Below are 109,908 nucleotides of genomic sequence, written 5' to 3' on the forward strand. Positions count from 1 at the left end.
TGACAATTTATTGAACTGCCGAGATGGACTATATGTGTCAAACCTGTTGAAAGAGACAGGGTGGAGTTCGGGTCTGTATTCCTTGTTCAAGGAAAAGCCATGGAAAAATGATACAATAAAACGTCACTGTAAATATGCGGATTAGAGGATGTATTGTACTGTAAGCAAGAGGAGAGAGGATTTAAGTCAACGCAGATGCGAGAAGTAATACAATGCCTTGAAAGGTTACATACCACGTAAAACACCGTTTTCTCTGACATCTGTTTGCTTGTTGAGACATTTGCATCATTTCGTGTCCTCACATACATATTCAACGTCACATTTCTCAGCCCAGATCACATTTCTCCTCTCTCTGCTCCCACGCGTCTGTGCCCTTTGGTTCCACTTGGTTAACCGTGTGTAAGGACATTGTTACCCACCCTCTCATACACAAACACACACATGAACTCGCACAGACACACGTACACACGTGCAAAGCAGGGAGACATAAACGTTTAATGGATCATCCCAAGAGTATGAGACACACTTTGAACGGACTGTCAAAGGAATAAAGAAAAATACTTCATGATTACATTACCTTGCAAGCTTTGGTATCCTTCTTAGAACACTATCCTATCTGCTGATCCCCCCCCTTTTCAATCTTGAAACAAAAAGGTTGAACACTGCTCTCAGTTGTTTACTTGGAAACTAAAAACAGACTTGAGCTCAACGCTTATTGAATTCTGCCCCCTGGTGCTATCTGAAGATAACCCCAAAACTAGACTTGATGAGATATTGACAGATCCTTATCACCTTATCCGGCGCACAGATCCAACGAAGAAAAACAATTTGTAAAATCGTGAATTTGCTTGCAATTGTAATGATCAAGCTAAACGGGAACTCTGCATACTCTCTTAATACTATTGATGCACTGCATCACAAAGAGTGTGTACTGTGAGGGAAGCCCTCTGACTAGATATGACTAAAGCACCCTCTGGTGGTAAAAGGCCATGTAAAAAGAACGCAATGCCTGGACATTTGTATACTTCAACTCATTAAGATAAGCCAATGAGAGCATTGTGTTTACCAGTAAAATCAAACATGTGATGTTCAGTATATTTGACTTTTAAGCAGCATTCGTCATGTCTCAAAATGACATTTGGAGACATGACGAATGCTGCTTAAAGCCCTTCACAATAGACCCTGAGTGATGACACATTGGTTCCCATTTAAAACAGTTAAATAAGTCTGCATGTAGTAGGCCACAGAGCACTGCTTGTCAAGGTTACAGCTCTGTGTCATAGCCAGCTGGCTGGTGGACAGAACTATTGAGGGTTGACATGAAACGGTTTGAGGTTCTGTAAAACTGACCACAAACTGTACACCACAGGCTTTTAACAATAAGTCCTTGTAGTGATTTTCTGAGGATAATGAGTGTTGTACTGTGACCCACATTTAAAATACATTTCACTGTCTAACGACTACACTAATTACAGCCGTGCCATAAAGTCAAACAGAGAGGTTAATAGAATGCTATTTTTAACATCCACTCAGTGCTACTATTCCCTAATAAAAAGTAATAGTATTCATTTGGACGAAGTGTACAGATCAGCCCAGTCTGTTGCAACTAACTTGTGAAAAATGTATTCCTTAACAGTCTCATGTTCTTCATTGCTAGTAAAAAAGACATTCAACAATAAAAGCCCCACTGGCTAGCAAGCTTGGTTGGTAAGAGCAGGACTGCACCCTAGTCTTCTAGGTTAAGGTTCTGTGTAAATCACTTTATAGACTATTGAATTCACCAACCTTGATTGACACTGAACAAGGAAGAGTGATTTAGACATGAATATTAGTCAAGTAAACTAGCTGCTTGAAGCAAAAACCATTATAAGAGTAATTGTTAATTGAAGCCATAGAAGGATTCTTTTAATAGAGCCCCAGTGCAACAAAATGGGAGCAGGCCAAATTGGCATGAGATACATTTAATAATCAAATTATCCCAGGCCCTTAAGACTTGTTTTTTTGGCAGATGCTGAGTGGACTACATTAAGTTCAATGGAGGAGAGCTAATTGATTAAGCTTCACAAGTGATGACCGGGCTATCCTCAGAGTAAGATGCAGGGTATACCCTTGACATCACAGTATTGCCCAAGTGTTCAGAGCTATAGATATGTTTGTTTTCCAAACAATATGTAATACTTAAAAAAACAATGGTTCTGATGGACAAGTGTCGACTAAATGAAATATCCACAAAGCTTGCAAACCAGCAGTTATACTGCTTGGAAACCAGGCTGCATAAATTGGGGTCTTCTCATCAGAGAGAGATGGCCTTCTTCTCGTTACCGACGTATGCCCGCACAGGCACGTGGTCCTCCTAAAACTGTCCCGCTCCTACCACCCATCTTGTGGAGGGAGCGAACCGCACGACCTCGGTGATGCGTTAAGAGACGACTGCTGTTTTTCTCCGCAGCATCCCACTCATAATTTCACCCGCCGGGTACGGATCGTCCAAGCAGTCGTGCTGCTGAAAGTGATTACAATAGAGACAAGAGGTGTGCTTACATTTGAGAGGACTATGCGAGTGTTTCAGTATCGATGCGCAACATACTCCGGATAGTGGTGGGATACATTGTAAACAGTGCGTCCACGTGTTGAGGAAGACATGGCCTTTGGACACATCATCCCGCAGTTGAGGCTCGAGGAGTTGTCAGAGGACGGGGTGTTCAAGAGCATGTCTCTGCGTCCTTTCCATCAAGGACGTGCTAAACCAACCTCCCCGTCCAGTAATAGAAAACAACACAGGTAAGAATGGTCTGGAAGTTTCTCCGATTAAGCATGGTGGTAACTGCTTTCTCTAATAAAGGCTGGGATCTAGTACATTGTGGTTTGGATGTGTGGTAGGGTAATACAATTTTTAAATGTTTATACTGCTGGAGGTATAGCCTACACTTTTTACCTACAGTAGGCTATACACTTTTAAACATTTGCATGTGTTTGTACAGTAGCCTACATTTAAGGTAAAATGGTTATATGACTATCTTGGAAATATTGTAACCATATTTTAATGAGGCCTTCTTCCAGTCACTTCCAGTGAACATTTTGTAATGCTAGATCACAAACAAATTTGATTGTAATACATTACAATAGAAACATTGTTGCTAACAAATGAAAGCCTTACTGATGTGTTCTCGCATACGATTTCCATTGATTCCTATGTGCCAATGCTTTAATTACATAGCCAAGGACAAATGTATGCCTGTCAATGTCAAACGTCCACTCATCCTGTCAAACTGTAGCACTTCAGTTAATAAGTATTGATTGTGCTGAGACACATGTCTTGCATGACATTGAATGACAACAAACACTGTAATTTGCTAAAGCCACTTTCAGTTTTCTTGCTGGACTCCGATCCCCTAGTGAATTAGGTGTACTATATACAGTATGTATATGTAACTGAGAAGGATAATAGAATAGCCTAAGTCTAAAGTCATAATCAAGACATTACTTTCTCTGTGGTTTAAGTAACTGCAATGTGTCTGCTGCTTGAGATATCAAAGGTGTATGAAGTAGGAAACGGAATTTTGAATGTACTGCAAAAGAGTGCAGAAATCCTTTCATTTTCCAAAGTGCACTTGAGCCCCTGATACAACTATAAATCATGTTATAGTTTCCAGGGAACATAGCAAGAATTTCTTTTAAAACTCAAAACTCTTAAAGTTCCATGGTGTATTTCATATAAATAATATAGCAAATCAGACCCTTTGGGAAATTAAATCTAATTCAATAGCAGAGCAAAGCTGAGCCAGATTGTTCGATTCAAAGTAGTATTTCTGTGAATTAGCCGACTGGCTAACATGTTTAAAAGTGTCAAAGACAGCTGTCACTGGAGACTGTTTAAACCTAAATGAAGCTCTGTGTTATTAAGGCTTTTATCTCTCTCTCTCTCTTTCTCTCTCTCTCTCTGTCTCTCTCTCTCACTCACTCACTCACTTCCTCTCAGGCCACTTATGACACCTCTTCTGCAACAAATCTGCTCTTTTTTTCTCCAGCTAATGATGATGCATGCCAACTGTGTCAGGGCCTGATTACATAGTTTACTGATAGTGCTAATTTAGCCAAAGGGCATCCGTCTAAGTAATGCAAAAACAAACAAAAAAGCAATGGCTGAAAAGAGGATGTGTCCACCCAATCGTTAAAAACAAAACAATGAAACCTACTAGCTTCCATCATTGTGTGTGAATATGGCTTGCTAGTTGATTTCAAGTGATTCACGCTGGTAAAGACCAATATTGCCTCGGGAAGCACCAAAACCGAATGTATGACTGGCCATTTATGGGATGTTGCGTGGGTGACCTTCTCCACACAATACTGGTAGTTGTCAGTGCAACCCATTTCACAGACGGATGTTTAATGGGTCACTAACACCAGGTTAAACCTGTCCTTGAGAGGCAGAATGGGAGGCATTGGTTTATGACCTGAGTCTACACAGGCGGAAGGACACGGCCAGGGCAACAGGGTCGACTTGAAAGGTGGTTGTCAGGCATCTGAGCGCCACTCACGCACTTTATTAAGCAGAAAGGATGAGGTTTTAGCTCATTTGAGTTCACAGCTAAAAATGCCGAGCCCATTTCTCTCCAGTCATCGTGGCAAGGTGATAGGCTAAAAATGAATACTGTGCCCTCTTTACCTCCTTTTTGGCCTACATCATTAGCACTTTTCTTCACCAGTGTCTGGCACATGAGGGTATATGATACGTGACAAGTACAACCTAAGACTTTGACACTCGAGACGGTGTCGTTGGGACAAATGCGGTTGGCCTCGCAGCATCAAACCGACTTGTGTTTAAGGCATTTGAGAGGTGTGATCGTCAATGTGTCACTCTGCGTGGGCATGCAGTTTTTAGTAGCCTTTTAGAGACACTTGATTTATATGCTTTTAGGGAACAGCTAATAAAGAATTCATTCAGAAGCCAGCTGTAAGACTACTCTACCCCTGGCACCCATCCAGATGAATGAATATGGATGCATTCTTTATTCTGGCCACACATTCAGAATCAGCAGAATGAAGACTAACTGCAGCCAAGGATGATGTAATACCACTTCTGGATACTGAAGATGTAGTGTAATTAGACCAGCTTTATGAACCAGTGATCCATTAAGTTGAATATTGTCTTTGAGTGTGGAAACCTTTTCCCTCTATTATTTCTGGTTCTACTTTGTCTCACTTAATAAAGGTAGTCAAGGGAGCTGTGATATGAACACTTAGATTAGTGTTCTACTCTTGGAATACAGTCAGGTAGGAAATTGAAACTTCTGGGTACTTTGTATTCATGAAAGGTTGTGGTTTTCATTATGCGATTTCCAGACAGTTCCATCTTCTCCAGAACAGCGGGGAGATGATTGGGAAGATGACATAGTGTTCCCAAAGCACCAATAAGAACGAGAGACACTAACAGTGGCAAAACTCATGCTATGGAAAATGTGTTTGTGTGTGTGTGTGTATGTGTGTTTGTGTATATATTATATACTGTATTCACTAATGTACCATTTGCCCGTGGCTCTTCCTGTCTTTAACTCAACCTGGTCTGGACATTCAGAATTGTCCACACAGGATATCATACAATCAGTCAAATCTACACCCCGCTGCATTCTGGCTTCCCAAATCCTCCCCCAGCCCTCCTCAGTATGTTAACATAGCCACATGCAAAACAGATATGGAAAGGTCCTTTGAGGGCAATTAGGTTCCGAAGCCATTCTTAGTCATGTTGCTAATGAAAAGTCCAATGCCCCTCTTCTCTCTCTCTCCTGGCTCCAGAGCACTGCACTGCTTAAGTCTGTTTACACGGTGTCTAATGAGGACCCTATCGAAGCTGGGACTGGTAAATGAGGGCCCATCCAAGGCCTGGCAAAGGGATTCATGTTTTATCTCTGTGAAATGTAGTGCACCAGCTCTTCCTGATAATCTCCTACTGCCATCTAGATCAAAGCGACGCGGCATATTTTAGATGTGGTTTTCAAAAGCAGGCATCCCTGCCTCCCTGGTGCCCTGCACCCATTTGGCAAGCGATGACGGGGGATTGTTGCCGACAGGGCGAAAGCGGAGCCGCTGGATTGCTTACATTTTTATGGACCGGTTTTATCGGGCAAGTGTGGTTAGGAGATGAGAAGATGGCGGAGTGTGCATTCTCCATGCATGCATGCAATGTCATGTATTTGTAGGGCCCAGTTTAGCACAACCTGTTGGCAGGTGAGTGTGGTGAAACAAGCCCCCTGAATACACTGAAGTCCCTTACACAGTAACTTTTCCCTATGAGTTATTTAATAGGGAATAACATACCAGCCGCAGACTAACATTGTGTCTGGATGTAAATATGTCATATATATATTTAACTGTTCTGGCACCAGATCAAATCACGGTAGCTCTACTGCTACAGGGAATAAGAACCCTCGGGTTGTTTACACTCTGTAATTCAATAACCCACATTTCAGATGAACGGTTCTAGACGCAACATGCTTTTGAATTCTTGTTTTTCCCATAAAGAAGAGAAGACGTCTTAAGAAGTCAAGACAGCCTGATTGAACTTGATACAGTACTTGTGAGCTGGCCCCTCCATCAGCCTTTTAAGGTCCTAAATAGCATAATTCCTCTCCGGAATGATTCCTCTCCAGCACAGCACACAGACCTAGAGGGCTTCAGCTAAGCTCTCCTTTCAAGGTAATTAGATACAGATCATCCCAGCAGCGAAAGCTCTAATCTCTCAAATTTACAGCCTTATGGTAGAGTGGTGTTTCACTGGCTCTGCTCCGGCCCTGTTGACAAACTGCAGCCGGCGGGGCAATAACACTGAGCTACTTTAACTGTGCTTCCAAGCCCAGACTTTTAGACACATTACTGTTTCCGCCATGTGTCATGATGAGGCCGGTGACGTGCCTGGCAGCCATAGGCACATGCTGTCAGGAAATGTGTGTGTGCGTGTGTGTGTAGGTGTGTGTGTGCGCGCGTGTGTGTGTTTGCATGTGCGTGTGCTCATGCACGTATGCCCGCGGCTCCCTCCCCCATAAACTTGACGAGGACCAGATGGTTGGATGGTACAGATGGGACCCAAATGTCACATGAAGGTTTTCTCTGGCTGTGTCATCTCAGTCAGGTACAGGTGCATGAGCTCGTGTAAGATATCGCTCAAGCGTAGCCATTTGTTCAAGCTGTCATGTTGCGAGCGTTAACCACATTAAGAAGGATCACTTGTTTGACGTCCTCTCATTTTCCACGGATGCAATGCAAACGTCCATGCGCCAGTGTTCGCCTGCATACTGCAAAGTACAGAACCTAATTGCTAAACCATACAGACCTAAACTCAACTAACCAGACTGGTACAGTACATTAGGTGGCATTCAAAAGTCCTAGACTGCACCTGATCTGAGTTGGATGGAGGGTGCCTTTTCAATCCACCCTCCAAAGGCATCACCATGGAGACAGCTCTCTCCTGAGGTAACAAGACTACACAGGGAAATAGATTTAGCTTCACCTCACTACCACCACCACGGTCTTAGGGCCAAGATAAGGCAGGGGGAATCCCTAGGGCAGGGGTCGGCAACAGGCGGCCCGCGGGCCAATTGTGGCCCGCCAGCGATTTTATTTGGCCCGTCAAAATATTTCCAATGATATATTTTTTATAACGTTTTTTTCCCCGTCGACTTTTATTTTGAAACCGGAAACTGGGTATGGTGTCATTAGATGTTGTCGACTTCATGCAGCGCCGGCGTCGCCTGCAGCCCGGTTGACTTGAAGTAACCAATGGCATTCTCAGCTTCAAGGCAGCCGGCTGTCGGCGCTGCCGTCGCTGCATGAAGTCGAATACACTTATTGACTTTTCTGAAGTATTTTTTCGCCATGTCATCGCTACCATATGATCGCTACACCTCACGGCTGACAGATCGCCTGAGGTGAAAGCACAGTTATGGTTAGTAATCATGGGCAGCGCTCTCTATGGCAGCGCTAGGAAGGGGCTAGCAGGTGCTTCAGCACCCCCAAGAAAGACCAAAGCACCCCGATAGCACCCCCCACGACATTGCTTATTAATTTATAGTTTCAGGCCCGGAATGGCCATCGGGAGAATAGGGAGAATTCACGGTGGGCCGCTTTGCCCGCTTATAAATTGGGCCAGAAGATCGCCTGCTTTCTTTTTGTTTTTTTCACACACCGAATAACAGGATATGCCTTAAGTTTGTTAAGTTACTGTGTGACTGAAAAGTAAGCTAATAGGCTACATTATGTTTTAATCTAATTAAGCGCATGATCAGACCGTGCATTAAAAAGTGCAGTTCAGTTGTCGCGCATGTTTCTCAAACACAAACCATAATTTATTGTTGTGGAGGGAGTTAGCTAGATTAAGCTGAAGCGAAAAAAAAATAAAAATGGAAGGGATAAGATCCCAGGAGGAACTGAAAAAGCCAGGTAAAAAATTAAATTTTTGCTCGCATTAATGTGAAGTTCCGATTTCACCTCACATTAAAACCTTGACTAGGTCCTAGTAATCCTATTCTCACTTGATGAGACAGTATTTATGTGCACCAACGATGACGACCCACCACGTTGGGATGACAGTGACGACCATGTTGATACAGTTCGTTAACAGACCACCAATGGGCTCATGCACATGGTTTATTATCGTTAGCTATTTGTAGTAGACCTACCCATTCTCCATGTGGGCCTAGTTGTTGCGAGTGCACGTATCGCAAGGGCACCTATCGCAGCGTCTAAATAGGCAGTAACCCAGACTCTGGCCCGCCGTCTAGTGGCGAGGAAAAATACTGGCCCGTGGCCCAAGTTACTTGCCGACCCCTGCCCTAGGGTCTCAGCTCACTAAGTACCCCCCCCCCCCCCCCCCCCCCCCCCACAGAACGAATTAAATGCTGGATTAATTGTCACCAGAGCCAGTCAGAGTAAGGACGCAGATAGGAACCCTGTTCTGGATGACTACATCTCCACACGTTTTCAAGTGGCAATGTGAGAATTGTCAAACGATTCTCCCCCAATATCAAACAGAGATTTGATGGTGTTTCCTTAGAACATGGAGACAAGTGGCACAGTTACTGTAATACACCAGCCAGCATGTCCATGTGAGGGCAGTATAGCCTCACTATTTCAAAGTGGCACCATTCGGGTTCTCTGAAACAGATATCGCTTCAAAGATGTTGCTGCCCTTGAACTATTAAGTTGTCATTTAATAAATATGAACAAGTAGTTTTGGTTGTATAAAAGTCTGTGTGTTTTTAGTGGATGCACTTGACAGTCAGATGGATGTTCCTAGTGAAAGCTTGGATGTCTGAAGTCAAAGCGAGGAGTTGGATATCTTCAGTTTGCCTCAGTTTGAATGCACAAACTTTCATCACACTAAACCCTTTCCTCTGTGTGCATGTTTATTGCTGTGAGTGTCCAGTTGAGTTCCATGATACTATCATTCCAGATTGTGACGTGCTCTCAGCCAACACACGTACACATACACTGCAGTTTTTTAGGGCGGCTGAAAATTGGGAACAGTGAGGAGAATGTCACATTTGAAATGTAAACGGGTCCACCATTGAAGGGGTATTTTAAAAGAGTGACATTGGCTAGAATACTTTGTCTCTCTGTCACTCAAGGTCTCTCTGTCAGGGACTCCATTGAATTTTGATTGACATGAAAGCCTTGGATAGATAGCCTTGGGGATTTAGATTTGTGCTCTTGGAAACAATAATATAGGTGTGATTCACAGGTCTGTAATTTTCAAATAAGGATGAAATGAGCACAAAACAAGCTTGTTTTATTTTTACGTAACAGCAGCCAACTGCAGTTTCATCATCCGCTTGTACTGATACATCATCCACTTCCTGTTGCACTTCATTCCCCAAGAGAACAATCCTTGTCAAATGCTATTGAAATATTAGGAAAGAAGCTGCTGTTTTCCCATGTCTTCTAAACTAAATAAAAGATCCCCATTAATGTTGGACAAAAGAACAATTTCGACCCTTAAAAATATTGAAAGACAAGGTTGCCTTTGTGTTCATCCTCTTTTTGTATGAAACTTGAATGACTTTCATGCATGAAACTTGAATGACTTTCATGCAGAATTGAGCAAGTCCTGAGTAGACAATGCTGTTTTGCAAGAGAACAGCTGTCAAAATCTAGAATCTTCAGAATATCTGTGCTCAGCATGTTCCTTAGCAACTCAATTAAATGAGGGTGACACAGAACAACTTCAAAAGAAAAACAGCTTTTCTTTCTTGCTGTAACTTACTCAATCCATTTGAGTGTAACACATGTGGTTGCCCCAAAGTGTTAATGCAAATCAGATGCCTGTTGGATGTAACATTATTATGTGTTTGATATGCAAATATTGGGATGACAAAAGACAATCCCCTATGGTCTTGATGCTGTTCATCATTCTTTTATCAGTCAGGACAGAATTGCCTGTATCTACCCAACACCAAAGTAATTTACCTGAGCTGAATTATTCACAACGGACCGATCAGTGGACTAAACCAGCAGGATGTTCACAGCACACACAGAAACACACACACGCGCGCGCGCACACATCACAATGTCCCACCTTTAAACTCAGTCCACACCACCACACTGTGATATCTACAAACTGATGGATACTCCTGCCTTTGCCAAAAGGATCACAACAAATTAGCATTTGCTGATAAATGACAAACTCAAATGGAACAGGAAATGCTGTATTTGAACGCAATCAGTCAGACAGAAGCATTCCTGAATACAAATGAGGGGCAATACTGTAATTGCATAGACATGTCTGCCTAATCTCCAGAATGCTGTGTTAATCTTCGCCCAGCATACATCAAATCTCACAACCGGAAACCGACAGAAACCTGTTCAACCACATTAGACATTCATCCATCTTATAAATTCACAACACTCAATGCCTCGCCTTCCTAACAAACGAGCTGTACCTGCAAAACCATGTTTAATCCCATTCACTGCATTCTCTGATCCTGCACAATTTGTCCTTGTAAGCCCAGGCGGAGTTTTGGAATCAGTGAACCAGGCCATTTCCACTGATGTTGTGTAATCATGTCTGATAATACCCACGTCCAATCACCATGAACCAGCCTGCAGGGAAGGAGAGCACGGCTCTTCATAACCATCTGCAGTTAAGGTAAATCACTTTAATCTACATTGATCTATTTCCTCAGTGGCTGATTACTCTGTTCTAGCTTCCCTCAAATTGAAATCGGAGGAGCCATGGGAGTCACGGGCTGCCTGTGGTACTTCAACGTTCCACTGCTTCACTTAATGAACAGATGTGATGAGGAAACCTGGCCGGTCTCACATCAGGCTGCATATTTACACCATATCTGACTGTAGAGGGCAAATGCTCGACTGATATCTTATGCTCGGTAGTGGACTTTGGATCAGTTGGACAGTGTTTGTGTGCCCGTACGTGTGTGTGTGTGTGTGTGTGTGTGTGAACTACGTCTCTGGAAATGTACCTTTGTTCAGATTCCCATGTGATCACAATGAGCGAGGGAATGTGCACGATCAGCAAGACGCCGACGGACCAATCAGGCGTGATCTGTCCCCCTCTCTGCTGTCTCCAGGTAACTGTGCAACAGGGGAGAATATAGGTTCCCTCTTTTGGGGGGGCTAAGCCCCTAGATAACACCTATTATTTTTCCTGTGACCCAGCAAAACTAGGGGGGTTTGGGGGCGTGTTCCCCCAGACGAAATAGTGTCCTCTAGTGGGTTTTAGGAAGAGAAATTAACACATTTAGATTTAAAATATGAAGAAAAAGAAAAACGTATAATTTTTTGGGGGGGGCTAATGAAACTTTTGGGGGGGCTCCAAGGGGGCTCTCTGCCGGTTACATCACCCTCGAGACATCAACACTTCTGTACAGTTGGACTAGCATTCCATCAAACATCCTCTCTTGGGAATGGAGTATGCACTGAGCACAGCATTCATTTATGACATTGTTCTTTGTATTAAACCAACATACCCAGTGGCATATTGAAGGCATTTTTGTGGTGATTGTGTTGAAATGAGAAGAAATAGCTTTTCCAGCTCATTTACAGTGATTGTCGGACATGGCGTGTCTGCCCCGCTCCACGAATGACTAACAGCTACCACATTGCCAGTAATTAAGCAATGGATTGGTTGCAGAGATTACGTTTAATTACCCATTTTTTAAAACAGCAACACTATTGTGTGCTTTGAGTAGGCTGAGTCACAGAAAATGGAATCTGTATCCATGCCCAAATTAACATATGACAAAGTGACATCATACAACAGTCTCAATTTATTATAATAAAAATGTGGTTCCTAAATAGAATACACATTGTTAAAAAGAAATAGTTGAAATCATGTGTGTGCCTTTGGATCCAAATGTACGACTCATGCCTTTGTGGACCATAAAATGACAGTTTCTGTAACAGACCCGGATACTGAGGGATGTGAAACGCCTGAGCTCTGCTCTGCCAGGGTCAGGCTGACAGCATGTGCACCTGGTCAGGTTGATCCCCCCCCATTCTGGGGGGGGAAGAGGACACAACAAGGCAGCAGGACCCCAGGGGCTCACGGTGGTGGAGGCAGCAGCTTACTCACGCCTCAGGCCGAATGTTTAAAGGAGAAGCACTGCTCTCACACCTCGCTCCTTCCACCCGACTTTCCTACCACTTGCACCGCCAACTCCAATGGCACACCGATGCGAATTGAAAGCAAAACGCAATGGAGCTGCCATGAAAACAATGAAAAGCCCAGAGCGTTCTTCATTAGATGGCCGTCTGACTGATGACCATCATGGTCCTCTGGCTCTCCACAGTAATGCGTTCCTGTGGGACTGGACGTACTGAACAGAAGATAAGGCCATTCTGACCCTATTAGACCCTGTAGCTGCATGGAGGATGTGTCTAAGCCTTGATTTTGGTTTCATGAGACAAATACAAAAGAAAATAAATAGTATTTATCCATTGTTTTTTTTTTGGTTTGCCACATTTGGGGGAACTTTGTTTGGAGTTACATGATGCAAATTTGCATTTATTCATTTAGCAGATGCTGTTAGTCAAAGTAACGCACCAATAATGCATGTACTGCAGCAGCTAATGAAGGGCTCAGTCCTAAAAGTAGTATTGAGACATTTTTATAAGACTGTAGTTGAGGAATTGAGATGTTTCTTTTGCACTAATCTAAATTGTTCACATTGCCTGGTAGCTGAGACGTGGTTACTTTACGGTGTGGCTCGTAAACACAGATCGTTCCTTGACTCTGATCACCTAACCCTGCAGTTGATAGCGTGAGTGACATTAGCTGATCATGTGACGCGCTGCCTGAGTGCCTTACCAGAACTAGCTCCGTCAAATATAGTGCCAAGGACCGATCTGTATTTTCTTTACAAGACACAGTGCCACAATAACACCTCGATGCAAGGCCAGAGAGCTGTGAAATGTTCCTCAGTGTTCTTTCAGTCTGGCTAAGTCAATGTGAGTTCATGAGATCCGAACTTGAAATTCTCAATTAATTTTAATGAGCAGTACTGCCTGTTACACTAGAGTGTAACCAGTGTCCACACATAGGTGCTGTAAACACTAGTAGTTTAAAGACCATGTGGCAATATTGCTCTATGACCCAATATATTCTTCCTGTCTCATTAACTACAACTTTTCTGGCATTTAAAATAAAAGGATGGAACTCCAGATCAACACTGATGTATCTGTGCAGCAGTTTTAGCAAGTTCATTAAGTTTGAATCATTGGTAGCTACAGTATAATACGATATGCAGTATTAGTATTCAAGCCAGTTATTAGTAGTGTTTTAACCCTACAGGTGTTTAGCACCTAGACGCGAAAACAGACGTAGCTCTTCCGAAGCCATTGTCTACTAATGACAACAGTGATATGAGGGATTTAATATAAGGTACTGGAAGGTGATAGAAAGTATATCGTACATAAATGAGTATTTGAGAAAATACTGGACTTCTCCTGTCAGGTCCTAATTAAGTCTTGTTGATTCTATCAGCCTCTTATTACTTGTTTGCAGCAGCAATTCTGGAAGCAAAACATTTCTCCATTGAGTCCCACATCTAGGCTTATCTGCAGATTAGACCGCCCATAATGACATTGTTATCACAAGGAACTCTTTGTTTTTCTATCCCTGCTTTTCGCAACCACAAAATATAAAGTAAATCATTGGTGACATTCACATTTTTTAGTTCTTGGAATCATTTAAAGATTTATTCCACTATACTTTTAAATCCTGGACAATGGCTCAAAGCTGCTGCAATTTCCATCTTGCCATGTATAATGTAATAATACATGCTGCTTAGACTTAGACTGTAATATCTGACTGTGTGACAGAGAGATTGTATGTGTGTGTGTGTCTTAGCCAAATTGCTTTGCAGGAGGGGCACAGCATATAATTGCGGGAACAATTATTAAGTACAGTAGAAACTTCAACTATGTATAATATCCCTTGAGGAAATATTGGAGTATATCAAAGCGTATAAAACCATTAGATCCACATAATGCTTTCCCTTATCTTCAACGGTCTCTACTGACTGTATGCTCACTAAAAAGCTATGCAAAAATCTATTTTAAAACCCTTTAATTTTGGACGTCTTCTAATTAGGTGACCCAGAAATGTCCCTGTTCTGCGCAGTTTTGTTTGTGCTGGACTAGTCACAACAGAGAGCTACAGTAAAATTAGTCAAATGAGTACTGCCCCCCCGCCCCCCCCCCCCCCTACACACACACACACACGCACATATCAAAGAAGTAAACGTGACAGTTGCATTAGGGACACATCCCTCACTTTGACTGGAAGAAGGAACTTGGGAGCCCAGGTCAAAGACAGCTGATGTCCACAGACCGAGGTACAGTACAGGTGTATTAGAGGGCTGTGCAGTCTGTGAGATCATCACCGCCCTACCTCCTGCTGTGACTCATTGGCTCAGATGGATCTTTATAATGGGGAGTCATTTGCGGTGTTAACAGCCCCACTTCCTCTTCAGGTGCTTAGAGTAGGTGCGTGCTGGGGAACAGCATGCACCAACTCATAACATCATAAAGAGACACGTTAGCTCACAGACTGATCTGACTACCTGTGTCACAGGATGAACGCACGACAGGAAACCCCACCCCAAATAACGTGACGAGAACTCAGCCCTCACCAAGCTCTATTTATAGAACTTCACCTCTCTCGGTCTCTCGCTCTCCCCTTCTTCTCTTCCTCAGTATTTGTCTCTCTGTTTCTTTGACTGTGTCTCAGTTTCTTTGACTTGTCTCTCTGTTTCTTTGTCTCTCTCTCCCTCTACTGTCTCGTTCTCCTTCTCTTCCTAAACCTTTGCCTCTCAGAGTCTCAGTCTTTGTTTCATTGTCTCCCTCTCCCTCTCCCTCTCCCTCTCCCTCTCCCTCTCCCTCTCCCTCTCCCTCTCCCTCTCCCTCTCCCTCTCCCTCTCCCTCTCCCTCTCCCTCTCCCTCTCCCTCTCTATTATGTTTGTTATCCCTTCAAAGCGTAGCGAGGGGGCAGCAGCCCGGTTCTCCAGCAGCACTTTCCCTCTCATTCTCCTCCCCATGCATTAGATCTCAAAATAGAACGTCTCCGGAGATGCGGCTCAGACAGACAAAGTGGAGTCGCACACACGTACGCACACATACACACGGACATACGCACACACGTATGCACACGTGCAGAATACACTTGTCACATAAATATACAAAGCCATAGATAGAAAAAGCCTTAGAACATCAAATGGGAACTTTCTTTTCTTTTTTTTACATCCTAAAGGGATTTGCAGACAAGCTAATGACTCACTCTGGTTTGCTTATTATGTTCATTAAAGCAACTATTACATCATAGACCAGGCTTCCTCTTGACTGAGTCCTCACGCAATTTGTCTTTCTGTCTGTAAATGGATTTTGATGGTAATTTGTCATTCACCCAAGTACTTACTATCATTCTTTGTTACTGCCAAGCAATGTCTTTAAGGAAGAGAAATAGTAGAAGAACAGAGAGGTCTCGTTCAATGGGTTTGGATGGAGGTTTATTTTGTAGTTTACTATAATGGTGCGGCAGACCCATACATACTGGTGGCTGCTAAATCCCACAGAGACTGAAATGTTTACGTAGCGAAGAAAAGAGGGCTTCGATGATGAAAGTGGTAGTTCAACCACCTCCAGACTACCTACTGCAGAAAAAACCCCAGCTCTCAGTGTGCGTGCATGCGGGCGTCTGTGTGCGTCTGTGCACTGAGTTGAAAGAAAAAAACAGGAGCGGGAGAAGGGAGCGGGAGAAAGAGTGGGGGAGAGAGAGAGAGAGAGAGAGAGAGAGAGGAGAGAGAGAGAGAGAGAGAGAGAGAGAGAGAGAGAGAGAAAGAGAGAGAGAGAGAGAGAGAGAGAGAAAGAGAGAGAGAGAGAGAGAGACGTCTTAGCGTGGTGCTGTCGAGTGCAGGAGCGTGAGTCGCAATTCCCAGGGAAGGGGAAGCAGGACGTTTTGTGCGCTCGTGGAGGTCTGAATGGGCTCCAGACAAAGGTTCCCTGCTCGTGAGGTGCAGTTGGAGCATCCCCTTTCGTCCACGGTGTAGCGGAGAGAACCGAGCGAGGGAAGTGCAAGAGGAGGGAGAGGAGAGAGTTCGTCCCACTTCCTATGCGCCCCAACGTGCTTGACAGATGGCATGGCAAAGGGATTTGGGCATTCTTAACCAGTCACTGGCCTTTTTCTTTCTCTGAGGTAACGTATGTTTTATCCATTGCTTCAGCCAATGCTGCTTGTTTTAGCTGCTTGTTTAATTACTGCACTGCATTGAATTCCATACTGTGCTGCGTTGATGTCAATGTTTTCAATGCTTGCATGAAAGTGTATGAATGAATACAGTATGGCTACAGTATGTATGTATGTATGTATGTATGTATGTATGTATGTATGTATGTATGTATGTATGTATGTATGTGTGCATGGATGTTTGTCTACATATATGTGTGTGTGTGTGTGTGTCACTGTGTCTGTTTGTGTGTCTGCGTGTGTGTAAATCTGTCAAGTGTGTCTGAAATTGATGAGTGCCGGTTCAGAGGCAGCCAGGTCAAACAAGCAGACTCATCACAGAGCAGCCTTGAAGGTGATAGAATAACAACCTCATCACTACACACTAGAGTGGAATTATCCTCCATGTCTAACGACCAATCCCCGCCCCCTGGGTTCAACCCACTTGACAGAAGATGTGTTGATACTCCACTGACACCTCCTGATCAGGTGAGATAGGAGATGTTTGGTGAGGAGGAAGCTTTCCTGGAGCGAGTGTTGTTGCTCCGCAGGCTGCGTCCACCTGTACATTTTCACCGGCCATCTGTTATGACGAAAGCCATGCCGTTGCCTCCACCGCCTGGAGGTCACCCAGAATCTCTCACTCTCTGTCAAGTTGAGATCAGTCCCTGATCAATAGCGAGGATTGGTGCTGTGTTGGAAGAATTGGTCACAAAAGAGGTTTTCGAGGCAGTTCCAAGAACTTGTGGACAACTAGTGGAAAAGGGATGGATGACAAAAGTTTTGTTCCCTTGGTAAAAAAAAACACTTGCCTCAGAGGGCTACACAGGCTACCTGTGATTCAAAGGTTAGAATCTGGTCGTTTCTGTGATACGCTTCGACTGAAACTGCAGTGTGAAAACATACAGAACATCAATATGTTACGTAATAGTTGGGCATTTTGATTGAGCGTGAGACTAATTGACAGCTGTCAATTTGCGGTCTGTAGACAGCAAATTTTGCATGGCATTGTGGATTACTACTGCTGAGCAAATACGAGAACAGGATTAGCTTTTTAATTGAGGTCTGCAAACTGCCTTGGCGATGTTTATGCATTGTCTCTGTACACAAGCGCATGTCTTCGGTACATATCAGCAGTGTGGTATGATGGCATGATAATTAGAACATTGCATTCATTTCGTTTAATCAAACCTTTTGGTTTATATGTAAAGGAAATTAATCTTCCATTTCACACTTTGCATAATGGTTTTGCTTAACTTGACTAGTGTTTTTTATATTTGACCCCCAAAAAATTATCTGTCTCTTTCTTTCCCTATTTCTACCTTTTTCCCTCTCTCTGAGAATATCCTACACTTACCCTGACTCAGGGTGTCGGTCATGACCACAGAGCTGACCTCTGGTCAGTCAAATTCTTCCTCCTCTCCAGTGTAACCTTTCTAGTAAGTTCCTGGATGTGCCCGAAGAGTTTTCTCAGACAACGTTTGGCCGTATCTTATGAGTTATGTTCGGACTCTGGCATCAACTGAGATCATAAATTCCGAACCTCAGCTTTACTTTTCTGCTGAAGTGACAAATTAGCACCTGAATTGAGGAAAAAAATATGCAGAAGTGCTTGGGGGGAGGGATAATTAATGTTGGTGGGCTTGCAAAATCAACGTTATTTCTGCTGACTTTCTTTGTGACCAAGTCAAGAAGTACTCACAGCCCTGCACACACCTCTTTATATCAGGTGCAGACGGCGTTGTCTGAAAGGGCATCTGTCTCTGTGAACGCTGTGCACAGGAGGCTGTGAATGTTTGCTTTATTTTTAGTCCTTATTGACCCCCCTAGAAATGAAGATGGACGCCCAACGTCCTCCTGCAGCATTCCCAGGTCACCCCCCACCCCCCTGCTTCCCTGCCATCCCCCAGCCCCCTTCATCGACCTCCTCATTATTAGCTATAGATTAAATGTGTTATGTGCCTTCCCGCTAGGCGCCACGTCCCCCAGTCAGGGTGACTGAGCAGGTGATTTGTTAATCCCCCCCCCCTTGGGGGGGGGGCTTTCAGAGTGAAAGAGAATACTGCTATGGCCTGTGTTTTTTATTCAGCCTCCGTATTCATTCTGAACGGCAGATCTGAGACAGTGTGCTACTGACTGGGAGAAAACGTGTGGTGAGACAGTGAGGTTACATGGGTTAAAAGAGCTGTTTGACAAGAAGACTGACCTTTTCCAGTGGGGGGAATATCAGTTATTGTGACTCATTTTTTCCATTTTCAATTTGGAGCCAGATTGGGTCCCCCATGTCTGGAGGAAATAGCTTGCTTTGTCTGTGAAATGTTACACACCAAGAGCGATAGAAATCTTACATTTCTCCGTTTTACATATTTTCAATCTTTGGTCATGTGAAAATATCCTAGAAATGAGCAAGTACGGATTATTTCTAAATGTGTGTAATGACCCATTTTACTGTTATTTAAGTTCATGAATTGATAATGGAACAACTAAATCTCATTAAACCCATCACAAAGGGGTTCCATCATGTAATGTATCCTTTAATCTCATTATATTCACTGTAACCTTCATGTCAGTTCTGATAATGAAGTTATTTAAGGGCATGTCAGGTGTTAATTTGATGTGGCTGCCCCATGCGTCCACAGTCAACATAAAAGGAAAAGTTTTCCTCTTGAGAAGACAGTAAAGTGATTTTAACATGACAAACATGGACATTCCATTTTATCTTAGAAGAGCTAAACAATCCTCACCTCCCAAAATCCCCCTAGTCACTGTCAGACTAGCAGTGCATGTGCAAGCCCTTGCTATAAAGCAGTATGCATCACCTACCTAACTCCTTTTTAGCTCATTTCCAGTCCATCTCAAACAAAACAACGCTCCAAATGAGTCTATTGTGATAAGCATCCCAGTCATTTTCAGTTGCCAAAGAAAAACGGCTAATAAGCTCAAGTGGTCAGTGTGCTGACTGATTTAATTAGTTTGGTGAATTACATCAGCAGGAGTTCTTTGTCTGCAGAGACTGTGTTCACAGTGTTGATTTCCTAATCATATTGTCACCTTTAATACCCCCCCCCCTCTGGAATTCTTTGCTGGTATTAACATACTATGGGTTTTATGATAAGCCTGATTTACTTCTCTGGTGTTGATGAAAGCATGCTGTGCTGTGTTTACCCCACTCTTGTATTAAATGTCAGTTTCCTCCTATAGAAGGTGTAGTTTCCCTTTTCCCCAGTAACACCGTGACCTGGTCATTCAAATGATCTGAACTCTTGACTGCCTTCATTCACGCAAAATTTCATTTTAGGTGACAGACATAGTTTGGATACACTGAGGTAGTGATGTATTTTCCCAGATGTACTCCTCCTTCTGTCTCAGCTATGACCATGGGGTCTCTCCAACAATCTCAGGCATCCATCTTTGACCCTATGTGTGTGTGTGTGTGTGTGTGTGGGGGGGGGGTGATTCCACTCGTCATTAGGATGGATGAGTGGAACAGTAGGTGTGATGAGTTTTGTACATCAGGGATATATCTTGGAGGTCGCTTTGGATAAAAGCGTCTGCTAAATGAATAAATGTAAATGTAAATATAAAGGCTACAGGGAAAAGCCCTTGCCAAACCAGTGCAGGAAGCATTATTATCCTTTATGTGTGTGATCATTTATTAATGGCATACTGTAGTGTACGGCAATTAACTTTGTATGATTACAAGAGAAGAAATAACCACATCCTGGACAGTAAGGATGGTGTTCAAACCTTTCCGTTCTTATATATTTCAATGAAAAGGCCGTACTGATAACAAAACAGTAGCTCCTTCAATCATGTTCATTCCAGTGGTACAAAAGGAGCGTGAACTTTCCATTCAAGCTGCTGTAGAAAACACGTTGATTCCATCCCTCTAATGCTCTGTAATTCCCCCAGTCAATTCCCCCACACCTGCGCTTACTCGAGCCTACGAAACCACAATAGCTGTAATTTCATGTCTTGTAAGCGCTACAGTATTTCAGTTTACAATGAAAGTGGTGATTATGCTGACAGGAGCTTCCAATTCCCTGAAATAGGTTTAAACTGCTATTCCCCCACCAGCCTTACTATAAACTATAAAATGGGTCCTTTATTTCCAGTATATAGGGATCTGTTGTATTTTGAAATACCTTTTTTTGTTTTGTTTTTAATGAAAATTCTGCATTGGCACTCTGGAAAGACACCCAAAACACCCCCATTATTTCTTACTATGCACAAAACCGAATACGCCTACTTAACATGGCTTGCTTCTTAAACTGTACATGCACACATAAATAAAAGACACCCCAACCAAGAATCCACAAAACCTTACATGCGCTGTACCAATAATAATGATGTTGACACAGGCCACAAGAGCCGTAACATAGCTATCGCTTGCTAGCTGGCATGACATCTCTGAATGTGACAAAAATACACAATCAAAGCACAAAATGTTCCCAAAATGAGGCCTTTTGTCACACACCAATGTCAACATACACATCTAACAGCTATACTCCATCTGCCCCCGAAAAATGTTCCTAAAGAAATCCACAGTGTGGGTACTAACTTGGCAACTAGTATCCAAAAGACAGGAAACTTGAACTCCCCTCATTTCAACATCAGTAGTAGGTCACATCCCTACAGAATGTTGTAGCACCCTGTCACAAGCTGAAATCTTTTACTTGAGCCTAAAACCACGCCCCACATAGCCTGGCTCAGGACAACCAAGGCTAATCGTTTCCCTGACTCGGTCCTGTGTCAGAAGGCAGCCTCTCTGGGCAGTTCCGGCTGTCCCTCCCCTCTACACTTTAGGCAGATTGGCCATCCATTAGTTGTGAATTTGGGCTTAGGTTTAGCTTTTCCTTTGGCAAAACTGTAACCTTTATGAGATCCTTAACTGCACTGGTCAATTCACCAATGACTTTATCTTGTTCTGTCACAACTTTCAAAACATCCTCCAAGGTAACAGAGCTCCCTCCATGGGTGCTAATAGCAGTCTGGGTCACTTGGTCAGTTGGTTCAGACCCCGAGTTTTAACTACTTACTGACTACAGGACCCATATTCCATGGACTACAAAAAGGCCTCATCACTAACCTCAATAAATGGGCTTGTCTCTCATTAGTTTGCGCAGTGTCATGTCCAAAAGCACTTTCTTTAACCCCTTCTGCAAACTGGTCTCTTATTTCCTGCCTCATATCCAACTAGGTGATACTTTCAACACAACTGAGCATTTGAGAGGGAATGACAATAATCTCTAATGTCCTCCCCTTCACTCTGCTTATGACCGTGGAACAATTGCCTAAGCTTGGATGCGCTACCCTTCTCTCCAAAAGCCTCCCTTAGATATTGGAAAAGAAGAGAAAGAGAAATCACTTAATCCGTTTGGTCACCAGAGTTCTTCAAGGTCACCGCTTCTTCAATGTAATCATGTACATGTGGATATGAGCTGTGAAATGTAGACAACTCTTGGCCAGTCTTGTACATTTACTCAATCCAAAAGCTTAAAGCAGACCCTGGCGGAGAATGTGTCATTACTAAACTTGTTTCAAGAGAAAGAGTGAGGCAGACAGTTCAGGAATCCAATCTACAGAATATATCCTCTCACAATGCAAAATGCAAGATAATAACATGTAGAAAGTATAACAATAACTAATTATAGTTGTGAGTTATATACATATATTTTACTTTGTACATTTCAGATTAAAGAGACATATGTGTCCTTCTTGGCTATCATTTGATGATCAAACATGCCGCTTGTGTTGTGTGTCATGGTACACTTAGACATATCTGACACACTTTTCTGACTTTTTTATCCCAGAAGTCATTGAACTGCATCCTTATGGATTAGCCTACTTGTTCTGCTTTTGGCGAATTGTTTTGCTGTTTCACTGAAAAGAAACATTGCTTAGACTACCCTCGGGGTATCAACATTGCAGCATTGGCAAGGAAAGCTAACATGTTCTAGATGTTACATAGGAGATGACAAGGACAACCGGAGGGTCATTGTGCTGACTGGTGGTATTAGCAGAAGCATATTGACATTGAGGGGCTCTTTCAATAAATAGCAAGCAGTTTCTGTCTCCGGAAACCGCTCACAAAGGTATTGTCAGCAACAGATATGTTTTCCAGTAGCCCATTAGAAAATTTCCAGCTCTTGGAAAAAAAGTGTTTGCCGAACCAACTTGAACCAAAATAGATACCTCGACTACAGCAAGGGTTCAATTAAAGGTGTTTCCTGTTTCCTTAAGATTTTGCTGAGTCACTTAAAGGGAAATTGCAACAGTGCCCTGTTTAAAAGATCTCTTCAAAAGTCTTTGGTTCAAATATTTGAAGTTTTCCTTTCCACTTTAAGCTAATTTATCATGTCTGTCTATCTAGCTGAAATGGTATGCTGCTGGAAGACAAGACAATGACAAATCAATCCGCAACTGTAATCAATAGCAAAAGAGTATCTATTACGGACATAACGGCTGTATGTCTCCACAAATAGTGTACTGTTCTTCATTTTCCTTTAAATTATTCAGTCCAGTGGGGGCTGCTATCGTTAGAACAACAAGAAACATGTTTTCCATCGCTGTGTTCCAAGGCTTGCATACTGGTCTAAAATGTGGCACTAAATTACACTGAGAGATCCATAGGAAAGACCGTCTTCCAATGTCATGCTTTGTTAGAGCCTTCTATATATCATGAGGTTGTTTCGACTAATAAAGATTGTGGACTGACATTAATCATGTGCCCACACTATAGTCTCACTGTTGAAGCTTTTCTTTGTGAAATAAGCAAGCGTATTAAACCTCAATAATAAACTGACTGTAATTGGACACTGAAAATGCGGCAGCTGAGATGACCTATTTATCGTTGTCAAAAATATTGTCGCCTACGTACTGAATTTAACGATAATAATCATGACAAGGACCTTTAAAAACAGTTGAGGGTTGTGACAGCTGTGGCCCCAACTCTTCTAAATCATTCAGATTTTGACACGTGTGAAATTAGCTCTGATGAAACAAATGAGGGTGTGTCACCTTTCATTTCATTTAAATTCTGGGATTTTTCCTGCACTGAGTACATTTCTGTTGGTGGTCATATGCAATCAACTAGGATGATATCCAAAACATGGATCATACATCTAGATGTACCTTCCATATGGATGAGATAGGTGTGATGCACTCTGAATTGATTGGTAACGGTCCGGATTTCTTTTTCGAAGTGTGAGGATCAGACCATTGCTAAATGTATTCAGTCTGCTCTTCATGCACAGCATTTTGGGACAGAATACTCCAAACCTTTCACAGATGTTTCTCAACTCACACCTAACACTTTCTCACTAGGATCCATGTTGTAAAGGACATTATTGTCAGTGACTGGTCTGGATAGTGTATGTCATTTAAGACTGGCACACCAACACAACCCATTGGCTCTTCAGTGGCACAGTAATGAAGCCTGTGCTACGATGATTAACTTAGCATGAGGGCATTTTAGTGCAGCTACCTGACCCCAATCTGTTTCGTTGTCATGGACAATAACACATTTTAGCTCACAAAGGTGTTTGTAAAGTGTTTACCTCAGTGTAAGTGTTACCTGCTGGGTAACCATGGTTGCCATAGCCTGAGTTAACAGTAGAGAGCCTTTTTGTTTTTTGTTTTTCAAGCAGACTGTATCCTATGAAATAATGTTCTAGTAATGGCCTACAGAAGTCAGATTGTAGTCATTTCTGTGTGTGTCATTTTAGGGATCAAGTTGAAAAGAGGCCAATCATCCTTTCTGGTAAGACATGGCAAGCCTGTGTTATTGTCTGCAGTTACTGCAGCATAGCTGACATGCTATTCATGTCAGCTTAGGAGACCTCATTGTCAATCCCCCATTTGGTGAATGGAAGTATAGCTTTTTTTTTTAAGCTGTTCGCACGTATTATAACTATCAGTTTAACTGGGCCAAAAACACTTTTTTCAAAGAAACACATCCTTGAAACTGCTACACAATGTATTCATTGCAAATTGATACAAAGGGACACATCGTAGAGAAAGTATATAGAATTATGGATATTGTTTATTATTATTTACAGAATAAACAGAACACATACACTCACACAGCATGCAGTGTGCTGAACTAATGGGACACACATGGATGCAAACAGTAACACCACCTAACACCTCCCAAGCACACACAGTTTAAATCTGCCAAACTGGTTATTTTTGTGTCGGTCTCACACTCTTTCCATCACAATGTGTCAGAAATCCCTAAATACATTTTTGTTTTTGGAAAATGAGAAAAGTGCAGTCAAGTGAGAGAAAAGTGTAAGTCTGTTTGCTAATACATTCAACTTAATTGCATTTTATATGTTACATTTTCTTCAAGCTCTGTGGGTGGTTTCAAAGTGACAGGGCGTACATTTTCATTATTTTAATTCAATTTCCGACTTTATATAGTATAAAGTCAACTAGTCATGCATGAGACATACAGTGGCAGATTCATTACTGATGCTTAAAGGCTGCCATCCTTAGAGCTCTATCTCTTTCTCCTTCCCTCCCCTCTCTCTCTCTCTCTCTCTCTCTCTCTCTCTCTCTCTCTCTCTCTCTCTCTCTCTCTCTCTCTCTCTCTCTCTCTCTCTCTCTCTCTCTCTCTCTCTCTCTCTCTCACTCTTTAACTCCCTTCCTTTCTCTCTCTCTTTCGCTCCCTTCCTCTCTCTATTGCTCTCCATTCCTCTCTATTTCTCTCTCCTTGCTTATCATACAAGCTACAGGAACTACCTATAGCTAGTTCTTTCCAGCTGCTGATGCATTGATGATTTGTATCTATAGCAAACTATATAGAGTAATACAATACCCTTATCAGTGCTGAAGGAGAAGTTATATAAGTTGAAATACATAGGAAGATGACCAGTGTGCTGAAATGGACGTAATCCATGATGGTCCAGAGGAGGCAGTCCCCTCCACAAACGAATGAATAAAGCAATTTATTCCAGTTTTGAATAAAAATGTTTGAGCAATTATCTACCTGAAGGCTATTTGTAGACAAGCGTGCTGTACTTCTGAAAACTAATTACAGTAATCAAGGAAAGTGCTTGGATGTCAATCAATACCAGTATGTGGAAGATTGAAGGGCAGAGGTGAAATTACAGCAAAACAACCTGACTCAGTTTTCCTCATAAAGATACGGAGAACAGGCATCTGACACAGCACATGAAATATATATTTGATCTGGCTATATTTGGTTTGTAAAATAGGTTTGAATAAACATTGTTTATGGGTCTACTTAATCAAATGGATGAAAACAGAACAGAGTAGGTAGAGGGAAGCACTATTAAGGCTGTGCACCGTCACAAACATCAAATCAACTCTTCATCATAGACCACTTAAATTGGAAATGTTAAGGCCAAAATTGTCTGCTTTCTGGCTTGATTGATCCTGGCCACAGAAAGCCAACCGCCTCAAATTTCTCATTAAATGGGGGAGTCACACATTTCCCTCTCCACACCAACTATCCCTGCTGTCAGTCACAAAAGTTCACTTCTTCCTGGTCTATTAAAAGCCTAAGACCAGTCTCTCGCCTCCTTCGACGGTCATTATATCCAGCGAGGGGGAACCCCTGGGGGTCTGTGCGGCCACGGACAGTCTCTAGCCCCAACAATTACAAATCTATCCCTTTGATGACGTCAATAACCCTGGCCTCTGTCTCCTTGCTGGTTAATTAGAGTATCTCTCTCAGGAATCTTTCCACTCAGACCCTGTCAGGTGCACTTTCTTTGATGGATCCAGTACCGCCATGGCCTTTGGGCTGATCCCTGTGGAAGGAAGGCAAGCGTATCATAGTGGGACTGGGTTCATCCATCAGTTTCCATCCTCTGTCTGCCCTTCCACTGCCTTTTGAGAATGGCGTTCAGGAATTGATGAGTTGCAACTCAGAGGCCTTTAATTCCTTAATGCTCAACAGTAATTCGATCAAATCTGATATCAAACCCTAATATGTTTTTCACTTCTCTTATATACATTTTTTTTTTAATGCATGGAAGTGTAAATAAGGAGAAAAGCAATATGACTGGAATGAAAATGGACAACGCAGCGGTGGTCTACACTCTCCACACTGGATTTGGGACCTGTGATCAGAGTCACTCAGGGCAGTGAGGGCACTGTCGGGACACATTGAGGCCCTTCTAGTTTGTCAGCGACTGTGACAGCATAACAGCTTGATTCAGTTGTTTTCTCCTAGACAGGCCTGACATTTCTTCTGTTATGGTAGCAGCCCATAATATTCACATCAGGTCGTCTATGGGATTAATGACATGAATCAAACTAAATAGGAGACAGGAAATGAAGAAGGAAGAGTGTGATGGTCCTTACAGGAAACATTACATATCCATGTCTCAAACAGCAGATGTGTGCTCTGGGAAACCCGGATGATGGATGGGATTTGTTTTGTTTTTGTTTGAAAGTGTCTCTACTGAAAAATGCATTAGTGAAATTAATTGCATTATTGCTTTTCAGCAAACTAAATTATTACAGTGTCTGTATGTTAAATCTTGAAATAAAGAAAGAAATGTATTTTGCAACTGACAAATCGTTTTTAGTCTTGGATCATATGTAATGACAATGACAACAATGCAAAGATATAGATCATAGAAATATTTGTTTCATTTGATATTTAGAAATATTGAATAAAATACTGTATAAATCCTGAGGCAAAGTACAGAAGCCAGTACATAGCATGACAAATGGACTGACTTCATTCAGCAAGGCTTCATTTTTTAAATACATAAAAAATCTGAAAAATTACCTTTGTTGGACTGTAAACAATGTGGTGACCCACTGCTTGATGAAATGACTTGGAGATAAGCAGAAATGTAAACAACTGAGATGCTGAACGTGACTCACATCCAGACCAGGAATCTTTCCACTACATCATTAACGTGCTTCACAAGCATGTTAAGATAACTTAAATGTAATTATTTATTGTATGCATTTGCAATATCATTACATTTTATGTAATTAATATACTAAACTAATTTCAACATACAAACACAAGCTTGTTTACAGCAAAGTCAAATTTTGCTCACAAAACCATTTCAAACTGCTATTGTTACCCTGGAAACAGGAGAAACTCTCTTCCTCCCACATATGTCCTGTAGATGTATTCCTTCACATCTCATGATAATGTATGTGTAGTATGTGAAAGAGTCTTTTCATGAAGTAGTGGTGAAAAAAACCCATCATACCACAGATTCCTCTTTCTAACGGCTTCTGGGAGAGCCAGACAGTTAGAGATACAGACTGCAGTTACCTTAAGCCCAAACTATGCTCCTTTCTCCCTCAGTAACATTTGGGTTTTTTCGGCGGTGCTGTTTGTCCACAAAGCCTGCTTCCCTGAAGCCCCTCTCGATAGCTGGCCTTGTTGACTACAGCGTATGCCAAGCCCATACTGACATCACCAAACCAGTAATACTGTACATCTTACAGTTTTCCCTGTTATCACTCTGCTGGGATGAGAGTGGTAGGTTTAAAAGACTCAGAAGGCAGGGCATTGGAACAGACTCAGACAGGTGTATAGCTGCTCTGTGTACTTGGTCTTGTTAGATATCCTCTAGGGTAGATCCATTGGATTTCTCCTCATTTCTACTTTGGACACCCTGACATACCGTACACACTGGCTGCAGCCCTGCTGCCATTAGTGTGCAGTGCATGAGCCCATCCTTCGGGTGTGCTTCCCTGTCTTACAGGGTCTAAATGCAGAGGCATTGCAGGAACAACCCATCCTATCAGGAAGCTTACAGATACACGCAACCTTGCTAGCACAGAACATGACAGAGAGGAATGGTGGTTATATTTCCAGAGGACGACCCTAGAAACGATTGTGAATGAATCCCATTTGGCTCAATTTAAGTGTTTGTGGTTTCACCCATACAGAGTGTTTCCTCTCTATTACTCACAGTGATTGCATCCCCTAAAAGAGCATTGATCCCATTATAGCACTCACAACATGCTAGCAATGGCAGGTCTTACTGTATTTGTTTTTAGAAAGCACATCTCTCATGTCAACACCGTTGATTCTTCAGCCAAATGATGTTCCTCTGTTTTGGTGTCATCTGACCATGAATCATGTTTGACTTGAATTGTAAACAGAGGAGGGCTCCACGTCTTTTATATCCACAGAGGAAGTCTGTGTCTTTTATATTGGCAGAGAAAGGCCTCTTAATGGCTATTTCCAACAAAAACACTTTTAATCACAGCTCGCCCTCCTAACCCTAAAGACTCAACTTAGTGGCACCTCATAGAAGAAAACTCTGTAATCACCTCAAATTCACACAAAGACATGCACACTGTCTCTCTCGCACACAAACCAACTCACACTTTATCGAACGGAAAGTGAAGCAGGGATATTCCCTCTGCGAACAGGGATATTACCTCTCTTCGATCGATTTTCTATCACTACCAGAAACGGGAGAGTCTCAGTGGAAGTGGTGTGAATTTTGTGACGTATAACGCAAATTGAAATATTTAGTCTGTATCTTAAGATCACTTATTCAAAACATGTCCATCTTGTGACTCATAAACTCATTAGTGTACAACACTCTCACGGCAATCTTATGACAAACTGAATGGGGATTTCGTTGCAAAGTGAAAAATGGTCTTTATCTGTATCCCTCAGGATTCAAGGATTCTCAAATTATCGTTGATCTGTGCAACACTCCCCTGTAGAGCCAGGGCAATGGACAACAGTAAAATAAATCTTCACCCGGGTTAGTCTTGGTAAGATCATTTCATCTGGTGTAAAAAAAAACATCACAGCAATTTAGTCTTTTTCTATAGCAGAAAATCGTTTGGGCTATTCAAGCTCAAATATGTGTAAAATAAAACAGCCCTCCTATGACATCTTATGCTGTGTTGAGAATCAATCACCAAGCCTCAAAAAGACAACACATGCAACACAAGAGGCGTCTGTAATTTCCTCATTGGATTCAAGTGACCTTCTGTTTGTTGGCAAGGTCACAGCAGAAACGGCATCCCTAAACAAGGAAATTAAATATATTGATTTGGTTCCAAGTAGGATATGATTTCTTCGAAGGTGCAGATAACAAAAAAAGGGTAGACAAAGACATGGTATTGTGCTAACAAACACACACAAACACACACTCTCTCACAGACATACGCACGCACAGATTAAACACACACAAATGCAAATAAACAACCACATACCTATTAAGTATTCTCCAAAGTCACACAATGCCCCTTCATATCTCCCTCGTTGATGTCATCACCTCCATGGCTAGCATGCTATTTTGGACTAGTGCTTCAGAATCTCTCTCTTCTGGAAACACTGGCTCCCCGCTGCTGTCAGATATTCAGATAGTGACCATGAAAAAGATGGGAACTTTTTCAGCTCATTGAATGACAGCATTGTTTAGAATGTTTATCAATGGCACCAGGATGGTCAATGGCAGATATGAGGCTGGCATGCAACTACACATACAGACACACATGTTTAAACACTAACTCATTAGCACAAGCATACTGACAGTTGCACAACCAACTCACGTGAACTGTCAAAATGCCCACACTGAGGTCATAAAGGTCAATATTTTTATCAAGACCCATTATAAAAATGCTCATCATTGTGATTCGGTTTAAACCTCTTTATCACATGTGTTTGGCCAGCAAACAGTAACAACCTTGACAATTGAGGTAAATTACCTAGATTATGTAACGAGTATGCAGTATGCATAGCCATTCATTTGCTTTTTTGTGAGTCTTTCGGATTTTGTGAGCATTGCGTGAGGTGTAGAAGGAAAAGATGAACAAAATAGAAAACCAACATTCTCACTACCAAATTCAAAAATAGGCAAATGAGACAGACAGACGTAACACCAGCAGCGGCCAGGCACCAGTAGTCTCTACAGTATGGTGATTGTGCCCCCAACCTGCCAATCCTTGACACTGTGAAATAAAATGTATTGGGGATATTTTCAGGATGTATTGTTACATATAAAACAACTACTATATGATATGGGTCTCTATTTAGTACAGTACATACAGTGCTGTATATTGCACTTTGACATTTTACTGAGCTGATTAATAACGCCCCAAAATGTCTACACAGTGCCCAATATAGCCTGTGGTAGCAGCTAAATGGAGGGTTAAGCTTGTGCCTTGCACAGTAACTGTGGAAGGTACAAATTGTAAGTTGGATGGTAGTAACTTACCATCCGTTTTTGTCTTGCAGTGGAGGTTTCTGAGAGCTCTGTAGCAGTAGCCTATGAGCGTCCGCTGGGTTTCATAACCAAGACAGTGATACCACTTCTTCTTCAACAGTTGAAACTGTTACTAAAAGTGTGTGGAAAGTATGTGGTTGCTACATTTTAACACTTGGCTTCAGTTCAGCTTTTTATTTAGTATTTATGGGCCAACAATATATAAATGGGATGGCGTAGCCTAAGTGAGATCGATTCAACTTTTTGTTGTCTAATTAAATCACATTAATTTAAAAAAGTGATTGATACATTTTGGGAACTGTAAGCCTGTTTAGGCCTACGCCGCCAAATACAGTCATGCAAACTCCTCACCTTTAGGTGAAACTCACCTTTTTGAAACCGAAATGGATAACCCTATATATTCTATAGTTACAAAGCTTTTAGAGCTTAGTTTTTTAAACAGTTGCAGGCGACTAACCGTTTCAGGAAATGAAACCAATTGTGGCCACTTTAATGACTTTCTAGGAATAGTCATTCGGTGCATCTCAGTTATTAAGAGGTTAAAACGAGGGAGGTCAGCGTGCTCTTTGGGTCTGTATGTGCTTTCACTGATAGGCCACTTCCAAGTGGTCTGCTCTCTTGGGCTCCGAAAACCGAAGGCGATTGCTCAGATCCAGAGTAACGGGTCTTCTTAGCTCCGCCTCGAAGATGAGTTGACTATTCATTTTAACGCGGCCAAGCTCATTAAAATGGACGGGTTGTCTTTACGTTCATTGAATAAAACATTTTTGATTGTTATGGTATATTGCTTAACGTCACTGTTTGGAACCATATGTTGATGATAAAGCTACGAACGCGAGAAGTGAACTAAAGTGATTTAAACTTGGCAACAAACGGGGCACTCATGTTGAGTTATACTTTAGCCGGTGAAATATCGGGAAAAATGCAATGCCTTACAGAAGACTAGTTAGCAGAATTGAACATTCGTGTTAAGTTTGCGTTAGGAGTCACACTGGCCACAATTTGCACGGAATCTCTGCTGAGGTAAGACATCACAATGTTTGCCAACTCTTTGTGTACAATCGTCCATGTAAGTAATATTGTGATTGACATTATGGGTTTATGGCAACAGTTTGTAATTTCTGGACTGGGACTCTTGGATATTTTTCAACAGTCTTTGATTAGCGATTTTAGTCGCTGCATCTGTGGCATATGCCTTGTTGTCCCATTTGTTATTCCACCCGGGACACGTCGCCGTTTTGTCATTATTAAAACATCGACTGTACTATTGACTAGATAAACAGTTATGGCCTTTTAGGCAGTGTCATTTGAAAGTGACAGCTGTGTTTGTAGTTTATATTTAGCGATCCACACACTCCTGTAACGTTTGTCTTCAAAAAGTATTCACAAATCTTACCAAAGCGGCTACTGATAAAGGTATATATATTTATATTTTTTAACAGTACATTATTCAGTAATGCAGATTAATGAGTAATGCATCACAATAATATCACCTGACACATGCCTGTTTTCTTGGGTGAGCAGTTTGTATAAAGCTGCTCCGTTTGTTTTGTAAAGTGACCTCCAGCCAGCTGTTTGAAACCACATGTCTGTCATGTTGTGCTCAGGCCAATGTGTTCAGGCCAATTGAAGGACGCCCCCAGGGACCCCATGTCTTTTCCATAACATCCTTGTGTCTCTCTTTATTTTATAACTAGACACTTCCTAAAGGCCTGTACAATGTAGCTTTGCCTAACACTAACTCCACAGCAGTGTTAATTACAGTTGCTATCTCTAAAATGTAGGCCTACATGTCTGTAGTCCTATCCAAGAGGACCAGACTATCTGGATACAGAGAATCTCCCTCATTCAGAGACTTACTGCGGGCCAGCTCTGTTTGAATGGGACAGACCACTTTGAATGCTTCTCACAGCCCATTTCTCTGAGCCTCTGACAGCCTCTTCTCTTGTCTGGTTTGTGAGACAGGCTTTGAGAAAGAGTCCATATTTAGCCAACAGGATGTAGCTTACAAGCTAGGGAGCTCTCAGTTTCTGTGAAGCTTGTTTACCTTGCAACTGAAACTAGTTCACACGCTTTCACCTGCACTGCACTGCAACTTGTAAGACCAGGTGGCTTGAGAGTTTGAATGACCTGAGGACATACATGATATTGTAAATGTAGCCCCTGAATCGAACTTTTTGTAACAAATTACATGGATACAGTATGCACTGTACTTTGGGTGTAGTCCTGCTCGGTTGTGGTTGGATGTCTTCAATTCACACAGGAAGTAGGTATTTTGTGATGCTTCCCCTCCTCAGTGTCATGTGGCCATGTGTAATGGACTGAAAAAGTACAGTAATAAAACATTAAAGTGACCATTCAACATGGGTTTTAGCAGTGCATTGTTGCAGTGCGACGCCTCTTGCTTCTCTGGAATAATTAGGTTGAGCAGGTTATTATTTCCAAAATAGAGCTGACTCCATTTGTGTAAACATGACTCCAATACATTTCTTTGTCATAATGCGATAGAGCTTAAATCGTTTTATAATGTTACTTTGTTATTATAAGAGCTTGTTAGTATAAGAGCTTGAGTAACGTTAAAAAGTAATTACAGACTTGTATTCTCCCCGAGGCAAGTAGGGTAAAGTGCCTTGCCCAAGGACACAATGTAATTTTGCTGGCCGGGAATCGAACTGGCAATCTTCTGATTAATAGCTGACATGAAATACAGCATAAATGACATGCATATGTTAGCTGAACTGGTTACACTTTGTCTAACTTTACAGAGGTGTAGCTGTTTAAAGTGGTGTCCTGTGAAGTGGTCAGTTGCGTGCGAAAGAGTCCAAGGGCCCTTCATCAAATCAGGACAGGGCTACTGAGTAGAATGAATAGAAGAAATCCTTCGACTGCTGTGAAGTGCCTTGTTAACACAAACCACTTCATTCAAATATTCTATGAAACCATCTCGTGTTCTAGTGTGGCCCATTGCCTGCTTTATTGTGAATCAGCTAATTATCCAGACTTGTCCTCAAGCAATTGGTTCAAACCGAACAAAACAAACAACAAATGTGGACACAGTCCCTTTTTAGAAAACACTAGCTATGCCTATTTAACATTAATTGTGGAATTGTGGTGTCATGTGTCCAACAGGGTTGGCATGTGCTTACAGTACATGTTCCACACTCCATTGAACGCCCATCGGCTAATTTTAGAACACAGGCTGAATAAGAGATGAAAGCTTTCATTTCAGTCTGCCACGAGAAATCCTCAATAGACGAGGGCCAAAAGAAAGACTGCTCATTTGAAGATGGTAACTTCCACTTCATGACCCCAGATTGGTTTGGGTGATCTTTAGACAGTTCATCAAGCAGAATTTGGTTGAGAGCTGCACTTGAATGTTGTTTGTTGATGAAAGCCAAACCTCTGGGCACATCAGAATGCCGTGGGGGCATCCCTCTGTTTATAAATCCTTTTTTGAGTTAGGATGAATCATTCAATGGACGAATGTAAAATATAGCATTTAAAGCAGTTGGCTGATGCTGCAAATGTAGGTGTGATAAATGAAATATTTGATTCTGAATCGCTTTATATTCATTTGGGCGGGCAGGGGGGATTTTCCTTCTCACATTCATTATTCTATAGATCTTATACAGATCTTCATGATTAAAGGCTGAATCCATCTTCAGGAATATTGTTACAATCTTATCAAATGACATGGTAGGACATGTGACTGAGTATATCAAATCAACTTAAGTAACTTTTGACAGCACAGTGAATATGTAAACAATTGATAGGGTTTTGCATTTCTCAAATTCACATTTCACATTTCTCCTATATGCGTAGGCAGTGCTGCAGAAGTTACAAAAATGACTGTACTAATACAGTATCTGGTCAACAGGATGAGGGCTCTTGAAAACCAGTTGTGGTAAGACTATAATGACTTATATCAACCTGATGTATGTAGATGTAAAATCCTATTTTAGGGTGATGGGAAGGCTAACGTTAGCTAGCATATATAACCTCAGTGTAGCATTTACGGTTTAGGTACGGAGGGAACATTTGTTTCACCCAGCTGGGTTTGTGTTCTCACCACGGCTTAACAGCACTCATGATATTTCCATCACCACCACCTCATAACCCTACCCAATCCCCTTACATAACTTATAAATATTGTACACAAGTGTACAAAATGCCTGGTCAAGCAGTGCTCCAATCTAGTCACAACCTCGATAACATGTTAGCCTGTGAGACTAAACAGTAGTTTGAGTCTTTGAGGTCTCCATACATATTTCATTTGATGCAGTGCAGGCTTGACTTATTAGTTTTTCTCTTTGTTAGTTTCAATCTTGCTGCAGTATCTGTCTGAATTCCCCATTTTTGGGGGAAGAAACAATGCATTCTTTATAAATTTTCCCCCCAAAATAAACAACATTCATAGATATTTATCCTCACTCAGGGAGGGACCACTGAGGAAAATACCTACAGTCTGTTAAAAGATCTATAAACCGTTCAAGTGCTTCAGGCAGCTTTGTGCCCTGCATCAGGCTGCATTTACACACACACACACACACAAACACACACTCACGAAACACACTCACACACGCTCTCTTACTTCCTGCTGTGATGAGTGGAGTCTTAGACCGACCTATCAACGAAAAGATGAGACATCATGGTTGTGCTGCTCGCCACCTGAAGAGATCGTAAACGATAGATTCTGAATCCTCTGTGGTGAGTGTGAGCAGAGCAGGAAGAATACAGTATTCGGTATAGAACTGACTCGATTAGAGTAGAATGTTGCTGTTTAGAAACATTGGCTTTTATTATCACAGTTACACAAAAGCATTTAAACGGGACATTAAGACGGTGGACATATTTTTTAATCGTCTGACAAATCGTCAAAATTCCACTTTTCGACTAGCTAAACCAAACGGACAATGTGATATTCCAGTCTGTCCGCCTGTTTGAACGTTCCACAAGTTGTCCTGTGATGTGCTCGACAGTTTCAGTTGATTGTCGTGCTCCGCGACACAGGCGCACGTCAACTGCACTCAGTTGTCCACGAAACCCTTCCTAATCTTACAATCATTAACATGCCTCCGTAATCTGGCATGGCCCGGCGTGCGTTGACATGGCAATGCTAAGAATAGGGCAGAATAGAGAGAGGACAGCACCAGTGAACTGGTGGGGTCAGCGAGGGTCCGCGAGTGGGGTCAGCGAGGTCCGGCGCGACGGTCTCAGCGCTAGGACTAGGTCGCTCTCTACCACAGCTGGAACAGCAAGGTCTCCCTGCGGTCGGCCCAGCTGTTGACCCTGAGGATGTCCACACCGGCTAATAGCACAAGATCGTCAAAAGCTTCCTTCGGTAACTGCTGTACTGTGGTTTATCGTTTTGGAGCCCAGGCACAGCATTCATGTCAGGTGCTAGTGTACCAGCAAGAGCCTATCCCAGTCAAGTGGATGTCTGTGGGAAAAAGTCCATAGCAACAGCTTTCCTATGCACATCTTTGTATCGGACCGAACATTAAGATGGTTTGGTGTGCTGACTGTACATTCTAAGATCCAGGTCTTTTAATTGTGTCACACCTCTGACCACTCTCCTCATGTCTCCTCTTGCTCAACATTGCCCGGTTGTTTGGCAGTTCACCTGAGTCAAGGCCCAAGGTGCGGGGCAACCTTACCGTGTGAAGCTGGAAAGAGAAGCACTGTGTCTTGATGTATAATGCATGCTGTTTTCCCACTGCCACTGCAAGCCTGCCAGTTTGTCGGACTGTGGATTTCAGGGAGGAGTGAAGGGTGTTGTTTGTGTGTGTGTGTGTGTCACACAATGTGTGAGTGTGGGTGGGGGACGGGGAATGTATGTGTGTGTATGTATGTGTGGGTGGGGTCAGGAGGGGTGTTTGTGTGTGTGTGTGCCGGCCAGCTGTGGAGCCCACCAGGCATCCAGTTGCATCCCAGACTCCCCTGGTAACTCCATCTGCTGCTGGTGAAGCATACGCACATTTGCTTTTGAATTTGACACCTGTTGGAAGAAATGTGTGTGTGTGTGCCGGTGTGACAGGTGTCATTGCGTCTCTCGTCAGTATCGCTTCCTCAGTCACTAGCACCTCAGTTTCAAACTTGGGCCCTCTTGACTCAAGCATACACCTGATAACGTCATAAACACCACTTTAAACTAAGCTATGCCACTGAAAAGTTAGCATGTCGATGGTGTGGGTGGTTGGAATTTGTACTGAAGGAATACTTCGTAATCAATCGTTGAACACGTAGTGTGGCTGACATTTTCGTCAGCTCAACATATAGTCTGTTGGAATAATGACATGCAATATGAGTAGTGGGATGCCCACATTTCAGGTTCTTCAACATTTAATGAGATATGTGACAAAGAATGCCCTAGGAATGACCTGCAGTGAGAAGTGAGTGTTACTGCATCTAAACCTTGCTCACTGTGGCCTCCACCAGGTTTTTCCAGTAGTATACAGTACATTTGTATTGACCTGCAAGTAGTCCAATAGTAGTCCAATAGCCCAAAGTTAAATGTTTGAACAAGGTGCCCTTGTAAGCTTAAGAGGACAGATGGGGAAAGTGAGTCTGGCTATAATCTCTGTGACTCTGATAACTGTGTTTGCATTGCTAGATATGTTTGCTAAACCTCAAAATCCGTTTTCTTTATCACTTTTCAAGACTATGGTGCCCTTGTCATCCCTTTTTTGATGCAAGGGTTATTGCTGTAAAAGACTTGTTGACGGTTGTTAAAGGTAAAAAAAAAAAAAAATTAGACCGAGAGTTCTTCAGTTGAAAGATTTCCAGTACCCTTTGTGTTGGTTAGGGTGCAAGAACAAAACCATCTCAACCTATTTGGATCTTGTTCTGTCGCTAACATTCAGGGGGCACATTCAGTTCAGAATGACATCCTTTCCAACTTTTCCACAGACACATTTAGTCCTACATAGAAGAGTGTTTACTTAAGACATTTGCGTGCACTTCACACACTGCCTTTTGGCCCGGCCTGTAGAGCAACTGAAGTATTCTTGTTGACACTCACAACTTTGAGTGAGATAAGGGGTTGGCTTGTGTTTGTGTGTCTGTGGAACAACATGCAAATGAATAACAATGTCTGCAAACTAACAGTAGAGTTTGTTTTCACTGAGCTGTCCAGTTGTACAGGTGTTCGGTAAAATTTTGTCACCCTACACAGGGCTGATAGTGACAGTTTTCATAAATTAATGAAATTAGAGTTAATTCAGTAAACCAACAGAAGGATCTCCGGATAGTATAAACAGGCTAGGTTTAGAAAAGCATAACTGTGCTGTAGCATATCTATGGGTGCAATCCTGTAGTTTCCCCTCGGTTAGTAACCAGACTTCCTGGTGTGTGTGTGTCTGTATTTGTGTGTGCTTGCGTAAATGTGTGTGTACATGTGTCCGTAAGCCTGCGCATGTGTGTGTGTGCACTTCTCAGTGTTCTTGTCTTCTCCGTGTGTGTCTGCGTGTGTTTCCTCCCATGGGCTGTGTGTGTGTGCTCTTCCTCCCACGTGGGCGTGTCTGTCACTTGCTTTAATGTGTCATCATCACCCTCTCGCGTAGCCCGTTTCTAGCACCCCTATCACCTCCCTTTAACCTCTAGGGAGTATCTGCATGAAGAACGTCCGAGCACAGGGACTCCGGACAGCCACATCCTCCCTCAGAAGAGCTTCCAGAGACACCCCCCCCTCTACCAAGGCATACAACTACAAGCCACCACCCTGGAGCCGGTCCAGCACCTCATCCCATCCACCCGCCTCCGAAACCCCAAGAGGCGACACACCCTGCGACTCCTCCGCTAGCACAGCTCTGGACTGCGCAACAGTGGCCAATGTAGCGCTCAGCTGCCGGTTGCTGCTGGGAAAAGCGGTGAGCGTGTAACTCGGTCCGCTGGTCTCGTGGGCAGAGCCGAGGAGTACTGTTACACCGGCCTGCCAGCCCTTATGCATGTTTCATCTGTTGCTCTCGGAACAGAAGACCCTTTTGTTTAGCTCTTGCAGCCCTCTCCTCTCCTCTCCAGCCTGAGGGACGGAGCGACTGCTGTTGGAGGGTGAGGACACAGGTCACACCACAGCTGACGAGGACAGAGTTTCAGTGGCCGGGTACAGAGCCAGGCCAGAGCCAGGGCCAAATTCAGGACCAGGATATCTAAAGGATTTGCTGGATTGCTTGTTGTTAGTCAGTACCCCGAAGAGGTGTTCATCTTTGGAGCCAGTTGTGACACACACGCAGGGAGTTCAGGATTTCCAAAGAAGCCTCGGCAATAGGAGGACCAACTTGCCATCTGACTGTCACCCGCTTCAGCAGATTCCACGAACGAGGACTTCCTGTACTCCTGTCGAGACACTCAGCCATTCCAGCAGATCTCGATCAATCTCCCAAACCTCGGTATCACCTCAAGACAGTGTGTGTGTGTGTGTGTGTGTGTGTCGCGTTCAATCTCCAAACTGTGGTGCGGGAAGCCAAGACCGAGCATGACCGAGGCCCTCCGGCCGCCCGCGGTCCAGGTGAGCATCCCTCTCGACGCCCCCGTCTACTCGGACGGCGGCAACCGCGCCGCCTCGGACCATTCCGTCTGGTCCAGCTACTCCACCCCGACGCTGCGGCGGAAGCGCTTCAAAATGCGCCGCATGAGAAACGTGCCGAGCGAGCGGGAGAAGGAGAAAGAGCGGGAGAAAGAGCGGGAAAAGTGTCGGCCGGCGAACGGGCGCCCGGTGAGCCGCTCCCACTCGGCCTCCAAGGAGTACCTGCAGCTGCCCTCCATCGAGATCACGCCGTCCAGCGACGAGGACGCCATATCCTCCTGGTCCAACTGTTCCACGCCCAGCGCCTCGCCACGCCGCAAGCGCTTCCTGCTCCGCAAGTGGCTGAGGGTGCGCGAGAAGAAGGAGCACGGCAGCGAGAGCAGGTTGGTGTGAAGCGAGGCGGGCCCGTTTGTTCTCCGAAAGCTCCCACTGACCCCGACCGGGCCGGTCCTCCACTCCCATCCTCCCTTCTCTCTCCCAATCTCCTTGTTTCCTTCAGCCCTCTACAACTGCCAATTAGCTGCTGTGCTAACTCCAGGAAGCGTGCTAAGAGGAAGCTAACGGTTATTGGTTGGTTGTGGTTTGTCAAAGTTTAGGGGACGTTGTTGTTTTCGTCAGGTCGTGGTACAGTGGTTTTAATGGGATGTTTTATGACTTCCAGGGAGCTGCCTGTCGCTCTTTGTACTATCAGTGTTTGTCGAGCAACCGCAGGAAATGTCTATGTACTGTCGGTTGCAGGTTCACCCACACAGGTTCTTCTAGTCCATAGTTTATCGTTTTTATATATTGTCTATATTCAGCATTGTGTCAGCATAAAAGCCTGTGCGGATACAGCTTCCATCGACACCGTGTTCTGTAGCTGCTCGTTATTCATTAGACAAGGAAGCACATCTCAAAGTAAAAATAATGTATCAGTTCTGTTTGGGCATTTGTCTGCGGGCATTTGCAAAGAATATGTTAGCAGTTCAAAAAGCGGTTTGACACTGTTTGAACACCCATTTATATATCCCACATTACAGCACTGTAATCTCACTCCTGTTAAGCGTGTTCAAATAGATTCGTATCACATTCCTTAAATGTGACCCTTTGTTTTCCATGAGAGAGAAGGGTTAAAGTGTCGTCCCTCCACAGTTTAGTCTTAGTTTACAGTGATCAGTCAACCGAGGCAAGTTTGGACTGGAACAGTCTCAAGTCAGCACTACCTCGCACAATTAGCCAGAGACATGCACAGTCCGCTTCCCTCGCCATCCTGTCCCCCTGGTGCTTCACTGATCATGAGTCAGGACCGGACTCAGTCCTCAACTGGGTCTCTTTTCCAGGAAACATTTCAGGCCCCTAGTCTACAGCCCATAACTTTGACCTTGGGTTCTTTCTGGTCAGGATTCAGGGCCGGGGAAAGCCCTCTGGCTTCGAACATCACTTCCTGGTTCTAGTGGGGGCAAAGTCCAGTTGGAAGGCACCAAGTGGCAGATGGTAGACAACATTCGGATGGTAACTCCATGTTATGGAAGGTCTCTCCGAACCGAAGACGTGTTCTCCTCAGAGACATGCATGCAATACACGGCCTCTTTCGCTGTGAAATGCTGGTCTGTTATCCCCCTCAGCCAGGCCCATCTCCAGTATATCTACCCTTAATGCGGGACATTCCTGCAGTCACATATGATATATCAGCTGTTCAATGGGTTCGTGTTTAGTTGACACGGTGCAAAATAGATCCCTTCGTGGTCTGTTTTGATGTTGACAGGATGGATGAAAAGATCAGAAGACCCCATGCCAGTGGGGAGTGCGTTACATAACCCACACATCCAATGTTAATCACTCTGTCAATAATTGATAAAGAAAAAGCTATTTGCATTATCCAGTATTGCATAGTGGGTACACAGAAATAATAACAAGATATAATTTGACCTAGCCAGTCTTGTTGCCTGTGTAGAGGTCACGACCCTGCATCATGATCTACTATTCTGTAGAACAGATCGTTTATTGACTTCAAATCCATTCGTCCAACTGGGACAAAATGACAGCAGTTCAATACTGTGTCATTACGCTACATGCCACTTATATTTGATGCCTGTTTGCTTGTTTGACACTTGAATTATTTCTAAGATGTATTATTTAATGAGAAGCCGTGGAATGTACATTCAAATCTTCGATTTGGATCCATCTCAGTCAATATATTATAGCAACGTGCTCAGAACTTCAAATAACCTATTGGACTGCAATGATTTTAGACATTAAACTGGCTTTGGAAAAACTAAACGCTTTCCATAGAAGTCTTGCTTCCAGGTGACTTTATTTTGAGTGGCCATAGCAAGTATTTATAAAACAGCAGGGCTCATAGTCAGTGAGTATTCTATAGCTCTTGAAAGCAATGAAAACCCCTGTCCTCGTTCTTGGGTTACATCCTTGTTAGCATCTTGTAAATCAGTTGCAGTGGTTGTTATATCATTTTATCGTGTTCATTCCGTCTCAAAGCCAATGTTTGTGCTGTTTCAGTAGAATGTGGGTGATAGGGCATGAACAGTCAGCTGTGAGGAAAACGTACGACATCAAGAACAAATTGTGGGAACTTCTTTTTTTCCCACCTGCCAAAACTTTGGCAGCTCCAGGCTTTAGTTGAAGCCAGCTGTATTTGGTTAGTTAATATATAAACAAGCCATAGCATTAATAGTTAAACTCTGAGTGTGTTGTGTCTATGGCCACCTTTGGACATTTTGGAAACTGTTAAGTGGATTTATCACGGAACAACTGTCAAGCATGCTGTGAGTACCATAGCTATCTTTACCCTAGCCGTTTGGTAAAGAATACTGGATATTTATTTGCCACAGTATGTGCATCTGAACATTGTTTAGAGGCGATGGGCTATAGTAATATAGGACAGTAGTTTTATTACTCAAAAGTCTGCCTAAAATCTGCCTAAATTCAAAAGGATGCAGGTAGTTAATATTTGTCTGAATATTCTGTGTATGAGTGGCAAATCAATGCAAACGTCCTTGATAATCTTTAGTTGTAATCAAGCGTTCTGCAGTTTGTTGAGAAATGAGAGTGAGAAGTGAAAATAAAAAAGTTTTTGAAAAGAACGTTGCCTAGTTGAGAAAGATTGAGGCCAGATGTTTTCCTTCGAGAAGAGTCTTATAACTAGACTGATCCCATGGGACAATGTTGATTTTTGCTGTCTGATCTCCAGCCATATCCTATTGGACACTTGAGCTCTATAAGAGGGAAGCCAAGTACTGGGCTGTTTTACCAGTTCAGAAGAGGATCTTGAAGGTTGCAAGCAAAGACCATAAGTTCCGGTAGAGTGACAACATCCCTGTACTCACTCTTATCTTCTGTGTGTTTGTCATTTTCCAAAGGGATACTGATATATATTTTATTTATTTTTCGGCCCATGTCAGAGAGGGTAGATTATGTATGAGATAAGTGTGTGTGTGTGTCTGAGATAAGTGTGTGTGTGTCTGCTCTAGGTACCTAAACCTGGAATCGGGACAGAATTAGTGTAGTGTGGTGGATAAGAGCACAACTATTTGGGGGAATCAAGAGAGTACTTCATCTTTCAGCAGGTGGCTCTGTCTAGTCCACACTTTTAGATTCTGAAATGGGTTTTGTGAAACATTGGAGTCAGAAAAAAAAGCCATTGTGTCAGAATGGAAAGTGTTGCTAATTCAGTCAAATAGATTCAAATGTTGTCTGGTGATGAACGCCATCCAGACATTGTTGTGACCAACACAGGAATGATTGAATGAATTTGAAATGAAATTGAATGAGGACATAAATCATCGTTTGGTCCTTGGACACTATGGTGTACAGCGATTGATAAACCGAGGAGCGGATGTCGGAAGTTGACAAATGCATTCACTTACATTTTCACACATCCTCGTATAATGGGAACGGCTATTGCCGGTGAATCAACTCCACCCGGTCGGATCAGAGAGAACAGGACACATGGTCCCCCCTGGTCCATTAACATCCTCCATTTTGTGTAGATTTCCCCCTCCCCTCCCCCGAGATTGTGCTGTAATACAGTGCATGTCTGTAAGTCGAGAGTGTCTTGTTACACCCTCCAGCCTATTAGCTCCAGAACCCATATTGCATCAATAGTGCATGAGTGAGGAACAAGGCTGGGGTATTATGTCTTGAAAAAGGTATGCACTTTCGCTATGTGATGTGTGTGTTTACTGCCCACACTGAGTTGTAACGTGTAAACGCACAGAAAAAAAAGGTGTAAACTCCCACCTAAAGTGCAGTATATGGCAGCAGTATATGGCAGCTTGTAAATGAGGACGTCTTTGTCTTCCTCCCAAAACCTGGCAATGGCTCTCAAACTTATAAGGCATGGCTTCCAGAAGAAAGAAAAACGTGTGGCAATATGGTTAACTGTGTGCGTGGCATCGTCTTCCTTCTGCTGTATTGTTAGACTGCTGGACTGGGTCCACCTGGACTAGAAGAAACCCTTTTAGAACCGAATATGGATGTGATCTCCTATACGTACTGTATGTATCAGCACTTTAAAATCATGGTTTCAAGATATTGTCGGAGTTCATCTTTGGGAGTTTCATTTCAGATCATTTTCTACACCTGTGTATCCAGCCCACTGATTTCTTTCGGACTTCCAACTGGGAATGTGATTAGAGTGTGTGTGAAAATGACTGGAGTACTGGCATGGTGTTAAGACCCCCTCGATGCCTCAGTATAGTGCATCGTTTGTCTGGAACCTTTTCCCAGAATGCATCTTCAAAATAAAGCTCAAATGATATTGGCTGTGTTGGCAATGCTCTAAAAATATATTTCGAGGCACAAACAAAACAGAATATCTCTTTGAGATCTCCCACAGTGCAAACCAAGCTCCAAGCAGCCTGTGATTAGGACCCATGTGAACCTCTGTGATATTTCCATGGTTACCATGATCCTTTCTCAGTCATCAAATAAACAATGGAACATGTCTAATTGTAGAGTGTGAACAGATCAAAGGGTCAGTGTAGAACTTCCCCGTTTTGAAACTCCTTCAAAAGCCGTGATTCCACCGAGCAGCTCCCCTCCGGTGTCACACACTGCCCCCTAGTGACGGAACGGGAATGAACCTTCTTCGGGTTCCACCGTCTCCCAAAAAACGAATACATCGGTGGCGGTTCGTTCCAAGTAACTGCACCTGACAGGATCCACAACCCAAGGCACCGTGTTGTTTAGGGTGTGAGGGTGTGTTGTTTGACAGCTGCCTCTCTCTCTCTGTCGCTTCTCCAGCAGCCAGCAGAGCAGCCAGCAGAGCAGCCATGAAGACGACTCCACTCGCTTCCTGACCCCCCTCATCCGAGAGGAGAGGTAAGTGTGTGTGTCCTGTGTGTGTGTGTGTGTTCTGTGTGTGTGTTCTGTGTGTGTGTGTGTGCGAGCATGGGTGTACAAATCCATGTTCTCTGTTCCGGACAGTCACGTTCTGTCCGCTTATATGTTTTGACGATGTGTTTTATGGGGTATCTGATATCAGTTAAAACCGTTGAAAGAAAAAAAAAGATGTCCGTCTCTCGAAAAAAAGAGCTTTGTATGGATGTTACATAGCTGCCCTGGCTGTCTGTTGCACAGCTGCATTTTCATCACTAGAGGGCAGGATGTGCTCATATGGGCACCCAAGCTGAAGTGATGCTCATTATTTTGCATCCCTTTTGTGCACTCGATAATGACTTGCATAATGACTGACCACTGTTACCTTAACAGCACTGCAGCTATGTGGTAGAGGTTATGTCAACGTCAAACTGGCAGTAAAATCATGATTAAAGTCCTTCAACGGGCTGTAAAATCATTCAATCCTTATGAATAGTAGACAGCGTAGTACGTTCTATTGTTATACATCCAAGGAAGGTAAGGAACTTCCATATCTTCCAGAACCTGCTTTCTGCATATGCGGTTAGTCACAGCTTTGAGGAGGCCATTTGCATTTAGATGAGAACTTGCCTTCAAGTGTTAGCAACCAAATGTTGCTCGAAAAACACTGCACTGTCTCCTGGACCTCTCCAGCTCCCCATGGCTCAGTGCGAGGGGGCAGCATACTGCTGGCTGCTGGCAGTAGCTCTGCATTACCTCTTGTCAGCGGTGAGGATATACTGCAGTGTTGTCAGGGCAGGGGCCAGGGAGTAGGGCAGGCCAGGGGTGTAAATCACATAGCCTGGGCGGTGAGAGAGCAGCGAGCAGAGCAGAGCGACACCGAAAGGCCCATGCATACCTCATCCCCGAGACACTACCGACAGAGGCAAACTCAATTACCCATCTCTCACTCTGTCTGGGGCGGGGGGGGGGGGGTGGGGGACTGCGGTGCTGTTTCAGGCACCTGGCTGTAGGCGTCTCGTATTTGCCTGAAATATTTGCCTTTAGCGGGTTTTACGGATTGGGTGTAATTGAGCATGGCTTTACTGCCTTGTCGTAGACATTGTCGCAAATGAAGGAGGACAGTCGTTTGGAGGAATTGTCTGTCGTTGGAAAGGGACGCAAAAGGGATGTTCACTGAAGAGTCAGCATTTTAGCTCCCGCAGATTACCCTCTTCCACTTGTTTATCTCTTTCTTTCTTTCGCTTTCTTTCTCTCTCTTTCCATCCACCTCTATTCCTCTCCCCAGTGTTCATTATTGTAACCTGCTACCACACCCACCCACCCTCTGTCCCTCTCCCTGCACTCTCTCTCCCTCTCCGACCACCCCCGCCAATTCACTTCTCTCGCGCTCCATCTCTTTCTCTCCCTTCTCTCGGTCTCTCCTTGAATAGGAGCTTTACCTTTAACCATATGGGAAGTCTAGTGCATGGTCTGCTCCTCCTCCTGGCTCTGTGCGTGATAGCTCGTGTGGGGCGACTGCAGGGGGAACATTCTGCACCCATCTTTAGAGGGCACGGAATGTCATGTCTCCTCTGCAGGTAACCCGCAAGTCGGTATTCTTCCTTTGCCGTTTGTGCCGTCTGTCTGCTCTGCCTGTCTGCAGCTTGCTCGCGGTGTTAGGGTAGCATAGGCTAGGCTAGCAGTGGAGGATGCAGCACAGCCTATAGAGGTCTGGTAGTGTTGGGAAAAGGAGAGGGTCGGCATGGCACATTCGGTGCCACGCGTTGTGGGCTCGGTATGCCTCGTAAGATGGGAAGTATACGAGTCTGGAATGTGCTGTCAGCCTTTCGCTCGGAAACCGTGCGGTCGATGATATTTGCATGTTGATTTGTTTTGTTGATTGGCTAATGAGGTAATCAAGGATGCATCATTTAAACTGTTTCTGTCCCCTATATTTGAAATATATATAACTAAAGCAATGTTTTCCTCAAACCACATACACTTGCACTGAAGCTGGCGAAAAAAAAATATATTTCGTCGAGACATTGATTGATGCCGAGACCATATCAAACCCAAACGATCGAACTGAATGGACATTGATCACGGTGTGGATGGAACGGTGCACGACTCTTTCACATGGACTGACTGTTCTTTCCTTCTTCTTCTCCTTCTTCTTCCTTCGAGGTCTGACAGTGCAGTGGACAGGATCAGGTAAGTGACCCGCCCGCCCCCGCCATCAAAACCTCACACCCTGCGCCCGCTGGCCCCGCGGGGAGGAGGGCTCCCCCGTTTGTCACACTACCGTCCCCGCCCCCCCCCCCCGCCGGCATGTGACACACATCCGCGGCTTTTTGTCTCCCTCCGCCCGAAAGGCGTCTGAATGGCGTTGGGGAAAGCCTGCAGCAGAGAATACAGTTTGCAAAGCCACGGGAATGCTATTGTTTGCTTTTTACTGGACAAACCACTGGCCTGACAATGGCCCCCAAACAGCGCTTTGTCAGGGGGGACAGTCGGGTTCTGGGGTCGCGAGGGGTTATCTGAGAGCCGCTCTCGTTAGGGTGGCGTGAACTGGTGGGCTGCCCCGGAATTGGATCGGTTCTCCCGGGTGGGTTCAAGCAGGCTTGTCTCTGGAGAGAGGAGGGGAGAGAGAGACAGAAAGAGAGAGAGAGAAAGAGAGAGGGGTGTGGGAAAAGAAAGCGTCCGTACTCAACGCGGTCTGAAGAGGTGAGTCACAGCTCGGTGTTGCCTCAGTGGTGGACGAGAAGAGGCACGGCAATTCAGCAATTCATGTTGCGCATTGTTGTGTGATGTGATACACGCTGTGAAGTATTGCACGATGTCAATGGGTCAATGGCATCTTATTGTGGGGGAAGATGGAAAAATGTATTTTGACTGTTTGTTGTTTGCTGAAAGTTGCTCATTCTTAGCTATGATTATGCTATGATTCATTGCTGGATGTCTGTCTGACAGACGGTCATGGAGACAGGTCAAAAGACAGACGGACATGTGGATAGACAGTTAGACCAGTGACCACCACCACATGGTCTACAGCGGGTCTACCCTGGCCAATCAGCAGCGACGCATCCAGAATCAGAACAGCCTGCTCGGTGACCCAGTAGTACATCACAGGCACGGGGATGAACAAGGAGGACTTTGAACGCTGCTTTCTTTCCAGCTCAGGTGTACCCTACTGTCAAACCTGGCAACTCGGCTAAATATCATGCCTCTCTTTTTGTTTCTGCTTTACTCTCGGAAAAGGGAGTCAGGTGGCTGAGCGTTTAGGGAATCGGGCTAGTAAAACTGAAGGTTGCCAGTTCGATTCCCGGCCGAGCCAAATGACGTTGTGTCCTTGGGCAAGGGGGAATGCCCCTGTACTTACTGTAAGTCGCTCTGGATAAGAGCGTCTGCTAAATGACTAAATGTTAAATGTAAAAGGCACCGACGTGTACCCCTCTGTGGAGCACAACACATCTTGATTTGTGGAATAGAGAAACGTAGTGGCATGGCGGCCACGGAATCAGCCACTAAATCTATTCACACGAGCCAGACGTCTATCTGAAATTAGGGACTACATACTCCAGACACAATGCACTGGACACTGTGCCTAGCGAGCTGTCCATTTAACTGTCGGGCTGTTTCCAGTGGTCATCAGTCTGAAACCTTGTTTATTGATGCTCTGCCGGGGTTCTTGTCACGGTTAAGGATGAGGATTGAGGGCCTCTCCATGAATGTTCTAGACCTTGAGGCTAGAATCCTTTCAGGTGTGGATCTTTTCACTGCACTTTGTGTGTGTGTGCGTGTGTGTGTCTGCGTGTGCGTGTGTCAGATATATTCCTGTCCTGGATAGCAAGCGTGACAGTAGTCCCAGTTGAAAGTACAGACCACCACACACTTGAAACTACAACATGTATCCATCTTGCATCCTGTAGACCACCCAGTATTTTTAGACCTGGACTAAGTCTTAGTGGTGTAAAGTTAGTCTTTGGTGCTCAGCGGGAATTGCACGGTGATGCCTAAGTGGTCATGAGTCATACTCCAGAACCCAGGATCAATACCAACTTGGTATATAGGCATTGGTTAATAATTCATACGAGAAGCCATTTGGCAGGGGGTTGGGTGTGCCTCTGAAATCTCTGCCATTCGCATGATAAAAAACCTACTGATGTTACTGTTTCTGGCTTGGTACTCAACCTACACAGAAATGTACCATCTTTGTATTCTTTTCTAAGCCTCCATCTTGTTTGTGTTGCCTCTCTGGCACCGCACAATGTTAGCTTCTAGTGTCTGATGTAGCTTTTGTGGCCATACAAATGAAAGTCATTGTGATTACACCAAAGAGACCTTAGCTAGTTTACCTTTCTTTATTTTCCCCTTCCGTGTTAACCTGAACCGTCCATGTTATATCACTATTCTTTATCAGTTGCAGAAATAGCTCTGTAGTCCTTGGATAAAAGGCAAGAAAAGATCCATTCCGTTTTTTTTTTTTTTTTTTTACCTCTGAGGAGTCCATTTCTTACGACCAGGCAGCAACCACATTGCTCTCTGCTTTTCAATCACTAAGCCATCGATTCTTTCTTGTGGGGTGAGACATTACACTCCCACAGTTTGTGGAAAAGTCAGCAAAACCTGACCTTCCTCAAAACATTATTCAATAGCCCTGGAGTAAATGATCCTGTGAAATGAATAAATGATATGCGGAAAGTGGTCGAAGAGTTCCGCTCTGTAGTCCGTGTTCTGCACTGCAGACGGGGGTGCTTATTTAGGTCAACCCTTTGACCTCCCCAACCCCAACACCCCCCCCCCACCCCAACACCACCCTCCCACACCACCCCAACACCACCTCCCAAGATGGCTTAAAGTAGTGTACTAGAATACTTTTCCTCCATTTCATTTCATTCCATCTCTCTTTCTCTCAAACAAAATTGCGTCTCCATCTCTCCCAATCTCTCTCTCTCCATTCCTGTGCATTCTGTGTCAAACGAAGCATTTTGTGACTGAGTGGCTGGGGAAACGCTATCGCGGGGGACGGTAATGATTTGGTTTTGTTGTCGTCGGAGGAGGATGATGTAAGGCTGCAACAGAAAAGCGGGTCAGGGACAGTCCAGGGCAGCTCTGCCTGTAGGAGCTACTGGGAGGGGGGGGTTCATGACGCAGCTGCTCCCACACACACACACACACACACACCCTCCCCCTCTCCACACACACCCACACTCTCAACCCCTCCTCCTCCGCCCTGTGTGCGTGTGTACACCACCAAGAGGGAGAACTGCTGACGCTCCTGTTCACAAAGACTCAGCCAGGCTCCGGTCCAAGGCAGTCGCCCGCTGCCATTGTAGCGCCATCCTCCCAGCTCTCCCAGCGCAGAGGCACGCTGAAAAAAGGAGGCGGAGAGAAGGAGCAGGGGTGGTGTGGGGAGAGGGAGGAGGGTGAAAGAGGGAGAGAGAGAGACAGAGAGAGAGAGAGACAGAGAGAGAGACAGAGAGAGAAAGAGAGAGAGACACGCGCGATTGAGTAGCGGGTAGACGACCGGCCGCGTCAGGCAAGCCCATCTCAGAGTCTGCCCAAGACCTTCCCACACACACACACACCACGGCCAGGCAGCCAATCGGAGCGCTCGCATCCCTGACCCGTCCTCCGACGTACGACTGCTCCCACAAAGAGGAGGGAGGCAGATGTAGGGAGAGGCAGCACACGGAGCTCTTGCCAACTTCACAGCATCCTTAGAGCAGGGCTTCAGACAGGAAGTACAGGGAGGAAACGATTGCCGTTTTCCCGTCGACCTCGTGGATTTCCATGCGCTGAAAGCCAGGCTGCAAAGACTGTCTCATATTGGCACTTGGAGGATTCATGACACATTTGTGGATGAAAGGGAATTTGATTCTGGTCTCTCGGTCTCAAAGGCAGTGCAACTTTTTGGCGCGGCGGTAGGTTTTCTTTTTGAGGATTTAGCGTGACACAAAAATTCTTCGGGGGGGTGGGGGGGGGGGAAAATCCGCCCGTCATTCGATTTCAAACGGCGCCGGACGCGACGGCGGAGCTGTCTATGTTGAAACTTGGTTTCGTCGTCGCCTGAGTCAGAGGGTGGGGGATGAGGCGCGCGTGAAGGGGACGATGACGAGGCCATAGCGGGCCAGCGGCGTGTCACCCTCGGCGGGGGGGAGAAGAAGCACCTCGTGGGCGCTGGAGACGGAGAGAGGCCATGAGAGCAGGGACCGGGGACAGGATGGTGTCTGCCTGTTCGCCATGCACAAACACAAGGTCAGGTCATCTCTTTTCTATGCACATGTATGTCCAGTATCTCCCGCCCTGTCTGTTGGAACGGCCGCCCGTGTCGCTTTGGATCCGCTCATCGAGCCGTGCCGACTTGCAGGGCGAGCAGCCGATTGGCGTCTTTCGAAACGACGTCATACTTGCGTCGGGTCAAGGCACAAGGCTGATCCTTGATGCTCACTGCTGAACTCCTTGCCCCTCCCCCCCCCCCCCCCTTGCTTTGTCCCACCCTCTGTATCACTTTGTTTGGAAAGTGGAAACGACTGCTGTGCTTGCAAAATGCTTGTGGCTGCCAATAACATTGACCTTTCCAGACTCCCCAAGATAAAAAATACAAAAAACATTTGGTGGTTCGCTATTCAATTAGGGCCCAGGACATCCGTTGTCGCCACACGACCACCTTAAGCACTTCATTCAAATACGATACGGAGTGTCTAAACTGATCGATGGGTCCACACCTGCAAATGGAACCTAATCCCATCCGGACTCTGACCAGTGAGTGGCTTCGAACATAAATCCACAACATACAGTCCGCCCCGTCGTCGGGCGCATCACCACGCCTCCTGCGGAGCGCTGGGGTGTTCCTACGCAGTGGAGTGGCCCCCTCAGAAGACGTGTCAGCCGATCTCCTCTCCGCATCTCCCATTAGCCCAAATTTGGCTAGATTTATGGGGCCTGTCGGCCAAGGATTCAGATGGGGCACAGTGCCTAACCCCTCCATGATGGATAACCCCGGCAGGCAATTCTCTCTCCCATCCTGGTGAAGCGCTCGTCGCAGGCTTTTAATTAGGCTGAGGGATGGCGCCTAATCACCGCACAGAGAGCTATTAGTCCTGGGCCCACCTCAGTCTATCATTAGGGCTGTGTAACTACACAATCAAACGATTGAATACTTCCTATTTTAAAAAAAAAGGAAGTTCTGCTCGATTTCCCGCCCTTGTTAACGGGGATTGTCTGAGCTGATAAGTCGAGGAGCAATTTATGGATCCGGGTTCAAACGCCGTCGTTGAACTGTGCGTACCACGGTGTCTTTTCGAAGTTGTCACATTCTCAAACCTAAAATAATACATGGTGTTTAACGATTTGGGTCAACAGGACAGGTCAGAGTCGTTGTTAGATGAGCATGAATTTTTTGGCCAGCTTTCCTGTGTCCCACATTTAGACGTGATTCATTAGACCAGTGAGACCTCAGTGGCTGTAACACAGAACACTTCACACTGTGCCCGGGGTCCTGCTGGGAGGGCATCTGTCTCTCCTGACGTCCCCTCCTCCTTCTCACATGGGGGGGAACCTGGTGAGCTGTTTTCATCGTCCAAACTCAGCCCAAATAGCCTCAACGATTTGGTACAAGCGTGCAAACAAAACACAGGGGGGAAAAAAAGAAAGTTTCGAAAAATAGGGCTGAGTGTACTATTTCAGAACCTCTCACACAGCAATCTTTAATCAAATTACTCTGACCGAGAAACACTCAAGTGTTTTTCCCGACACCACTCTCGACGCCATGAATTATTACCTCCTTCCACCGGCAGTTCACTGTGGCACCAACAGGGTACCATACATTCTCACTCTTCCACTCCCAGCTCCTTAGATACCCGTCAGCCAGTGTGTGTCTGCGGGCAGGCCCGAGCTGCTGACGAACACACAAGCCTCCGGTGACGCCTAGCAATTCAGTTATGATCATTAGCGAATCCATCCGGCTGCTAACTGCTAACGCCCGCGTTTCGCCCTGTCAGCAGCCTAGCGCCAAATGCTAATTCTACTGCATACAAGCGTTCACGCACATACCCGCAGGGGGGTGTACACACAATATGTCACAGGAGCAAGCCCATCTGTCTAATACTCATATGAGTAATTAAGTCTGATCCTTAATTGTGGAATTGCGGCATACGTGTGGGCGCTGTGTATCTGTGAGACTACAGAAACCCCTCCGATCTTAGCTCAGGGGACGCAGAGAGAAACGTTATGAAGTGGACCCCTGATATAACGTTCTATTAATAACCACTCTGCCAGGTGGCCTTTTTCACTGTCCGAACCCTGGTCTCCCCTGCTTATTAGAAAGGACTCTCCCAGAATTCCTAAATCAAGAGGTAATCTGCATCTAATCTCTCCGGGCTGATCCGGCCCACACCGCCCAGTCATCCGGGGAGGATCGACTACCCCGTGCAGACCGAAGGGTCCGTAGATCATTCACGGTGGGGCTGTCCACCCTCCCACCCAGGTGTGGGTGAGATAGCAAACGCCCTGTTCCAGAATCAACCAGGGTTCAAGTTCCCATTGACCCTGGAGGCCTGCTGAAGCATGTGTTTTCCTCTCCCTTGTTAGTTCTCCCGTGAACCACACGCATGGATAGTATCTGCAAGAAAAAAATTGAATGAAAATTGTGAATACGTTTTAGTCAATGCTGGCATAATAATCCACACCAATACACATCAAAGCACCAGCAGTAAATATATTTCTCTCACTGGAGCAGAAATGAGGTTCAATTTAGTCTCCGCTCGCTTCGGAGCGTGGGCTGCAGAGAGAGAGATCCGAGCCACTGAGAAACATCCTCCCATCCCACGCAGGGTAAACACTTTAGTGGGTGCTGGGAACCCACTCCGACTCAGACACAACGGAGGGAGGGGTGAATGAGGGAGCGAGCGAGTGAATGGCCGAGTGAATGAGTGACTGAGTGGGAGGCCACGTATTTGCCCGGAGAGGAGAAGCGAGGGTGATGTGAGACAACACCCTCGGAGGACCGAATAGTCAAAGGAGAGGCGAGCCAGCGAGCGAGGCCTCAGGAGTGATTCACGGGAGACGTGGGCGCTGCCGTGTTGAGTCACGGTGGACGGAGGGCAAGGCAGAAAGGAAGCGCGAGCACACGCCTAAGCGATGGCCTTGGAACTAAGATGTGTCTGAGCTTCCTTTTGCGCCGAGAAAATCCCGTCGCCCCGACTACAACATCTATGTTGTCCGTATATGCTCCATATTGTCGTCCAATAATATGGCGAATGCCATCTTTCGAATTCATTTACCAGAGTGAAGTTATATTTTGGAAGCAATTTGCCAAAACCGTAATGTAACCTGTGAAAGAAAATTCTAGCTGGACTGTGTAGATGGAACATAGTCAAAATGGCAATACAATTCATTTAGACTATACAATTACATGAGATTAAACAAATCTTTGCTGATCAGTCATTACGAAGGGTGCGCTAGTCACAAATTGGTCGCAAGAGTGATAGAGAACTACCACACATGCACTGCCTTATATAAACTTGAGATCAAATGGCACTCTATAAGGTCAATCAATCAATGTAGCAAACTCTTTGATTGGCTAACTCAACTTAGTGACAGTTTAAAGCAATACATCTCCATATGTCTCACTGTTCTTTGATGTGGAATCTCTCTCCAGGGCAGTAGATAATAAAGCCATAGGAGTTGGCCAGCCAAATGGTCAACTGTCCTTTGTGTGGTTATCTTCAAACAATACTTTTAATCAACACAAACAATGAAACAGGACACAGTCCTTCTCTAGCCAAAGTTCAGAGCAACTGCCTCTATAGCCCCTTACACTGACCAGAGGACAGAAGGCCATATAAGATGCTCCACCCATCCCCCAGGGAAAGCTGCCCACAGAGCCATCAGCACCTCACATTCCTTTGAACTCAACTTAATTATCTTCTCTTCCTGTCTCTTACCAATGAGCATAGAAGCTTATAGATCTCATACACATACATCTATGCATATGACCAACATTTCTACCACAAACCCCACGCCCTCAACACAAAATAACCGGACTGGATGAACTTTCTCTTTAAGATCTTCCAAGATATAAAGCCAAGAAAGTCAGAAAGGGACTTTTGAGCACGTTCCTCACCAGAGTCTCTCTCGACCGGCTTGGACGCCAGCTTGCGTTTCATCATGCTGCGTCTCGGGTGACCCCGGCTAACACCGACTCACGGCGCGTGAACCGGCGGTGCCGTCCCAGCGGCATGCTGGGAGTGTGGTTGTCACAGGTATTCAACCTGTGTGGACACCTGCCGGTGATGCCCCCGCCATGTTTCTGATTTGTGTCGCCCCCCTCTTCTCTACCGATAGGCCAAGCAGAGGAAGTGGAAGAAACTGATATGGAGACCGCAAAGGTAGGATATGCACACTTACGAGGCACTCCATCCACCATCCATCATAGCCTTTCAGCCCAACCGTTAAAAACATCTATCCTTGGTACTGTCAGTTCATCCTAATGGTAATGTTACGACCAAGCATTACAGTCCTCGATTGGGGTTGGCTGATGAAAGTCAAAATGACTGTAGCTGTTTATTTTGTTCAATTAAAATGTACAACCGGCATCTCATCTGCCACATAAACCTTCCCTTCTCATCTCGGCTCTTCTTGGCAAAATTAGTTCCCTGAGTATTGGTACAGGTCATAGACCTATTATTAAGTAGACCACGCATCGAAGCTGGGTTAAAGATGGCATCTCATTACTTTCTATCTGAAGTGCTCAGTGGCACATTGAAGCCTGCACAACCTAGCTAGATTCCGGGGGGAGGGGGAGGTGGAGGGGGGGGGGGGGGGGTGGCCAGGTAGACACCCCGGCTCCTGTTCTCCTATTTCACAGTGTCAGGAGGTGTCGGGGGGGGGGCTGCGGCGCGTCCTTTAGCTGCCACATCGACGGCGTCGCCAGATGCGCAGTCAGCGTTGCGGTGCACGCCTGGGCCCCGTCGTGTCCCCACAGCACTGTGTCACCCTGTGATTCTCAGCCAGAGGTGGCCTGCTTCACGTTCCTGTATGCTGTTTTGCCTTATCGCCACAGTAAACTTTACCTTAGTATGCATCCTAATGCATACTAATACAGTATTATATATAATGTAAGTACACCAGGTTATGCTTAATAACTAAGCAATTTGAGCTTACATTTTGGGACTGTGCTAGCCTGGCTGCCAGCCCAACTTCTCCCCGCCCACAAAAACATTTGGTTGGGAAGTTGGGTCTGGAGGGTCTCGTATTATGGACAACTACAGAAAACCAGAATTGTGACGGACCAATGAAATTGCCAGGGCGGGCTTTATACGATGATGGACAGATGATCAACAGTAACGTAATCAACAACGTCACGAAAGAGCGCTTGGGTTGAATTTGTTTTCAACAAACAACATATTACGTTGCTCTGATTGGTTGTAGGTCTATCCAATTGAGCGAAGAGGCATTTGTTGTACGAGTTCGGTTGAAACACGCCCCTTGGTCACAGCCCAACGGAGAGCTTTCAGACTCATATTCTGACTAGAATTATGAGTATGACAACGTCAGGCTAGGACTGTGCTAGCCATGCTAGAGAATTGTGGTTGGAACCGGATGCTTGAGTTTCTCTGTGCTTTTCGAAGAGTTCCATAACCTTGATCACCTCAGATGTTACATTAGGGGGAATCATCACAATTTTCTGGGGTTTGTGGGGGGAGGGGGGTGATTGTGTGGGAAAATCGAACTGAAGTGCCCTGGTCCATTTGTTCGGTGGAGGGCGGGGAGGAGAGTTTTGTTGAGTGGAAGCTTTGCGGCTTTTTCATTCAGAGTGATGTTAATCATGTGCTCGGCTCAAAATAACTGTTGTTAAGTATATAATAATAAGTGTTGTTCCCGAATGCTTTGTGCTGTTTTGATGGCATGACAACCAGTAGCAAACAATGGGTGTGTGAGTGTGTGTGTGTGTGTGTACACCTGTGCAAGGTTAGAACTAGCAGGTGGGGTTGTGAAAGCATCTCCTCTGACTTTGATGATAATGGGCTCTACTCGTCTCTATGGCAACTGAGCAGACTTTGGTGGGGTCGAGAGGAACAGTCAAAGCTCAGACCAGACCCGCACATACTTAAGCCCTTCATTCTACTCCACTTCATGTCCTACGTGTGTGTGTCTGTGTGTATGGGCATATGTGTGTGCATGTTCTAGAAAACACACTCAACATGCCAGTTGGTATACAGCGTGTGTGTGAGTGCATGATCCAGCAAACGTATTCAACATTTTGGATACAGTGTGTGTGTGTGTGTGCGTGTGTTCACAAAGTACGAGCAGTACTATAAGTGACAGTAGAAAGGTTGCAGCGATGCAGAGGGAACACATTCACTGTTCTTAATGAAGCCTGCAGGATGATGAGCCAGATGGGCTCACCTCTCGACACAGGCCTGCATTCGAGTTCATGGCATCCCCAGGGCCTCGAGCTGTAGATGATGTTCTCATGCTATCCTGGGAGACCAACTCAGTGTGCTCGTTTTCACATGAATCCACTGGATTGGCTCTTGGGCGATCGACTTGAAGTGAGGGACGGGCCGCGTGGTTACGTGAGCGTTCACACGAGAAGAGCCGGATTCAGTCTGCTCCCCATGTTCTGGAATGGACTGTACATCCGCTGCACGTTTGTTTTGGTCAGTAATGGGCTTCGCTGCAGCGTTTATCTGGATCTGTGCTGTGTGCATGACCTGCACGTTCATCCTAGGGGTTCAAAGCGGAGAGGACATGGTTAACAAAGAGAAAACGTTGCGGATGTTTCAGAAAACGACGTGGGCCCGTATTCGATATGAGCATTCGTGTGGTTCGGCCGCATCGGCAGTAAGGGCACGTTCATGCAGGTGAAAATGCCGACTTAGATCGATGAGTGCAGAATAGGATCCTTCCTCGAGCACGATGACCTCACATCCTGGAACGAGCAGCCAGTCTATTCCAAGAGGCCAGGGACTTGGATGTGATGAGTCATTGATATATGATCATGGTAGAGAGCATGGGCACATCCGCTCGTTAGTGTATTGTATTTGTGCGGTGCGCCGTTGACACGAATACGGTTTCGGCAAAATGGCTGCCTGCAGCCTGATATTCCACCAGTTCCGTTCATGGTACATAAAAAAGGATGAGCGAAACATTTGAGAAATACAAGAGTCCTGGATTTCCATCCGATACTGTACTGCATTATGTGGCAGTTTGCTTAACTCAGCGACACTCACCCCCCAGTGTTTTCAGGTTTAGTCAAGGTGACTGCAAATCCTTGCCGGTTTTATTGGAACAGTCTACTGGTTTCCTTTGTGCATTATACTAATCAAACAGGAACCAGAGGAAACCCCCCCCCTCCACCCCCACTCTCCTCCTCTGGGTCAGATATTAATTGTGTGTGTTGGGGATTTGGTGTGTAAAAAAAAAGAAAAGAAACGAAGCCCCGTCTATTTTAGGTCTTGCTTGCTGATGCAGAAACAGGAAGTAGCCGAGTTTTTAATGAGGGCTTTAATGTCGACGCGTGCCCTACTTTGTTCTTTTATTCATGGCCCACGTGACGTGCGCTCCCGAGCGCCGCCACGGCGGCCATGTTTCACGTCTAACGTCGAGACAGATCGTGGAGCCCACTCCCTACATTAGGCTGTTTGTGGGCCCACTTTCATTAGGCTGATTGGTCGATTTATGGTGGAGGGGGAAGTGCAACTACTGGTTTGTCATCTCCTTTTCTCTCTCTCTCTCTCTCTCTCTCTCTCTCTCTCTCTCTCTCTCTCTCTCTCTCTCTCTCTCTCTCTCTCTCTCTCTCGCACAACCACTCTATTTTCATGTTCATAAACCATCATAATCCACACTTTGATCAGTTTTGGGGTATTTTCCACAGGAAATATTTATAGCATGGTGTTTGTGTGTTGTTCCAGTCGGCCCAGAGCTGCTCTCTGTCTCCGCTGTATGGCCGTGGCTTGGGGGTTGGGATTAGCGTTGCCACTACTGTGACAATAAACAAATGTGACAGACCTAGTCACCTGATCGCGAATGCACGACTCTCATTGGCTGGCAGCGATCAACCTGTATATGTCCAAAGAAAACCATGTGGCGATAAATCTGGTCACAACGACCCGATTAATACATGAGATTCATGTCGATTACCTATCCATTATAATCCTAGAAACTAGTGGGCTTCTTTGATTAATGGAGAGAAAATGGAAAAACCTATTTGAAATGAGAGTAGTTATCCTGCAGTGTTGTCTTGCATAACAAGGATAACTTTGAGGCTTTTAGCTTTATAACATTGGCCTATAGCCTAGTTCCCTTTCAAGAACATTAAGTCCTGCATCGTATTCTCCAGCTGCTACTACTAAACGGATACGCATGGACATCCCTACTACTCCCAGATCATAAACACATTGTTGACTTTGAAGCAACCGTGATGTTTGAACGTAGATTGGGAAAGCTGTTCCAATTCAGGGTATTGAGCTGGTGACAGAAGGCAGTGATGATTGGTCCTCCGAGGGCATCTCAGCCAGCAGGGGGAGACAGAGAGCGGAGAGCGCTCCAGAGGAGTTCTCCAGTCTGTGTCCCGTTTCTGAGGAGCTGTCCTTTCAGCACTACCCTCCACCTCTGCCCCCGAGGAGTCTCCTAATCCGCTCCACAATCTGTCACGCAGTAGCCTTCAGGATTGCATTTTTCCATGAAAAAGCTGTCAGTCACGACTTCGGAACACCACATCGTCTAAAAGAGAAAGAATCCTAACCAGAAGTCAAAACAAGCTGGCTGCCCCCCCCCCCCCCCCCCCCCCCCCCCCCCCCACCGAGTACATTTATAGACTCAGATTTCCGAGGATTCTACCATTTGTTTCCCAGGAAGCGGCACAACGAAGGAGGCGACCGCTGTGGTTGTTCGGTTTCGTCCTGCCGTCTTTCAGATGCACGGCGCTTGTGTTTTTCTCCGAAAGCCGGCGGGTCTTCCTTTGACCGGCCGCGCAGGGGGGCCCGGCGTGAGAGAGCCAGAGCCAGTTATCCTGCTGGGTGAGATGCCCACGAGGCTCTGACGACGCAACCGCTCCCCTCCAGCACACCCGCAGCAGACAGGGCTTGCTCTGACAGACACGGGGAAACGATTCACCCCAGCCCTCCCTGTCCTTTCCTGTGATTCTGTAGCATTGGGTGTCCTTTCTCAGATATATACCAAACCATGACTGCATCTTGTCTCTTTTACGTCGCAGGCCTTCAGTTAGTGTCTCGTTTTAGCATCATGGCTCAAGATGTTGCTCTGCGTGCGCTCCACAGAATATTACGCTCCAGTTATTGCCCTGTAAGATCTGATATTGACAGTAAACTGCCTTTGAGGATTATGAGAAAACGTATTATAACCCTTAATATATGTTTGCGGTGTATTGACCCTTTAGGGCCTTAACGCTCTACCGCTTACCTCGCACGGTGATTCAACAGGCTCAGCTGATCTGTGCGCGTGTGTGTGTGTGTTTTCTCAGAACTTTGCCAGGATTGTTCGGGTCACCAGAGTGTTATCGTGATCTCTCATATCTTCTTTTCCTCTCAGAGCCTGCTGTCCTCCTCATCTTCCCTCCTTCGCTCGTTCCTCTGAGCAAGGTTTTTGCAGACTAGAGTTAGAAAGAAGGTTTCATATGGGTAGAAAATCGACTCAAGGGCAACAATCACCTTGTCACTCAGTCGTTGATCTTTCCCCAGTATGTATTCTGTGAGGTCATTTCTGGGGGCCGTCTCTGGTTTGTATCGTGTTACTAACGAGCAGCTGTAGGTTGTGAAGTGATTGTCACTGAGAGTTGTTAGCATTAGCTGGAGCATTAGCAGTGCAAATGAGGTGTAGTTTGCATGCGGTGCATAAGGCAATTAAAGGGAGGAATATGCTTCAGTCTAAGTCTGTGCCTTTGGTCAACTGTCCGATCTGTGTTTGGGAGATGGGAGGCGGAGTTTGGGATATTAGGAGAGACAATCCATATGAATTAATATAATGCGGTAAGACATGCCAACTGTCAATCTCATACTGTATTCATTGCCCTTCAGACAAAGTAAATGAACACATATCCTTACACACACACAGACACATTCACACACACGCATGTATGTCATAACCTCTTGCATACTCTCTTCCCTGCATTAAGAGATTAAGAGGTCTAGCTGCTGGCTCTGATTACCACGTAAGTCTGACAAAAGAAGGGAGCGTTAAATGACCGCAACAGGTCTCCCATAATACCCTCCTCATTCAGACCCAACATGGCCCAGGGAGGGTCAACACTCCCGCGACCCAACATAAGGTCACTCCGCCTGGGCCACGTTTTCCCGGCAGTGTCTCCCTTAAAGTTTATGGACTGTACAGCCTGACTCACAGCAGTGACAGAGCGAGAGCCATCTAGGGGAGAGAGAGAGAGAGAGGCGGGGAGGGAGGGAGGGAACAGAGGCGGAGCATGCTCAGTGTGAGCCTGGCAAGTGCAGCTTTCATCCGCAGCAGGAGCGGAGAGGGAGAGAGAGAGAACGGCCACAAGACAGGCTCCGCGCAAAAGAGAGAGTGAGCAAGTGAGTTTGCTGGGGGGGAAAGAAACGCTTGCGCGTTTGTGTGTGTGTGTGCGGGAGAGAGAGACAGAGACGAGCAAACGGCACACCGGCCACCGTTGGAGCGCGCACACTTAGCGTCTGCTAGGTCCTGTCGGCGGACGCACACACACGCTCTCTCGCCCTCTATCTGAGTTAATCCAAGTGGAGCCGTTGCACCGGGGGCGAGCGGCTGGCACCGGCACTCAACACTGCGTATCCTCAGCCTGCGCTTCCAGGGGAAAGGAGGGGAACAGCCCAGGGAGGACCAGGGGGGGACCAAGCTCCGGGGCTTTCCCCCCAGTCTGTGCCTGTCCCTCCCCTGCTCACGTGGCCCTCTCTCCTGCTCCGTGCCCGGGTCGTGAGGCTGCGGCCAGCTCCCTCCCAGCATGGAGCGGTGTGAGCGGGCAGCCCAGTGCCGAGAAGACGACCCGTCCGTCGGACAGTCCTCGCCGTACTAATGAAAGGCTTCAAACTCGCCTGGTAAGGTTGGAGAGATTGTCGTGGTTGTGCGTGTGTGTCGGATTTGTCCGCGTGTTTGCGCACGAGCTCAGGCTGAGATCCGACGGCTTCCCCCAGTCGTGTTCGTCGAGTGGCCCTTTGCTTATAGCGTTGTCGTTGTGGCTTTCGAGAGTTGACCAAGGAGGTGTGGAGGCTGTGTTGACGTGGACCCTCCTCTCCCTCTTCCTGTCCCTGTTAGAAGGCTGTGTTGGAGGGGACTCTCTCCCTCTCTGTACCCCTGGGGACCCTGTTCATCCACTGCACCCCTCTGGCTAGTTCTATGTGAGGGTAGCAGCTGAGGAGAGGAGTCACGTGGCTTCCTGGAAGAATAGAAACCACCCACACACAAACGCGCGCGCTCTGAAGCGTTTGTGTACAGAACGCGGCATTCTCCCACTTTTTTGTTGTCGTTGCCCTGTCTCTCATTCTTTCTTTTCTCTCTCTTTCCTTCTCTTTCTCTCTCTTTCTCCCTCTTTCCCTTGTGCTCGTCGTGTAATTCTCTCTTTGCCTTGCTTTTCCGCGCGCCTGTCATTCTCGCTCCCACTCCTCCGCACGCGTTTGTTTATGCGCCTCTTCCTCAGCAAGATATTTTTAGTGGCGAATTACAGAGCACCGCAGGAGAGGGGAAAAAATCAAAAAGGGGAGCAGCTCTGGCAACGTGCGGCCCTGCTCCCTGCCTTCCGCACTTGCATCACAACCTCTCCCACCTCCCTCTCCCCTCATCCTTTCCTCATCCTCCCACCTCCCTTTCCCCTCATCCTCCCCTCTTCCTCTCCCACCTACCTCTCCCCTCACCCCCCCCCCCTCATCCTCCCCCCATCGTCCCCTCATCCTCTCCCACCTACCTCTCCCCACATCCTCCTCTCATTCCCTATAGAGCACTGGCTGCCCTCTTGTTTACACTTAACTGTGACCTCTCGGTGCAGGGCTTACTGGGCGTTTAATCAGATTTCCTGTGTTCGCATGTTGTTGTGTGCATTGTTTTTTTTTGTGGAACGAGGGGACATTGTATACCTGACTGGAGCTTAGTCAGCACCCAGAGGCCTGACAGACACAGGCCCAACCCGGTCACTGTACCCCTCAACACGCCGCTCCTCGGTGTTAACTGTCCTCCATGGAGGTGACTCGTCTGGCTGTTGGTCTGCGTGTAAGCTAGTTGCGTTGCGGCTTTTAAACATGCCGCCATGATTGGACGCGTTAGTCTGGCAATGCTTCTTCCCGATCGCCAGGGGACGGACGCGAGTGAAAGTGAAAGGAGAACGAGGATGAATCGGCACATCTGCTCCTCTAGCTTGGACGGCGAAGCTCTCCACGCGATGACGAGCCGTGGCCCAGATCGCGTTCCGCCGCGATCGAAACATCGTATCTGCTCGCGTTGTTTTGCTGTTCTGTCGTAACTCATGGCGACGACATGGCTGTGCAACCGTGATAGGCCCACGGAAGCGAGTGTGGCAAGGGGTCTTTCTGTGCACAACTCAGTCAGAGCCGCTGACGAGGCTGCAGGTGACAGGAACAAACGAGTGCGGGCTGTGATGTATGGGAAAGACCCTCATCCTCAGGGACTACACCAACAGGCCCAGCCCTTGATCCCTCATTACTGGCTTTTCATCCAGTCTCTCTCTCTCTCTCTCTCTCTCTCTCTCTCTCTCTCTCTCTCTCTCTCTCTCTCTCGCTCACGTTTTCTCTCTCTCTCACTCTCTTATTTTTCTCTCTCTACCCACCCCCTCCCCCCCCCCTCTCTCTCTCTCTCTCGCTCCCTTTTCTTTCGCTCTCTCCCCTGCCCACCCCCCTCCCCCCCTCTTTCTCTCTCACGCAAGCAAAGCCCTCCGGCCTCCTGGTCATTCAATCAATCAATATCTCGACCACTTAATCAGAGAGTATACACCAGGGCCTTATAGACAACGGGTCACCACTGCATACTAAACACAGCACTTCCATTATGTGTGTATGCGTACGCATGCTTGTGTACTCTTGTGTGCATTTATGCTCGCCCGCTCGTGTCTGTGCCGAATGCTTGTGTGTGTGTGTATGGTTGTTTGCATTTACAGATGATCTGTACCACAAAAGACCTGACCCGTATCATTGGTGATATCAGTGGGCCTAAGCCGGAAGTTTCTGTTCACACGAGCACATGGTGTGTATCCAGATGTAGCTTAAACTCTGTGTCCATGTGTGTATTTATTTATTTCTACCATTTTTAAAATACAATTCAGGTTGTGTTGAATCGTACTCCCTGAGCGGATAGCTCGATCGTGATTTCATCTGTTTTAATCACTGATGAGTTGTTTATGTCACAGGTTAGTTTGTGTCGGTGATACGTAGGGCTGGGCGATATATTTTTTTTATCGATTTATCGAAGTAATGACTTCCCTCAATAAAGATATCGTAACATTAATTCATTTTCAATAATATCGGTAATGTCGATAGAGAATAATTAGGAACAGCAGTCCATTTAATTTCTGTGATGCAGCAGGAAGTTGCAGAGAAATGGTAGCCTACGTACGCTCACTAAAATATACTGACTGACCACCTCAAGTGGAGTAGCTAATGTTAACCGCGGAAAATGAGTCTTATTGCCGAAAACAGTGTCTGTGATAGCCATGGCGAGCGAGCAACTTCCAATGCAAAAATTATTGATAAAAAGGGTTTGTCTTCTTCAGTTATTTGGAAATGGTTTGGCTTCTTGAAATCCGAAACAAACAGGTGGCTACCAAGTCTGGGAATACGACAAACCTTTTTTACCACCTGAAGCAAAATCACTCGTTGGAACATGCAGAAAGTGTGAGTTTGCGTCTAGGTATTGATAAAAAGCACGTTTTTAAAAAGCTTAAGTTACTTGACTCCAGGTATGCTCCCTGGCCGCAAACATTTCTCTCACACCTAAACTTTCTGCCGAGTGTAGGGAAAAAGTCGAGGAAGAGACTTATTTTCGTCTTCATTATCGTTATCGAATGGAAATATAAATATCTATCGTGATCATTTTTTACCCATATCGCCCAGCCCTAGTGATACGCATGAGCTATGATTGTGCTTGACATGTACGATGGATATCTACCACTGTCTGTATAAACACCAGGGGATGTCGGTAATGAGTGATGAAGGATCAGCTGAATGATGGCATGGTGAGACTCAGAGAGGAGGGGAGGAGTAGCGGGCCGTGTGATTGGTCAGGATTTGGCAACGGCCCCAGAGTTGGGATGTGAGCTGTTGATATGATTTTTCTAGAGTGGCTTTAATCTGCGCACAGACGCCGCCATCGCAGCAGCCAGCCAATCAGAAGACCCGGGCAGCTTGGTTCTGTCTGGCTGTGTCCAAGCTGCCTGATGCGCTCGGGGCAGAGTGTGTGTGTGAGTGTGTGCGTGTGCGGACGTCTGTTTAGATGAGCACCCGGCGTCCCACCGTTGTGCCTGGAGGAAAACCTATTTTCCCTTCTCATGACACAGCTCAGCTTGCCTCTCACTCAGGGCTCCCTGGATCATGTGACCCATCTGTCACTTTAAGTAGGGGGACTGCCGCGCTGTCCTGTATTTATGTTTTTGTCACGTGACAGCAGATCAATCGCACGTCCCTGAGAAGTCATCCCTTATTTCACAACCATCCAGTCCCGGCCCCTCCTCTTCCCAATGGCAGCTTTACCAGCCTCCAGTCGAACACACACGCACGCTACACGCAACAACGCACACAGCCCAGCACCACACATGCATATGCACCGAGCACAGACACACACACGAAACACACGCACACACGAACACGCCAGGAACACACGCCACACACACACAACTAGACACACACACCCCGACAACACACGCAACCATTCTCACACTCGCTCACCAAGGTAATGCATTATACAAGCCTCCTGTGCTTGCCAGCAGGGACATGCTGCCTAGCTATTTTTACCGGTACTGAACAATAGATGCTTCCCTAGCTCCTGCACCAAGACACTGATGAATACATGAATGGGATAATAGATGAAGAAAAGCCCTTATAAATTCAATCTTTCTTTCGTGATGAATTCATGTAAAGCAATACAAAGGCCCTCACCGACATGCTAGCTTACAGGGTGTAGGAGTCAAACACACACTGTCTCGTCTGTCCTGATCCCGCACACAGAAACCCTTCAGCAACATTATTCGTCGATAATTGGTTTGTTCTGTTGTGTTTCATGTCTTTCCGACAGCTCATTGATCTCAATGGGGACGCTGATTAATAGGCTTTTACGGGCAGTTTAGTACAGGTGGTTTAGGCTAAACCACCTTCCCTCACTGTCTCAGTCTTCATCACTGTAGTGTGAAGACGTGGGCCTGGTGAACAATCGATCCTATCAAGGCCCTGCCTGCCAAGATCTTATATTCCCAACATCCGATGATCTTCTGATGGGACCCAGGCCCAATGCAGGCATCAAACACACAATAGAACCACTGGACACACACACATGCGCACACACGCTCCCTTTACTCTCGGATGTTGCCTTTCGCTTGCCAACATTTCAGACGAAAACCGCCCCGCTTTTCCTCTGTCTCGTTTCTCTCCCACCTTCTCTCTTTCTTTATCTCCCCCACCCCTCTCTCTCTTTTCCTCTCCCCCTCTTATCCCCCCCTCTGTTTTTCTCTCTCTTGGTCTCACCCTCTCCTTCCCTCTCTCTTTGTGTCTCTCTCTCTCTCTCACATGCCACCCCCCTCCTCCCTCTCTCTCTCCGGGGGTAAACTGCATCATCATGGCCGGAAAGCCAGGCTCTGATTCCCAGGCCTCAGCAGGGGACTTCTAGAGAACAGAAGACTGCCGGATTGTTCTCTAAGGAACTGGGCTTTGTTGTCATCCCACCCTCTCTCTCAACTCTCTCTCTCTCTCTCTCTCTCTCAGTCATCAGCTCTGGTTTCTCTGCTGATCGCCCTGAACGCTCTAGCGCCTGTGTTTCCCAGCATACGACTTGATTCGATTTTCAGGATTTGTTTTCAATTTCATAGGTACAGCTCGGAGGGTCCAGCTTTTGGCTGCTTTTGGCTGCAGATGAAGAGGTTGCAGGTTCAAATTTCCCTCGGGCCCGTCGCTTTGTATAAAAGCACCTGCTAAATGGATACATGACATTACCCTTCGTCAGCATCAGTGGCTTGATTCTGTGTTTTTCACCATGCAACGGGCTCAACACTTAAACATATCAAAAACAGCTTAAAACGAGAATTATACAAAACAAAAAAAATTACGTTAAGGGAAGATTTTTTTTTTTCTTCTCTAATGGACGTACTCAGTTGAGCTTACAACGTCAGCATAAGCAAGCCAGGTGGGCAGGCTGTGGGACAGAGCGGTCTGGCTGACTGACAGCATCATCAGCGCTGGGCGTTCCTCCCAGCCCCCATTAACACGGGCGTCCTCCCTTCACCATGAATGGGCCGTGAGCTGCATTCAGAGGTGGCCTGGCGTGCGTTCGCCAGCCCCTTTTCTGTCTGGCTGTTGCGTAACGACAATAAAGGCAAACAAGCGTGTTAGGGGCCCGTACAGTTGCGTTTCACGAAAGACAGGCTGAACAATAACAATATTTTTTTTCCCCCACAAAGCTTTTCAAAAAGCTCTGTCGCGAGCAAACAGTGACCTAGTGCCACCGACTCTGTTATAGACTGCCTCTGTTTACCCTCACCGCCTACCTCCCCATTTGGCCAAACGAGCCCTTTTGTGTTGCCTTGTTTGCGATCGCAGAGCAAGGGCTGGAAAATCACTGTTCCCAAAAGGTCAAGGATTTGATTTGTTGTAGGTCTGGCGATTAACGCAGTTCCCTCCACATTTTAGTTTTTGTTCAGGCAACCAGGTGTTCCTGTTGAATGCATTCACGCGTCCTGTCCTCCCTTATGTCATTTGCGTAACCTAGTGCAGATGTAGTCATTTCCAGTAATGTACCCCCCCCCCCCCCCTTTCGCTTCGGCGTTGAGACGTGTGGAGGACAGATGCTAATTTCAGAGTCCAGATTGCCTCACGCCTCGGTGCGGAGCGTCATCGAAGCCGAGTCAGAGCCCAGGCTAAGCTGCCAGCGAGATGCTCCAGAGAGGAAGCAAACGAGCGCCAACGCAGGCTTACCCCCCACCCCACCCCTGCCCCCACCCCACCCCTGCCCCCGCCGCCCAGGCAGCCCTGGCTCAGAGACCCTACTTCCGCCGTTGCCATGTGTGCCACCGAGGGCTTTGTGTTACTGGCAGCTTGTTTCCTCCAGCAAAATACCTCCCCTCCCCCCGCTCACCCCTCCGTGACCCCCCCCCCCCCCCCCTCCGCAGCGTCGGCCGACTCCCAAGGCCTGTCCTCGAGTTTGTTGGGCTGTGTGCGTTTGTGCGCGTGTCTCTCGGTCTCTCCCTTTTGTCTCACGCACACAAACACTTACCCACGCACTGCCTCTTAGTTAACTCATACGCCACAACCCCCCCCCCCCACACACACACACATACACACACAAACACTCACATACGCAGAAACACACACACAATTCAGTTCAAGTTCCTGAGGTATCTAACCTCGCTTCTCTCCAGCGTGGGTTCTGGTTTAAACAGTCACAGTGGGAGGTGGTGGTGTGGGGGGAGGAAGGGGGGGGAGGGAACCACATCGACCTGCGTTGTTGTTCCGAGTGGCCGTGGAACACACTCAGTCTCCCCCCAGCAAAGTGCACTTTAACACCCGGACAGAGGATAACATGCCACGCGTGAGTGCTCGGCCAATGTGTCCCAACACCCAATGACAGGCTAAAGATACTGTCTACAACTGCCAGATATCTCTTTCTCCCTCTCTCGCTATCTCTCTCTGTCTCTCTCTCCCTCTCTGTCTCTCTCCCTCTCTCTCCCTCTCTGTCTCTGCATCCCCTATCAAGTAGCGACATGCACAGTAACTGCATGTGTGGTCGCCGTGGCAACGGCACAGCTCCCAACACAGATGAGGCACTTCCAACACAGCCACGGGTCATCCCATCGCGGTCGTTACGGCGATGGCGTGAACACCGCCACGGAGGTCGTTGAACAACACGAGGGCAATGTTGACCCAACGAAACGAGTCGGAACATGGTCGGTGTAGTTTACTTAGCATTGGAGAGCTGGAGAGCACGTACAAATACCTCATACCGTTGAGTCAGATGGTTTGGTCAACAGTTTCATTTGGACTTGGCAACAGTGGCAGAGCAAACGTCCAGGAAGTATGTCAGGCGTGTCATGAGGTCATTGAGGCTTTTGAAAGAGACTGGCTTTTTTTCTGTGCCAGGGTGCTCAAGGAACCAATGTCTTGTGGTGGACCATAAGTCTTTGCTGTAGATTTTTCCAGACTAATTCATGGGGCTAGGATACCCTGTGGAGCGTGTATGACTGTAGCATAACAGACATTGCTGTATGTTGCCTGTTGTTGTAATTCATCTTCGTCTTTTGTAAATACCAAAAGCATATTTTACTGCTATCCTAAATTCTCAGTGCAATCAGGTTGGGTGTTAAATATTCTGTTCCCTGAGTAAACTTATGTTGGGCACAAAATTCTATGCCGTCGGCTTAGGTGTTCTAGGTGAACTTTTCCACATGAGCTGAGACAAATCAAGTACTGTAACCAGGCTGTGCACATCACCTTAATAGGCTCTAAAATGTCAGTCAGTCAAGACTTGAACTGTGGTATTTTTAGATGTAAATCTGAATTCTGACAGGACAGCTCAAATTCAGCCTGGAAAAGAGATGGATACAGAGTAGGACTGTCACACAAGCATGGAATAACTTTGTGCTAAGCTAGGTATGTGCTTTGTGTCCTTGGGCAAGGCACTTCACCCTACTTGCCTCGGGGGAATGTCCCTGTACTTACTGTAAGTCGCTCTGGATAAGAGCGTCTGCCAAATGACTAAATGTAAATGTGCAATACATTTTACAGGTGAATGACAAGAATGACTTATATGCAGAATGGGTGGTGAAACAGCTTTAGCCAGGTTTTTCGTACCGAAGTGGAAAAGAGAGAACATTTAGTGGCGTTAGTGTAGTGCGTACACTCCACACTTTGAGTGTAGATATAAATAATCCTGAGCAGGGTGATGTTTCAAGTTCTGCTTTCCTCCTGTGAATTACTCAGCCCATGTCTGTTGTCCTGAACTGACATTCTGAAGGACTGGAGTGTCAATCTAAGTCTGTCAACTCTAATGCCTGAAAAGAAATGCTTTTGGTCATTTAAAAAAGCAGGCCTTTATACAGTACTTACTTATATTTGGAAATATCCCAATTTGAAAGTCTTCAAGGTGAACAAGTTGTGTGCGTGTGTGTGTGTGTGTGTGTGTGCGTGCGTGTACTCCCTAACAAGTGGTGTGTGAGGGGGGGGGTTGATTGTATGATTTAGGAGAGGCTAGAATGTAAAGTAACCTGAATGCGGGTGATGTCAGCCCCTCCATTCATGAAAAGCATGAATTATTGAGCAGCCAGCGGGCTCATTGCACCAGGCAGTGGCAGAATGCAAAGTGGAACCATCTCTCTCACTCCCTCTCCCTCACTCCGTCCTCCTCCCTCTCTAGCCCTCCCTCTCTCTCACTCCGGTGTCTCTCGCTCTGCCGCTCGACCGTTTCCATCGATCCCGCTCCCGCCCGCGCGCTCTGTCCTCGTGCTTGCAGCCCTCGCCTGCTTGGGGTCTGTCCGCCACGCAGGCGTCGCATCCTCGCCAAGCGGAGCGGAGCTCTGCTGCATACGGCAGCCATCACTGGAGCTGAAGGAGACGGGTAACTGCCCGGGGCATGGGGAACAGGACAGAGGGCGGAGGCACAGAGTGAGAAAAGGAGGTATCGTCAACTAACAGAGAGAGAGAGAGAGAGAGGGAGAGAGGGAGAGAGGGAGAGAGGGAGAGAGGGAGAGAGGGAGGGACACACCGAGAGCTACTAGCCTCAGCAGGGTATCCCTGTAGGGAGCTCTCTCTCCTCTCCTCTCTCTTAGGCTGCAGCCTTCTCTCCACTTTTCCCTCCTCGTCCTCCTGGCATGCTCCGGAACTCGTCCTCCCTCCCCTTCATCGCTCGCTCGCCCCCTCCTCCTTCTCCCATGCCTCGTCCGTGGCTCGCGCTGCTTGAATGAAGGCGCTTGGAAAGGGCTGAACGCCTTCGAGCCGCTCTCTACATGGCGACCAGGTTAGTGGGGGAAAGGGGGCGGGGGGGGGGGTGGGGGGCAGCCGAATGGACTGAATGGAAGCGTGCCGAGAAAGTTTGTTAGACACCCAAACACAGGACGGCAGGATGGAGATGGGCGGCATAGAGAGGATGACGCGAGGTGAGGAGGAGACGGCTGTCTTTTGTCCACCTGTCCTCCCTCCCTCTCTCTCGTTCCCCCTCTGGTCTGCGCGTGCTGCCGAGGGGCGACGTCATCGCGTTATTAAGAGATCAGGCTGGCAGGGGGGGAGATCAGTGGCCTTAAGCCTGCTTAAGACAATCTCTCTCCCCCCCCCCGTGCGCGCGCCTCCTCCTCTTCCCTTCCTTCCTCCCTTCGAGTCGAGGAGAGGCCGAGAGGAAGAGGGAGAGAGCGAGGCCCGACGGATCTGTCGCTGACGAGCGGCCCGTTGCTCCTCGCCGCCCGGGAGGACATGGGGGGCGCGTGAGTGCGTCACGGTGGTCCACGGGGGCTGCTGCTGTCTGGAGGGACGCCACGGCCAAGTCTTGAAGGACTTTCTCTACCAGCCAGCTCGGTAGGGCTCCCTCTGCTCACTGGCGGCCGCGTAAGGCGTCCGTCGGTGTGCCGGTGTCGGTTACGGGTGGTGGATGGTGTCCGTGGGGGGGTGGGCGCGCGTGTGTGGGTGGGTGGATACTAGGGTGTGGCTGTGTGTTTACTTTGTGGGCTTTCGGAGCAGGGGTGTTAACATGTGACGGTTGGATGTGTGTGTGTGTGTCTGCTTTTAGCGCGTGCTTAGCGGGGAGTGTCCGTCGCAAGGCTTTCACAAGTGATTTTAGCGTCGAGATGCAGAGCGAGCCGTTTGTCCGCCCTTGTGTCTCTGCGTCCACTTTTTGGAGTTTATTGATGTGCCTGTCTAGCTGTACAACGGCGTGCCCGTGTCTGTGCGCGCCAGCGAGCCGGCGTTGCTGCCGAGCTAGTTCCACCTCTGCCCTTTTAGGCACAGCCAAGCTGAAGGTCCATTGCCAGATGGGTATTTTCCAGGGTCAGCAGAAAGCTGCCATGAAAACAAGGCCCCTTGGAAAAGCCCGGAACTCTGGGTATTGTGAAGCAGAGCGTTGCCCGCCCTGTTTGGATAGCCTGAGCCCAGAGATTTAGAGCTTATTTGGGGGAGAGAGAGAGAAAAATACATTTGCAACAAAAGTAGCACAAGCAGCCCGTTTCTCTCACTTTGAGCATGCGGAACCCCAAGCTCTTCTAGTGCCTTCCGTCCTGCAGCTTTATAGCCGGAACTTTGTGGTCTGCTTCTGCCGTGTACAAACCACATTAGGGGCACGTTCATGCTCAGGGTCGATGGGGTGTGTCTTCATCATGTTTGACGTCCACCCTTTCAGGTCCTTGCTCAAGTTCAGTGTTTTGTTTTGGCCGATAACGTTCTGACTTCACCTAATTAATTGAACTCATGAAGGGATCCATCTCCATGTGGTTATGCAAGTTAGGCAGGATGCGGCCACACTCCTTTATACAGTATGCAAATTAGGTCATACACCATGTTGAGTGTTACAGTGATTCAACAGGGCCAAACGTATGACAGAGAGGATCCCTCCTCTGTTTGAGACTTAGAGATCGGGTTCAACAGAAGACTGAGAAGAGTATATTTATATAACGTTGAGATATACAGCCCCACGCTATGAATATTTAAACATGATCTCTCTTGTCTTTGTTTCCATAGCAACATTTATATAGGCTGCACTTTGTTTTGAATGGAGGCGGAGAGCAGGACATGCTTCTGTGTCTCATGTTGACATGCTCAGTGGACTATCTAGAACAATCTACAGCATATTGATTTTTTTTTATCACCAATGTTTTTTCTCGTAGTTTCTGTAAAAGCCAGTGAATTTAGACTTATGGCTCCCAAATATGAGTAATGATCAGTAACAATGTAGCTAATTTTGTTCATTTGTTTACTTTGACCACATTTTGCCATTAAAAGCCTGTTGTTTAATGTTTTGACATTTATTGGAGGAATGGTCATTCATTTAATCCATTTGAATATACCTTAATGTTGCTGGTCTTGTCAGGCAATGCTTTGGTTCGTTCAACAACAGCTGTTGCAACTGTACATTGTACTGCAGTATTATTCCCACCCTTGCATGTTCCATCCTTAATACAAGATAAACACAATATTTAGGGACATACATAATTAAAAACCAGCAACAGCTTTATTTTTTTTCTTCTGGCAGCGAGGTTTTCACATAAGTCAGCATGTTATTACTGAAGCGAGAATGTTAGCACATACATTGCCTGTCAAAAGTTTGGAAACACCTTGTCTTTCATCGTTTTTTGAGAGACATGCATGTTCCTATTGTTTATGCAACGAACTAGGTAATTTAACTGTAAGTAAAAATGTACATATATTGGTACATATGTACAGATATTGGTACAAAAAGCTTCATTTTATCCTTGTCACATGCTCATTATAACTCATTATAACTCATTATATAGATGGAGGTTAGATGTCTTGGTTAAATCGGTCAGTCACAGACTGTGACTGAGTGATTAAGTGATTGAATTCAATAGTTCTGAAGTGATTGAAAAACAAGGACAAACAGGTTGTGAATGTGTCACTCAAAAGTTATAAAAGGCTAGGTGTTTCCAAAACCTTTGACAGGCACTGTCGGTTAGCATGCTCACACGTAGGTTAGTGTATTAGCACAGAGGTTAGTATGTTAGCACTTAAGTTAGAATGTTAGCTCATAGGTTAGCGTGTTAGCACTGAGGTTAGTATGTTAGCACTTAAGTTAGAATGTTAGCAAATATGTTAGTGTGATAGCATTAAAGTGAGAATGTCAGCATATAGGTTAGCATGTTGGTGCCTGTGTGCTTAGTAGGCCATCATTTGCAGTCTGAAAAACATTGATATTCTTGCGAATTCATGTTCTCATTGCTGAGTGTTACCTAAAGAGGAGTTGTACCATGACAACCATGACCAAGTCCTTAAATAAAAGCACTAAAATCAGTTACCATGGAGATGCAGTCGCTTTCCTGTGGGAAAGAAAAGCAATATGCTATCATTTTGTGTCAACATGTCATTATATTCATTGTTCTGCCTTTCTTATTTCCCAGCTATAGCAATTAGCCAAAGATTTAAACAGTAATTGGCAAACGTTCCAAATGTTTTTCTCAAAACAAACAAGACCAAAAATCAACTGGTACATACACTGTTTGTACGGAATGTAGATTGTGAGAATTGTAGTAAAAATGCTTCCAGTAGTCGTCTATCTAAGGTGTTTAGTTGGCAGGTTTTGGCCTATTGTGTTTAAGCCAGATGACAAACCTCAGCTGGTGTCCCTGGGCCCATGGTCATTTAAACCATGTGGTCTGGTCTAACCTGCCACTCCCACGTGCCACAAGCCAAGGCCATCATGAGGTCATCAAAATAATGATGATGGGCTTATGGGAGATGTAGTCTGGGTTAGCAGCTAGCAGTTAGCCCTGTTTGCTGCTCTCGGCTCTGTCTGTCTGGCTGCCTGGCTGGCTCTGAGCGGCTGATGTAAGCCAGGTGAGACCATTAGCAACTCAGCCAGTATGTGACATGAAAGATGATGCGGCCCATAGCACCACTGGCATATCCAACTCTGTTCTAGTGGCTGTGGGGAGGCTGTGTTGACGATGCGTTCTGTGGCGAGGGAGTAATTGTGTGTTTGGGTGTGTGCGTGCGTATCTTTCTAATTGTGTATTTGTTTTTATGTATGCAGTGTCTCCCTTCAGACAGTCATTTTTATGTGGCAGGAATTGTAATGCCACAATGCACATGGAATATTATTCACGGATACAATAACCACTAAACAGGCTCCTGTCAAGGCTTTTATATCAAACAATGCTGTGCTCTATAAACACATTACAATCATCTTACAGAGTACGCATAGGATACAAATGCTAATGTAAAGGGCAGCCACATTACTTCTGCATATCATATACAAATCTGCACAAATGCTGTAGGCTATATAAGCACAGTCGCCGTGGCCTTAGCCAGATAACAGTTTGGGCTTTTACAGAACTTTTCCTTCTGCAAACACACAAGTGGCCTTCACTGCTAATCACTATGATTTAGCTGTAAGCGTTTCAGGCCCTGCTGAAACAGTAGGATAGCATAAGTGCCCCTCTTCGAGGAACGCCATTGGTCGACCATTACGTCATGACTTGCATAACGCCGTCCATGTAAAGTAGCCGGCCTGTCCGGCATGCGGGAACACACAGATCCCTTGCAGGTCTTTTGTTAGGCCCACTCGTCATTGTGAGTAGCCAGGGTGTGTGTGTGTGCCTGTGTGTGTGTGTGTGTGTGTGTGTGTGTGTGTGTGTGTGTGTGTGTGTGTGTGTGTGTGTGTGTGTGTGTGCGCGCACGTACAGGTAGTGTAAGAAAGGAGAGTGTCTGGTGCTGTAACACACGGGATACCGGATAGGGGCTTAGACCTGGACTAACCCCAGAGACTCTGTGTTGCTGTGCCTCACTCTTCTCCCAAGCACCGCCTCTCTATCTATGTTTCCATTCTTTCAGCAGCAGCAACGACACACCAAAGAGACCCAGAGAGAGGACAAGAGTGAGGAACATAAGGAAAAATGTATCCAACCAGACATACTTCCAACTAATTGCCTTCTTTAAAACAAATTTAGTGAGTGGATTTGAGGTTTTTATGGATAGTTAGAATAGCTGCATTTGACTGCAGTCTGGCAACAGATGGAGATAAAGATTTGAAAAGAAAGAAAGAAAGAAAGCTAGAGAGCTATTAATATGGAACATGGCCTTGCTATCACCTCTGTAGATGTTCCTCCTTTTTGACTCCAGCTGACGTTTCCATGGTTTCCTTCTTTAATGTTGATCATTCAATAATCAGTCATTTTGACACATCTTGCTATCAATGTTACACCTTGAGCCATTTATAACACATTTTCTTTTTGTACATTACATACCACGGAAAACTATGATTTGTGTGTCATGTTGTTCAATTCATACATTTGGGTAGGGAACGATTACAAAATACACCAGGAGGGTTGATCAGTTGGCTTAGTCTGTGTTTGTGTAGGATGTGTGATATCGGCGGGGGCTCTGACATGTCATCGCCATGCTTTTAGCCTCTGAACCTAGCTAGCTTGTTGGCAGTGTTGTTGCTGTTGGACCCTAGAATTAGCCTCTAGTTCCCGCTAGGCTGTGTGACTGGGTGGCTGTTGAAGCCTATTAAGCCTGATGTAACCTGATTAGCAGTCCTAGGGATGAAGTTGTGGGAAGGCTGGGGGAAGGGAGAGAGCAGTCTGTTCATTGGTGCAGGTGTCGACAAGCCTGTAGGACAGAAGCGTATTAGAATCCTTTTCATGGCTCAAACTTAGATAAGGCGTTGACATGAATGATGTAATGTGGATGCGGTTAGCAAGCAAGGCTACCGAATGGGTCACTGGAAAGGTTGCTGTTCCCCTTGCCAACTGCTAATGGCATCTTTTGCTGACCAGCACACGCGAAAAGGAACACATTCATGCCGTGCAAACATTTGTGTAGGCCATTAAATCAACAAATGTACATTTATCACATTGATGTGATATGAATGTCTTTGTTTTTCATACTGTCTGTCTGTCTCTCTCTCTCTCTCATGCTCTCCCTCTCTCTCCCCCACCAGCACTGCCAGTAACTCGAACAGGAGCACGCCTGCCTGCTCGCCCATTCTGCGTAAGCGCTCGCGCTCGCCCACGCCCCAGAGCCTGGAGGGTGAGACCATGGTGGAGAAGGGCTCGGACCACTCCTCTGACAAGTCCCCCTCCACGCCCGAGCAGGTGGTCCAGCGCACCTACTCGGTGCAGTCTGCGCGCAGCGGAGGAAAGAACTCCAAGGTGAGCCTCGTCGCGCAGCTCCGTCACAGGCCCCCCCCCCCCCCTTGTTTACACTCTCAACACAGGATAGGGTTAATGGTTACAACTCCCGAGGTGAGCCTCGTCGCGCAGCTCCGTCACAGGCCCCCCCTCCCCCCTTCCACATTCTCAACACAGGAGCCTAGCTTCCACTGGAATACGCTTCTCCTCCCTGGGATCAGTGTAAGGATTTCCACAGCGCCAGCTGGTAACATGCATCATGGGAAGCGTCTCGTTTGATGGATATGGGAAAAGTCAAAAAGGCAGGGCGCGAACAGGAGAAAAATACTTTATCCATAAAGTTGGTGACGAGCAATATAGCTAGTTGCACAGTGTTTCTGTAGTGTCACATAGTCAGCTTGAAAACTGGGCCTACTGCATCCTTGAACACTATCTTCACTGCAGACTATAACACCTTGCTTTGAACACACACCTGAACAGTTACAGTGGAATATGACACGGAAACAACTAGATGTTTTACTCTTGACAATGTGCACTCATTTAGAAAGGCCGCCTTATTCATAATATAAGCCCCTAATACGCTGTTATTAACATGTATTGGGTAAGACCGTAAACTGTCAAATGATTATACTGTAAAGTGACTGATGAGCCCAAAGCTCCAGTCATTTAATGTGAAAAAGGCTGATGTTGATGGTTTGGTATGAGCTCTGTGCTTTTTCGTTGCCATTTCATAGTGTTGTTTACCCCCTCATACCCCAGCATCAGCCCTGCCATGTTATGTACTGTAGACCCAGGAAGTCGTGTCCTACACAGCCATACCGCCCGCCGTACTATCTGAATTGTTGCTGCTCAATAGGATCACAACCTTCAGGATCCAGGTCAGCTCTGCGACAGAATTGTCTCCAGTTATTCATGTCCAGACCACCCAGATCCAAAGGACTCCACTCTAGACAGGCTAGACATCCATCCACCTCCCGTCCCCCTATCTTCTCCTCCCAGGCCTCGTGTAGAGCGCTATTGTAATGAGCAGCTCCCCGCTCCTCAGACATCACTGTTGCCGCAGGCTCTCAGTGAGGCGTGCTTCTGACCCCGGAGAGGTCGGAAGCGGGTCGAGAGGTTCTAGTGGGGCTCGTCTCCGTCTCGAGGGCGCTGGGTGAAGGGCGGTGGCGCCATCTTGTTTGTTCATTAGCTCGATCCAGCTTCGCCTTGACTCAAGCTGAAAATGGTCAGAGAAAAACATTTAATTGATATTCATCTGAATTTTTCACTATATCCTGATATATATATATGCAAAATTCTAAATCAAGGATACTCAATACCTTTTTCAGTAACCATCACCTTTACTTCCCAAAAATTCAACCTTTAATGCAAGTGAGAATTCAAGAGGACCGCTTAGATGTGTGATTTTCAAAGGAAAGATCGTTTTCACAGATTATAGACGTTTTTGAACAATTTGATAAGTCAGTCCTTCATTGTATGAGGGGTTGGGACAAAGCAAATGTTTGTCTGTGGATGTAATGATGTTTTCTACTTTTGCAGTTTATGCGGTGGCCTGCTTTTGTAATTGGTGATTGCCGTAGGCCAATAATGTTTGTGTTATCTCAATTCACAGCCATGATTTCCCCCCATCCATTTTCTCATTCACTAGTTGCTCTAGTAGATCTCCAGCCCTGTTGGTGACAGTTAGTCCCTTCTGTGACCATTTTTGTTCTATTTTATCCATCCTTCTCTTCATACACAAGAGGCGCTTGCTTTTCTTTCTTACTTTCGCTGCTAGAGTGTCATATAAAATGTCTGTGATCTGAAACTGACTGTTCTACTCTTCTTTGGGTTCCTTCAGCTGTCGTTTTTTCTTGCAGTTCCTTTATTCATTTGTTTTTTTTCGTTCCTGAATTTTCTTTTTCTTCTCCTGATGCATGCTAGTCTCACAAGCGACTTTCCAAAGTAAGCATTACTCTTTTCTGTTCTCTGCACCCCTATGCTCCCCGCCTTGTGTCCTGTCTTGTGAGATATTCTGTGCGCCACCTGCCCCCCCCCCCCCCGCTCTCCCTGCAACCCCCTCCCCTCTCCCCCCACCCCACCCCCACCACCACCTTGGCAGATGGCATCCATTTTGTTGTGCCCAAGCCCACTCCTTTGTCGCCCTGCCCGCTTTTGAACACACCCTATTCTCCTCCTCCCTTCTTCCCTCAGTGCTAGCCTCCAAACATGTCTCTTTCTCTCTCTTTCTGTTTCTTTTTTCCTCTCTCTTTCTCTCTCTCTCTCGTTTCATGCGCTTTGGCCTGTCTGCCCTCCCCTCCCTACAGCCTGCCCCCCATCCCAAAATCCATTAAGACTTGCACATGACCCCATCGTTGTGTTTGAGAGCCCCAACCCCCCCACCCCCTTTATAAATAGTCATCTGTGATACTGAGTAAGTAGCTGGAGAGGGGTGGGGGGGGCTTTTAAACCCTCTCTGCATCCATCCTTATGACTCCTGGCACATCATGAATATTTGATTAAGGCCCGGCCTCCCTCTCTACAGGAGATGCCCCCTCCTGCCAGGCACCAGCAGACCAAAATATCTCGCTTCTTATTGTCGTGCCTGCCTGTCACGCTCTGGCATTTCAGCGTCGATCCACAATCCTGTTGATCTGCTGATGCTCCTCTATTTCTCTGTATTCCGGTTTGATTTTGTACAGGCAGGTACGCTGAAAAGCAGTAAGACAGGCAGACCGACAGACAGACAGACAGACAGACAGACAGACAGACAGAAAAGCTGACAGTCAAGCAGGTAGACTGGCACAGACCCAGACTGGCAGTGTTAATGGCAGCCAATAGCCATGGGTTCACTTCCCCACAGCCACACACACACACACACACCAACACACAGAAACCAAATAGATAGATGACATCACCCCTCAGGACTGCCAACCCCCACCCCACCCCCCTTCCCTCCACCCTCACACGCCCCCTCCCTGCACAGCCCCTGCCAACAAGTCCCCAACACCAGCGGCCGTGTGCGGTCGTCCGGACAACGTGAGCTCTGTCACCCCTACTCTAACGCAATCCAAATATCAGGCGGGGCCGACAGAGGGGCGTCCTCGCCGGCGGGGGGGGGGGGGGGGGGCCTCACTGGTGAGCAGACAACAGGCCGATTGGCCGCTTCAGTGGCGATGGCCCCGCGCCCATCGTCGTCGGTTTATAGACTGTAACTGCTGAGGAGGCACAGAGAGAGGGGCCGCCGTCGTACTGTACACGTACCCAATCACTGAGGGGGCTTCAGAAGCGTCGACCAATTAGGACCAGTCGCATGACGGGGGATGCGAGGAGAGTCGCGCGACTTGACAAACTTCACAGCAAGGGAGTGCGGGGTAGCCGGAACGTGCTCTGGCATTGGCACTGCGCCCGTTTGGATTGAGATTAGGAGTTGGAAACGTAGTGCTTTGTTGGCTAGACATGAGTTCATGTTGGTCTTTTCTGTCTAGCTTTATCGTTTGGTTGTTTTGCTCACTCCTTTGTTAACTTTTTCGTTTTCCTTCCAGTATGACAGACTAAACCTGATTAAAGTAAGCATTGCTTTTTTGTACTTTGACCCCCTAGTCCAGTTTGACCCCCCCCCTCCCTCCCCTCCCCTTCCACCCTCTCCTCTGTTGCTGTGGCATCTCAATAGTCTAAGATAGTCTCCTCTCCTTGACTCCTTCCCTCGCCTCTTGAAACAGCTCTCTTTTCCTTCCTCGGCACTGATATCAAAATCCCACAGGCCAAAGAAAATTGCCAGTGGTTCCTCACTACAGAATATTGCTGAAGGCCCTATCTTGTCTTTCAGGTGTTCAAGCTTAGGGTAGAGACGTTGAGATGCGTCCAGGTGTGTCGTTCTCGGACCAGTGCCCTCCTGAGGTGTTGCACTGTGTACCCAGCAGATCATTCCTCAGTGTTCTCCGAGTACCCTTCACCTGCGGGCTTCACGGTTCGTCCCTTGTGAGGAGAAAATGCTCATTTACTGTAGATTAAGCAGTGAACCCGGACGTTCGAGAAATCCAAACCAGCTTGTTTTTAATCTCTTGTTGTTGGCCAGCCTGGTGGCTTTTTGCATTATCCGTGGTGTTTTGTTGGACATACACACAGGAGCAGCACAGGTTGACCTTCCCGGGCTTGTGTATCCATTTTGTAGGTCACTACTACTCAGACCCCGTTAGCGAGAAGGCAGCCTGTTTGGCTAACGTCGTAGCTGCTGTGTCTGGTTGTGTCGTGTCGAGGAGAGGGCTGGTCGGCTGACGTGCTGGGTCTGGCTGCCCAGCAGTAGCGTGTTGCGTAAAACAGTCTGTATTCCAGGGCAAGGCTCTCTGATCTGTGGAGGAATCCGGGGCAGGAGATAAACACACACACACTGCTGCAGTACACACGGGTCCTGTGTTACCCGGTCACGTCATCGGGGGGGGGGGGGGGGGGGGGGGGGGGGGGGGGTCGTGTGTCCACACACTGCCTTGTCCCCCTTCGAGACCCGCACGCACAAACTCTCAGTCCCGCATTCCAAGCACATGGAATACAGCAAAACACACACAGGCCAACGTGCACACCGGTAAACACACGAGCGCACCCGCGGACACTTAGCGCACCTAAGTCTCCTCTCGCGTCTCTGTCACCTTCAGATCAGATTATCCCGCAGTAAAGCCGCCGCCGTCAGATCCGGCCCCAGCGCCTCTCTCTACCTCAGACAGGGAACACTAAACGCTCGGGCCATGCGATATTCAACTCTCAATCGAACGTAGCAGCCGTTTAGGGTATCGCCCTTTTTGTAGCCTTTTAAAGAGAAACCATATTTCTTTCATGTATATATACATATAAATATATTTGAACTCTTTTTTTTAAGGTGCTTAAGGAAGAGTAGCTTCAAGGACTGTCAATCATGCTTGTTGGTTTGTTTTTGTCAATATCCTCCTTTTGCCCCATGCCCTGGATGGTCCCCAGCATGTCTCCCTTCACCAGTCCCCCATGTGCTCATGCCATTCTAAACATTCTCCATGACAGTTAGAACACGACAGGTGAGTTCCTCTCTGTCGACTGCGCAGCTTCGGTTGTGGTCTCGAAGAGATACACTACATCCGTGCTGCCCTCTGCTGTACGCATACAGACACAGCAGGCTCGCTCTCGATCAGCATCTCACCCATCCTGAGCAGGAAACTCCCTAAGGGCTAAATTATGTTCCACTGAATCTGGTTCGACACACTCTGAACTCCTTCCTTTTCCCTCAACCCATCCACTCAGAACCATGTGGTATGACCATTCCTTTTACATTTGCCAGGTAGAAAGACCAAAAGAAATGACTGGAGTAAAATAAAAAGGAGATTCCAAAGAAACGGTCCTACTGAAATACCTTTGTGTCACTCGCTAGTGGTCTCCGTGTTCCTTCGTAAACGTAGCTGAAAGATGACCTTCATCCCACTTGCTATAAATACCCACTGTGTTTGTTTACAGTACAGAACCCCCCAAGCCAACTGTTGCTGTGTCTTTGTCAGATTGACTTACTCTTGTCTCTCTCTCTCTCCTTCCTGTGACTGCTTCCACAGAAGAGCCAGAGCTGGTACAACGTAAGTCCCACCCCTCTCCTTTACTCTACTTTTGTCAGATTGTGTGTGTATGCGTGTGGGTGCGTGTGCTGAGCGGCTGGTCAGCTATTGTGTGTGTGTGTAAGTATGAGATGCACGCTCAGAGAGCGGAATGGGAATGTTGGTAATGAGGTGAAGGATCCCTGGCCTCTGTCCCGTGATTGGACAAGGACCCCAGTGACGTCATCTCCCATGAACCTCAGGTAACCTCAGAGACTGAACCTTCAAGCAGGTGGGACTTCAGGATCCATTTGGGATATGGGAGCCACTGAATGTGGATAACAATTTGGAAGTCACCGTGTCCATTTGAATAGGATTTGTTTAGATCCAACTCTCCAAACAGTCCCCACAGTTGTATGTTTTGCCACAAGAGGGTACCCCACACCGTTTAGCTGCCATTCTCATGCTGCACCCTAGATGTGCTCAATCTATGAATCTTGTGTATATCCAAAGTAAAGCCTCTGACGGCGACTTAGCATTTAAATGTTCCTGAGGTTATGACAAGAGAGTTTTCCGGTGTCTTCCGTGGTGACCCCAAGGGGAGTTGGGGTTGCCGAACGTAGTTCCGGCAGTTTCTTCTAACAGTGACAATGTTGGACTCTTTTTTTTTCTCCCTTGTGCGGTTGTTTTATCCTTTTTCTTTGTGTGTTCTCTGTGTCTCTGTGCTGTTTCCTCCCCCTCTCTTCCCAGCATGAAAGACAGCACATCCTGAGAGTAAGCATGAATAGTATTCTTGTGCAACTTGCTCTTTATCTCACTAACTGGACTTCCTCCATTTTCTTGGGTCTGACGTCCTGTGCCTCTCATCCCATTTCGGAGACAGTTTGGTTGCCACCTGAGCGGAAAACAACACCATATCAAGTTAGAATTAAGAGTAAATTCCATGCTAAACTGACAGACTTCCCAATGTGGTGTATCTCAAGACCGCCCGTTGCCTCACCGAGGTCAAGCCGAGTCTTGGATGAAAAGGCAACGACCATGTTAGTTTACCCAAGCAGCGCCCACTCTGAACGGGTGTTGTCTCGTCAAACAGGACGTGACATCAACATGGGAACATTTGACGTTACAGGTCAAAGTGGTGTTTCTAGTGTCTGAGGAAGTCAGCGACGCTTCTTCCCGTGACTCTGGCACACAACAGGTGGTAACAAATCTGCGCTCCACGCATCCTAAAACTAAAACCTACGAGACGCCATCTGTGTGGACCAGCCTCGTCTGACGGAGGTGGAGCACGATGCTACTAGCATTAGCATGTTCCCCCTCTCCAGCTCAGTGTTCAAGTACCTATCATGGTCCGAATTGTTTTGGTTCCGGTGTTGAGTTTGGGTGTACCTCCATGATGCACCTCCATCTTGTCGAACAGAGGCATGGTCCATAGATGTAAATGCTTTCTGATATTCTTACGGGGAACTAACTCAATTTCCTCTCTCTAATGACCCATTATTGAATTAGTCAATAAAATACCATGTACATTTGGTGCTATTCTTATAAACATTAATTTAGAGTAGTCTAATTGTTCATCTTGACACCAATGTAGAATTAATGATTTGACATATTCTGTTAGTGTATGTGTGTGCCTGTTTGTTTGTATGTGGCCACAAGTCCGTGTGTGCGTATTTATGTGTGTGTGCGTTCATAACTGCGCATGTGTCGTCTCTACATGGCTGTGATGACCTCCCATGGCACTGAGTCCACAGTGATTACATCCCAACCGTCCTAATGTGAGCTCTGAGCCAGAGAGACAGACAGTGTGTGTGTGCGTGTGCATGTGTGTGTGGGTGTGTGTGTGTGTGTGTGTGTGCGTGTGTATGTGTGTGTGTGTTTGTGTGAGAGAGATAGCAACCCACATCCAAGCGACTGGACTCATAGAAACGGATGAGTCACAAACAAAGAAGTGCACGTCAAGCACTTCCTGTATGCTTTCTTTGTAACTAAAGCTTTGACGATGGGGCTTATTAATCATTCCTCGTCAAGCTATTGCGACGTAAGCTAGGTTCGGACGTCATGTTTTTTTTTTGTTTTCCTCTGGAGTGTGTAAAGGTTTGAAGGTTGTCATCCCGTTCGCCTTTGAGATGCTTTTTTTCATCCAAAACATTCTGGGGTTCATTGACCCTGAGTGACGCAGGGAGAGGTAGAGGGGGGAGGAGGAGGATGGGGCTAGTGCAAGCACTTGGTTGTGATGTTTACCCTGAAGTCCGTCAATGTTCACACAAAGAGGGCCAGTGTAGAGGCTATCTACTATCACATGCTATGCCTCAGTCCTATTTGGTGAGAAATAGCAGGATTTTTTTTTCTCCAGTTTTCTCTGGCTACGGGTTACATTTTAGAACATAAGGCCAATATATACAGTCCCAACAGTAAGCAGGCAGTGCAATCGAGGTGAACCCTGCAATGAAGGCCACTTTTTTGGCCGTTTTGGTCTTGAAGGTGCTGACTGATGTTCTTACTGCTATAGTACATCTGTTTCTATTAACCCAAGGAACTGATACTCTACACTCATGCCCCTCCAAGGAATGACAGGCCATTGGCAGGGGAAGGTAGAATATGGGAGGTATCACTCACAAACACGCGCGCACACACACCTTCATTGACAGTCCCCTGTAGGCTTTTACAACAGCCCAGGGCAGGGCCATGGGTGAAAGAGTGGGCTCATTGTTGGCGTGGAGACGGACAGTAACCCCCCCCCCCCCCCCCTCCTCCTCCTCCTCGAGAGAGAGAGATGGAATGGAGCCCCACCCTTTGTGACTCTGGTGCCGGTCTCCGCCGTCTCTCTCTGTTTACCCAGGAAGTTAATGGTTAACACAGCGCCATAGCAACAATCTATATCCTGTCTCCATCACCTGAGACTGGCTGTGTTTTTGACACACTGTCTCCGGGAGCGAGGTACAGGTTGGAGATACTTGGTAGCTTCAAATAATCAAAAAAAATTGTATGCAAAGGGGACAGTACTGGGTCTTTGTTGTCGGTTGTTTTCGGAATGGGCGGTTATTTTGAGCTCTTGAGGAGTCTAACTCTGAAATTTCATCCGTGGGCGTGAAGGCATTTTCAACTGCAGCTCTTTCATGGGGAGCCTGCGAAAGGATTTCGCAATTGTACCGTGAACAAAGACAGCTCAGGACCATTTCCCCTGTCACGTTCAGTTTCCTGCAGCTCCCTGCTGCATATGATTTAGCTGGCGGTCAAAGGCAGGGGGGGGGGCAGTGGTGGTGGAAAAAGTACTGTTCAGGAAAGGGGTGGAATTTGTGGCTAACTTCCAGCACACACAGATGTGACCACGGCACACAGGCTGGATGAAACGCCAATGTGAGACTGAGCTGGTGGCGTTGTTTTTGCCCCTGTCCCTCACTGTAGGTTTGTGGTTATCGTAGCAAACTCTTCGTTGTGGACAGCGTCGACCGCTCCACGCCACAGCAACGGATCCCATTTCAGGAGGGCGTCGCGAATCTTGTTGGACGACACTTGAAACAGCGTAGAGGGAGGGATGGACAGATGAGCGCTAAGTTGTTTTGTTGCGTCGCTTCCAAACTTGTTTACATTCTGGCACCGTTGCTATACCTCTCCATATTTAGCCTTCAGTCTTAAATCCAGGCATGCGACCCCCACGTCACTTGTCTGAAGATTGATAGGCTTGGGTTTTTTTTACCGACCAAGGTAACTGGAGGTTGTGTGTCCACATCTGTTCCCTGGAACTCCGTCGCATTGTCAGTGAATAGGGCGGGAACAACACCAACTTTTACCTTCTCTCTGTCTCTCTTCTTTCCTTTCTGTCTCTGTTTCTGTCTTTCTCACGCTCCCCCTCTTTGTCTCTCGGCCTTTCCGTCATAGTTACTCAGAGTCCTTTTCATCTTTCTCAAGTCTGTCTCTCTTTATCTTTCTTGTTCCCTCTCTCCCCTTAACCAAATGTTTATCTATCTATCACTCCCTCCTCTGTAAGATAGTAGGATGGTTTACTTTTGCCTTGTTCACAGCTCGTCTGTCTGAGACATTGCGAGACGTTGAGATCTGGATATCCCCAGCCAGCCAGCCAGCACGCACATACACGCAACCACCCTTGCCAGAAACAAACAGGAGCAATAATAATAAAAGACTTGTGGGCCAGAGGTTACTAGAGGGCAACGACCGTAACTGCTCTCCCTGTGTATGTGTGTGTGTGCGCATGTGAGAGAGAGAGAGGCTGGGATCATGTGGCAAGAGTCAGCTGGATCCAGCGTTCTCTCCTCACTCTAAAAAGGGAGCAGCACCCACACTAGGGGCTAGTCTGTGCAGTCTCCAAGGCACCGGACAACAGCTCGGTGTATGCCGCCGCCCCGGACAAACTCAACCCAAGACCCGCGCGATAGACTGATTTTTGGGAGGGCATCAGGGGGATTTTAGGGCATCCGTGCCTCGCGCCGCCCCCAGAGGAGATCATGGAGGCTGACCCAGAGGAGGAGCGGCAGCGGGCCTCGGATTGGGAGGAGATGCTGGAGCTAGACGAGGCGCTGGCGGGCTGGCTGCTGCAGGGGCCCGCCCGGGGGGAGTGGGGGTGGGAGTGGGGCTGGGCCACCTCGGACCTCCAGGACCCCGACTGGGACTCGGAGGAGGTGCCTGCCGTAAGTGACCCCCGCCCGTAGAGAGCCGCACAGGTGTGTTGGGGGAGAGGGGCTGGAAAGGGGGGGGGGGGGATTGTGAGCGGTAGCTGGTGAAAGGGTTGGAGCTGGGGGAGATGGAACTGTCGTTTGGTAGAGGGTGGCAGTTTTTGTATTCTAGCATGACCATGAACACGATAGAAACAGAATGAGTCACTCGCTATTCGGATAGTCCTATGGTCCATTGTGCGTGTCGTGTGTGTATATGTGGTGTGGTGATTCTGTTGAACCATCTACAGTAGCACAGGCAAGATGTTGAATAGCAGGGTGAAAAGCCAGTTGTTACCGTTGTTAATTATTTTTTATTATTTGTATTATTATTATGGACATGGTAATGAATTCAAATATATACTGTGTCATTTTTAGTTTACACAAACAGGCTTCATTTCATATTCATCTCAAAGCTCGGTGTTGTTTTGTTAAACTATTGGTTTCCCTCCAAGTCTTAACTGAGTCACAGCCTTAACTGTGTTTCCACTTCAGAGTTGCCCAAGTTTTCAGGCGTTATGTGGTGGACATTAATGGGAACAATCTGTTGTTTTCCCCAAAGTTCTTTTTTTTGTTGAATTTTTTCTTTCCGAAAGGATGTCTTTGGTTACAGTATTGGCAGACAACATTTCCTGAAGCTGTTTCTCTTCAAGGAATAGCATCTGGCTAAGACACTTGGAGCACTTACCCACCCACCCACCCACCCACACACTTAGTGGATGCTTGCTCAGGGTTGTGGTACACCATAAACAAGCCTGTTGTCTGAAGCTCCGACCCAAGATAAGCCTGACCCTAATGGACGACGACATCTCCAGAGTGTGTCACTGCGTGTGTAAACAAAAGAAAAGAACATTCACTTTATGACCCAAAAATATTTTGACCACACCGACAAAAGAACCCCCCCCCCCCCCCCCCCCAAACAAAGCAGTCTAACAAATGGGGCATTTAAGGCCTTCATAAGATAAGATTATTTGGCGACATAGAGAAGGGTTTGTTGGAAAGAAAATCCAGTTGGATTTGGGTGTCCTTGTCCATTGAACAAATGGCACATTGTGTGTTTCGTCGTCCCCTTCTCGTCACGTAACAATGTATCGCTGACTTGGGAATGTGGCTGACACGAGGGAATGCTCGTCAAGCATGTTTTTATTGGGTTTTAGGTACCGGTGGTTCGGGCCATTGTTTTTTTGCCTCTCCTCTCACTAAGGATGAATGCAGGACGCCACAGGCAAAGCCAGTACATACATCTGCACCTCGGCATGCGGTACTGGGCATCCATCAGCAGTACTTGCTTGTCAAAATCCCCCCCCTATCCCCCCTTTAGTCCTAAAATATGACCCCACACCTCATTTTACCACTAACCCAACAAAAGCAGTGGGGAGGTTTTAACAAGGTTGTGTCTCATCGGGAAGTGGGTGTGTTCGTGGGTGTGCACGTGTGTTTGTGTGTGCGTGGCAGGTTGCGTGAGTGGGAGAGAAAGTGTGGCCTGCGCGTGTGTGTGTATAGGCGTCAATCGCGGTGTGCGTGTACGTCAGTGTGTGTTCCGGGAATCACGCGCTGCATTTCCCCCCTCTCACCCTTCCCACGCCCGCTCTGTCTCTCGGTAGGTGCTGAGCCCCACGTACAAGCAGCGGAATGAGGACTTCAGGAAGCTGTTCAAACAGCTGCCGGACACGGAGCGCCTCATCGTCGGTGAGGGGATTGAGGGGCACGCGCTGTTGGATGGAAGCTCGGTTGACGTGAATCTGTGTGTGTGGCGTGGAAGAAACATGGGAAAAATCCCCCTGTTCTTCCACAGTAGCGTGAGGTCAGTCAGTGACCTTTTGTGACCTTTGACCTGTGTCTCCCATCAGACTACTCCTGCGCCCTCCAGCGAGACATCCTCCTTCAGGGACGACTCTACCTCTCGGAAAACTGGATCTGTTTCTATAGCAACATCTTCCGCTGGGAAACGCTGGTGAGCTTCAGGCGTCTGGATCCTTCTGTTGTGGTCTCCGGTCTTTAGTGGTGCGGTCGTGTTGTTTTTTTTAATGAAGAGGATTGTGTGTGTGTGCTCGCGTCCGTAGCTGACCGTGCGGCTGAAGGACATCTGCTCGATGACGAAAGAGAAGACGGCGCGCCTCATCCCCAATGCCATCCAGGTGTGCACAGACTCAGAGAAGGTGAGACTTCCGACATGCCGGCCAGACGCCGACACAGCACGTGTGAACGTCTCCATCGCTTGCGGTCGGCGAAACGTAGCACAGTGGTCTAAGTGGGCCTTTTTTTCCTTTCCCCGTTCTCCCTCTCTAGCACTTTTTCACCTCATTCGGTGCACGAGACAGGACTTACATGATGATGTTCAGACTGTGGCAGAATGCTCTCCTGGACAAGGTAAGTCAAGCAGGATTCTGCGAGATCCTCACAGGTGTATTCCTATGGTAACTCTGCAAGATATTGATATATATATATATAGAGAGAGATATTGATTGATGCGTATTGAGCCAGAGTTGGGTGTTTTTGGCCTCTTCTCCAGCCCTTGTGCCCCAAAGAGCTGTGGCACTTTGTGCACCAGTGCTACGGCAACGAGCTGGGCCTGACGAGTGACGACGAGGACTACGTCCCCCCGGACGACGACTTCAACACCATGGGGTAGGCTCCTCGCCAGTGTGCCCCCCACCCCCCACCCCCCACCACCACCACCGTACACACCATCAAGACGCACACACAGAAACACACCTGGAATCGGCGCCGTCTGCACCGACTTATCAACACACAACACCAAATAGAGCCCCTCTCCCCCCACCAGGTTCTGCGAGGAGATCCCCAACGAGGAGAACGAGGTCGTCAACGACAATTCGTCCAAGAGCAGTGCCGAGGTAAGGCACGAGGGCAGCCCGCTGCCCGCGCACAAGAAGTCCCTCTCCACCAGCGCCCTGGCCACGCCCCCCGGCGGAGACACGCCCCTCTCAGTGAGTCCCGCTGACGCGCAAGAGGTCAGAGAGCCTGCGGACGGGGGAGGGGGAAGCATGTCGACGTCATCCGCAGCCTCATCCTTATAGCCTCATCCTCACAGCCTCATCCTTACAGCCTCGTCCTTATAGCCTCATTCTTATATCCTCATCCTTATAGCCTCATCTTTACAGCCTCATTCTTAGATCCTCATCCTTATATCCTCATTCTTATAGCCTCATTCTTATATCATCATCCTTATATCCTCATCCTTACAGCCTCCTTCTTACATCCTCATCCTTATAGCCTCATTTGTATATCCTCATCCTTATAGCCTCATCCTCATATCCTCATCCTTATATCCTCATCCTTATAGCCTCATCCTTATAGCCTCATTTGTATATCCTCATCCTTATAGCCTCATCCTTATAGCCTCATTTGTGTATCCTCATCCTTATAGCCTCATCCTCATATCCTCATCCTCATCCTTATATCCTCATCCTTATAGCCTCATCCTTATAGCCTTATCCTCATCCTTATAGCCTCTTCAACATGATGACAAAAAAGGGAACAAGATACTTCCATGTTATGTCCAACTACTGACTATGAGTGACTGAGAACTTGTCTAATTTTGCTTCCTGTTATTCAGGGTTGCAGTAAGGGTTAGAGTAAGGGATAGGGTTAGGGTAAGGGTTAGATTGACCCTAGCTTTGAAGGGGGCCTTTATGGTTCATTTGTGTACTCGGCTGACTGACCCGTCTCTCCTCTTCCTCTCGTTGCCCCCAGTTCGACCTGACTACGGAGGAGTACACCGACTGCCTCGCTGGCGGCGAGCTGCTGGCCATCCCCCTAGTGGATGAAGGTGCTGAGCCCAGGGGCCTGGTGCCCTCGCCCTCGCTTGACTTCAACGACAACGAGGACCTCCCCACTGAGCTGAGCGACTCCTCGGAGACCCACGATGAAGGTGAGGCCTCAGGACCTTGCAGAGCTTCGGCGAGCAGTCCTGCTCAAGAGCCCCTCCAGTGGCTCTGGTCTGAGATGTAGAAATGTAGTCTCCTCATTAGCCGCTGCGGCTGTGTTGCGGCTGTGGGTCTGCGTGCCCGCCATATTGGAGCGTTCAAGACCCGCTAGAAAACAAGCACAATGTGGATTGAGAGATGCAGACTTCTCTACAAAATGTGCCATAACTCACTTAATTTGAAATCGATTTTCCTTCCGTTTGGTTTGTTTTGAACGTGAGCAATTCAAGATGATGCTGGTTACTTATTGGAATTAAATGTAGTTTGAAGGCAGAGGATTTAACTAACCCTAACCTTCAGAGTAGCCGCAACTTCCAAACACAACTGAGACATTCAGGGTACAATCTATGAGTAGGCAACGTCAGGTGTAAATGTATACAAAATTTAACTTTTGTGAGTTTCTTCAAAAATTCAATATGGTATTGGTATAATGTTTGTTATCATATTTATAATGAAATATGGTCATTGGTAAAATAACCCCCAGTCAGTTCCTCCTTACTAGCCTGGCTGCCAGCCCAACTTCTCCCCGGCCACAAAAGAATTTGGTCGGGAAGTTGGGTCTGGAGGGTCTCGTATTGGGGACAACTATAGAAAACCAGAATCGGGACGGACCAATGAAATTGCCAGAGCGGGCTTTATACGATGATGAACAGTAACGTAATCAACAACGTCACGAAAGAGCGCTTGGGATGAATTCGTTTTCAACAAACAACATATTACGTTGCTCTGATTGGTTGTAGGTCTATCCAATTGAGCGAAGAGGCATTTGTTTTACGAGTTCGGTTGAAACACGCCCCGTAGTCACAGCCCAACGGAGAGTTTTCAGACTCATATTCTGAATTCTAGAATTATGAGTATGACAACGTCAGGCTACCTCCTTACACCAGTGACAGGAGAATTCCACTTCTGGAGGTTGGACAGTTGCCATTACGCACCCCAAGTCACAAATATTGTTAATCTATAATATTTTATTTTCATCTTCATTCATTCACTTTAGACACTATGCATACAATACTATTATACATAATAATAATAATAATAATACAATACTAAAATAAAAATTATTCAATACTACAAATCTATACTATACTTAAAGATACAAAGCTATAATGTAATGTAATACAATACTACATAAAGTGTAGTTTGTTTGAGGCCAATGTCTACCTGTGTCTTTAGAGCCAATAGGTAGGAGTCAAAGTAGTTCACATATCGCCCCCCCCCTCCTATAAACTGTTGTGGTGACATTCAGCTGTCTGTTCTAAAGGATTATTATTCTTGAAAAAGTATAGTCTTACAGAGCTTCTCTCTCAACCTACCACTTTGCAATTGCTGTGAAGTTTGACAGTTGGTTTCTGTCTTCTGTCACGATCCCGGGCATTGCACCGCTGTCTCTGGTGTTCCTCCAGCCGTGCCTGAGCCTCAGACATCTTCTGTTTGACTTGATCGGGGTCGAGGTGATGATGATCCTAGGAAACCTGGTGGCTAAGAAAGCACTATACAACACAACTCTTAGTATGTTGCCCAAAGGTCTGTGGGTAAAAACTGCTTTGTTACACTGACCAAGGTTGACGAGGTCATTCCGACACAGCTACAGGAACATCACTTGCCTCACTAGCTTCTGTTGATGTCTGAGTTGACCTAGCTTTATTGGGCACATTGGGAAAAATGTGCTCTTTACTTTCAACAGGTTTATTCGTAATGTTTGTTATGTTAGCAGGAGATCATTTTAATTCTCTTTTCAGTCAGTTCCCACAAAAATCGTTTGCTCAAAATCCTGCTGTCTGACAGTGGAGATAAAAAGATAAACAAAATGTTCACTTATATAGTGGTTAAATACTGAATAAATTGCCATTTGTGACAAGTCCTTACACAATGCCTATTTTAAATGTTTGGTCTGTCCAGCCAAATGCCACACATGCCTGCAGCGATTTTCCAAGCCTCCTCCTGCTTCTCTGTCTTCTACAGCGGTTGGCATCCAGCTTATTGGTGCATTACCGCCACCTTCTGCACAGGAGTGTGAATCAGACAATAGGCTTTCAATCTAAATCCCTTAAAAAATGAAATAACACACATACCCTACACACACACGATAATCTACATGTTTCCTCCATGCTTTACAGCCTACTATAAAATCCTTCTTACAGTCAGCCACCCTAGAATCCTATCCCTGCTTATCCATCATATCCTTCCAAAAACATGCATCTCTTAAGAAGGCTAACGGTATCCTGACCTGGACTCGCTCACCCATCCTCAGTAATCCTCTCCTGAATTCCTGTCCCGCTAATTCCCTTAGATTATTCCTCAACACGTCTGTGTCCCATACCCCTACAACTCAGAACTAAACTATCCACAGACTGTTCTTCCTGACATCCATCACACACAATATCATGTTACTAAATTATATATATATATAATTTAGTAATATGATAATGTATATATATTGTATATATATATTGTGTGTGTATATATATATGCATGACAGGGTTATAGTTGGGGCACTGTACACCAAACAGGAAACCGAACATATGAATTAATATGTTCAGTTTCCTGTTTGGTGTACAGTGCCCCAACTTTAACCCTGTCAACACAGTTTTTAGTTGAAGATCTGCTTTACTGATACTAATTTGTATTTCTATATTCCTTCCAAGTGGTCTGTTCTCAAGTATGACTCTTCACTGTTGACAGCTCAATATGGCAACCACACAGAAGCATGACAAACCGCAAGCGTTTCTACAATACAATATCCACCGTTCAGATAGTTAGAAAACTGCATGGGCTTAACAGCGGTTGGCTCTTATAGGTTTGAATCAAGTCAAACTGACACTAGTATTTATCTCAAGTTTAGTGTTGAATTATTAAGCACCCTGTCACCGAAATGGAGTTGGCACCCAAGTGAATGTGGTTTCTCGGTCTGGTCCTGAGCGTCCACTAGGGGGAGCCATCTGAAAGGCTGATGTGTACGCTGTGTCTCCAGCAGGGGAGGTGCAGGCCTTCCACGAAGACCTGAACGGGCGGCAATACATAAACGAAGTGTACAAGTTCAGCGTGGACAAGATGTACGACATCCTCTTCGCAGAGTCCCAGTTCATGAACGACTTCATGGAGCTGCGCAGGTTCTCAGGTCAGTTGGCCTTCGGCGGGCTCGTCTGGAGTTTGCAACAACAGTTGTTGATTTGGCACCATCGACATCCGTCGAGCGCTGTGCGATCCGCGGTTTCTGCCCTGGAGGACACGTGACAGAGGGGGATGTGTAAACCTGACCTGCTCCCTCTCACACAGATGTGGTGTATCACCCGTGGAAGAAGGAAGATGCTGGGAACCAGACCAGAGAGATACTGTACACGATCTCACTGTCGAACCCTCTGGCACCCAAGACCGCTACGGTCACAGAAACACAGGTAACATCACCCGACACGACCCCATAGTTGAAGGACGTTCACTGGCAGGACGTGACGTAGCGCCTCCAGCTGCCAGGTCCTTCCGTCACTTTTCATAAAAGTATAACCAAAGTGCACTGAAAAATGTTTTCCCCAACCAGCGTAGCAAAATTCCTACATTGTTTCCTCTTGGCCCCAGACGTTATACAAGGCCAGCCAGGAGAGTGAATGCTACATCATCGACGCCGAAGTCATAACCCACGACGTCCCCTACCACGATTACTTCTACACGCTCAACCGCTATATGCTCACCAGGGTGGCTAAGAACAAGTGTCGTTTAAGGTAAGGAACACACAGGAACACGCTCGTCTTCAAACTGTTGCTGGGACGTTGTCCGAACGTTTGAGTTGACTCCGTTCTTCCAGGGTGTCCACCGAGCTACGCTACAGGAAGCAGCCATGGGGACTGGTTAAGGGCTTCATCGAGAAGAACTTCTGGAGTGGGTTGGACGAGAACTTCCGCCATCTCGGTAAGGTCTATTCCCTATGCAAGCCGCCCCAACTCCCAGCACGACCTCATTGAAATGACCTCGGCCGATATCTGTCTCGTCCCCGTGTCCAGAGTTGGAGCTGGCTAAGTTGGAGGACATGCTAACGGAGGCTCACCTGCCGTCGCCGAAGGCCAAGGTGGCCGCGGTGAGGCGGCGGAAACGGCCGCTCGTGCACCTGCGAGGCCCGCACATGGACGAGGCCCTGAGCCCCGTCACCACGCCCACCGACGAGGAGGTGATCCACCGCATCAAGCACGTGGCGGGCTCCACCCAGACCAGGCACACGCCCGAGCACCTGCCGGGGGGGTCGGGCCTCTACAGCGTCTCCAAGCTGCTGCTCATCATCAGCTTTGTGTGAGTGGGCCGCGCGCACGCGCACAGTCACAGTCGCGCGCCGTGCTGAGTTTCGCACGCGTACGATACATGTTGGCACGCACACACGCACTCACTCCAGCTCAACGCCTCAGCGTCCATTCCCATTCTGTTTGTTTGACTTTCCGACGTGTGCTCATTTGTCCGTGTTCTCTGAATGTTCTCTGAACTCTCGTCTCTCCTTTCATTGCCTGCCATAGGATCTGTCTAAGGTACATTACACATCTTCACTGATGAACCAGTTCGTTCCCAACTCAAAGAAAGCTCCTCACTTAATGTTCTGCAGCCCAAGAAATGACAATCCTTCCTCCATCTGTAATTTTTTTTTCTCTATCTCTCTCTCTCTCTCTCTCTCTCGCTCTCTCTCTCTCTCTCTCTCTCTCTCTCTCTCCTCCAGCTTGGTTCTCCTGGTGTTCCTCAACATGATGCTGTTCTACAAGCTGTGGATGCTGGAGTATTCTGCACAGTCTCTCACTACTTGGCAGGGCCTGCGGCTTCATGAAAGGTGCATTCACACACGCACACACAGCCAAACACACACACTCACAGTAAAGCAGGTTCTCTGGGGTGCTGTCCCACTACAGAGCTTCCACTATGTCATTTTGAAGGAAGCCAAAACCAGGAAGCTCCGAAATTTTGCCCACGTTCTGTTCCATTATCCCCAACCGTATGGCTATAATCAACTTTGAACCACGAAACACTTCAGATTTCAAATGACCGCTGGATAATGGTGGGCTAACTGGAACATTTTCATGTTACATGCGTTGCCGTTGATTTGAGATGCAATTCATGCTGAAATGGGCTAAAAAAAGTTTGCCTGTCTGTGTGTGTGTGTGTGTGTTACCTTCCAGCAAACTGCCTCAGACACAGATGGAGTGGGCCCAGCTCTTAGAGTCCCAACAACGTTACCATGACGCTGAGCTGCACAAATGGAGAGAGATCATAAAGTCATCCGTGCTGCTGCTAGACCAGGTAACGAGAGACAGGCCACTTCATGGAGGGCTCATTGAAGACTGAAAAAGTTTATGCGTTCCATTTGTGTCTTCCAAACCGTTCAGCATGCTCATCCTACCAAACCCAGCGGTGGTTTGGCCGAAGTCAGGTTGAACGTTGAGCGCTGAAGTCCATCATTCCATGACGTCTTCTTTCTCCACAGATGAAAGATTCTTTGTTGAACCTTCAACGAGGCATCGGCTTGAGGGAGCACAGCTCAGAAGCTGAAGAGAAAAGAAGTCGCTACCACTGACATACGACCCCCCCCAGGCCTTGAGGGGATGGCGTGCAATATAGGAACTGTTTGTGCGTGAACATACAAACGTAAACAAACAGAGAGAGGGGGTGAGGAGAGAGACAAACTGTCCGCTGCTGTTTCCAACTGCGGGGGTGGGGGGAGGCAGAGGGACATAGTGAACCCCCCCCCCACGTCCCCCTGCCCTAGCTCAGAGGTCGACCGTGGACAGGAGAGACGCCAAACCTCACGACAGACTGGAAGTGAGGTGTCGTCGTCCGTCCGTCCCCCCTTCCACTCCACACACACACACAGCTCCTAGGCATCAAAGTGAGCAGCCGCAGGCACCCTTACAGGTCTGTCTCGCCTCCTGTCCTCCCTCAAGGCCCGCCGGCACTCGGGTTGGGGGGGGGTTGGGAGGGGAAGAATGTGCAGCATGCGATTTGTCCTCTTCACCGCGACTCCCCTCTGCAAACGTCCACGGCTCTCTTCCCGCTCTGCGAGAGCTCGAGGAAGAACAAACGTTGGGGAGAGGGGAGGAGGGCGGGCGGGCGGGCGGAGGGTCCTCACAGTCCTATAGGCTTTCTACACTTCCTCGACTGTTCCGAACCTGATCATCCCCTAGGCGTCCTTGCTGCAGTGTCCCTTTTGTTAACCCCTTCAGATCCTGGGCCCAGATCGATGGCGTTCTCACAGTAGCAGGATCACCAGCACAGGGATGGAGGAGAGCACGTTCCGCATGTGGAAACTGACTTCCACCCAAATGTCTACTGCCTTGTTTTAAACCTGGTCGTATCCAGGTGCGTTTGGGGGCTGGTTCCCTTGACGCCCTGGTCCCAGGTGTGTTGTGTTGGTATATTTATTATGTCTTACTGGAAGATTCCATTTCTGATCAAGGATAATCCTCATGCACACCCAGTGTTTATGAGCGATATCTAGATTGCTGTGCGTTATTGAAAGGCAAATGAAGTGTCCCCATAACTTGGTCAAGCTTTAGCGGTAAAGTGTGAGGTAAAATGTGAACATGAGAGTTCTTCCCACAGTTTACAATGTTCAGTGCTGTATTATATTGTATCTATACTGTCGCTATCCTACATTGTGTGACTTGGCCCAAACATTCTAATGGCCGTCATATACATCACCTTACCAGTTGTGAAACCGTATTTAGAATCTTCAGTTCTGAATCGAATTATGTGTTGCCAGTGATCCTCTTTTCACGAGACATCACAACCCGACAATTGGTGACTCTTTTTATGCACAGTACAGATTTCCTTTGTGATGTTGCACATATGTCCAAATGAGTTCCTAGGTGTCCCTGTGAACAGAGAATGTAACGGAATCTTCCCGAATGATCTGTTTGTTTTGGTTTTGTTTTTCGAAGGGGAACATTGGAAAACCCCGATGATGCTTAGATGATGTCATTTGAAAAAGGAACACTGCAGCTAGGCAATTGGGGGGGGCGTGTGTTCTTAAGTGTTTTATTACTAAACTGTGATTATATCTCTTTCAAATGTTTCAAGATGGAATTATATAAATATATTTGAAATATATATGTATATTTCACTATTTAATATATATTTCAAAATATATACACATTGCATATATTTATTGTTAATTTATGTAAATAGGAAAGTTATCAGAGTTCTAGACAGGTTTAAAGAATTTATAAGGAAAAGTGTTTTCTTGAGATAAGCATCCCAGGTATGTCTGTGACATATCTCGTGTGCACGTGTGCTTGAGTGTGTATACTGTATGAGTGTGTGTGCGTGTGCACGTTGTGTGTGTTTATGTGTAGAGAGGGACGTTTCTACCATTCCACACTCGTGTCTCAACATTTCATTTCCGGCACATGTAGCCAAACTGCCTTTTTGATGCCCATGCGTTTGAATGCAGCCTTGCATTGGCCTAACAGGCTACAGTTTACAATCTGCCCCACACGGGCAATCCAGTGTCAATGCCACGACCTGCAAGTGGCTTGATTCGACTACATACACACACGCGCAAACTTTGCTTATCGCCATCATCCACATTTTATATTCCCATCTGCCCTAATAGTACATCCCAAAACTCCCCACACACGTAACAGTAAGTGTTTATACTGAAGGTATTCCCCTCACCAATTTATATTAAACCAAAATTGAAAATATATTAAACCCCTCTAATATGTTAGTTATTCTCAGTATAATCAGAATCGAAAAGACAAATGACAAAATACTGTATGGGTCCATAGCAACCGTGAATTACTGAGGGAGGGATTAAAACACGTCCAAAAACACTTCCTGTATGAATGAGAGAGAAAAGCAATGCACTTTATAGACCTTCCAAATAATGAAGGAGAGAGAGAAGCACTTTGGTCTGTGGAGGCAGAGTGATCATTAGCAACTTCCCTAATTGAGATGGGATTCAAGCACTGTAACGTAGCCCATTTTCAAATTCCGTTGAACTCCAATCAAAAAACATATTTAGTTTACCCAAAGATTTGTGCTGACTATATCCCTTGATATTTAAATGATGCATGTGTTCATTTCTTATGTCATAAAAGGCAGCATGACTCTGGTGTGCAGGTATACGGGCAAGCCGTTTTCCAGAAGTATCTCGAAATAGCAATTACAGACAGGTTGGAGTGACTGTTGCTCTCGAGTATTTCAGGGATTTGTGGGAGGGGGAGGTGTGTGGAGGGGAAAGATCTTGAATGTGTGATTGTGTTGGTGTGTTCCTAAACAAGGCAGTTGCTATCCTGAAACGATGCTGTTGGCTTGGATCCCCTGCAGAGTATGACGAGGGTGTACTGTTCATTTGAGAAAATCTCCAAAACCTGTATCCCCAAGTGGTTGGAGAAAAGATCCCTTTACCACACCAGATATATTTACACACACAAATATGATGTCCTGCTGTGGTTGTTTCATATATATGTTACACTACTTCCTATATATGAGGTGACTCTGAACGTTTGTTTTAAAGTGTATGGTCTCATTTCTTGGATTTTCCTAGATTTCTGGAAATTTGCTTGGATTTCTGTATTTATGTAGGACTAATATTTGACCATTCTCAACGTATTAGAAAAACAAGTGTGGACATGCACGGTGAGCGAGTTTATGTCAGCAAATCATGTTTGCTGCAACTAATATGAAATCATTCCAGAATAGGGTTACTCTTCAATTTATCTCTGACATTTATATTCAAACTACTTTATAAACGTATGACGATAAGCTGTTAGTATGTTATAGCCTGTTACAGCTATCCTCATTTTCACAAGAAAACAGCAACAAAATAGTCATGGCCCATACATCTCCCATAATGTTTAGAATGGTTTTATGGACATTATCTCAAAAGGACCTGAGGTGAACAGTTTCCTTGTTCTTGTCTTGATTTTTTCATTTCCAGTTACAATGATTGTTGGATGAGTGTGAGATTTTCCATTGCATTCAACATTCCAATCAAACATCTTGGTTACCCATCTAAAGACGTATGTAGACTGACAACAACTGCGCAATATCATAAATAGAACCAATCATTTCTTGTAGATGTGGTCTTATTTGTAGCTTGTTTTTTGTTCTATTGGTTTCCTTTTCTCTAATCTATATTTTCTGCTGTGCACTCACCCCGATATTGGCATTACCATTTGATGATTGTTTGATTTCAATTATTTCTAGACAGCTATGTAACCAAGGCAACTTGGAGGTGTCTTAATGTCACCGATTTGTTGGCATAGACAGCTAATTAATTGTCATTTCCCCGACTTCATTAATTTCTGTTTGCCTCATTGTTGTGAATACGACAGAAGTGAGGCCCGATCCCAATCACACTCTGGTTAATGCACAACAGGGAATCCCACTCCCCTCTCCTTAAAATGACTACTGAACACATTAATAGCAAGATTCCATTACTGGTGTGGCTTTGTTTAAAAAAGAAACCTGATGTATGTTTTTTTTAGACCTGTTTTGATCTCTAGAGACAATATTAGATTTATACCTGATATACTGTAAGTATATGTTGTGTATCTGCAGTGTACCACACACTGACAAAAGAATCAAATCTACGCTGTGCGTGGGTTTGGACTTGACGACGACTTTGCCTAATAGAGACTAAGATGCAGTGGCTTTCTGGTTCATGTGAAGTAGAGATGGGAGGGATGAATAAAAAATATATTGAACAAATGTGAAGACGTTTTGATTATTTATTACTTTCGGCACTAATACTAAGTTAAGGTTGTTTGGTAGAATACTTATTGTAGAGCAATATCAAACATTAAAGTCATCTAGTCCTACAAAATAAATAGACCTACTAAAATATTGTAAAGACAAAGGCTTATTCCTTTTATGGATCTTTGTGGTTTGGCTGCATACAAGTTTTGTCTAGCATTTTTATTATGTTTTTTGCTTAACCGATCCACTGACCACTAAAGGGGTACGCTTAGCATAAGACATTTTTTAAAGAAGAAGAAATATATATTTAAAATAACTAACATTTAACTAAATGTAATAAATATATATATATATAGAAAAGGACAAGATAAAAAGATTTATAAATGTTAGTTGTAAAATATTTGACTAAAAATAATAATTCTTAGGCGAAGTAGCCTAGGCTATATTTGGGATATATTGGTTCAAACTTATTCAACCACATCACTTGATGATTGATGCAATTATCTTTAGGCTAACGTAAATCCATGTTGTTTGAGGTTGGTTTAAAAAAAGTTAATAACCAATATCATGCCAAATGAGGGGATGGGCTAGGCGAAGACAGGGACTCTGTTATCCAATGAGGACATGGGAGCGCACAAGCATACCGTTTTAACAGTGTCTGTGATATAGGAACCAATGGACAACGCGAAAGGGCGGAGCACTAGTCTACGTTTGACAGCTGTGAACTGGAATGGTATATTGTAGCGCCTAGCGCGACGAAGGAACTCGGGGAAGAATCTGCATGTTTACGCGTGCAAATTTATGATTATAGTTCGGTATGGATGAATTATGTTTTCTTGACAATTAGTTAAAGATCACATCAAAAAACAAGTTCAAATTTTCCCGGAACACTAGAAGATCCATGTACCGTGAAGTCTTCTTTCCGATGACTGTGGAGCGGAGTAGAAATAAGGAGCGCCTGGAGGCCAGTCTTGCCGGACTGTGTGAGCTGGAGCTCCGCAAGCAGAAGCAGGAATGCTTGGTCCTTGGTGCTCTGACCCTTGGAGACCCCATGATAGAAAATGCATCTAGAAGTGAGCTATCAGGTTTCAGCAGCTGGGACCAAGACAACTTGACATTGAGACGTCAGCTGGTAAGTTAAGTTGAACTCAAAAGCAAGAGTTGATGTTTTGAAAATGTTCCTACATGAATATAATGTCGATTTATTTAATAATGTCGATTTTCGCAGAAATCACGGATAGGATCAGCCTTTATGACGGACGGTTCGTCCACGGTGGTTGCCACCTATTACACAATTTAACCCCAGTTTTACTCCTTAGTTTTACATCTGGCTGCTGAGAGTCTCAAGATCCAGGAAATTCGACTCTCGTTTCTAATTACCGTGACCATTGGTCGAACAATAGCATTGAGATAGCCAACATCCTATTGTTAGGACAACACTCATCTGCAAGAAAAGTTACTTAACTTGATTAATAGGCTACCCTCTGAAATGCTTGAAGCGTTTCCATCCTTTGGGCTGAGATTTACATCGTTGGTTAGCGAAATGGGAGGGGGAACCAGTCGTTCGCAGTAGTCTACCGTTTAATGACCCATTGTTCCCTTTTCATGGCACTAATAGTTTTTTTTGTAAGTGCGTATTCATAAATAACCGACCAGAAATTAAAAGCAAATTTGTTAGGGTCGTTAAACAGTCGAAACATTCCTACATAAGCACAACTAATACATTAGCTTGAAGAATCGGATACGGATTCTGGTCATAATATATGAAAGTTTTTCGGACACGTTGGAATCCTTGTTGTACACACTGGCACGTGCAAATTTGAGTGAATTCCATAAATTGTACCGATATGTTTTACAATATAATTGCCTTGTAATAGGTTGATGCTATAGATGGCTTGCCAATGGTAAATTTGCACTTTGGCAATGCGAAACGAATTGGCATTGGATTGAAAAGGGCGACGTGTTAAGGAGTGATTTTCTTTTTTGCCCAACTTGCCTTTATCGTTTTCTGAAAGACATGGAAATAGGACAGTGCAGACTCTGACAACGCACAATCCGCTGTTTTCAAGACAAGCTTGAAAAAATAAATTAAATCAGCCGCCTCGTTTTTTCCCCGCCTCCCCCTCCGCGTCCCTTTCCGCTACGGCCCAAACAATAGGCGCATATGGAGTGGAATACTAATGATCGCGAGGCTCGGTGCGAGTGGAGCCATGCATGTCTGCAAAAAAAGCACACACACTAGTGGAACGTATCACTCAAATGAGCTGTCAGCAGAGTTCAAACTGTCTGGCTTAGACTGTGGCAGACTGTGTCCCAAGACCCCCCGATGAGTGATTGGCTTTAGAAAGTGCGTAATTGTGCATTTCACCATATACTCCCAATTGAGAGATCTGTCATTGGATCAATGGCTATTACCCGCAATGACTATCCAAGCGTTCAAGTAATTAATGCATGGCATTTTCCTTGATATGGTCAAAATTGACTCCAGGTGAGACCCCAGCATAGATTAAATATGAACTGTGTCCCCAACGGAAACCAGTCGTCTCTCACTAGAATATAGGTTCACGCAGAAACAGCTGACCCATGTTTGCTTCCCAGTGACGGAGCTTGGCCATGACTGTGGCCTCTGGCCTCCCTCTCCGCTGGTCTGTGGGGCTTGTGTGGAAGTGTTGACAGCCATGCGACGCCAGACAGCAGCTGGGAAAGCACAAGCCACCGGCACCTCTGCTGTGTGCGTTGGAGGGGCGTGAGCAAGAGGAGGGTGGGGGGTGGGGATCGCTACGTTTGTGTCTGTACTCACCAGTGGCCTTGGCCTCGGTTTAGATTTCCCTGTGCCAGAGACATGTGTGCACCCATGTGTTTGAGAGAACCACTTTGTTAGTGAGAGGCCAATCAGGGGGCCCGTGACTGGAGGACACTGTCAGGCATTCGACAGAGCATAAATACAAGCGCGTGCACACACACACACACGCCCACACACACGTAAACACAAATACCAAACACACACACACACACGTACACACGTTTTAACAGAGCTTCCTCCTGATCCAGAAGGTCTCAGCTGGGTGTCACCTGAGCACTGACAGAGAAGTCAGGCTGGAGTAAGTCCATTCATAGCCAGCTGTTCCAACTGAGGTTAAAGAGGAGAGGGCCCCGTGTTCTGCTTGCCTTTCACGCCTGCTACATCAACATGGCTGTGGGAGTGTGTCCCTGTACCAGGCCACTTGCATTCCTTTAATGTGTGTGTGCGAGAGAGAGAGCAAAAAAGACACGCGCATGTTCGTGTGCGTGCGAGGGTAAGTCTATGTAGTGTGTGTGTGTGCGCGTGTGTGTGTGTGTTTAGGGGGAATGGTAGCTTAGTGAAGAGACTGAGTAGGGGGCAGGGGGCGGTGTGGCAGTTTCCGGCCTCCCACAGCCCCTTCTCTTTAAAGCCAGTCACAACACTGCTTCAATTATAGAGCCGTCTATGTGGGTATATGGCTCTGTTTGTGTGTGTGTGCACTCTATTGCACGCCTCACTCCCCTACCGACTCACTGCCGCTGAAATTGCCTGTTTTCCCCCCCTCTCCTTTCCCAGTCACCCCTCCCCCACCGACGAGAAGCAAAGGAGGATGCAGTGAAATAGTAATGACACCAGCGTGCCTGGAGTCTGTGTTTGGAGGAGGTCATTAATAATGGAGCAGAATCAAAAGGTCTTGCCATCACCAGGGTCCCCGCAAGGCCCCCCCCCCTCCCCCTCTGGCACTGCGTGAGGTTGACAATATTAGCATCTTTTATTCGACGCGTCATTCTCGATTTCTGCATCTTTACGGTTGAAGGATCCTGCAGTCAGTGCGTCCGCCTCCCTCGCCTCTTTAGGTCGTAATGATCCGTGGGGAGAAAGTGTCCCACAATGGATTTGATTGATTTCCAATATCCTTTGTCCTTTTCTTTCTTTAGAACATGCCGTCATTAAAGAGGGACAACCAACATGATATTGTAGCCAAAGAAATATTCAACCTTTCCCAGAGATAATCTTGTAAAATAGAAATAGAAAGATGTTTGTGTTTAGGCGTGGGGTTTCTGTAGAGATAAACAGAATCACAGTTGTCCCACCAGACAAAGCATTAATCGCCTTCTCTCAACGCCATGTCGTCATCAGCCCACTATGGACTCATAGTTTTATACCCTATGGTAGGTGATATTAGCTTGTGTGTTTGACACAAGATACATTCTAGTCTGCTCATATTGGTTCCTGATAGGCCAAGATGACCAAGCACTCATCGATCTTTGTTCTACTTACTGTATGAATTTGTTGTATACCGCAAACACACTCTACATGAAACGTGCCTCGTGTTAAATTCTTCATCGTGGATCTTTAACGTCGAGTGTTTCAGCATTTTGTTGACCGTCGAGATATTCTGTCATCTATATCAGATCTGTCAAATCCGAGTTTGTGTGTTTGTGACCTCTATATGAGACAAGCAGAAATGTTTTGGCTGACTGAGCAAGGATGTCAAATTTCACTTCTCTACCCCCTGGTGGAATCTGTGCGTGTGCGTGTGTGTGTGTACCCACAAAAAGAACATCTCAACATTTTCCCTCACCGTGAATTATTCATGTTCCGGCTGACTGCACTTTGTGTCAGCTTATGCATTACATCTGGGGCTACATATAGGGAATGCCTAGATGTGCTGTGCCATAACTCGGTTCAAACCAATCAACGGAAAATTACGATGCGGCTTTCTGGAGCCAGGGTTGATCTAGAGTTGGTCATTCCCTAAAAAAAACCTAAATTGTTACTTCTGATCATTTCTGACACACTTGATGTACCTTGTCACTGAAAACTGTGTGTGACTCCTCCGTTAACAGTATGACTGTGTTTCAGAGTTCCCTCCAGAGCTCCCCCTGGGGGCTAATGTTGGCACTGGAGCAGCAGTTGGGTGAGCTGCGAGTGGACACTGACGACGTCCATTACGAAGGCAGCCAAGGAGATGCAGGCGATAGCCGGCCCAGCTCAGGTACCCATAAACCTCTGGGCTCAAACCGTTTCCTCACTTTCACTGTCAATTGTTCCAGCCAGTAGTGATTCCAGTTTATTCAGAACTATAGTATGGCTTCTATGACATACACATTTTATATAATGAATCAGATTTTTATATTATTTGATTCTCATGCTCCAATTGTCAATGCCGGAAAGGGTTCTGGGGTTTGTAAAATGTGTAAAGGGGATTTCTTTTGTTAACTTGCCATGCAGTGCGAGTAGGAGCTCAGAAGTTGAGAGGCATACTGATTGACAAATCATCTGTGTTTTCTCCCAGGTTTCTATGAGTCCAGTGAGGGGCAGTCTCCAAAGGGCCAATCATGTTCCTCTGAGGGCACAGAGCCCGCCTCTACTTGGATGTACACCAATGAGAGACCCAAGTCACTGGGTAAGTTGACCAATTCTGCCAAGACTACAAAACAGCTGTTCATTATTACAGTATATGGAACAACAGCAACAACAAAAAACGAAATCTGTATGTTTCCGTGGGTTTAGGCGATTCCCTCCTACTGAACGAGGAGAGTATGATGGATCAGACCCCCCGAGCCCCTCTGCCACGCTCCTTCTCCGCCCCCTACCCCCCCTTGGAGGGCATCGCCGAGGAGGGCCCGCCGGACGAACCCTGGCAGTGGGACCCCCACTGTGCCCACCCGGACTGGCACGACCACACAGACCCTGAGCAGGAGGACTACCAGCATGCCTTGCGGGTGGAAAGCTACATCCTGGGTCTCATCCAGCGGCACACTCTCGCTCCGCGGCCCTGCCAGCCCCGGACCAGGCTAAACCCTGACCCCCCACACCCCAGTGTCCTCAGACAAAGCAGCCTGCGCAGGCAAACGCCCTCCCACACCCCCGAGCACCGAACCCACGATCCCCGCGACCTTTCACCTGACCCCGAGGGCCAGGCCTGGGGCTGTGACCACCTAGGGAATGAGGTGGAGGAAGGGTACGGAGGGGAGGCCCCCTCCATAGAGGAGGACTGTTATCTAGCCCTTCCCTACCCCCACTCCCGACCCAACTCCCTGGCTGGGGGGATTCTGCCCTCCCTGGACCCCAGCTATGGAGCTTTTGACCCCTGTTGTGGTGGGGAGGCCCAGTGCCCCCAGCTCTATACTCTCCCTCACTCCCCAGCCTCACACAACCATTTAGTCAGTGCCCAGTTTATCCCTGGCCAAGCCTACCACGCGCCAGTTTGCTCCCCCATGCACTACAACCCCGAGCCCCCACAGCTCATCCGAGGGTGTTCATCGTCAGAGCAGCCCAGCTCCAAGACCAGGTCTGGGAGTAAGAAGGGCCCAGAGGAGCGCCAGAGCTCCAGAAAAGCCAGTCACCACAAGGCGAGCCACTCTCAGTCTGAGAACAGCCATCTGGCCCAGCGAGGTCTACCTGAGCGCAGGTACAGCACAACCGAGAGGCCCCAGGGTCGGAGGGGCCAAGCCCAGGGCCATGCCCAGGCCGGAGGCCCCCACCCTGGGAACGGCAGCAGCAGCAAGGGGGGCCGGCGCTGGTGCTCCAACCTGGAGCTCAGTCAGGATGAAGGAGAGACCCAGGTAGCACAGTCCCACAGGAGGCCGACTCGCAGAGCCCGTCACGGCCACCCCTGCCCGCACTTCCACCCCCTCGCTCAGCCCCAGCACGCCAACTACCCAGAAAGGGTGGCTCTGAGCCGGGGAGAGGAGGGCTACACGGGGGCCGTCCCGGCCGAGTCTGAGTCCAGCATGAGCGAGGTCTACTCCCCGGGCTCCAGCTCTCTCTCCAGCGACTCGGACGAGAGTGGGGGGCTGGTGTGGCCTCAGCAGCTTCCCCCTCGCCTCGCCCCTTCCTCCTCCTCCTCCTCCTCCTCCCCCCAGGCCTCCTGTGAGACCCCCGCGCCGCCCAAAACCTTCGTCAAGATCAAAGCCTCGCACGCGCTGAAGAAGAAGATCCTGCGCTTCCGCTCAGGGTCACTCAAAGTCATGACCACCGTCTGAGGCTGGTGCTGGTGCTGGCTGGAGCGTTATCATTGCTTTAATGTAGCGCTAGCTGCAACCTTTCAGTAATTCCTGGACCATGGCTGCCACCTTCTCCCATTAACAGTCTGCGCTAACGCGATGAGGCCACACACTGGCTCTACCTCTGCTTGTCAGTGCAGCCGTGTTCTGGTGTGAGACCTGCCTGTTCTGATCAGATGTTAGAATGAGGCGTCGGTTTAAAACACATGCGTGACGGACGAGGGAGAGGAGCTACTGGCTCAGTGGAGAGTGGGCCAGTGCTTTTAGAGCATCTTTCCAATTGAAGGAATTTCAAGTTGTCATCCAACACAAAATGCATACACAAATGCTAGGAAGATTTATACTCTGAAAAAGATAAGTTATTGGCGCTGGTAGACTACAACAAAAAGAATCTGAAATGTCCATGTTCTCCAATACTAGCTAGTACAGTTAGTCAAAAAAAGACTTTGGCGTCTCTTGTCTGAACACAGTGTTCTATAATAAAATATGATTATTCTATCTTAAAAATGTATGTTATCAGTCTATCTATTAACTGTACCTCATACAGGACAATAGATTTGCATTGACTAAAGGACACTTCATTACATCAAACAAGGAGCTCTTCCTGCCATTTACACCTGTGGTCAGGGACCAGTGGACCAAACTGACAACACCACTCTTTTTTTTATAGCACTGGCCCTTTTTAGCGGACAGACTTTAGTGAGGGAGGTAAACACACAACCACACACTCACTAGCATGCACATAAACGTGTAAATATCAATGCGTGGCCTTGTTTATAGGAATGTACTTTGTAAATAAAGCTATCATCTGTTGAAACAGTGTTTAAGAATGAAGTATTTTTTGCCAAGCCTGGCTACATGTTAGGGGCAAGCGCAGAATCTTCCGGAATGACCCCCCACACACACACACGCAACACACACACCCCCTCCGCTATCTGCCTATGTGTAGGTGTATAAATTAATTGATATGTGTCCAGAAGAGAAATCAATTTGAGGGCTTTTTAGCAGCAAAATAATTGTAGAGCTAGTTGTACTTCCGTGTTGTCATAGCCACCAGTCATGTAAAGCAGGTGTTTTCAACTGGTTTTGTCCCAGGGACCACCATTCTTACTAGAAAGTAATCCCCGGCCCACTGATGTGCCTGCGCGTGTGTGTGTGTGCGTGCATGTGGATAGAAGGAAGTTTTAACATTTGGTTTTCCATGTAGCTTGAATTTAAAAACCTCAAACTAATGTACATTCACATTTAGTTATTTAGCAGACGCTCTTATCCAGAGCAATTTACAGTAAGTAAGTCAGACATTCCCCCGAGGCAAGTAGGGTGAAGTGCCTTGCCCAAGAACACAACATAATTTGGCTCAGCCGGGAATCGAACTGGCGACCTTCAGATTACTAGCCCGATTCCCTAACCGCTCAGCCACGTGACTACCTAGATATATATATATATACTGAAAAATAGGTAGTCCTATCTACTGAAAAACCTCAAACAATATACATAGAATCTGATTTTTTTTTATGTGTATGTGAGACTCTGAACAATTCTGAAAAATATGTGTAAAAAAAAACACAAAAACGGTTGATTTTCAGTGCTTAAGAATTGAAAACTATTAAATTATTATTAAATTAATTTGCAGTTTGTAGTTGTAGTTGTTGTTCTAGCCCCAAGACGGTTTCATCACGTTTATATTATTTTAGACATGTTTTCTTATTTTAGATATTTGTCACGATACTCAAGAGTAATCGGGAAATGTGTTGAAATATCAAAGCAAATTTACAACTGGTGTTGCAGACCCCCTGCGATGCCGCCGCGGACCACCAGAGGGCCACAGACCCCAGGTTGAAAAACCCTGATGTAAAATTAACTTTCGTTTGTAAAAAATAACAATAATAAAACACTTTTGTTTATTTTTACAATCAGCTGTGTAGGTAGTTGAATGATGGCCTGAGAAAGTAACTTTGAATAAAGTTAGGGGCGTATTCAGGAACTGGCCTGGCGTGACACGGGTTAATTTCAGGAAATATTTGGAAGAGTTGAAAGCGCCAACAAATTCAAATGTTTTCAGAAAAGAAAACGTCCTTGACAATGTTGAGCAGTGAGAGATTCCAGTCTGCCGTCAGATACCGACCCTTACTACTTTATTTAATATTCTGTTGTTGTTATTGTGGCTTTGTAACTAGTGTCCTTTGTATTACACATTCATTGCATTGCGACAGGGCAGTGATGCCATTTATATTTTTATCAGAAACATTTATATCACACTGCAAAAGTAACATGGATACAATGTTACATATATTATCTATACCTGCTGACCTCCTCAAAG

At 46.3% G+C, this 109,908-nt stretch overlaps 2 protein-coding genes across 2 annotated transcripts; both read left to right on the plus strand.

Annotated features, from left to right (window-relative positions):
• The first annotated feature begins 31,566 nt into the window (after window positions 1–31,566).
• Window positions 31,567–100,592, plus strand: gramd1bb (GRAM domain containing 1Bb). Its single transcript, XM_047035466.1, has 23 exons — window positions 31,567–31,953; window positions 38,533–39,837; window positions 44,696–44,773; window positions 46,937–46,963; window positions 76,565–76,775; window positions 82,304–82,324; window positions 83,033–83,056; window positions 88,560–88,644; window positions 88,806–88,909; window positions 89,019–89,114; window positions 89,245–89,325; window positions 89,468–89,583; window positions 89,741–89,927; window positions 90,670–90,847; window positions 93,877–94,023; window positions 94,182–94,300; window positions 94,479–94,621; window positions 94,705–94,808; window positions 94,901–95,183; window positions 95,402–95,413; window positions 95,599–95,706; window positions 96,053–96,173; window positions 96,358–100,592. The coding sequence occupies exons 2-23, from the start codon at window positions 39,404–39,406 to the stop codon at window positions 96,445–96,447; spliced, it is 2,769 nt and encodes a 922-aa protein (XP_046891422.1). The 5' UTR covers window positions 31,567–31,953; window positions 38,533–39,403; the 3' UTR covers window positions 96,448–100,592.
• Window positions 100,593–101,296: 704 nt separating this feature from the next.
• LOC124478365 (dapper homolog 3) lies at window positions 101,297–108,360 on the plus strand. Its single transcript, XM_047036649.1, has 4 exons — window positions 101,297–101,706; window positions 105,442–105,574; window positions 105,875–105,985; window positions 106,093–108,360. Exons 1-4 carry the CDS (start codon window positions 101,476–101,478, stop codon window positions 107,565–107,567), a joined length of 1,950 nt encoding a protein of 649 aa, XP_046892605.1. The 5' UTR covers window positions 101,297–101,475; the 3' UTR covers window positions 107,568–108,360.
• Window positions 108,361–109,908: the final 1,548 nt, after the last annotated feature.

The sequence above is a fragment of the Hypomesus transpacificus genome, chromosome 15, assembly GCF_021917145.1.
Source record: "Hypomesus transpacificus isolate Combined female chromosome 15, fHypTra1, whole genome shotgun sequence".
Taxonomy (NCBI): Eukaryota; Metazoa; Chordata; class Actinopteri; order Osmeriformes; family Osmeridae; genus Hypomesus; species Hypomesus transpacificus.

Excerpts from the sequence above, each read along its gene's own strand:
- gramd1bb (XM_047035466.1), top strand. The coding sequence starts at position 39,404 with ATGACCGAGGCCCTCCGGCCGCCCGCGGTCCAGGTGAGCATCCCTCTC. Across the intron at positions 82,325-83,032 it reads AGAGCCAGAGCTGGTACAAC|CATGAAAGACAGCACATCCT; the intron begins GTAAGTCCCACC and ends CTCTCTTCCCAG. Across the intron at positions 89,115-89,244 it reads TGTGCACAGACTCAGAGAAG|CACTTTTTCACCTCATTCGG; the intron begins GTGAGACTTCCG and ends CTCCCTCTCTAG.
- LOC124478365 (XM_047036649.1), top strand. The coding sequence starts at position 101,476 with ATGTACCGTGAAGTCTTCTTTCCGATGACTGTGGAGCGGAGTAGAAAT. Across the intron at positions 101,707-105,441 it reads TGACATTGAGACGTCAGCTG|AGTTCCCTCCAGAGCTCCCC; the intron begins GTAAGTTAAGTT and ends ACTGTGTTTCAG. Across the intron at positions 105,986-106,092 it reads TGAGAGACCCAAGTCACTGG|GCGATTCCCTCCTACTGAAC; the intron begins GTAAGTTGACCA and ends CCGTGGGTTTAG.